This window comes from Dipodomys spectabilis, unplaced genomic scaffold (assembly GCF_019054845.1).
Source record: "Dipodomys spectabilis isolate Male_0828 unplaced genomic scaffold, ASM1905484v1 ptg000140l, whole genome shotgun sequence".
Taxonomy (NCBI): domain Eukaryota; kingdom Metazoa; phylum Chordata; class Mammalia; order Rodentia; family Heteromyidae; genus Dipodomys; species Dipodomys spectabilis.
Genome location: NW_024870817.1, coordinates 39741630 through 39885808, shown reverse-complemented (window position 1 = coordinate 39885808; position 144179 = coordinate 39741630). Strand labels below are relative to the sequence as shown.

Genomic DNA, 144179 nt, shown 5'->3' with positions numbered 1-144179 from the left:
CTGTTTCATAAGTACTGTCTCTAGCATTGACTAGATAGGGACAGAGTCTTATTGGTCAGATGAATTAGACTAAGAAGATTCTAAAACTCCATTCAATTTTAATTTTGCTATCCCTAGGACAGGGACAGTGTTTACCAAGTTTCTTAACCATAAAAGCATTCCAAGTTGTTATTCTTACTGAATTTGTACTTGGAAAATTAGAGTATCAATGTGAAAATATTTTAATACATTAGGTAGGACAAGTACAGTTTAGGAATTTTACAAATCATATAGGAATGGATTAGGCAGGACACTGTAGTCCATAATGAGCTTTTATGAACATTCCTCCATTTTCAGGCCTGATCTCTGGGACTAATTCCTAATCTCTCGTGTATCTGTTGACATTTGAGATCATCTCTAAAACCCTTCCAGCTTCAACACTGTATTTTCTTCATATGTGCTCTAGTGTAATCAACTTGGCAAGGACTGAAATATAAAGAGGTAAGAGAGAGTCTGAGTAATAGAAAGAATCTAGTAATTTAGAGCTGACATTTCATGTTGCGTGGCCAGTGGTAGGATACTTAGTGAAGTCATTATGATTATCTATGTACCAAAAGCAGTGATATCATAGTATCACCTCATCGCTTATATGGTAGGTTGACTATACATACTGAAATGCTACTATTTGACTACATATCATGCAATGAAATATTTTTGTCATCCATGTATCATTACTGAACATTCTTGGTGAATGATCCTCAGGAACACTGAGGTTTTCTACCCCTCACTTTTCCATCACTTTAGTTATGACTCAGATAATATTTCAAAGCAGAAACCTCTAAATTTGCAAGTAGTAACAGGTCATGAAGCACAATCTGTGTTGTGTACATTTTTCCACTTTCTAGAACCACAGTAAATTGGTTGGAAATAAAGAACACATGAAAAACCTCACAGAGATGTAATGGTTGGTCTAAAGTGGAAGTGTATGAAAACCTTTGACCATCTTTCCTTCACCCTGTTAGTGAGGAAGGACTGCACCCTGAGTTTAGGGGAATGGACCAACACAAAGCACCTAAACACTGCACAGATTGGACTGATAGCAAGCTTCTGTTTGGGAAGGAAGGGGACTGCACCATGTAGGCTGGGTGGGGTTGTGCTCGGGAACAGAGTGGACTAGCAGGGGCTGTGGAGAAAGATGTAATAGGCCGGCTTGAAATATTCTGTGGGCTGGGAGGGCACTGAAGTCTGCTGTTCAGGAGAAGTAGGCTTAGCGCCATGATAACAAAGGTTGTTTCACTGAGGAGGAGCCTTATTCTATGGTGCAAAAAGGGTTGAGACAATAGGCCATTAGAGACTCTCTCATTTTAGATGTCAAGGTGGCACATAATTATGCTGCGACTGAGGTTATTTAAATACATTTGCCAATTTGGGAAAGGATGTTCATCTCTTGCTACTTGCAGGGTATTTCCATAACCTATTCAACTTTAAATCAAACAAGAAAGAAAAGTCCTTCCAAAACTTGGAGATAGCTTTAGGAATATCAACAGCATTGACTATTCCCAGCCTCAATTCCTTGTTCAAAACTCATAGAAAGGTTAAGGAGCCCTCCACAGAACACTGCTGCCTGTGCTTGTCTGCCTAAAGGCCAAGATTCTTGTGGCTTTTCAGAATTATGCCTAGGACTCCCAGCTCAGCAGTCTTGTCAGTCACTGTCATTGTACCTTAGAACACTAGAGGCCCAATGATCGTACTTAATGAAAATACCAAGTTTATAATGAAGAAAAGACATCTATAGCTGCTTACAGAAAATAATTTGGGGAGAATGTTATAATAGAAATACAGAAACAGATATACAATATACTATACTACAATAACTTGGTGTTATAATTTGTAGTATAACATAATACCATATTAGATTATTTACATATTTATATATTTATATATAATAAATATAATATATAACCTATATTATATTTTATATAACATCTAAAATATTATATTATATTTTATATTATATTTATGATATTTTATATGTTATATAAATATTTTAAATAATAAATATTTTATATTTATTATATTTAAATAATAAATATTTTATACATTATATAAAATATAATGTATAAAATATAATATATAATAAACATGAAACAATATAATGACAATCTTCTTTGATGTGTTTTATGTGCAGTGAGATTTGTCTGTTTTTAAAGTTTTGAATATTTAGTGATGACATTTAAAATATACAGCCAAGTACCCAAAACATTAGCAGATACCAACAAGTCAGATGAACAGTTGTTAAAATTTTGGCTTTATGTTTTTTCCACTTTTAAAAACAGAAAACATTTGGTATCCCATTGCTTACCTCACTGCACAGACAGAGATAAACACTACCCTGAAGTTAGTATGTTTTTAATGTATTTTTAAACTTGTATTGTTGTACAGGTGTGTCTATAAATAAAACATACTTTGGGTTTATGTGCTTTAAATATTTATATAAATATCAGGAACCATATGGCACAGATTATTTTTCAACTTGTTTTTTTTGTTGTTGTTTGTTTTGGTCATGAGGCTTGAACTCTGGGCCTGGGCACTGTCCCTGAGCTCTTCAGCTCAAGGCCAGTGCTCTACCACTTGAGCCACAGCACCACTTCCGGTTTTCTAGTGGTTTATTGGAGATAAGAGTCTCATGGACTTTCTTGCCCAGCTGGCTTTTAACTATGATCCTCAGATCTCAGTCTCCTGAGTAGCTAGGATTACAGGCGTGAGCTGTAACTCGTTTGTGTTTTTTTTTTAAATACAAGACAATGTAATTATTTTTTACTTCAGGTATTTTTTGGTGCCTTTTTAGTGATACAAAATAATGGACTTTGTTAAGATATTTCCATGCACGTGTGCAATGTACTTTGATCTTATTTGTGCTCCTGTCACATACTTTTGACACCCTTCTTCCCACAGGTTCTCTCTCCAATATTGCCCCTTTTCACAATCACATCTTTTGGGTTGTTTGTATTTTAAGTTCTAGATTCCACATATGAGAGAAAACATATAAGATTTGTCTTTCTGTGTCTGGCTTATTGACTAACATAACCTCTGGTTCCACTCATTTTTGTGCAAATGACATGATTTTATTATCTGTCATGGCTGAAAAATACTCTTTGTATATATGTATACATATACCCATATGTAATTTTAGTATGTAGTAAAACTGCTTCCATAACTTGGCTATTGAGAACAGTGCTGCAATAAACCTGAGAGTTCAGGTGCCTCTAATATATGCTGACTGATTCTTTAGTTATACAGCCAAGAGTTATATAAGAAGATAAGATAATAGTTCTGTTTTTAGTTTAAGAAGACGGTCATAGTGATCTTCATACTGGTGTCACTAACTTACATTCCCATAAACAATGTATAAGAGTTCCTTTCACTTACATCCTTATCAGAATTTGTAATTATTTACTTGATAATAACCAATCTGATTGAGGTGCATGAAATCTCCATATAGTTTTCTTTGTGACTAAAGATGTTGAGCATTTTCTTCAGGTATTTGGTTTTTTTGTACTTCTTTTGAATGTTGTTCAATTTTTTTCCCATTTATTAATTAGATTATTTGTTCTTCAGGTGTTTTGAATTCTTTATATATTTTGGATTCCAATCCCCTTTCAGGTGAATATGTGGTAAAGATATTTTCCCATCTTATAGGCTATGTGCTCACTTCGATCATTTTTCATTTGGTACATGGAACTTTTTAATTTGATGAAATTCCATTTGTCAATCCTTGCTCATATTTCAGGAGCTACTACAAGGAAGTTCTATTCAAGAAAGTCAAATGTCTTACCTTTTTTTCTCTAGTAGATTCACATTTCAAGTCTTACATTAAGATGCTTGATCCATTGTGAATTAATGCTTGTACAAGGTCAGCTATAGGAATCAAGTTTCAGTCTGCTAAAGTCAATATCCAACTTCTCAAGACCAATCTTTTGTTGTTGTGGTAAAGGTGATGTACAAAGGGGTTAGAGTTACATAAGTATGGTACTGAGTACATTTCTTTTTGAACGGAGTTACTTCCACTCTCATTTTCTCCCAATCCCCCGCCCCGACACATGCTCCGGCCCACTCTTCTCCAGCTCCCTCCCACTCAACTTACAAAGTTCATTTTCAACATAGTGTCTACTGACTATCACTGTTGCATTGATTCACCCTTTGTCCTGTTATTTCTGTGATTCCCTTCCCTTCCACAAATCAGATAAACTTATATACAATACAAAGGATACAGAAATCAAAATCAGTGACAACACGGCATAAACTAGAGGAGAAAAAAAGAAAGAAGAAATAACTGCAAACAGTACATTATAAAAACCTCTTGTTTCCATTTCTTGGGCTTTATTCTGATAAGCTTCATTTTATATGGTCCTATGTACCTAGCTATTGAGCTATTGGATCCTTTGTTAAGAATATCATAGACAAAGTGTAGTTATTACAAATGAGGGAAAACATTCAGCCTATCACTGACCATTTCTTGAAAGGTCTTTTCAAACCAGGATCTTTTCCCCATGTTTTTTGTTTTCCTTTGTCAAGAATCAGATAACTATAGCCATGTGGGCTTACTACTGTGTTTTCTATTCTGTTCCATTGGTCTATATCTCTGTTTTGTGACAATACCATGCTTTTTTCCTTATCATGGCTCTGTGGTATAATTTTAGGTTAAGTACTGTGATTTCTACAGCATTGTTCCTTTTGCTCAGGATTGCTTTGGTTATTCTTTGTCCTTTGTGCTTCGTGCTTCTATGTATGTGCTTCTATGATATTCAATTTCTTTGGTGCTTTGTAGTTTTCATTGTGGAAATCTTTTTCTTTGTTGGTTAAGTTTATTCCTAGCTATATAATTTTTCTTGAGGCTATTGCAAGTGTAATTGTTTCCTTGATTTCTTTCTCAGCATTTCATTATTTGGGATATAAAAAAGCTACTGACTTTTTCAAGTTAGTAAACACTTCCAAATGTTTACCAGATATAGGATATCTTTTTTTGTATAGTCTTTGGGAGTATTTTAAAAATCAGATGATCTGCAAACAAAGATAGCTTTTTTTTTTACTTCTATTTGTGTCCCTTCTATCTCTTTCTTGCCTTGTTGCTCTGGCTAATAATTCAAGCACTATAAGGAATAAAACTAGATTCTGGAAATAATTCTGACTCTAGACACAAGTAAAAGGTACTCTCTTGTAAACAAGAAGCAAGAAAGAAGACAATTAGACAACACACACACACACACACACACACACACACACACACACACACACACAAAGAACATACAAATTTCTTTACGGAAGCCTTCTTTTCTCTTTCTGCTTACAGTTACACTTGCAGAGGCATTAAATGACATCCTCCCCCAAATAACTTAAAAGCTGATAACATATAAAAGAAGTCTGGGATGGTAGAAATTAGGATGTGGATTAGCATAACCTCAGAAGAAAGGGCAGTAAGGAATACAGGAAGAGCAGTGCCAAAAAGAGCAAAATAAGTCTTAAACGATATCACTTTTACTTGATATGAATTATATTTCAGGTGTTTTGTGTTTTTTGTAAATCAACTTCTTTCTGTTCATTTAAATTAATTTTCTACCTGTGGTGTACAACCAAATGATGTCTCTCTTAAGCATGTCAATCAGCTCACACCTTTGGCTTCCCCTTCTGTTGTTAAGTCTTCTCAGCTAACAACAGAAAGCTGCCTGGGCTCAGCTATTTGACTCCTAGATAATGGAATGTCTCAGTCACCCTTATTTGCTAGATGATGGTATAATTTGAAGCTAAGTACTAAGCACAAGGTATGACAAACTCTCTCAAATTCAGCCTTTCTGAACAATCCCAGACCTTCTCTCCATAAAAACAGATTACGACCATACTGTCATTTTTCACTGTCCTTCCCTGCCTACTTTGCTTTGCAGGCATTCCTACATACAACTTCCTCCTCAAAGCATCATTCCCACCAAACCCTCAGCAAATGCACTCTTGGGAGAGCCAGCCCCATCTAACCTGACAATTTGGCTTTTCTTCTGTCTTCCATTATTACACACTATTCTCTTGATCGGATACTCTTCACTAGGTGGAAGTAAAACTACTAATTGTCTCCTGACATATATTTCACAGTTTCCTTTAACTAATTTTTTACTTTATGTTATTTTGTTCTGCATTTGTGGATTTTGAAATAAGGATTTACAGGTATGGAAATGAGACTCACTTCTGGCCAATGAAATTAGACTCACTTCTTCAGTGATGCTCAGAGGATATTATCTTTAAGTAGTTGTACAAAGGGGTTTTAATTCAACATGACAGTTTATAAGTACAATGTATCTTGATCAATGTCACTCCTCTCAGAAGTTTTCATCTTCTCTTTTGTGATGGTTTACATACAGACACAAAAGACTTTAAGGAGCCATCTTGGGCTATGAGGTAAAGCATATGTTGAGGAAAATAAAATAGCAATGTATCTTTTTAAAAACTCCTAGTTATCTACTACTAAAGAATGAGATAGAAAACTTTTTCAGCAAAAGGCCAGAAAAGAAATATTTTCAGATTTGTGGCCTGTACACATCCTATTATAACTAGTCAATGCTACTGTTAGAGAGCAGAAAGTATATCATTAATAAATTCCAATTCCAATGTGTGTTCCATTATGACTTTATCTCCTCACATTGCAAAATATACTTCTTTTGATTTATTTTTAACCATTTAAAAGTTTAAATATAATTCTTAGCTGGAAGGTTGTACAAAAACAGGCTGCAGACTGAATTGTTATGGTATCACGTGGGGTTGCTACCTTATGCCATTCAGTCCCAGATGTTTTTCTTTAGGCTGATGTTTCTGTGTAAAGGAGAGAAGCATTCTATGTTGTTTATGCTCAACAAAGCTCATGAGGACTCAGAAGACTCTAAGTCCTGACTTCAAGTGAGTAGGTACCGCCTCAGGGATGTTCCATGCACATAGAACCAGCACCAGTTCTGCCCCTGCTCTGGATGCACCTCTGATTCTGTGTCTGCTCCCATGCTTCATACTTGGAACTGCCTTTGAGGGTCACTAGAGCTTAAGCAAGCTTAAGGTGAGCTTCAGAGTGGAAAGATGGTGTACCTGATAAATCGCTCAACCTCTGGGCTGTCTGTATGTGGAAGACCTTGTGTCCTAGCTCCCTTGCTTGGCACAGGCAGAATTGTGAAAAGTGAACACTGTATATGTAAAGCATTGCCACTCCTTGCTTACTAAGAACATATTATACACCAGGCATTGTGCTCACACTGTCCTTCATCCGAGTCCACGGAGGAGAAGAGCATCGACTCCAAACATCGGTCACCTGTACTCTGAAGATGAATGTGGGTGCAGTGCCAATTTCCAGAGGATAATCATTTTTCCTTGGCTGTTGATTTCAACTTCCTTAGATCAGTTTGGTAGATACCAAGCCCACTACAGCAAAGAAACATCCAGCCTTTTTTTTTCTGTGGTCACTGAAATTTGGGAGATCCACAACCTCTTCTATGCTTGTACAGTGCTTGACCAAACCAAATCTCCAAGCAACCAGTGTTTAGGATGCGTCTGAGAGGGTTTGTGCATTTCTCCAGAGCCCCTGATGGAGACTGTACTTGCCTTGTGCTGGCACAGAGCTGTGGCATGGGGAATGCAGATCGTTTGAACTCAAAGGGAAAACAAGCCTCTTCTGTGCTGGCCATGAAGCTCTCACTAAAGAGCTCTGTTGCTCTGCTTGGGGAGGGAAGAGAAAGAAAAAAGACAGTAAACCACACAGCCAGAGGGGTGCAATAAATACTTACAGCCTTTCTGACTCACCAGCTTGGTTTGACCCAGTAAAATCTCCCCTTATTTAACTATTTAATAAATGATCAATAGGAGGATTGTATTTCCATGAGCTAGAGAGTTCTTACTGGCAGATTTGCGTTCCCGCCCCCGCCCATCCACATTCAGCAATTGCTATCAGATGCAGAATGCCTGTGGTCCCACACTCAGCTTCCTGCTTATAAATGTGCTCTGTTTTCAGTGAGTCAGCATTTCTGGTTGAACACAGAGGTACCATGGCCCTGTCATGTCGTGTCAGGTCCAGCTGGCTTTGTGAGTGGCCGGGAGCAGGGGGGCCAGGGTGGGGGGAGATGCTGGGCCTCCTGGTTGTAATGAATGGGAGCTCACACTGACTGACCACACAGAGCTAAAACAATCCAGCCAGGGCAATTAGCAATTTCTCACCCAGTTAAACTGAACTGTTGTCAAACATGAATAAAATCCAACACTGGTTAAAGTGGCAAAGATAGATTTCATTAGTAAGTAACTACTGCAATAGGGAAAAGTGGTTTGTGCAGAGACAGAGATAACCAGGTATATTTCAGGGAGAGTGTGAAAAAAGGCAGGGGGGCAAGCAGGACCAGGGGAGTGAGACATTATGAAGGACTGGGCACTAGAAATGTGACTGGGCCAACTCTGTCTGCTAGTCAGAAATCAAGGAAGTTAGCAACCTTTCCTTCCATAGTGATAGATAGGGGCCATGTCCTTCCCTATAATACATTAAAATCAATGGCTGGTAGGTACTGAAGAGAGCAAGCCATTTCTAATCAAAACTATAAGAAACAGTGGTCAAGGCTTCTCAGGTATGGATTCAAATAAGAAGTGCATTCTCCCTGATAATTCCGTTGATCTCCAGTAGGCACTGAGGTGATGGATGGGGGAGAGGCAGGGCCATGCCAGTGGTGTACCTTGAGCTGGGAGAAACTACATTAGTGTTTCTTTTTTTCTTTTTCTTTCTTTCTTTTTTTTTTTTTTTTTGGTCCTGGGGCTTGAACTCTGGGCCTGGGCGTTGTCCCTCAGCTCTTCAGCTCAAGGAGACGGCTCTATCACTTGAGCCACAGCGCCACTTCTGGTTTTATGGTGGTTTATTGGAGATAAGAGTCCCAGGCTGGCTTTGAACCACAGTCCTTAGATCTCAGCCTCCTGAGTAGCTAGGATTACAGGCGGGAGCCACTGGCGCCCAGCATACATTAGTGTTTCTTTAAATTGTTATGAGCCAAGATGGAAACCTGGTTCAGACATCATCTCTCCCTGGTCAAAAAGAGAGTCTTGTCACCTGGAAGCTGGCCAAGTACAAGGTCCTTCTTGTGCACTTAACCTACTTGGGTGCTGCTACACTTGTCGTCCCTAGTGGCCTTTAGTGAAACTTCAATCTAGTATATGTATGAGTCAAGCGGAAAAGGTCAGATAATGTGATGTTAGGAAAATGAACCCTTAGATATGTATTTTAATGTTTTTTTTCATGCATTTGTTTTTAACGCATTTATAAGATTATCTCTTTGTTGCTTTGTATGTCCCTCCCCCACAGTATAACCCCTGCTTTCACTATATTTGATGTCAGTATAACTTGTGGAGGAGATGGGGAAAAACAAGTCGTTTAAAGATATAGGTGGACCTATTGCAACAATGAGAAGTACAAGTTGTCATGGCGAAAACAAGCTTTACAACTTTGGTTGGGGGGGAGGGGAGGAAGCGGGGAGGATTGGGTGGGGGGGTGGGGGGGGGGAGGCTGGGAAGGGATGTGAAGGGTAAACAAAGGAGGAGGCTGCAATGCTTGATAAGAAATGTACGCATTATCCTGCCCATGTAATTGTAGCCCCTCTGTACAGTGTGTTCACAAAAAAAAAATAAAATAAAATAATAAAAAAAAAGACTCCATAAAGAGCATCTCATCTGTCATTCTATCAGCCAAGACATGGCTTTTCTTCCTTTAACTTGGTAGGCTCCTGTAAGCCAATTTTGTACCTCCCTGTTTATTCTCCATTTTGTCCTGGGAAAAAGTCTTCCCTGACCTCCAAGGACTGAGTTTGCTTCCCAAACTAGACTCTTGATTCCTACACTGCTCGTCCCACTGGTTTTAGTCACTATTTACGTATCCATTTCCCCCATCGTATTATAACAGAGGATAGAGACCGAAATCACTTCATCCCTGATCTCTCCGGTGCTTAGCAGCAGTAGGAACTTAGTAAGTGCTAGGAAAAGGTCATACCTGTCCTGGGCTGCCTCCTCTCAGGTCCCTATGCTTCACTGTTGAGAACACAGATGCTGGCTTAAATTCTGGCTGTGCCATTTCTCTGGCAAGTGGCTTCCCCTCTGCTTCATCATCACGGCTGAGAGAAGGTGACTGATGTATCTCCCACAGACTGCAGTGAGAGTGGCACCCTGAGCTATGAAGAACTACATTAGTTTTCATTTAAATTGTTATGAGTCAAGATTGAAGCCAGGCTCAAAAGATAGCTCTCTCTCGTCAAGGAGAATCTTGACACCTGAAAGCTGCTGAAGGTCCTTAGAAGGTGCTTAAAATAGGTCTGGTACCAGTAAGTACTACCATCACTATCATTTACTCCAAAGATGCAATTAGGTACACTGCCACTGTGTGTTGAGTGAGTGAATAAATGTCCAGTATATAACATCTGCTTTGACTACTTTCGTTTTCTAACATGAAGGAATGCTGAAGGAATCCTCCACACACACTCACTCCCAAACCTCTGCCCAACTGGTTGATGTTCTGATTGGAAAGAGGCACCCCAGGGAGTGAGGAGACATGAAGGGCACAACTGGAATCTGGCTGCTCCCTCCCTATGCTCAGCTCCCTGTTTCTTCCAGAATTGCCTGTGTTCATGACTGGCCTTCCTCACCTACCATATTACTCAATCCTTCCAGTCTAGACTTGAATTCACAGTCACACATCCTTATAAACTCACAGTCTTTCTGCCATAACAGCAGGATACTACAGAGTGAAGGTACTCAGTGAGTGACTTTGGGAGTAGGGACAGGAGAGCTGGTGAGTAGTTCATAGAACACCGGATAAAATGATGATATAGCTTACTGTATAACATGTGTGTATACCCCATACTCTTCTTTTTCTTAATGAAGAAAAAAATAAAGACCAAGCAATATCCTTCCCTAAGATCTTCATTACTTTCCTCACAGAATTACTAAAGCTTTCATTAGTTCCCTTCCCTGTGATACCTTCTGCTGAGTTATGTCCTAGCTTGCTTCACTTAACCTTGCTTGGGCATTGTTTTCTGACAGAGGAGCCTAGATCCAAAGCAAGCTAACTGTTGGACCCTTCCAGACCCTTCATAGCATGAGAGCAGCATGCAAAAGGCAGCAGTGGAGTTGCACCAAAGTTCTTAGTGGGGACTTTGGTCCAAGACTTCAAATTAGGGCTTCCAGGCCAAGAGGTGCCTTATGGAGATGAAGATCCTACCCATTCTCTATACAATGCCAAGACAAATGGATGGTAAGTCACCTGCTCCTCTGCCATACAACTCTTCCTGTAAGATTACAGGCAGAGCCATTGTGTTTCATCAGCTCTTTAAAACTCAAAATGAGCATGGCCTTCAAGATGAAATAGTCAGTGTTGAGAGGGGAGAAGGGGATGGCAGTCCCTAGTCTTTAGGTGTCATTTTTAAATGTTTATCTAATTCATCCTAAGGAGAAGTGGGGCATGATTCTCCTCCCAGTTTCTGATTTGTTTTTCTTGGCAGCTCTGCTCTATCATCGCTGAGAGAGAACATCTGATCTACTGGGAATATTTGGTCTACTTTCTCCCTTTTTGTACAAGGGACAGGACACTTGGGAATGACCTATGTCATTTGGTTTAAGGACACTATGTCAGGGTCAAGGGTAGGACAAGAGCTATTTTGAGCACAGAGTTGTTGTCATTTAGGTTGTCCTATAAGACAACTTGGATTCATAAGCTTGTGTAAATTAGACCCAGGTTTCAAGAAGGACCCTGGGCTGTGGACTTAAGTGACACAGGAGGCTGTTTGTGTTCCCATAAGTCTTAGGTCCTCCCCATCTCATTTCACATGGGAAAGACTGAGTCTCCATTTATATTTTTTAGCCAGAGGTAGTTGTCAAATCAACAACTCAAAGGCTTCAGAATATGGGTAGGAGTAAGTTGGGTAAAGCTAGGATAGAAGCAAGACTAGCTTTGTGGTTGGGGATGGGAGGGAAAAACTGGGAGAGAATGAGTGAAAGAGTGATATTGTCCAAAAAGAAATGTACTCTTTTTCTGGCTTATGTATCTGTCATGGCTCTATGCCTCACGTTTATAATAACAACTTTAAATTTTTTTAAAGAAGGAAGAAAACTGAAGTAATAGAATGTCTAAATCATCTTAATGAGGTTTAGAGCAAGGGGTGGGTAATGAAGAGAGGTCTGACAAGGCAAGACATTCTTTCTGAAGGAGAGCAATGAGCTCCAGATGTGGGGAGTTCTGCATAAGGATGAGAGCGGGGGAGTGGAGATGAAGTCAGGTGGGTTACATAGAGAAGCCATGGTAGCCACTGTACTTGAATAGGTCCAAGTACTGGGAAATAAAGTGCAAGATGTATTGCCCATATGGGCACTGGCATCAGTGGGGATAAAGACACCGGTTGGTGCTGTAAGGACAATGAGCCCAGAGCTGCAAGTGGCATTGAATCAAGAAGCGAACCCACTGATGACGGATGACAGCAAAGGAGGAGGCAGCTCTGAGGGAGTTATTCTGGTTTGAGAATGCCAACTCCTCCCCCAGGACCTTAGACTTATGGGAGCACCAACAGCCTCCTGTGTCATTGAAGTCGCAGCATAAAACACATGGCACACTTATTTGGAGCAGTTCAAGAACAGTAATAATAAATGGAGGATTTCCCAAAGTACAGGCAGAGTGTAGGGAGTCCCTAAAGTGACTATGTAGCCTTGTGGCTCATCACAGAGGCTGCCCTCATCTGCTGTGGCTTGAATCTGTCCATCAAAGCTCAGATGTCAAAGCTTGGTCCCCACACACCGATGTTGTCAGCTGGAACTTTGAAGAAATGTTTAGGCCATGAAAGCAGAACTGACTAATGCTGTCACCACAGGAGTAGGTTCCTTATGAAAACACAAGTTCAGTCCCTTCTTTTTTTTTATTGTGAGAATACCGTACAGAGGAGTTACAATTACACGGGCAAGATAACGAGTACATTTCTTATCCCTTCTTTAGTTTACCCTCTTGCCCTTTTATCTTCTGTCATAAGATGACACTGTATTAGTATTAGTCACTGTTCTCCAAAGGAATGGAAGCCATATATGCCCCTGTGTTGTGTGTGTGTGTGTGTGTGTGTGTGAGAGAGAGAGAGAGAGAGAGAGAGAGAGAACCCTAGTCTAAGGCTGAGGGCCTTGAAGACCCCCTTCATCCCTATAAGTCTTCACCTCTGCCAAGGTAACAGATCTGGATGCTCACATTCACAGGCAAAATCAGCAGCAAAAGATGTATCAGCTCAAGAAGGGTGAAGCATGAGCTTAGCACGAGCTTCTGCTAGCATAAACTTTCTATTTTTCTTACTTTTTTGTTCCAAGTAATAATGCTGATTTGTAATCCCAGCACCTAGGAAGCGAGGCAGGAAGATCCCGGGTTTAAGATCAACCAGGATTACATGTGAAACCTTGTTGGAACAAAAGGGGAAGAAAGGCCAAAGAAAAATTAGATCCAAACATTGGGATTAAGTTAAGATATAGAAAAATCTATATAGTGAAATCTATAATGGCAGGAGTCACTTCCAAATCTAACTACTAATAAGTAGAAGCTCCTATAAAGAGATAGAACTAGTGGAATTCTTTCTCTACCAAGTGTGTGTCCCTGGGACCTGATCATGTTCCTTCATGGAATCGGGAATCACAGTAAAACACAAGTAATTGGTTCCAGGAAGCTCTCCTCCACGCTCAGTAGTCCTGCTGAGCTTTGAACCTTGTCTGCTACTTTGACTACTCTCCATCTTCTTCATTTGATCCCTAAATAACTCCACTACAAAAGCCCTTATCCCCAGACACCCAACCTGAAGCTGAGAATAATAGACAAGACCCCAGTTCACTATCCTTGGGGTGGCTCATCCTTTTAGACTGAGCCACTCCATTGGGCTTCGGTTTTCACTGAAGTGTTAGCAGGTTTTGCAAGGGATGCAGTGTGCCGGCGGGACATCTGAAACTGGGTGTAGAATTAAAGAGAGCTGTGCGCAGCTGCATCTGCTTCAAATTATGTTTTCCAGAAGACAAATACACAGCCGTAGAGTCTAAAAATATTTCCTAGTGTTAGCCAAAAAATGCATTTATTCTCGGATTCATAAAAATGCAGACCATGTGAAATATGTGGGGGCACGCACTCTTGTGAATATATGGACCAAAGTGGAGAAATAGACCTTAGAATCATTTCTTAAAAGCAGGGCTGGGGTAGCAACAACGCTTTAGAGTGTGACAGAAAACAGACCAAACAGCTCCACATCTCGCTCTTCCCTCAATCTTAGAAGGCCCTGAGCTAACTCAGGCTGGGAGCCCCCTTATGCCCACTTTGTGGAGACTGGTAAAAGCAGAGACAAAACTCCATCCCAAGTCAAGATCAGCTTCCTGTTCTGAATTTCTAAGGTAAAGGGACACCAAAGGCAATTTTTCTATCATATGGCAAGTCTCTTAAGATACAACTAGAATCAAGTACAAAGAAACTCAGACAAAAAGTGACCAAAGATGTCTGGTGTCATTATCTCTGTCCCTCTGACATCTGGTATAGTAAGTGCCCAGGAATGCCTGCTGAATACATATATGGACGTCTTCACAGTCAGAACACAATCCAATGTGGGCAATACCATTTAAAGTGAGAACTCAAAGCCTCTTCAACCTATGTTCCTTCCTTGGGGCCTTGTTCTGTTTTCTCCTTGGATTTCATATTACCCGTCTACTTTGAGGTGTGTCTTCTTGGGTTTTGTTTTCCCCCACTTCATTTGAGTACTCTGTAACACAACTAATTTCATTCATTACTGCTGCAAACTAAAGTAACTTCAACAACACTTACTCTATTTTCTTTTTATTTTATTTTTGCCAGTCATGGGGCTTGAACTCTGGGCCTAGGCACTCTCCCTGAGCTCCTTTTGCTTAAGGCTGTCATTTTACCACTTGAGCCACAGGGCCACTCCCAGCTTTTTCTGTGATTACTTAGAGATTAAAAATCTCACAGACTTTCCTGCCTAGGCTAGTTTAGAATCATGAGCCTCACATCTCAGCCCCCTGAGTAGCTAGGTTTACAGGCTCAAAGCCTGGCTAATCCTACTCTATTTTTTTTTACAAATGAGGCTTCTATTCCTGTCCATTGAAATTCTTGCTTTTACATTCTTCTATCTTTTCTCTCTTTTATTTTTGTTAGTCCTGGGGCTTGAACTCAGGGCCTGGGTACTGTCCCTGATCTTCTTTTGCTCAAGGCTAGCACTCTACCACTTGAGCCACAGTGCTACTTCTGGCTCCTCCCCTCCCTCTTACCCCTGTTGATGTGGTACTAAGGAATCATACCTAGGGCTTCATGCATGCTAGGCAAGTACTCTACAAGTAAACCATATTCCCAGCCTCTCCTATCTTTTTTAAATAACCATGTCTTTTCCTCCATACTTTAGATTTCACTTAAAAGAATTTCTTTCAGTGGTTTTAGAGCTCTTTTCATAAGAATGGTGCTGGTATTCATCCCAACTAAGGGGCAAATATGCGCAACCTAAATGAAGCTTGCTGAAAATCTTTTTTAAATCACACAAAAATGAAGGCTCTGGTAGTTCTTCCTTCGGAATTAAAGTCTTTGGCATATGTACTAGTAGAAAGTTCTATAATTATTTCAATACATGCACAAGAACCAAGGGATTTACTAGGTATTTGGGATTAAAACTAATGCTGGAGCCCTCCATCTTTCTACTCATGTCAGATTCTCAAGAGTGTAGTTTAGAAGAGCGTAGAAGACATCTTTTATCCTTTTCCTTCCTGAGTCTGCAGTGACAGGTACAGGATCCATCATTCATCCCCACCATGGACAATGGACTTTGTCTCTCCCCAAACACAACTGGAGTCTTTTGGAGATGATGCCAGTGAGGGCAATGCGCTCTCCTAAAATCTGATTCACTTTCTCCTTTACCCTTCCCTCCACAGGGTGAGCCTTTAGGATGGATTCCTGATGTTCTACATTCCAGTAAGTAAAGTCAGTAGATCTGAAGCCATACATACATACTGAGTGGCAACAGTCAAAGCCAACTTTTCAAGATTGTTCCTTAGGAAATGGGAAGAAAAGCCCTCAACTGCCAGCTCTGCTCTACCCAGAAGAGGCATGGAAACTTGAGAACACACGCTGGAGGAGTGTTTCATTTAAATTTCAGGCCTCCTTCTTCTAATTTTGTGGGACTGAAAAAGATCCAACTGGGAAATCTTTTTTTTTCCAATTTTTCCCCTGATTATGACCAATGAAGCTGTAGATTTAGATTTAGCTGTAAAGGGAGGTGGGCATGTTTCAGTTCCGTAAGAATGGTTTACACAGCTGCAAAAGGGAGTTTTGTGTGTGCTGGCTCCAATCTGAGAGGGAACAGGCAAAGGCTGATGTCAGCCACACCTCTGAGCATGGAGGCAAGTCCCACACCCTCTCCCCCGATGCACAGAGCCTCCTCCCATCCTTGGCTTCTTGCTTCCACAGCTTCTAGACATGGAGCCTTCTGGAAGGTGCCAGAGTTCTGCCTATGAAAGAGCAAGCATTGCATGTGAAAGGTAGAATATCTCATGGGGGCCAGGATGAGATACACTCCAGTAAATTTCTGACTGCCATCTTTGAGGAAGCCAAACAGACTGTAGTGGCTAGAGTTTTGGCATACAGCTTTAGTTTCCATCTTTGCTCTAAGATGATTTACGACATTTCCTTTTTAAATAGGAATGCATTTTAGATTTGGAAAGGCTGGTTACTGCATTCTTTAGGCCTAGTTAATTCCAGCCAACTTTAAAAAAAAACACAAAACTTTGTTTTAATTGTGCCAACTTGTAAGCCAACCAAAATGTCCAGCTTTCCCCAAAGTCTACATCTTCAGAAGCAAAGATGATTAAGGCCAGAAACATCTTTAATCAATGGAGATATTTTACAGTGAGTGGATCACTTGGTTCACTATAGTAATTCTAATTTTGACAGCAGTTTCACTGAAAGGAAGAATCTTTTTAGCAATATGAGCAGATATTTATGATCATGGTCCCTTAGCTCCCAATTTATCTCTTCTCTGGTAGGAGGCTGCCACTAGTATTCACTACTGCACTTAACCTATAAGGTGCTGAGTTGCACTGATGAAAAAAATAAAGGTGATCATTTCTGTTCCATCACCATGTTATTATAAATGTAAGATGATATTGTAAATATAGAAGTGCTTTGAAAAAGTTGAAGCATGCTAGGACAATATATTTAAGTGTTCAGGGATAGAGACTGTGAGGAAAACTCCAAGATGCCAAGAGTTTAAAAAGCATCTTCTGCTAAATACATGCTTAATACAGATGATTTGGTCTCTCCAGTCCTGTGGAGGAATGGAAGACGCAATCAGACACACCACGGTAGGGCAAAAGAAGGTTATTATGGACATCACTTTTTTGAAAAAATGACTTTGATTTTATGGAAGCTCTCAAGCTGAAGAATATAACACTCTGTCCTTGTCTGTGGTTCTCTCTTACTTTAACCTACTCTTCTCTCTATCAGACCAAAAATGGCCTGATTCCAAAACATCAGCAATGCTAGAAACAGAAAGGACCTGTGAAATCATCTCACAGACAATATGCGTTTTTGTGTGTGCTAGCCTGGGGCTTGAACTTGGGGCTTCAAGTTCTCACTTGGATTTTTTGCTCAAAGCTGGTACTCTTTTCACTAAGCCACAGTTAACTCCACTTGCAGCTTTTTTTTTCTGCTTAACTGGTGACAAGAGTCTCACTGATTTTTTTGCCCTGGCTGGCCTCAAACTGTGATCCTTAGATCTTAGCCTCCTGATCTTAGCAAGGATTACAGATCTGAGTCACCCACCTCAGGAGGATAATGCTGCTTTTGGAATGCATCCCTACTTTCATTCCAGACATGAGCAGCTAGCCTAGATCACTACTGCCTTTCATTACTTTTCATTACTGTTTTTCCCTTCACTAGTTTATTGCTCCAGTCAAAATGAAATATAACCTATCGCTTCAATTTTTTTTAATATCTAGGACCATGGAAAGGTCCCAAATGAATGACACAAATATATTCATGTAAAGTCAGGGGTTGGAGGAGTGGGGCTTTTCAGGTTACCATGACAAAATAGTATAAACTGGATGGCTTCAAAAATAGAAATTTATTTTTCTCCATTTGCGAGTGTGGTAATCTGAAATCCGGTTGCCTCATGCTTGGGTTCTGGAGAGGGCTTTTTTCCCTGCCTTGCAAATGTCAATCTTTGGTTAAGTCTTCATTTGGTAGTGAGAGTATGCCAGAGAACTCTCTCATGTCTCTTGCTATAAAGACACTAATCTTATCACAGGGGCCCTATGCTCTACACTTCATCTGACCTTAATTACAGCCCAAAGGCCCTATCTCAAAGTATCTTCCTATGAGGGTAGGGGATCAAGACATGACTTTAAGAGCACAGTACCAATTAATATGTGATCCATATCAAATGCCTATGATTTAGAAAGGTGGAGAGGAAGGGGGGAAAACAGTTATGGTTATATAAAGTTTGATCAGGGAGAGAGCTCAAGGCTTATCCCATCTAATGGGTTTTGATTCATCTTCTGCAACACACTGGCAATTCTAGAGGGCACACTCTCCCAACTTCAGGATCATAGTGAAAGAGACAAAGTATTAGCAGTACAGAGAGTGGAAGAGAATGTAGGCTCCATTTCTTATCTATAAAAATGACTTATCTTTTTAATCTGCTTTACTTACAAGAGTTCATATGAAATCATGGCTTTTTTGTTTTTTGTTGATTGTGGGGCTTGAACTCTGGGCCTGGGCACTGTCCCTCAGCTCTTCAGCTCAAGGCTAGAGCTCTATCACTTGAGCCACAGTGCCACTTCCGGTTTTCTGAGTGGTTTATTGGAGATAAGAGTCTCACAGAGTTTCTTGCCTGGGCTGGCTTTGATCCTCAGAACTCAGCCTCCTGAGTAGCTAGGATTACAGGCTTGAGACACCAGCTCCTGGTGAAGACCTGGTTTTAAGCCAAAGACAAACAGATACAGGTTATAGAATCAGGATTAACCTGGAAAAGTGAAAGGCTAGAGACAGGTCAGTGAAATCAGAACGTTTCACTTACATCCCAAATCTTATCCCATCACTCTTCTTTCCATTCCCCTTTCATCAATTTTCTCTATGCTTCTCTTTCTGATTAATGCTCATCCACAGTATTAAAAAGGTTGGAAAGATGGCCATGTAAATAAAGTTGGGAAAATAAAAGAAAGAGACATCAAGAACGAGAAATAAACTGATAAAGAAGATAAAATAAAACTCTAGCCATAATAGACAAGAATCAAGTTTTTCAGAATGTGGGCAAAAAGGGAAATCCAGAAAGAGTTATTAGAAATGGATAGAATAATGAAAAGCATTTGAAGAAATTGCTCTGCACTGTTAAAAATAAATTAAAATTTGTTGGCTTGGTTAAGAAAAATTAAGTCAGTTCAAGTATATAAGCCAATACAAGAACTTATATCGACAGTGTTTTTAGGTAAAAATAGATATAAGACAAACAAACAGGAAATGGGGGGAGGCACTATCTCAACCTCTGTGATTACAGAAGTTAAAACTTGGTGGGGGAGAGGAGATTGTCATTGTTGTTTTTTGTTTTGTTTCATGAGACATGGTCTTACTATGTAGCCCAGGTGGGCATCAAATTCAACTATGTAACCCAGCCTGAACCCAGACTGTGATTATCCTACCTCTACCTCCCAGGTGCTGGGATAATAGGAATAAGCCACTATGCCTAGCTCTATATTAAAGATGTGTGATGCTGTGATACTTTCAGTGGAGAGTAGAAAAGAGTTCATACAAAAAACATTTCTCCTCCCTCCCTACCTCTCCCAAAGTCAATGCTTTCTTCTTACCATCTGTGTTCTGAATGAGAATGTCCACAGGGAAATTTCTCAAAAAGTGGGCCAGCATTATACATACCTGACCTGAATTAGTACTAACCCCGGAGGAGTTCCTCGTTTGATGCTTAATTCCATACTCCCCCACTTAAAAAGAGAGGAATCAGTGGGGGAGGGAGGAATCCTCACTCATCAGAAGCAAAACCCTTTCCAAACAATATTTCCAAATTACTCCAGAACAGAAGGTGGGGGCCATTGCAGCATTTGCATTGATGAGTTCACACGCAGCACTCCATACATACCAGGTAGGAAGCTGCTTCGGGTCCCAGGGCTGCATACAGGTATTGATACACATTCAGCCCCCAGGGGCAACATTTAGGACAAAGACTAAAACTTAGCTGATACCTAAAAGTGTAGCAAGAACAGCCTCACACATAGTATTTTTCTGAGTACCAGGAGCAGTATTTCAAAGAATGGGCCAAAAATGTAGAGCAGAGAGATGGGGGTATGGCAGCTAACCTCAAGATGACGCCATCAATAATCCATTCCTGTTAATAGCCCCATCGTGGTGTGGTTGCCTCTCCCCGTGTATCAGTTTGTCTCCGTGACCCACAGAATAGTTTAGAAGTGGTATCATATGACCTCAGAGCCTAAGCCATAGGCAAGCATTGTGGTTTCTCTCTCTTGGTTCTCTTACCTGAGAGAAGCCAACTGCCATGCTCCAGGAGGGCTATGAAGAGATATCACATGGAAAGGAATGGCGGCCTTCAACTTACAACCACACAAGCGAGCTTAGAGGAGGATTGAGGCCCAATCTTCAGATGACTACATCCCAGGACAATACCTTGATAGAATCCCATCACAGATCTTGAGTCACAACAGTTAGGTAAGCATCTCCTAAATTCTTAACTCACAGAAACAGAGATGATAAATGCTGGCTGTTTTAAGCTATCAATATTTGGAATGATTTGTTATATTGCAATCCAGAAGGCCACATAGGAAGGATCTTATACGTGAGAGAGTTAATCAGGCATAATATTTCCAATAAAAAATATTTGGGAAGTTTTCTATAATCCTTATACTCAAGTTTGGCAAAAAAATCATATGAGAAAATAGGATGTAATAATGTATAAAAACCATAATCAATTAAAGTTTGCTCCAAGAATGCCATGATGTTTTAATTTGCCTATTTGTTCATCTATTACATTTTGGAAAATTAATTAATAGAATGTATTATATTATTTTTATAAAACACAAGAGACCATTGTTATGTTGGGTTTTTTGGTAAATGTAAAAGGTAGTCAGTAACATTTCCAACATTCATTTATGATAACATACACACACACAAATGTATATACATCTTTTGGTTCTGTTTCTCTTTAGAGTCTTAAGTAAAAGTAGGGATGGGATCATAGTGGGGGTGGGTAGACAAATGAAGAAAGGGAGAATCAATCAAAAAATTCAAATTATACAGAATTAACAAAAATGAAGGGGTAGGATTGGAGGGATGGGAAAAATGATGAAAGGGGTAACTTGATCAAGACTGATTATAGTCATAAACTACTTCCTTGAATGCCAACTCCTCTGTACAATTACTTAAAGATAAAAATAAAAATTATTTTTAGAGGGCTAGGAAAGTGGCTCAGTGGTAGAGTGCTTGCCTTTCATGCATGAGGTCCTGTGGGTTCGATTCCTCAGCACCATATAAGCAAAAAAGCTGGAAGTGGCACTGTGGCTCAAGTGGTAGAGTGCTAACCTTGAGCTGAAGAGCTGAGGGACAGCGCCCAGGCCCAGAGTTCAAGCCCCATGACCGACCAAAAAAAAAAATTAGAAATCCTAATAACTTTCTCTTTCCTTTTTCTCTCTTTTTTTCTCTCTCTTTTTGTCTATCCTCCCTTTCTCCATCCCTTCCTTTCTTTCATGTTACTTCTTTGCTATTCTGTTTTCTTTGGTGGAAGCAAGCTTTTCTTTGAAACAATGACCACATGCGAAGATTGATGGTAAGAAGAAAAGTGGCCTACCACATATCCAGATCTTGAAAGCTACAATGGCAAAAGAACAACCTTTAGATTTGAAATAAGTATAGAAAAAAATCCACAAAACAGAATATAAGATGTAGATTATAACACATTCGTGTAGTATGATTTGCTTTTAGTATAAAATATAGAATTTTAAGGTACTAGAATATTTCAACATATAAAAATTCAGTTACATGAATGTAGCATTGAAATAATCATTTGGGTATCTAAATGTACAGAAATAAGCTAAATATATTGAGGGGATTTATCTTTATGAAGGATGAATGACGTGGTATTCCTAGGCTCATTAAAAATACTAGAAGAAAATCCAGAAGAGTTTCATAGTTGAGGTGAAAAATGCTTTTCCAGGCGTGCCATAAACCACAGTGAAGAAAAATGTTAACTTAGTGACATTTGCACATTTCCTTTTTTTGAAGTAGATCCTTTGGCACAGAAAATACCACAACACTTCCAAGTGAAATAAAAATATTAAAGAATATATGTCAAACCATTATTTTATCTGTTAGGAAGATTTAGGGTTAAAAATGATGCAATCTATCTTATTGCTATAGTTTTCACAATTCAATAAATTAGATTTTTTAATTTTTTTATTGTGAAAATACTGTACAAAAGGGTTACAGTTACATGAGCAAGTACATTTCTTATCCAGCATTGTTGCCTCCTCCTTTGTTTTCCCTACCATCCCTCCTTCGCACCTCCTCAGCTACACCCCCCAACCCCCTACCTTCCACCCCACCCCCACCTAAAATTGTAAAGTTCATTTTTTGACATAGCGTCTTGTACATATCATTGTTGCAATGGGAAATTAGAATTTTTAAAAGAGAAATATCAAGAAAGAAAGTATTTGTCCGTAATATCGCCTTTGTTTTATTTCATAAAACAAAGTTGAACCTTTACAAAATTTCTTAATCTTATCTTGTGACATCTGTGAGAAACCAGTAAGACTTTGTTGTCATTCATGAAAATGAAAGCAGTCAGGTTCATTATGGAAACTCCTCATGGTATCTTTATCAACAGTCACAAAACCACCTTCTGCTGTCTCACACCCTGTCTTCTGAAGAATCTGCATGCAATGGAACTATTTATCATGACTTTAAACACTAAGCCTTGTCTAAAACTACATGAGATGTGGACCTGACACTGGGTGGGGGCGTGGGGGGTAATTATCAAGGCCAACTAGCCAGAATTCAACTTTGGGGCAAGTAGTCTACATATCACATTGAGGTTCCAAAGACACAAAGTGAACAGACCAGCCGAGAGGATATTTTACCTTTCTTTTCTATCTTATTTCAGGATCCTGTTTGGAGCCACAGCTGTGCCCCATAGTAGAAAGGGTGTGAGTTCTTAGTTTAGAACCAGGGCCTGACAGTCCCAGTGCAGGTGGGGACATGAAGTGGGGTCTGGAGCAGAGGTTTCATAGAGAAGTGACATGGGGTTAGTTCCTCCTATCAGTTCCTGGTGCACTTATGAAAAGGGATACAGCTGGGCTCTGGCTGAAAAAGACAACATGGCCAAAACCCATCCCTAGGTACAGAGAACTGAAATAGAACATGTGAACATAGCCTGACCCAGGCTTCTGTGCTTCCATGTTGACCTGACTATTTGAAGAGGAGTAAGAACGGACGCTCAATGGACCACCACCTTGTCTCAGCCTTAGAATGCCTGCCTTCTCTTAGCTCCTCTACCTCTGAGTTGAGCAATGAAGTGTCCAACAAATGAGTTTCATATTCCTGTTCACTTTTCCAAATGGTAGACTACCTTTGCCACACTTGCTCATTATGTCCAGAGTATCTGATATGGGAAAGTATTGTCATTTCAAAAGGAATAAAGCATTTTAGGCATTGACATGGGGTTGCCTAACCTGATGGTTACAGTTTTCATTTCCCAATTGAACAGTGACACCTCGCTGGAGAGTCTGCGGAATGCATTGCTTAAGAGCCTGGTCCAGAGTGCCAGATGGCTACACTCAACACACAGCCACAGTATTGTCAAGGCTTCAGTCCACAGAAAGCAGACTAAGTCTAGGTTGAGAGACCAGAAGATTTACAAGGAAGTGCTCCTGAGATTAGCTGCTATGGAAAGGAAAGGGAAAACAAGACTGGGCAAAAAGAAGTAGCAATGTAGGCTTAACAAAGCCTGAGAAAACCCCCTTAGGGACCCTGACAGACCTTTAAAATTACCCTGAGATTCAATCAGAGTTGGACCTTTCTATACTTGGGCAATAAGTCATTCCACTGGGGTTCCCTGGGGGGAGAGGGGGCAGGAGCCGGGGGAACTATGTTATTGGGATTAAGGCTTTCTCGTCAATGGAGGACATTCTCAAGGAAGCCTGATATGTGTGGCCTATTTGTCACCCACACTCATAATCTGAGCCCTAAGTTCTTCCTTCCAGAAAGAGACTTTGAGCTGCTCATCGTAACATCCCTGAGAGCTTACTACATATATGGCCTTGAACAAGTTACTTTCTCTCTATCACATTTTACAAAGGAGATAACTAAGATGTAAGCTATAAAACAGTATCTAGTTCATAGAATGTTGGTGATCACTGAGTTAACATTGTAAAACATTTATTGGGTGCTTAATAAATGCCTTAACTGTTCTAAGTGTTAATTATTATGTGACTCTTAAAGACTCCACAGGAACAGAAATGCTTCTGTTTGGGGATGAATTGAGACTGTGGAGATTTGTGGGAGACCAAAAAAGGAGGAGATGCCCTTCAGATACCACCCTACACCCAGCCTGATGTTAGTTTCCCAGAGATCCAGATGTCCAGCTAAAATGCCCAACCTGAAGAGCTTTGCATTGGCACACATTCATTCTTAGAGTAACAACCAAAAAGCTCTAGGAAGAACCATGTATAATTTTACTTAAAATGTCCTTTGAAATACTTCTCAATGTGATCTCATTAATACAATGGGAAAAATATTCTTCCCTATGTAAGGAAAGGCATTTATGTGCCCCCAACTTCTGAAATTAGCCCTCCAATTCTCTGTGTTCTTCCAGGCTCTGGAGAAGAACCTGCAGCCCACCTACCTACAGGGCAAGAAAGTTTATAGTTCAGAAAGGGATGTAGTCCAAGTGTGGGCCTTGTGGGCAACTGGGATGGGCTATCTGCCCAGAAACAAAACTAGGACCATGAAAAAAGTAAAAGGTATAGAATATGGAGCCTGCAGGAAACCAAAGGCAGGGTATGCTGAAATGAAGATTCTAATCTTCCTATTGAAGTCAAGACTGTGACTAGATAGCTTTCCTTCTAAATTTTTAGAGCATGCAAACAGTGTCTCGGCCTGCTCCCCCCCCCTTTTTTTTTTAAATAAAACAAGGCTAGTTAAGCCTGTCCCTGACTTGCTTTTAGAAAAGGGTTCAGTCCTGCTCTGCAGTAGACTTACTACTGTAGAGATCTTATAGTACTATATAACTCTAAAAAGTCATGCAAAGCCTTTCCAGTCCTGGTCTATTTTGCCATCAAAGCAGGTTAGATGGAAATCTATTTTACATGAAAACCTCAAATTATTTTCCTTTCTTCTAACCTAAAAACCATGTTTTTCCCCTACTCTAGTCCAACTGCTATCTTCCTCTCCCCCTGCCAAAAGCATTCTTCTCCCACCCCCTCTTAGATTAGTGACCAGTGCTGCTTCCCTACATATTTTAGTAGAAGCAGAACAGTTGTTTTCAATTACATCCCAATGCATAGGAGAGAATTGTTGAAAGCAGCTTCCTTGTTTTCAATTGACTGTGGCAACAGCAGCCTCTGAGAAGAAAACTCTTTCCAGGAAAGAATCAACTCACTCTGAAAGCAATTTCAGGCTTCTTTTTCCCATTGTGCACATATGCTCACATACAAATGTATACACACATACACACACACATACACCACACATACACACACACACACACACATACACACTACTGAAGATCTTCAGGAGGACAGTTACTCACTAAAGCTTTCTATCTAGAAGCGGAACCAACCAGGGATCAGGATTGAGGGGTTGCAAGATAGACTTTGGGCTTCCAAAACCAGGAGAACCCAAAAAAAAGAGCAGGAGAAAAAGGCTACAGAGAAGGCCTTTGCACAGACTGCAGTGTATGGGAAATGCTAGCCAGCATAGCACTGGCATAAGGGAGGACATACATGCCAACAGAATAGAATGAGGAGTACAGAAATAATCCTTCACATTTATGAATTTGTATTTTTAATTGTCTACCTAGGTAGCCCCGGCTGTCCTCAGTTTTTATCTCTTTTCTGTTGGTTATTTTGATGGTAGGGTCTTACTTATGCCTGAGTCCAGCCTGATCTATGATGCTTTTATGTATGCTTCTTTGTGTCATAGGGTATCTACCACTGTACCCAGCCATTGTGTTTTCCTCCATAACTACAATCAACAGATTATCTCTATGCAGTCCATTAGTTGGGATGGAGTCTTTCAAACTTCAATGTTTTGTCTAACCTTGAAGCATGATCATCCAATCTCTCCTTCCCAAGTAACTAGGATTATAGGCTTGAGATCATTTTGACAAGGTTATAAAGGCAATTAAGTATTAGAAAGAATAATTTGTTCAATAAATGGTGCTGGGCTAAGTAGACTCTACCTACAATAGAATGAGACTGTACCTCTAACCAACATTGCATATAAAAAGTAATTCAAAATGGGTCCAAGACCTAATTGAAAAGGCTAAAATTAGAAAACTTTTAGAAGAAAACATGGACATAAGTTCCCATTATTTTAGAAAATGGAAATGGTTTAGGAAATGATTTTTCAGATAAAATACCAGAAGTACAAATAACAAAGGACAATAATAGACAAACTAGATATAGTCAAAATGTAAAACTTCTAGGCTTCAAAGGATACTATCAAGAAAGGGAAGTCAGTACACTCAATAAAAGATTTTTGTATATTATAGATTTGATTCAGGGCTAGTATCCAGAATATATAGATAACTCCTATAATTCAAAAACAAAAGAATAAACAACTAAATTGTTTAAATGATTGAAAGATCAGAAACAGACAATTCTCCAAAAAAGAGGCCTACACAGTCAATAATTACCTAGAAGTTGATTCTGATCATTAGCTGTCAGAGAAAAATGTACCCAAATCACAGCAAGACTCCATTTTCACTCAGTAGGATGGCTAAAATTAAGATAAAGAATTCCAAGTCTGAATGAAAATGTGGAGAAATGAGCCCCTTCACATACTGCAGGTGGGAATGCAGAATGTAGCAATCACTTTGCAAAAATTTTCTTGGATAGTTAAGACACAAATTTCTTGGAGATGCGACACAAATCAGAAATTCTGCTCCTAGGCCTATACCATAGACATTCGTAAAAGCATTATTTATAACATCCAAAACAGTGAAAATAACCTCAATTTCCATTAACTGATGAGTAGATGGGTAAAATAAAGTATATGTATATAATAGCATACTATTTGGTCATAAAAAGAACATAGATGCTAAACATGAGTGAACTTAAACATGATGCTGAGCTGGGTGCCAATGGCACATGCCTATAATCCTAGCTATTCAGGAGGCTGAGATCTAAGGATTGTAGTTCAAAGCCAGCTGGGCCAGTCTGTGAGACTCTTATCTCCAAAAACATACTCAGAAATAGCTGTAAGTAGCACTGTGGATCAAGTAGTAGAATGCTAGCCTTAAGCAAAAGAGGCTAAGGGAGAGTGCCAAGGCCCAGAGTTCAAGCTGCAGGACTGGCAAAAATCAAAAACAAAACACATAATGCTGTGCCCCTGCATGGGCAGCATGTACCTCTGAGCACTTCAAGTGCAATCATAAAACCCTTTCCTAAGCCCCATTTCTCCTTGTCCTCCTTCCCTTGTATCTTCATCGGTCTGGCACATGCGTGCAATTCTTGAAGATCAGATAGAACACTCTTTTAGAGGGGAATGTCTAGCAAAACAGTGGTTCTGTATCTACTTTCAAACCCACAGCTCTTCTTATGCAGGCTGAATTTCATTACTAATTATGATTCCTCTGAAGTACTGAGATGGGTAGCTTTGTCTCATCCTTAATTTCAGGGAACATCATCTGATATACAATCATTACATATTATCATCAAATGTGTCCATTTCAGCTTCAGAGATCTGAAGAGCTGAGTCTGGGCCTGGGCACTGTTCCTCAGCTCTTCAGCTCAAGGCTAGCACTCTACCGCTTGAGCCACACTGCCACTTCCAGTTTTCTGAGTGGTTTATTGGAGATAAGAGTCTCATGGACTTTCCTGCCCAGGCTGGCTTTGAACCATCATCCTCAGATCTCAGCCTCCTGAGTAGCTAGGATTTACAGGCATGAGCCACCGGGCACCTGGCTGATCATTTTTTATAATGTGGTGAATTCATTAAGACAAAAGTTGAAACTCATGTCTGCCTATGGGAGAATTTCTAGAACCTCAGTTTCTGAAAAGACTTTTCCAAAAACTTTTTATTTGTGCTTTCTTTGAGCCAGCACCAAATGGTTGACATTGTTTCCTTTTAATGGAACCCATCTGTTAATCAGTAGTATATTCCAGGGTCTGTGGAAGAAAACTTTCCAAACTCTATTAATTACTTTTTTTGATGGATGAAGTTTGACATTTGAATCTCAGACAGTTCTTTGCACACTTGCAAACAAAAATGGAAATTCTGATCTTCAAGTGTCTTGTGTGTGTGTTCTTTTATGATGGGTATCAATTTTATTTGTTGCAAATTTAACAAACAAAAAAGGAGGACAAAAAGGCAGACTTTTTGTTTGGCCAGGCTGGTAATACCAGCTCCACAGACTTTAGAGCAGAGGCAAGGAGGAAGCCAGCATGCTCCCTGAGCCAAGGATGTCTGGCTCTCACACAAAGAGCAGGCATGGCCTAGTTAAGGGGGAGAAAATTTCTCTTGTGAGAGGGAAAGATGCTCCTCAGCCTTGCTCCGGGTGTGTGGTCCTTATATCACACTGCTCACTGCTCCCTAAGGGGTTCCTAGATTATAACAAAACTCAGAACAATTGGGAATTGCATATGGATCAAACCAACCTTGAGTTAAGACTCTCATCCATCATCTTTCCTAAAACAAAAATACTGGAAATGGGCAACTCATAAATCAGTAATTCAGAAACCCATAAACACAGGAGAGAAGCATTTTGAAGGATAGAGAAGTTTTCTTCAGCATCAGCTGTCACAGACAGAGATGCCAAGTAAGGAGCTACGGCATCTGTGGCTGTCTCTATGTATATGTTATGCTGCCATTTAATCTGTGGATGGTGATATCTGGTGTCACAAAGAACAGTTAAAGTTGGGCTGGGAGAGAATGTGGCACCTAGAGAAGCAGAAAAGAGACAGTGTGAGGAAAATAAGCATTTTCGGTAAGAAGCCTATCAGAGGCATGAAACTTCAAGGGATCTTGCCCTCACTTTCACCTCACTAAATATTCTGGCTCATTTTTTTTTCCTGATGTGTTCTCCTGTTAACATAAGATAATCTTTTCCCTAGAACCAAGAATACATAGACATAAATCTGTTGTCAAGTTGTGTTTCGTTTTTAATACATCTTCTTTAAAAGAGTATCCAGGCATATATTATTAGCCAGAGTTTCAAACATACTGTGGAATCTCCACCAGTCCATTCTATTTTTAGAAAACAATTTTTGCCTAGGGCTAGTAATGAGTTTACTAAGCCTTTATCAGTTATATAATAAAACTCTTTTTTTTAATACTTAAACCAGGGCTTCTTACTCTCCACAATCCTGATAACTGGGACTAACTAGATATTGATGGGATCTGTCCTGTGTGTTGTTGGATATTTGGCAGCCTACTTAGTCTCTGTGTACTAGATACAAGAAACACCTTCTCCCAGTATTTTTGGAAACCAAAAATAACTCCAATCACCACTAACTGCCTTGGAGTTGTGTATATTCCTCCTTCATAGTCACCCCATCTCAGCCCACCCTTCCCCATCTCCACTGCAAGAACATCCATCCGTTTGAGGCTTTAAGAAAATCATCAAAACATAAAAAGAAAACACTGAAATAGACACCAATTTGAAAACCCAAAAATCTTTGTTTGCCAAGTATCTAAATACTTGAAAAGTATTTTAATAAAATCCTATACTGCCTGATTGTTACCCCTTCATTCTCTCATTACACAGTGGTGAACCACTGATCTCAAATGTGGTAGCCTCTCTGGCCTGGAAGGGATAATCACTCAGGAGAATCCCATTTCCCTTGCTGGTGGCTGCAGAAGGATGAGAATTGTGTTGACTAGTTCAAGGAAATGCTCATAAAAGGGAAAAAAATGTTTGGAAGTAACTCCCTTTCTAAGATTAAAATAGTAGTAGTAGTTGTAGTAGTAGTAGTAGTAGTATTAATAATAATAACAATGGTGATGATGGTAGTAATAAACAAGAAACTCTATAGGAAAAAGACATTTTGCCATATTTTGTTTACCTCATTGCAATTTCTGCCTTGAATGTGGTTGTATGGCTTGGAGCTATGGAAGCTATCTTGCCATTGGACAAAAGAATTAAGGGCTAGTGGTTTAAGGAAAGTGGAAGAAAGAAAACAAGAACTTCATCCCTTCAATCTTTTATCTGTCTTGGATGTCTGCATCCAGTATGCCCATTAGCTAAGATAATTGATCATTTAATGTTTTTATTGCCTAAACTGGCAATATAGACTATGGTCTATAGGTCAAATCTAAGAATTAAGAAGTTTTACATTTTAAAGGTTTTCTTTTGTATGTTCTTCCCCGCTATGGTATATCCCCTGTTGTCACTGTACTTGATTTTGGTAATATATATATATATATATATATATATATATATATATAATATATTATACATATTATATATATATATATATATAATTTGGGGAGGGGAAGGGGAATAACAAAGCGCTGAAACAAGGACACAGGATGACCCATTGCAACAATGATACACAAGACACTATGTTGGAAATGAACTTTACAACTTTGGGGGGGGAGAGATGGGGGGAAGGGAAGGGAAGGGATAGTAGGAGAAAAACAAAGGAGTAAGAATGCACAACAAGAAAAGTACTCATTACCTTACTCATGTAACTGTAATCAGCATCTTTACAATAAAATAAAATAAAAAATAATTGCTGACAGAGTCCATATGTGACCCATTGAGCCTAAAATCTTGACTATGTTTCAGAAAAAACGTTGCCAACCCCCAATCTAAAACATTTATAGTGGATGTCTTGTGATTTTCAGCCTATAGCATTCCTAATACAAGTACTAATATCTTCATTTTATAGTTACACAAATTAATGCTTAGTCAACAAATGTCAGGCTCAATTAGGCAATCCAAATACAAACACAAACTTGTCACTTCAATTCATTGTAAAGGAAAGGCAAACTTTTCTGTCCTTTAGGGCATCAAATAATATTTCTACTAAACTCAGCTTGGTTTTAACCATCTGAATAGACAATTCTCTTGAGGAAACACGATAGATTCAGTGAAGAGCTTCGAAGAAGGTCAGACTGTCTCACTTTCTGGAGCAGCAAGTCATTTCCTGCATTAGGGAAACCAAACCCGGGGATGGGAAGGGGGGTCCAAGGAGGAAAAGACATTGCAGATAAACATTACATTGGCAAACACATTGATGTTATAAATCACATCTGCTGCTGAGACAATTCTTATACTTCCTGTTGACTAATGCAGAAAATACTCTATGGAAAATACCCAAAGCCTCACTTTTTAAACTCTGTATCCCAAGTTAATATTGCTGTTCTCAGTGGGGCCACCATGTTCAGTACCACCTTAGTAAATGGTTGAAATACTTACAAAAACTTAAGTATACAAGTCTGATATAGAGAAAAGTATGCAATGCCCACTATGCAAAGCTGACCAGAGAGTCAAATGACTACCTATCCACAAGGCTATGTCTGAGCACTGAGTGGGAATAGTAGGGCCTGGCTTTCTTTGCTTCAACCAGCATTTCTGTATTGTTCTGCCTATCCTACTGCCTGAAACACAATAGGTAGTCAATAAGAAAGAAGAGCCTCCGTCTACACCCAATACTGGTTGTGTTTCAGTGTCGGGTTGGTTTGTCGGCAGAGTTTGGCCATATCCGGATCCAGGTTCACCCATGACTCCCAAGTAGCACATTTTTCCATTGGCTCAGCTGCTGGGTAAGCCATTTGCTCACATTGTGGGACACTGAACAGACTGGCTGGGGGACTGCTGGGACTTCTTAGAAGGGGCGTCACTATGACAGTGGGAATGCTTACACTCCTTTCTGGTCTGCAGCTAGGGGTTGTGGGCTCTAGGTTGAGCTGGGGTTCAAGTAGGGGTTTTGCCGTCTCTTCTTTCCGGCCCAGCAACCAGACACACAAGGCCACTACAGTAACTATTAGCAGGAGGAATGCAGCAGTCAGGGGTATGACAACCATTGGAGGGTAACTGCTCTCCCTGGGCTGAGTGGATGCCCCAGGGTTGATTTTGGTGGCAGCTGGTAACCAAATGATCCTGGTGGGAGAGACCTTGTCATTCACACTTGGCTCTTTGCCATTGTGCTGCCCCCAGGGTTCTGCTCCCTGCCATCTGGTCTGGGTCAGATTCCCCAGAGGTTCTATCTGTGTCATGGCTTCTGAAGAAACCACAGGCTGTTTCTCAGAGAAAACTGAGGTTACAAGGTTATCTCCAGTGAGCAATAAAGGAACATCTGTCGTCATGCTTTGCAAAAGTGAGGGATCAGGTGGCACAATGGTGAAGGGGAGATAACCTATTGCTGGTTGTACAGAGTCGGCCCTGAGCACGAAAATAAAAGAGTCATTTAGCATATCAGTGCCTGTTAGATTAGCACATGATTCTAGCACCAACAGCCCCTGGTCAATGTCTTTCTGAGTGAACAGAGTGGCATCTTCTGCCATATTGCTGTGAACCACTCTTCGCATAAGTCTTCCATGCACAGGGGGTTCTGTCACTTCAAATGTAGGATCACTGTTAGTCAGATTAGCAAGCTCAGTTGCACTGAGGTCTTGTCTCCTCAGCTGATGGGCTATTCTGTTGACAATTTTCAGGTTTGATGTAACCCACAGTAGAGGCTGCACTCTAATGCCCAGTGTTTGTCCTGTCAGGTTGCTTTCTGATGTAAACAATGAGAAGTGTAGCTGGTCCTCTGAAGCTGTGAGATTTGTCATATGGTAAAAGAGTCTTCCCAAATCTAAATCCTCCTGTCCAAAATTAGTGACCACCTGGTTTTCAATCAGCAGTTGCCCATGTTGGAGTGGCCATGTCATTCTGTAGATTATATGGGAGCTGTTCCCATTGGTCACTGCTGATATGTGAGCACTGGTGATAGGGACAGTTGTCTGACCTTGTGGAAGAAGTAGATCTGTGAGGTTCACAAGGGTGATGGAGATGGGAATGACATCCAAATGGAACAGCTTGTAGAGAGGGCGGTGTTTTCCATCAGTCACACTAAAGTAGAACACTCCAGAACATGGTCTTCCATCTTGTATGAACCACACCTGAGAGTTATCAATATCAGCTTGTGTAAAATGGTGAACAGGCACATCTAGATGGTCAGCCATCGCCAAAAAGCCATTGTTGGGATTATGGATGATCATATACCTGATTTCATTTGAAGGACTGTCTAGATCTTCCACTTTTAGGATTTCAGGTCCCACAACCAACCTACTGCCCTGCAGAACTTCCAACCGAAGCCCTTTTGTCTTTAATTCTGGTGCCTGGTCATTGACAGGAAAAATGGTGATCTTAAACATCTCTTCAAGACAGTTGCCCTCTGGCTTGGTGATGGACTTGCTTTTTTGGTTTGGCCAAACGGCAAAGGTAAAGTTATCAGTCAGTGATTCAGAGTCATCATGAAGGTATAGGATCCCAAATTCATTAATTATATACTGGGAGAAATTGGGTTTTCCTTTGGTGATGTTTCTTTCTCCAACCATAATGGTCCCGTGGTAAGGAAGGGATGTAACTTGGTACCAGATTTCATAGGAAGAGCGCTGAAGTTCAGGTAATTGGAGTAAGAGGTTGGAAGCATCTAACTTAGACTGGTCAATGAGAACTTTGTCTCCCTCCTTGACAGTAGCTCCTATTAAGTAAAACAAACATAAACATAGGGACAGCACAGCATTTTATTAGAACTTTCAGATGCTATTATAAAGCTTTTTCTTTCAAACTTGCCTCTTAATGGGTTATTCTAAACACTTAGATTGTTCAGGTACCAGAATTACCAAAGGCAAAAACTAGTACAGTTTAAATACAAATACGCACGCGCGCACGTGCACACACACACACACACACAACACACACACACACACAGATACACACACAATGAAAACAATGTAAGTGAGCTTTAAGAAAAAAATCCTTAGATTCAGTTATGCTAGTTTTCTAACTTTGTCTATACACTTTCTATTGCAATGGAAACACATTGAGTTTTCAAAACCCCTTTTCCCTCTAAGAACTTACCCTATTTGTCATTTTCATTTTCTATCAACAGTTTTCAAAGGAACAGTGAAATCCCCATTTGGAGGTACAAATAGAATTCCCTAAAGTTAGGTTGGTGTTTTCTCCCAAGACAACTAATAAGCATATGAAAGAAAATAGAAGAGGCTCAGAGAAAGGGGTCAATATAACAAACATAGCAGGTTTATATCAAAAGTTGATATCATGGCATTGACAAAAAAGGTGGGTGGAAAGATTTATTGTCCCTATTTGATATAGATAAGGCACTGATCAGATCTTACTAGCATTACCTGTATTTGCAAACAGATGGCTCTGCCAACCAGGCTCATTAATTTCATATGAAATGGTAATATGGAACTCTTCAGGACCCAGAACTGCTGGTGGAGAGGACATTGTGAATGTGAATGAATCTTCCACAGTCCAACCTGTGTTCTCATGAGCCATGTGCTGATATAATATTAGCCCTTCATTGACCTGCCAGACAACAAGAAAAACTAGTCCCTGGCAACCAGAATGACACAAGATTATCATATATTCTAATTCATTTTCTAATAGGACTTATTGTTCCTGTTTGAATGATTGCACACATCCATGTAATTAAAACTGTGGTAACTTGTATTTCAGAGAATCTAGAGTTCTCCTTTTAAAATTGATTCATCTGAGAAAGAAAAAATGCATTGATTATGAGATGACTGACACATTAAAGTATTTGTGTTGAAGTGCACAATAAACCTCTGCTTACCTGTCAGACATTTCCAATAATTATCAATGACAGCCAATCTTGTTTCAGGTGTTTTCCTATCTACTTTTTACCCAATAAATTGTTTTGAATCAAATTATTTCATCTGTAAATAATTTGTAAGTACTAATAGTGTACTGCAATTTAGTAAGTACCAATAAAATATATAACTCTTAAAACATAACCACAAAACTACTATTATACCTAAATATTGTAATTCCTTAATACCATCAAATATCTAATGTGTTCAAATTTCTCAGTTGATCTAGTATGTGTCTTTTTAAATTAAAACACATTTATTGTTTCTGATTCAAGATCCTTAGACATCTATAAGTCACATTTAATACTTTACACGGCTTTCTTTTCATCTATGGGTTCCATTCTTTAATTTTTTTTCCTTGTAATCTGTTTGCTGAGACAATTGGATTGTTTGTATTATGCTGGGTACATCTCTAGGATGCTTTTAATATATTCTTTGCTCCCTTGTATCTCCTAAATACTGAAGTTAAATCTACAGGCTTAAATAATGATCATTACATTTTTAATATCAATATACTATAAATATTTCCCATTGCACTTCATTGCAAAGTACAGTAATATTTAGTTGCCTCACCACTGAATATGTTAAAATTGATTAATTCAAAGATTGGTTCAAAGATTGGTAGGCTGATCTACCTTGTCACTCTATCACCTACCAGTTTAACAGTCATTGACACCAAAGCCTCGATCCATTATTGAGACAAAACATTAGTACTCTTTTATCCCTTATGTCTTAATTTACTACTATGAAGAGCTTTCTCCCATTAGCAGTTTGTTAGAGAAGTAAGAAAAATGTTGATTCTTTTTCCTTCTGTTCCTGTTTTAGAATGAGTTCATCTTCTTACTCTGACATCCAGGTATGACCATTGGCCTTGTTTTAGAATCATGACAAATTTATTAATTCTAATGTATGATATATTTCACTCCATTGTAATTATTCTTCTTATTCTTCTCATTGACATTCAAATTTCCTCACCTTGCAATGTATTTTTTTCAAAGAAGCCTTTAATACCTGTTGCTTGTCAGTGTTCATCCTAACTCCAGTGTTTTATTGACCAACCCCACTGTGGGTAGTCTTTTCTCAAACGTTAGTGACTGAAAGTGTAAAACTGACCCTAGAAAAAGCATAGCAGACTACACATTTAACTCTTACTTCTTTCAGTCACACTTTTTCATACCTGTCAGTGATAACCATGTCCGAATTTGTGTGATTATGTCAAAATATTCAAGTGTCTAGGTCAAAAGTGCTATTATACCATAAGCTATCATACCATTCACAGAACTGTTAAATTAATATTGGAAATACTGGACTACTTAACAGATGTTTTGATCTTTGGGTATATATTGCTTTGGCTCAATACTGGCTAAGAACCAGAGTTCTATCAAGTCTTTTAACTAATATATTGCTATATAAATGAGGTTTCTGTCCCAGAAGGTCCAAAAACCATTCATGGAGAACTTTGTTCCTTAAACCACTCAAGGATAGGGCAAGGGAATTCTGTCATTTACAATTTTTATATACAGTTTATTGTAAAGATACTCTAAGAGGGATTACAGTTATATGAGTAAAGTAATGAGTACATTTTCTATCAAGCATTGTTACCCTCTCCTTTGTTTTTCCCCTACCATCCTCATTTACAATTTTTAAGTGAAAAGGAAAAAATATGTCATCTCTAAACACTGTGTCAGAAAGAAATAAGATTATGCATGAAAAATTGAATTACTTAAATTAAAAGTAATCCAATTTGTGTTGGAAATCAGAAATTGGATTGTCTTTTCCAAAAACAGTAATTTCTGATGAAAACTAGAGTCTGAATTCTCCAACAGTTCCTGGGAAATAAATTGGTTTTCTTTAGCAATCCTACCATCTCTATTCATAATATCAGATTCATGACAGATTTTATTAGTCATAAATATATTATGTATCCCTCCTCCGAGAACCAGGTGACTGTGCTCTGGAATTGGTGCCAGAGAATGATTCCTAGCGGCTTAAACTGTTCTGTTTAAGTTATAATACTATAAAGAAAAAGAAATCGAGGCTGGGAAGGTGGCTCAGTGGTAAAGTGCTTGCCTTGCATGCTTGAGGCCCTGGGTTCGATTCCTCAGCACCACATAAGCAAAAAGAAAAAAGCCGGAAGTGGTGCTGTGGCTCAAGTGGTAGAGTGCTAGCCTTGAGCTGAAGAGCTGAGGGACATCACATACAGGCCCAGAGTTCAGGCCCCATGACTGGACCCAAAAAAAAAAAAAAAAAAGAAAGAAAAAGAAACTAGAAGAAACTAGATTTCTTTTTTCCTTTTTTCTTTTTTTTGTAGGCAGGCACTGTACCATTTAAGTCACACCTCCAGCCATTTTTGCTTATTCTATTTTCCTTGTGGGTCATAGGGTCTGAACTCTGGGCTTGGGTGCTGTCCGTCTGTTCTTCAGCTTAAGGCTAGCACTCTACCACTTGAGCCACAGCGCCACTTCCAGCTTTTTCTGCTTATGTGGTGCTGAGGAATCGAACCCAGAGCCTCATGCTTAAGTTATTTTTGAGATAGGATCTCACTTTTTTACAGGCTGGACTAGACCACAGTCCTCCTATTTATGTTTCCCACTCCAGATGAAAGGCATACACACCAGGCCCATCTATTGGCTAAAATGAGAATCTCACAAACTTTTTACCAGGCTGACCTCAAACTGCAATCCTCCTGATCTCTACTTCCTGAGTAGCTAAGGTTACAGATGTGAGCCATCATGTTGACATTGTTTCTTAATACTTGACAGTTACATAGTTTATTAAGCCAATCGAATGGTTTTCTATTGGAAACTAGCCACTCTTGTCCACTGGTTCTTTGGTATAAGTGAAAATTATCACCTCTGCAAAATACATAAGAAGTTATTGGGATAATATTTTGGATTGGAATAATGTTTTGAGAGCTGTAGTAAGGAGAGTGATTGCTCCAGGAACAGAACAGTGCTCACGGGTGGGTACAGTTGAAGATCTGAAATCTTCCAGAGGAAAGACCTGGGTAAGTCTTAAATGTACCTTTGTACATCCAGAGCCTAGTAAAACACATGTCTCTTACAGGTTCTATTTTTTAAGGCATTTCAAGAGTGAGAAATGAAATGTGAATAATAACTTGACTTATTTTGCATTGGAAAGTAATGGAAATAATAGAATTAAGTGGATCTTTATTGTCTAGATTTTAAGACTGGATAGAAAGCTACTGAACTGCTGAGTTAGAAGTAGAAGAGAATAAGATGACCTAAGGGATATCACTTACCAATCCTGTCTACAAAGAGGTTGGCAAGTGAATGGGCTTCCTTGTTGACAAGAGAGTTTTAACCTCTCCAGCATTAGACCAAGTTCTAAAGAAGGATGGATAGGGAAGGCCCAGGAAAAAAAAAAAAAAAAGAATGAGACCAGGACTTCATGAGACTGTAGAGTAAACCTGAGGAGACAAGCATCTCAAGAAAGGTAGGCATTTTGTCACCCCAAAACGAAAATAGCCTTCCAATAAAATGGCATATTTCCACAGTATTAAATATGAGTAAATATGTTACTTAGCCAAAAACCTGTGCTCTAAGATTTGGGAGAGAGAGAAAATGGAGATTTTTATTTCCTATAAACTTAGATTACTTCATATATTTTCTGTCACAGAAGGAGTCTTTCTGGAGTTCCATTAGAAAACCAGTGGTATAAAACTCCAACTAAAAACTTTAGCAAGAAATACAAAATGAGAACAATTATCATTTGGCAACTAGTACAGTCATCACAGTTCAGGCAAATTCAGGCAAGAATCCTAAAACAGTGGCTACAGCCAGGTGCCAGTGGCTCACATCTGAAATCCTAGCTACTTGGAAGGCTGAAATCTGAGGAATGTGGTTCAAAGCCAGTCTGCACAAGAAAATCAAGAAACTCTTGCCTCCAATTAACTACCAAAAAGCCAGAAGTGGACTCGCAGCTCAAGGGACTCAAAATTTCAGAAAAGTGTGTGTGTGTATGTATGTGTGTGTGTGTGTGTGTGTGTGTGTGTGTGTGTGTGTGTCTGTCTGTCTGTCTGTCTGTCTGTCGAGAATGATAAAGTAAATCTGGTTATAAAGAACTAGTCATACTTCTGGCAATGTGTCATTTTTATAACACCTCAGACTACAAGGTAATTTTTTTAATTAAGATAATTCTTGTGGTATTCTTCTGTATATCAGCTTTAAAAAAGGACCAACACACCCTTTTCTCTGATAATCCAGCATATGTAGACTGAGCCTCTAATGCCCATGAATGAGTGCCTATGCATAGTCTCAATCTTAAAACTTCTCATAGTGATACTTTTTTTTGAAGGGATAATATCATAATAACTCTGGGATTTCTGAACTTGAAACTTTCTATGTCCCTATTCTGATTTCTATAGAATCTCCAGGAACATTTGTCAGATGCTAAAGATTGAGATTTGTCTTACAGAAAGCCTGGGGCCCCACTGACTTTCCTGTGATGGGTGTAATAATTTATAGACAAAATTGTGCTGAGAAGCTTAGAGAAGAACCAATCAGAGTGGCTGAGTTGGATACAGAAGCCAAGGCTCCAGCCCTGTAATGAAAACCTTTTGTCCTATAAAAATTTGTCCCATAAAACTTCACCGGGGCCTTTTTGGCACCAACCGCCAGAAATACGGCTTTTATTCCTCCAAGAAAGAAAGGAACATTTACTGACATGAAAATGGAAGTAGAAGATTAATCAGTCCCCAATTCAAAAAAAATGCTACTCGTTTTCAATTCTTTGGTCTTGGTGCAAATCATTTAACCTCTCTGTGCCTTAAGATATAGAATATTTGTGCATTTAAATACAGAATACTATCTCATTTATAGATATTCATTTTACCTGGCCTCTTTATTTCCATACCAACATTCAAAATGGCAGGCTCTGGGGGCATGTCTGGGTCTCTCAGGAAAACACTGAAGTCCTCACTAATGGACATCAGGAGATTCTAGTTAAGATGGGAGACAATACCAATCTTTTATAGTAAATCATAGCAGGAAAAAAATTAAGCAATCAGAAAGTTCTAAAGCATATGTAATGAAGTTAATGTTTTCTCATAAAAATGAGGGGATTTGTAGACTGGAATCTTGGCACATATTTTGGAAGCTGACTTCTAGTTGCTTTGTAAATAAATACTTGTTCACCATTCTCTACTAGGCAATTTAATAAATATTTGTTTCTTGAACAAACAGACTGCTTAAAAATGTTTTACAAAGTTTATCATGAAACAATATGAATAAGGCAATCCAAGATATTTCTTACATATCTATTTAACAGAAGCATAATGTAAATACCTATTAGAGCCCTGAATACAAATGGCAAGACAAACCATATGGCTTTGTATGTAATTTATTTTATTTTGATGTAATGGGGTCTTTTTATGCCTACTTAACAGACTGAGAAAAACAAGGCACAGAAAATGTAAATAGCATGAGAATTTCATTTCAAACTCCTTTGCAGTTCTTGCTTTTTCCACTATCAAGAGCTCTGTCGACAGTGTGAAAAGCGAGATTCTAGACACTGAAGGAGCCTAGTAATGGGAAAAGGCAATTGGCAAGTATAATTAGGGCAGACCAGTGCCACTTGGTAGCCTGGCTAGACCAGGACAATTGGTTGGAAAGAGCTTGTCCAGACTTGGAATAACTCAGACAGCTCATGCTACCCACTGTGCATATGTGCATGTGTGTGTTTGTGTGTATACACATATACAATATGCAGCAGTACTGGGAATTAAACTCAGGGCCTCAAGCTTTTGTTATGCAGCTTTTTCTGCTTAAAGATGGCACTCTACCACTTGAGTCATACCTCAAAATCCTCAAATCTCAACCTCCTGAGTAGCTAGAATTATATGCGTAAGTCACCTATACCCAGCTCTATAGACTTTTTTTTTTTTTACAAATGGCCAATTAAGCAAGTATTCTAGTTCTTCTACATTAGTGATATTTTTAATCAAGTAGTGACCCATAAGACCCTAGGGAAAAGAGGGTGGGATTAAAGGAAAATGAATTTTCACCTTTTGAGGGATCCAAGGTAACTAACAGATGTCTGCCTACATCTGTTTAAAAGAAAAGCTTTTAAACATAGATTTATAGAGCTGAGAATCACCATCTTGAGTGCTCTTGAATGAATCCAGAGATGAAGCAGGAACTTAAATAGATCATTCTTAATGGAATCAATGACTGCATGGAATCTGATGACTTTTTACTAAAAATGTTCCAAACATCCATAAAAATACACGTGGACAGAACTGAGGGCAATGAAAATGAAGTGGACAAACTTAGCCCATAGGCAGGGCTTGGACACTCAGAAGAACATCTTCATTCTGCAGTCTTTCCATATACAGTTCCCTATGACCAGTCTTTCACCTGCGCTTTCCCACTGTGGCTTCAATGTCAATCAGAGCATTGGAATTTCCATGGAATTCTCTTCTCATTGAAGAGAACACCAAATCTCAAGGAAAGGAGAGACCAAGACAGAGAATCTACTCACTTGTTTCTCCACAATATGAAAGCTTTGTTCAAGTACACAGGTCTGAACAAGACAGCAAAAGAAAGAGAACTAACAACACCACCAAAAAAAAAACTATCTTGGACAGATATTCATTAGTAAAGAAGAGTACAGACAGCCAAATCATTTCAGAAGACAAAGTCACTAAGGTTCCATGAGGATTAACCAAACAGCCATACACACTAATGCTCTGAAGACATCAAGATCCCCTGTTCCTTAAAGATAAGATCAGAGAAATGACTCTTCTCTGGGAGTTCTTCCTCCTTTCTACCAGGACCCACACCACCATGGCTGCAGAAAACAGTTAGGCTCAGTGGAATCAAAATTTACAAAAGAGATTCAGGGCAGACCAGGGCGCCATCAGTTAAAGAGCACCTAGGACTCAGGCAAAATAAAGCCAAGGCTAGGTTAAGTTCCTCTTGGTGGAATAAGAAGAAGCATTTCAGGAAACTTAATTTCCTCAGTGGTGATATTTGGAAATGGATAGCTATTGAATCTCTAGCAATTGAGTATCTGGTTCAAATAATTATCCACGAGTTGTAGTCAATCTCTGTACAAACCTTTGTAGGGATCCAGCAACATATCCTCGTAATCTGCTTCATGAAATAGAAGTTCAAACCTATTTGTTTGTTTGTTTTGTGCCAGTCCTGAGGCTTGAACTCAGGGTTGGGGCCCTGTTCCTGAGCTTCTTCACTCAAGGCTAGAACTCTCTACCACTTGAGCCATAACTCCACTTCCAGCCATTTTTTTTTTAATTTGGTGGTGGTGGTGGTGGTGGTGGTGAATTGAAGATAAGAGTCTCACTGACTTTCCTGCTGTGGTTTCAAACCACAATCCTCAGATCTCCACCAACTGAGTAGCTAGGATTCCAGGCCTGAACCATTGTCTCAGCTCCAACCCAAATTTATACAATGGATTCTGACAGACCTCATGCCATTATAATTGTGTAGATCTTTTAATAAAACTACCAAACAAAACTATACCAAAAGGCGATACTTAGGAAAGAGCAGCAGGGAGTATGAAACACCTTGTCTTTGTTAGTACACTTGAGTGTGATAGGCTAAAAGCAAAAAAAATGTTTCACAAAGGTATGTTCCTAATTCTTAAGACTTGTTGATGTTCTCTTATATGGCAAAGACTCTACAGATTTAATTAGATTAATGATCCTGAGATTGAAAGATTAAGTGGGTCCCACTGCAGTCACATGCCTCCATACAAGGAGAAAGGAAGAGATTTACAAAGAGAGAGGAGCAACGGCCACATGACTGTGGAGTTAAGAGTTGGAGCAGTGACACACTGAAAATGGCTGTAGTAGTCACTGAACTTCAGAAGAGGGAAGGAAGAAATCTCCTACAGAGTCTGCAGAGGGCACTTAGCCTGCTGACACTGTGGTTTAGGCCCAGGAAATGGAGTGTATAGAGTCTGGCCTCCAGGCTGTGAGAGAGCAAATTTCTGTTATTGTTAGTCATCAACTTTGTTGGTCTTTCTTATGGCAGCCATGGGAAATGAATGAAAAAAAAAAAAAAAACAGCCAACCCTTTTAATAAAAAAAAAAAAATCTGGCTCTTCAGTCATTTGATCAGGGCTCATCAGCTAAATTCCAATTTGAACAGTGAATACATGACTCAGTAATGACACAATATAATAATTGCTACACATCTACATATATTTTCCACATAATTCAATAAATTGTGATGGTCAAAACAAAATTGGTGGAAAATGTCACAATGACTACTGAGTGTAAGAACCAATGAAGCAGAGACCCCAAGAAAGCAGGGAGGGAAAGAGTAATCAGTAACAGGAAGACACTGACGCTCCATCTGCAAATTCAAGGACACGAGCTTAATGAGCCATTAAGCTGATTGTACTTTCCATTAAGTTGTAATAAATTAATTTCTATCCTATGGGAAACGTGCTCACAATTCCTTAAAACACAAATGTTATCTGGCGCAATAAACCCAGATTCTGGGAGGAGTAATTAGATAAAATGCATAACTCAGAATTGATTGTATAATTTTCTAAACATGGCCTAGGAAACTTGTATGTATGTGCGCATTGCAGCAGGCAGACACTAAAACAGATGATCGCCTATCCACAACAGCACAACAGCTAAAATGCAATTACTGGCTTTGAGGAAAAGAAAAGAGACTGAGCATCATAAAACCTCAAAACCAGAACACTTTGCTTTTTAATGAATCTAAATTATCTCAACAAGCAGTGGAATGAAAACCACACAATTAGCTTCGAGTTCTACTTGGAAGAGATCAATGTTTTATAGAATTCAGTTCTTTGGTTCATGCATTCTTTGAAAGGAACAGTCATTTCCCTAAATTTGTAAAAAAAAAAAAAAAGCTTTTGTTTAATTTTGAGGACTGGTGATTTACCTTCTCCTTATATTTACATGCTTTATTCTTCAAGTTACAAGATTTTCAGCCAACTCTTCAGCAGTCTGGCTTTGCTTGCTTACACAGATAGAGTATTGTGGTTTTAAAAATGGGGGCGGGTACTTTGCCTATCTTGCCTATCTTGGCAGGCTGATGGATGAGGTATGGTTTGAAAATACAGCAAATTTATTCTGGGATAAGAAAATCTTTTGAGCAATGGTGCTACAACCTTTTTCCTCACAATTATTCTACCAAAGTATGATATTAAGAATAATAATAGATTGTTTCTTTCCTAAGCTATTTCCATCCAGAGCCATAGATAAAAATGGTCATTTTCATTTATCCATCACAAACAAGAGGAAAGTAGGTTATATGTGCAAACGATGCCTTGGTTTTTAACAATACCCCACCTTAATCTTTAACTCTTTAACCCCATCTTTAACTCCCTCCTTTCACATCTCCATCTCCGTCTCCCCCTTCACCACCCTGCCCTCATTGAGGATGGTAAAAAGCTAGGAACTGGGAAAAGGGTGAAAGAGGACAAAACCATTTACTGCCTAAAGGCTCTCTCTGTTGGATACTTGGCAAGTTACTGGCTGGAACTAACTCGAGATTAGAAAAAGTAGTCTAGGAAGCCAAACAGTAATCAAAACCATTTGATACATTACATATGCCTGAACAATTTTGAGCTCTTTTTAAAATAAATTGTTTTCTGTTGCTGGGCAGAGTGGCTCAAGCCTCTCTAAGTCTAGCTGGCTTAAAGGCAAAGGTTGGGATATCATAGTTTGAGGCCAGCCTGAGCACTCCATTTGAACCAATGGCTGGGCATAGTCATCCATGCCTGTGATTTCAGCTAGAGGGGAAGCACAGTGGCTAAGTGCAGTGGTGAGTTCATGCTTATCACCCTAGTGACAAGAGGAAACACAAGTACAAGGATTGTAACTCCAGCTACTGTGGGCATAAACCAATGTAAAAAGGGTCTGAAAAGGTGGCTCAAAGGGTAGAGAACCTGCTTGACAAAGTTGCTTTCAGGGTAACTCCTAACACCAATGAAGGAAGGAAGGAAGGAAGGAAGGAAAGAAGGAAGGAAGGAAGGAAGGAAGGAAGGAAGGAAGGAAAGAAGGAGAGGGAGGGAAGGAAGGAGGGAGGGAGGGGAAAGGAAAGGAAAGAGGAAAGAGGAAAGGAAAGGAAAGGAAAGGAAAGGAAAGGAAAGGAAAGGAAGGAGGGAGGGAGGCAGGAAGGAAGGTAGGAAATTGTTTCCTTTAAACACAGGTACTCGGCTGGAAAGACCACTGTTCTAGGCAACCTCAGGCAAAAAACAAACAAACAAACAAACAAAAGAAAGAAAGAAAGAAAAGAAAAAGAAATAAGTTAATAAGACCTGAACTCACCAAACAAGGCTGGGGAGGATGTAGGTCTGGTTCAGCAATATAACACCTTCTTAGCAAGTTCAAATAACAACAGCAACAAAAAGTAGGCATGATGCTGTGCTAGGCAAAAACATGAGGCTCTCTGAAAAATAAACTAAGGCACAAAGGGCTAGAGGTGTGGCTCAAATAATGAAGCATCTGTCTAGTAAACTCAAGGTTATGAGGTCAAAGCCCAGATACTGCCAAAAAAATTAAAATTGTTTTGAATATTCTTTGCTTTTGTCACCAACCAGATGGAAGAGAAGTGAACAGAGCCCATGGTATGTGTTAATAAGTATCTTCATTGAGTATTTCAAAGAAAAACATTCCTTTAGGCACACTAAAGATTGAACCCAGGACCTGAAGCAAGTAGCAAAGATTGTAAGTGTAAGCCACCGCTGCCTAGCTGTTCCCCACTTCTTCTACTTTCCAAAATATTCTAAAGTGGCTGAGCAGTAAATCTGAGCCATGAAAAAATGGCTGACAGCTGACCAGGGAATTATTTAACTCAGGCTATAAAACTGCTGGTTTTAGGCAGAGATCCATATTCATCTGAAGGTTTTAAAAAAAAGGAGACAGAATCTGGGAAGGGAAAAGCCAGGAAAAGGAAGTAACAAATGTCTTCCTCTTCCCAAATCACAAATTAAAATGTGCATTTTTGCACATAAGAGCTAACTTTCTGATTAATACCCATTGTGCTGTACTTACAAGGCAAGGCTCTGCTCTTACTTGATATAAACGTAAAATCTTTATGTTTTCGGATCTTATTTTGGGGCTACAGTTTGGATGTAAAATGTTATTGATAGTGATTGAGGTGAAATGGGTCGGCAGGGAATTCCAGTGACAAGCTTATAAACGTAGCCAGACATACCCTAGGAAATGCCTCCCTTCAGCTGCAGCAGTGTCAACTGCTTTCATGATTATTAGTCTTTCCATCATGTCTGCTTTGCTCTGAGTGCTTCAGTATCTCCATCTCTAGGCTTCATTCCTTCTCCAGCCTGTACGTTGGCAAAGGATGGAGTACTTGATGCAGGCCCCCTTAACCTTCCTCAGCCCTCTCTTCTCATTACGCCCAGGGAAATGCATTTGGGAACACCAGAGAAGCTCCCGGCAGGGAGAAGGACAAGGATGGGTTATAAGGTGAAGCAGATGTCACTCCCCTCTGATGACCCCTTTACCACTCATTCAATTAGATAACACATTAGGGTAAACACACCGATGTTCCAGAAAATTGCTTTCCTTTGGGGAACTCATCCTTCACCTACCAAGAGATGAAAGGGTCTTTTGCCTTTTCAGGAACAAAAGAATAATAACATCAACATTTGCTGTCATCCAATTCATGTTTGTTATTCTTGGCATTTCCTGTTACCTCAGTATCCATGTTGAGTATCAGCTGGACTTTGTCAGACCCAAAAGCAGTGCGCACCAACACTTGACATCCATTTCCAGGTCTACCCTTCACCCTGATTCTTCAACATGCATAATCCAGATAGTCACCTTTTATTAATTATTATTATTGTTATTTTAAAGTAATTGTACCAAGGGGTGTCAATTCAGCAAGTCAAACTGTACATCCAATGCTTCTTGACCAGCATCACCCCTGATATTCACCTTAAACAACGGCTTCCTGGCAACCACTTCCTAAAGGGACAGTAAATTCAGCCTCTGTAACTGACCCCACTGACGCCCCAGAGGGGCGGTACAGATAAGCCACAGTGATCATCTCTCCATCACTCTGTGGCCCCTTTGGAACTTGTGGCTAACTGTCTAAATCCTACCAAGTCAAAGTCCCCTTGGGAAATATGTTTAGATAACACTCTGGGCCCAATAGAGGCATTGGTTCCTTGTGTTCCATTCTATATCCATGAGCATCTTGAATGTTGTACAACTGTAGCTTCTGGGTGTGCTGTGTGATATAAAATCTTTATATCATCTGGGTCTCTCCTATTCATTCAAAGTGTGGTCTCCACATTAAAGTCCCTAAGTTAATGTGTATATGATCATATAAAATAACATTTCACAAAATGAAGTCCAAGAAATGGAAACGAGGGGCTGGGACGGTGGCTCAGTGGTAGAGCGCTTGCCTTGTATGCTCAAAGCCCTGGGTTCGATTCCTCAGCACTACATAAGCAAAAAGAAAAAAGCCGGAAGTGGCGCTGTGGCTCAAGTGGTAGAGCGCTAGCCTTGAGCTGAAGAGCTGAGGGACAGCGCCCAGGCCCAGAGTTCAGGCCCCACAACTGGACCCCAAAAAAAAAAAAATGGAAACGAAAGATGTGTTGTTGCTGCGGCTGTTTTTGTTGTCTCTTCCTTTTGTCTTGTTTGGTAGTTTATTGGTCTTTGGGAGGATAAAGAGGGCACAGTAAAAGTGTGACAGAGGGTGAACAAATATACCAGAGGTGTTCACTAGCCACTGTGGAAAATGAACTATACAACCGGTGATTGGAGCTGGGAGGGAGCAACTGGGAGAGAGCAAGGGAAGGGGTGGTATGATTCACAAAGAAATGGACTCATCGCCCAACTTATGTACCCGTAACCCTCTGTACATCACCTCTACAAAAACAATAAAATATTTTCTAATTGATGGGGGGAAAAGGAGCCTTAAGTTAAGCAATGGGGGAATGCTAAGCACTTTACATCTGTTACTATTATTGTCTCATTTCACGTTTAAACACTAGAAGGAAGGCATGGCTTAGTTGAAAGGAACATGACCTACAATCATAGGTTCTGTGTTCAAGTCCTACCTCTGCCGCTTCTAAGTCATGCACCTGTGGGGAAGTTGTATGAACTCTCACATTTTAGAATCTAAGTCTATGGGGGATGAGGAATACAATACAATTCCTACAGTACACCAGGAACAGTGTTTGGTGTATGGTGAATGCTTGAAATGGTTCAATGATCATTGCTATTGTTTTTCCCATTTACAAGATGAAGAAAAGCTAAGGACTAAAGGATTTGTAATTTGCCTTAAACCACAGAATTAATCCAGATCATCTGGCTTTAGAAGTCAAGGAACTTGTGCTCAGTCACTAGTAGTTAGCAGGAGATGAAGAACAAGAAACAGGGTTCTAAATAATCAATTCTCTCCACACCACACTCAAAGTGGAGGAATCATAGGGAGCTGTGTTGAATTCAGCAGACTGCACCTATATCCAAGATCTTATTTTAAAGAGAATGGAATTGTCAAGTCAGGGCAATACCTTGTTTAAAAGGCCTGTGGATAATGAAACAATCTCTCTTTTGTCTTTTGAGTCAGAGCACTAAACAAGGCCATTGGTATGGCAGGTTTCTGCTCTGGAGAGGAAAAGCTACATGGGGAAAAGAGCCAAACACCTTGGCCTATTTGGGACAATGAAACTTCCCTCTCTCCTGTCTTGTGGAACTGCCCAGGTTCCATATGGGAGCCAACTCCTGTTCCATAGGAACCAAAGGCTCTCAGACACCATTGTGTATCCCTGAGACTCAACATGACACTTCATTTGCTGTGGTGAGTACTACCCACTGCTCATGTTTCCTGGATATGATAATGCCTGTAATTCTAGCTGCTCAGAAGGCTGAGATCTGAGAATTGAGGTTCAAAGCCAGCCTGGGCGAACAACTCAGAGAGTCTAACCTTCAATTAACCAGCCAAAAGCTGGAAGTAGAGCTATGGCTCCAGGGGTAGTGCCAGCCTTGGGCAAAATAAGCTAAGCAAAGACACTAGTACTGACAAACACACATCAAAAAAGGAGGTTGTGGATGATAGCTCTATAAGAAAGTGCCAGTTAAGTTTAAAACACTTGGCTTTGGATATGCATCACACATACATACACACACATTCATATTTAAAGAGTGTATAAAGTATCATGTATAAACACAAACAGATACATACATAATGCAGGATTCACTCCAGCAACTGTGCTATGGATTTCCTTATATGCCCAACTTTATTGATACAAAGATCCCTTTGTATTTATGAGTCACAGAGTTGAAACTAGTGTAATGTTTCTCTGGTAATTGTGTCTCATCTTGTGCTTCCTATGTGTCCTATTTTAAGCCAGCCCAGCTGAAGTGAGTAATTGACTGGGCAGTGGGGCCTATTTGTCTTAGCAGGACAAAGATAGATGAGAAGGTTGCCCTGCCCTAACATGCAGCCCTGCCCGGAGGCTACACACGTCAAGACTCACCAGATATTGGGTAAAAATGGAAACATCTTCAGTGCTATTGTCAGCGTTCATTCTCAGCAACCTCCCAAGACTAGGGGAACTTACGACTGTGAAAGTTACAGTTCTGTTTCCTGCACTTTCGTCATTGGTCACAGCTTTCAGGTCACGAGATGAAAGAGGCTTTGTAGATCCTGAGTAAAGATCAAGACATGTGTGTCAATATAATGCAAAAGAAAATGGCCAGCTAATGCAATCATCTTGATAGACCCCTGACAACTCCTGGAAACTGCATGGTTATGAATGCGGAGATTGACTGGCCAGCCCTAACTAGAAATGGAGCTATGAGAGGCTAGTAGTCCCTGAGGTGTCTCTTTGTGGGTACCATTTGTTCTTGTGACCCCAGGAAATCAATTTCCCTTTCCCTCCCTCTGCACAGGCGAGATATCTAACTGATCTCTAGGGAAGGAAGGCAAGGTCGAGGCTTGCATGGCATCTAGCTGGGCCCAGGGTTATGAGCAGAGAAACAGATCGTGTGGTACTTACAACACAAGAGACTGTGCACCCCTTTGGAGAGTGGGAATTGGCTTTTGAACAAACATGAGCTATTTTCTGGGGAGCAAAGGTCAGCATGAACACTGAGGCAGAAAGAACTAGCAACACATAAGTTTTGATGTTAATACAATCTCATTGGTATCAAGAGGCCAGAGAACTTGGGGACACTAAGGTTAGCCTCATGCTTTTTTAGATGCTCTGTGGAGAAGGATCAGTGTTTCCTTCCTCCACTGTGGACCAATAATGTGCACAATACAATAAAGATGTCATGGCAATGCCAAACTACTATAAAAATTTCTAAACACTTTCTCTTGCTTTCCATTCTTATCAGTTCCTAGAATGGAAGGTCCATGGACCACACTTGGAGGAGTACAGGGTCAGAGATCATCCCTTTATTCTGTCATGATTTAGGGGACATTCTCATAGGAAGGGAAGTCTGAAAAGACTCACTTCCTCTTTCCAGTCTTCATCACTTCAGTTCTAGCCCTTGGGAAAGGGTAGCCCTGTTGAGTAGGCACATTATGCATTATTTGTGAGGTTGAATCAACCAACCAATGATAACTAAGCACCCTGGATGACATCTGGGTTTGCTTTTTCTACTAGTGCTTTGTAGTCTTAGAGCAAAAGCCACCAGATGTAGTGTTTAAAACACATTAGGCATTTGCTAATTTGGAGGAAAAACCAGCTTCGAGTGTGGATGCTCTCCAGATTTTTAAGGATTGTTCTCAGCTTTTCTGAGATGAGCACCACATCCTTGTAGTAAGGCTGGTGAACTTGTGAATGTCAGCTTCAGGAACAAGTTTGGGTTGTTACACAATGCTCAGGTGATGTTTGTAACTGCCTTCCTCGTTCCTCTCACTTCTTGCTGCTGAATTTTTTTTTGCAGTTGTGGCTTCTTTCTGGCTTTGAAGCTGGGAACCAAGATGGAAGTCACAATAGAGAGGTGAAGAGCAACGCTAGTGTGTCCATAGTTGCTGTTACAAAGTTCTCACTGGGGCTCATTCTGTTTCCTTCAAGGCAAGCACTTCCTATAATATAAATTTCCTATGTCTCATGTGTGTTTGGTTGGTCCCTAAGCATCCCAGCATCCAACAGTTCCATCTTCATTTTTTCTCTGGAACATTTTCCCACTGTACTTTCTTAATTACTTCCTTCTTATAAAGGACCCTAATTTATAGTTATATACTTCTTCTTTCACCACCTAAATTTTACCTCTAAGGGAGGAGTTAGTCAAAGGGCTTCTTTTCCTTTTTTAAAGAAATGTTACTTCTTCCAATCCAAATTATATGAAATATATTTTGAAATATGGAGTTTTTTTTAAAAGTATCTGGACTCTCAGACATAGAATCAACCTAAGTGTCCATCACTAGGTAAGTGGGTAAATAAAACAGGGTAAGTAAACACAATGGAATATTATTTAGCTATAAAGGGATGAGATCTTGTCATTTGTGACCATGCAAATGGGACCTGGAGGTCATAATGTTAAGTGAAATAAATTAGGCACAGAAAGACAGATGTCGTATAGTTCACTTGGATGTAGAGAACCTAAGAAGCTGAGAAGTAGAGAGCAGAATAGTGCATAGCAGAGAACAAGAAGGGTAGAGGAAACAGGTGATGGAGGAGACTGGCCAATGGGCAAAAAGTCACAAGCAAATAGAAGAAATAAATTCTGCTGTACAGTTATGCAGAAGGATGACTAAAGCCCACACTATTGCATTGCATAATCTAAAATTACTCGGAGAAAAGGACTTTGAATATTTTATCATTAAGAAATAAAACATATTAGAGGTTATAGATAACCCAAGTTAATCACCATGCAATGCATGAATGCACTGAAATATCACAGTGTACCCCCACAGAGATTACTAAAAGAGCCATCTGTTAACTAGAAAATAAATTGTGAAAATATCATTTCATTTATCTCAGCCTTTGGGGCTGAGAACCCACCAGAGCTATTCCAGCACCAAATGGAAGGATCTATTCATCTCTCCTTCTTTCATCCACCACCTAAGCCAGAATGGTATCGAAGTTTCCTTTCTACTCAGCAAGCACTCTGAATTGCTCAATCAGCAAGAGCAGCTCAATCATGCTGCAAATTCCTAAAGGCACCTCTAAAGCCCAGCCCAACTCAACAAAAGCCAAATGTCCTCTTCTCCCCTCCCACCTTATGTCATCCAAGTTGTTGGCATTAGGGAGCTCCCAACACTTGTTTTGGGAATGACTTCTGTAAGGTCCCAGCTATGTCTTTATCCATAAAATGTTTGTCCTATAAAAGGCCAGGTCCTGAGTGCTGAGGACTGTAATTGTTTGGCAAGCCCTCACTCCACCGGCACTCCTGGGAGGTTTGAAAAGCCACTGCAAAGTCTCAGAACAAAGGAAAGCTGCTCATTGGTTTGATCCTCCTTCTAAACAAAGCATTTCTCAAACATCCTTAAATCCCAGTTACTCATGAAACGTACTACTACCATAATAGCAAGAGTTTCATGATCACCGGGCATTGAGGCTTTTGTACTTCTTCCACAAATATTGAGGAGTTAATGTGTGAAAATCCCTACAATAAGGAGCAGAGGAGATCCAGAGGCCAAGCACCCCAACCCAAAAAGCCAGCATATAAAATGCTCCAAAATTTGAAACCTATCAAACCCCAACGTGACCTCATCAATGGATGGGATGGATTATAGCCAAACCTCAAGTACACCAAAAATAACTTCTGCTGTACAATTACACGGAAAGGAGACTATATGATAAAGTATATGGAAAACATAAATAGTTCATACTTAATTTCCATACCCAAGATAATTCATCATGTATATGCAAACAGTCAAAACAATTTCAGATAAAGTATACTCAACTTGTACTTAGAAATATCATGAACTTGTTTGCCCTGCCTTGCCCTGCCCTGCCCCTGCCCCTCCCTTGCTACTGTCCCTTTCTTTATCTTTTTCCTTCCCCTTTCCCTTTCCTCTTCCTCTTCCTTTTTCCCATTCCCTTGTTTTCTCGTTAGGCAACAAATCACGTATTTATTGGCCATCTCTTAAAAAGTCAGGACTACTGATCTGTGAATTCAGTCCTATGAGCCAGAAGAAATGTGCCCTGTAAGTATAAAAAATATTGTTAAGTATCAAATCTATCCTGTTAACTTGATATCTGGAATTTAAACATGGTTCTTTCTCTTCTCTTTTCAGCAGTTACTTAGTGAAACAAGCCTCAGTGCAGTACACAAGAAAGTATCAATATTAACTATTCTATATGCACAAGTGTGTGCTGGTCGTTTCCTATGTTCTTGATGCACATCACCCTTTTACTACCCTGAAACTGGGGTGAGTATTATCCCAGATGACCAAACAGAGGCAATAAGACACTGAGTCACTTACCCAAAGCAACAAAGCTTTGTAATGGTGAATCAGGATTGAAACCCAGGAAAAATTATTCTAGCTCCCTGTATTTTTTATATTCTTATTAGCATATATTATTCATAGAAAGGAGTTTCACTGTGATGCTTCCATATACATATACAATGTACCTCCATTAAATCCAACTCCACTACCTTTCCCCATCACTTCTAACAATTTCAATGGGTTTCATTTTATTCCTGTGTATAAAGTAGTTGAATCATATTCACCCCCTCATACTCTCTCTCCTTTCTCCCTCCCCCTCCTGTAGTATCTCGCCAGAAACAGAAATTGTTTTACAATCCTATACTTCATTATTAACGGCTAGATTTTGTATATAAGAGATATTTGACTTCTTCAGTGATTTATTTTACTTAACATGATGATCTCCACTTCCACCCATTTTCCTGCAAATGATGTAATTTCACTCTTCCTTTTAGCCTAATAATAGTCCATGGTGTGTGTGTGTGTGTGTGTGTGTGTGTGTGTGTATATGTATGTGTATATGTATATATACATATATATGTACATATGTATATATACATATATATATTCCTTATGTGTGTGTATGTGTATATGTATATATACATATATATGTACATATGTATATATACATATATATATATATTCCTTATGTGTGTGTGTGTGTGTCTGTGCGTGTGTGTATTCCTTATTTGTCAGTCAGTAGATACCTAGACTGATTCTGTGTTTTGGTTATTATGGATAGTGCTGCTATAAACACAAGTGTGCAGGTATCTTGACTGTAAGTTGACTTGCATTCTTTCATATATATGCTTAGGAGTGGTACAATGGGTTCATATAGCAATTTACCTTTAGTTTTCAAGATCTGTCCTTTCAAGATATCACAGTAACCCTAAGAAGCGTGTAGTTGTTATCCCTTCACTAAGAAAGTATAATAATTTTTACAGGTATCAGAAGTTAAGCACCTCACCCAATGGTCAAGGCTAAGTGGACTTACATTTCACTCAGAAGTGAACAGCTTTAATCTTAATACTGTATGGCTTATGTCATTCTACACTGAGCTCAATGGGTACAATGATATCTGAGTTAGGAAATTATGTGATTAATCATTCTGAGAGATTTTCTCCCCCTCCCCCCTTCCCAAGAGACCCTCCTCTTCCTTTGTTCTCACTTCCAAGTAGTGCTACCCTCCTTGGCACGCTCACCCCTCCATTGTGCCACCTACCACAATGCTACTCATTCTGTAGGGGCAACTCAAGGCTGTCTTAGTGACCAGTGGTCCCTGGCTATTCCAGTCTATGGGAAGACCCCCCTCTGTACCCATGTAGCACTCACTCTATCACTTGCTGGTCACTTACTATTGTGTATTCTGCATGATGATTCTACTCTTGATTATGTGTTCCTTATTCCACCTAGCAATAAGCCTTTAATTGTTTCCTTGAGAACTAGCTATCTTTCCTTATAGTTCTTGGTTATCTCCTACTAAGATTTAAAATATTCAATTCAGTGTGTCAAGATTCATTGACTAAAAAGTTTTATGAATCTCTGTTCTAAACCCTTCAGCATCATGTGTTTAATCCCTTTCCCTTCTCTCCTTAAATTTCTTCCAGGAAGACAGATGGTCTCTTGAGGAGATGCCATACCATGACCAAAGAGACTAAAGTTATAGGCTAGGCAGTGGGCTACTTCATTTTGGGTCTAACTAGAGCATTATAGCAAAATTCTCAAAGTCAATTTTCTTGAAATAGATCCAAGTACTATTTGGAGAAATTGAAAATCTAGATCCTAAGGCAACATATATTCTAACCTGCCACCCTAAAGATAAACAAAACCAATTATAGCAGTCAATGTGAAAACATTGTAACAAAATGTTCCTTTTTCTGAGGAATAAGTCTTGCAGAAAGGAATAAAATATGTTTCAATTAAATATGTAAGTATATATGTACATATATATTGTATGCCTATATTTTACATATGTAAATATTATCCACATAGCTACAATATATATGAAAAATAAGATGGAAAATTAAAATATTATGTAGGCATTTCACTTAGAAGCAAACTCCTTTCCTACTTTAAGTTAAAAACCAATTTTCAAATTTGGCGAAGCACAGAAGCTATGATTAGACTAAAACATTCACCTCACTATGTATGCCAATAGTTATTTTGGCTTGTTATACAATTCTTACAAGTCTTGGGCCAGGTCCACTTTTTATGACCAAGTGTGAGTACATACAGGAGCCAGGACAGAAACAGCCAAAGTCTGGAGAGCTGGCAGAGAAAATCCAAATGGTATGGGACCAATATGAATTTTAATATTAACTAATGCCAGGTTGAAATAGATCTTTAATCAAACACAGTAAGATGCACAACATTTCTATATGACCATTGTTTGCTCACTTTAGATAGATAGGTAGATAGATAGGTAGATAGATAGATAGATAGATAGATAGATATTTTTCCCCCTCTGGTTGTTCATGTTAATATATCAATAACACTGAGAAGAATACAAGAATACTGAGAAGAACTTCTATCAGGGACTAGAGTTATGGCTCAAGCAGTAGAGCAGCTGCCTAGCAAACTTGAAGCCCTGAGTTCAATATCCAGTACTGCCCAAAACAAAACCCCATGGTCAGGAAACTGGCTTCTAAAACAGAGACAACCCTGCAACGAAAGCCTCCATAGAAAGGAAAGGGGGCCTGTGAAACCCAGTGCCTGATGTGAGCACAGGATTTGAGATAAAGGTCACCATTCCATCTGGCATCCTAAAACTACTATCAGTTACACAATCCTGACCCTTCCCTTTTACTTCCCAAAAGAGAATGATCAAAACTTCCATATACATACTTTATTTAATTTAAATCCTTATAGGATCCCATTGTGGAAGATGAAAAATAGAAAACATCATAAAAGCACAGAGTATCAGCATTTGAATATACAATATGTAATAGGAACAGATTTTCATATGTAGTCCTATAGAAAGCAACAGATTTCCATGCTATTTTAGAACATAGAGGTCATCAAGGTATATAGGTCAGCAGTAGCATATACCTGACATCTTAAGTCTCCCACCCAAGGCAGAATGCAGCCTCCCTTCTCTTATATGAAAAGGTTGGGGCTGGAAGTCTAAGGGAAAATGTAAAATGGGACATGGAACACTATCACACAGAAGCAGGAACCAACAATCCCTGCTACAGAAGCCAAGCAAAGCAAAACTCAGTTGGGTACCTGGAAAGAAGAGAGGACATGTTCACCAAAATCATGCTCATATATGAAAATTCAACTGTTGGGTCATTGCTACCTGAGAATATTTGGGCTGAAAAAAAGCACCATCATCAACTTGAATGATCTGTAAAATGTCTACCCTGACTGTACAGTCTGTAATTGCACAGTTCTCATTTTCATTCCCTCTCAAATTGAGATTTTTGTCAACTGCAAAAGCCACTCAATGGAAATGCATGTGAAAAAAATCTGTTTTCTTTCCTCCTGGCCAGGAGCTAATCCAGGAAACAAGTCACATTGTAGAGACAGACAGTGTCAGAGAAACCAGGAATACTAACAGAACTAACAAGTCAGAGGGAGCTTGGGAAAGAGAGTGGCTCTCTTTGGGATCTGAGAAAAATATGCAAGTTCCACTAGTGAGTTTTGGAACATATGGAGGCAGATGTGAGGCTTCTTGGAAAAGGAAAAAGACAGTTACTTAAGGCTGTGTCCAATGCTAGGCAGACACCTATGAAAAGTATGTTTTATATCGTTCTAGAAAGGTGACAAAGGAATTTTGGCCACTTTAATAAATTTTCCATTTCCAAACAATAGTAAGTAAAACAAGACCCAGAAATTTGAAAGTCTGTAAGGTGTAGTCATTCTGCCCCTCCTTTGATATAACTAATTGTCATCGGTTATTAAACAAGATCTCTGTAGCCAGAATAGATGAACAGTGTTTAGTTTGTTGCAATAAACCCTGATTATAGAATATTTTAATAGTGTACCCAATTGTTCATATTACCAGGGTATAATTGTTTGCTTGTTTATGTCTTTAAACACTAATTGCCTTGGGAAAAAAAACTGAGAGAAGCATTACACGATTCTCAGGAAAAGAAATTTAGAATAGAAAAAGAAGCTTTAAAAATAGAAGGATCTTGGTTAACACAGTTTATGCTGTACTTTTTTTAAAAATCTTTCTTTTCATAAACTCAAAGGCTGAGGATAACTAAAAATTTCAAAATCTCCCTTAAAAGCAGTCTTTCAAAAAATAGTAACAAGCAGAAAGTCATTTTCACTGAAGTCCACTACGTAAGTGTGAGAGCCCTCCACCCTTCACTGTTTCCTGGCCAAGTTACATTCCTTCTTGAAGCCACAAAGCCTGCCAGATTCCTGATTATATGGCCTACCTTGTGTCAACTGCAGAGACTGAAGGACTGGCAGAGGCCAGACCCATGGATTCCAATCCCTATTCCATTTTAGGACCAACTAAGATTTTTAAAAGTTATGCCCAGTCCATTTCAGAGACTCTCGCTTAACTAGTCTAAGATAACCAGACATTGTTCTCTTTTTTTGAGGTGGGGGGTGGGGTGCTGCACCTGGGGTTTGAACTCAGTGCCTGGGCACTGTCCCTAAGATTTTGTGCTCAAGACTAGTATTTAACCATTTGAGTTACAGCTCCACTTCCAGCCTTCTTTTTCTCTTCGTGATTAATTGGAGATAATAGTTTCAAGAACTTTCCTGCCTAGGCTGGCTTTGAACCATGATCCTCAGGCCTCAGTTCCTGAGTAGATAGGATTATATGCCTGATTGACATGGCTATTTTAAAGAGCTTCCCAGCAGTTGGAAACACAAGCTAGTACAACAACAATTAATTTTTTTAAATAATATCTTTCTCCATCTATTCTTTACTGGTAAAGCATATCACCTGAGCAAATCTCATGATGTGCAAAGTTGCTTTTGGCTTCCTCCTCTCCTCCACCAATATTCAGGGTATGATAAAATTTTATGATTTCCCATGTTTCCACTTCAGTGCTTTTTTTTTGAAATAACAAATTCAATTTTTTCTCTCCTTTTTAATTTGCCTCTGCCATCGGATAAATCTTTCCCCTTCTGTGCAATGTGAGTATTGGCCAGAACAGCTCATTTAGCTCCTTCTATGTCAGCCAGGCTGAGATTCTTGGCAAAGAACCATCTAGAACTTCACTCACTGAAACCATGGACACCTCCCAGTACTGCACAGGGTTTTTATATTCCAAATACAAAAATCCCAAGAAAGCGATGGGCACATACAGCCTGGTTCTCTGCTCTGCATGAATTCTGCATAGAGAGTAGAACAGTGCATGTTGGACCGTGAAGATGGTCGCTTTGGTGACTCTGCACTGGCATGTCCTCCAGCATGAGGGAAAGAGAAAGACAGAAGGGTTTCAGAGAGCCCAGTCCTGCTTCCATTAAATTCTTGCAGAGACGGAATTCTTTCTGGGGCTTTCTCAATGTGGTTGGCGCCATGCTACAATAAAACAACACTTTGTACAATGCAGCTGTCTTAACAAACAGAAAAACACTTTGGGGCTTCTTCCCATCCCCTTCCCCCAAAAACTTGTTAAAACTCTTACCTGGAAAGATGCTTAAACCTCTGTTTATTTCTAAGCTAATGATCAGAGCTCGAGCGGTGATGCTAAAGATTTGTCGAGGTGCAAGGTTCAATCCATCAGTAACCTGAAAATTAAAACCTCCTGACATTGCTCCTTCAAAAAAAAAACAAAAAAGGAAAGAAAGAAAGAAAGAAAATACACTCTTGTCAGTTTGGTAGTTCTGCCAAATCCATCCACCTTCACCTTTGCCCCCACCACCACCTTCTTTGAAAAATAGTTCTTATCAATTTAAGAATGTGTTAATACAACTTCAGAGTTCATTGAATCAAATATAGATATGTACTACACAATGATGTTTCACTCAATAACAGACCACATGTGGTCTCATGAGATCATGTCACTCAGATATCTCTCAGCCATCTCTGTTTATGTATGAAACCTCTATGATGTTCACACAATGACAGAAATCACCTGCCAACTCATTCTAGGATATATCACTAACTTTAAGTAATATGTAACTGTTCTGCCAAAGACACAAAGTTCAAACATATCAATGAAGACCTAAAAATGCAGATGCAGTCTGGGAATGGTGGCATACTTATAATCCAGCTACTCAGCTACTCAGCAGTAGAGACAAACGGATCAGGGTTTGATGCCAGCCTAGGGAAAGTTAGGGATGATACCCTATCTGAAAAACAAACAAAAAGTAGCTACAAGCTACTTCTTGTAGCTCAAGCAGTAACATACTTTCTTAGCAAGCAGAAGGTCCTGACTTCAATCCCTAGTATAGTAAAACAAAATATAAAATAAAATTTAAAATAACTAAAACAAATTCATCCAATCTGTGACATAATAAAAGAAAAAGGAGATATCATTTCTGAAAATTTTTCTAACATATTCATCACTGCATTTGTTATTCTGAAATCAAATTATAGTGTAGTAAAGTAATGCATAACTATAATATATATACACCGATATACATATTCCCTAATAATTTCTGAAATTTTGATAATGCTGAAAATCAAATAGTTACACTTTGAATTACCTAATTATCTTAAGCTGACTCTATTTTGAGGAAAGAAAGGGAAGGGAAAGAATCAGGCTTGCTTTTGTAAAATTTCTACAAGGAGAGAATTCCACCCCCACACTTCTGCCAAGGGATTATGAATAGCAGTAAAGTTAAAAATTAATATGTGCAAGACATAAATCAAGATGGACCCACATTGATCCAGTTCCTGAGAGGACTTTACCAATCTGACTCACACGGCACCATGCATGATCACTATGCAGACATCCCATCATCCTAGGAATATGTCCATCCAGCAGTCCATTTAGAGGCTTGTGCTGGGTAAGAAATGGCTGCCCTCTGGGACATGTGGCAAAAGGGGAAAGAAAGCAGGCCCAACCTGACTCTGCAGTTAGGTATGAGCATCCCTTAATATCACAGTTTAATGAAAGCTTTGTAAATCGAAGGCTTGAGAACTCTCAAGTCTCTGTCATTTACATAAACCCCGAGAATTCTGATTTCTCACACAAAAAGGTTACAGATTGTTAATTTTTTCCCAATATACTGACAATGAGAGAAAAACAAAGACAGAGAGAAAATTTAGAATCTTCCTAATTCAGAACCAAATGTTATTTTGCAATTTTGTTATCCTAGAAATAGCTCTTTAAATAAAAGAAGTAGCTCTAGAACAATTTCTTGAGAATTTTTTTCTAGAAATAGCTCTTAATGAAACACAAAATCAAGGACAGAGTATTCCCTACCATGAGCACTTTAAATATTTCATAAGCCCAGAAACAAAATGGAAAGGGAAGCAAAAGAATTCTATCCAAGCCAATACAGAGGCTGGATGTGGTAGTCCATTACTTATCATCCTAACTACAGCAGGAAGTTAAAATGGGCAGATAGCAGTTCAGGTGCATACCCGGAGTACACACCCAGGAAGGAAACAAGACTATCTCAAAAGTAACCAGTGCAAAAGTGGGCTGGAAGTATGTCAGGTGCCTAGCAAATACAAGACACACACACACACACACACACACACACACACACACACACACATGCACGCACACACAGCACGCACAAGAGAGGGGAGGGAGATGGGGGGAGAGAGAGAGAGAGAGGGAGAGAGAGAGAGGGAGAGAGAGAGAGAGGGAGAGAGAGAGAGAGTATTATATTGTGACCTAACAAACTAATCAGGACCAAAGAAAGATAAAAACGTAAACACAAAAAGAAGGTTGCTTGGGTAAACAAATGCAATCCTGCTACTCAGTATACACTATATGGAAAATGATTTATGTAACTTGTGGGCAGGGATTGGAGAAAGAAACTGGAGGAAAGTAAAGGAAGGGATCACATTGTCCAGAAAAACAGGTGTACTCCTTACCTGGCTTATAAAATGCTAACCCCTCTGTACAACACCTTAATAATAAAAATAAAATTATATTTTTTAAAAAATAGGGTTGCCTGCGGATTTCCTATTATACAGTCTCTGATTTTCCCCAACAGTACTTTGAGAAAGACAAGCTACAGGTAATCACTTAGCCTCTCATATCTTGGTTTTCTCAACCCACTTAGGTTAAACGACACAATGAATTACCTTAATGGCAGAGGACTTCACAAAGACAAAATGCTAAGAGAGACTAAACCTCAGTCTTTGTTTGGGACTGAGGACAGACATAGGCACCAATGAAGAAGCAGCTGGCTTCAGCAAGGCTCCTCTGCAGCTGGGCTTCCAACTCTGAAAGTGATTAGCTGGCCTCACCATCCATTTAGAAAATGGAATGCATCAGCCCCCCTGTGAACCTTGCCTTTAACTTGCCTTCCTGCTTTTCTAGGAGACATTATCATCTCTACTTGCCAAAAGCAAATATTGACCTGGCAATTGACAAATCAATCAACCCAGAGAGTTCATGCTTATTTAAATCCTTCATGGCAAATAGTAACTCCAGGTTTTTCAGCATGCTCTGTCCTTCCGTGAGTGAGAACTCCTGAAGAAAGCCCAGTTTTAGAATTGGGCCAATTTAATCTTTCTAAGACTCTGTTTCTTTATTTCAAAAATGGGCTCATTACAAGTGTTCAGGGGACTTCTGGAGGTGATGTGAAGTAAGTGGTGTGACACACACACACACACACACACACACACACACACACATCTCCACAGCCGCTACCCCCAGAACCATGATAAACTTTCTTTAAAGAGAAAGTCGTAGTTGTAGGCCCTTACCTACTACTACCTAGCCTTTTGGTACCTAATACTGAAAAACATACAAAATTAGAAGAAACCTCAATTCAGTGTCCCTTTAATGAATTGTATTTTATTACTGAGCACATGTGTACACACTTTAAGAATGGAAACATGCACATGTATCCATGTGTCATCTAGCCTAGAAACAATATATATGTAAGTAGATTTAAGATTGCGTTACAGGTCTGACTGTCACACATTATGATCTATTGGTTTGGAACTAGTGGAGGGGGACATTCACATAGAAAATTATTTTGGGATTCTTTGGGGATCTTGTGTGGTAAGTCCAAAAATAATCAAGACATTACCTTATTTAGATTTAGATGTAATCTTATTTTTATTTTCTTTACTATAGTTTTAAAGAAAGTAATTGGAAGGAGCAGGGGACATGCCCCAAGTACTACAGTACTTGCCTTGTAGGCCTGTGACCCTGAGTTCAACACCAGTGCCACACAAGTCATAGTGATAATCGGAAAAGCTCATGCTCTCTCCTTCCTAATCCTTCCAGCTGCTACCAAGAGCAGCTGGAAACAAAGCCAGGCCACCTTTGCAGTGTGTCTGAGTCACCCCTTCTGCTGATTCCTGGCAGCCATTTGATTGATTTATTGATGAACAAAAGAAAGCAGAAAAGGCCTTCAATATCTAAGTCTCTCAAAAATACAGTTACATTCATTTGGTCACGTAGTCATTCCTTGATCAAATACTTGCTTTGTTCACTGGTGTTATTTCCAGCACCTAGAACATTACTACCTCACACATTATTTCTTTGTTTTCTTATTTGTTTGTTTTTGTGGATTTGGGGGGGGGGTTGAGGGGGAGTTTGGGGTTTTTTTTGTTTCTGGCGCCCAATGTGAACTCAGGGCCTTGAGCTTTTTCCTCACTGCTGGTGCTCTACCAGTTGAGCCATACCTCCACTTTCAGCTTTCTGCTGGTTAGTTGGAGATAAGAATCTCATGGCTTTGTCTTCCCAGGCTAACACCAAACCGTGATTCTGAGATCTCAGCCTCCTAAGTAGCTAGGATTATAGTCATGAGTCTATGGCACCTAGCTTTTTTTAAATTTGTTTTTAATTTACTATAAAGGTGATGTACAGAGGGATTACAGTTATGTAAGTTAGATAAAGAATATATTTCTTTTTGGACAATGCCACCCCTTCTCTGGCTGTCTCTCAGTCTTTCCCGCCCATCCCCACCCACAAGTTGTATAGTTCATTTTCAACATAGTGTCTAGTGGGTACCATTGGGCATCTAGTTTTTTATGTCATTTGTTTGACAATTTTTATTTATTAAACAACTACTGTTTACTAGTCACTGTTCCAGAAGCTGAAAATACAAGAGGCTGTGTCCTTAGTGTGTTTACATTGCAATAGGGAAAACAGGCAAGAAATAAAAATGAATGTCCAAGTCAATCTCCAATGATAGGTGAGGGGAAGAAACGGAGAATGACAAGAAAACAGATGCTATGGCAAACATGGCAGGACAAGGCTCAAAGTTTATAACCAGACTTCCGTGCTAACTTGAATAATATGTGGGAGTCACAGGGACTCTCTAATGTTTGCAGTTATTGGCTTTACCAAGAAACATTACAGCCTTGGAAAGTTTCTATATGATTTTTCAGTGAGCATCTCTTATCAATACATATCACACTAACAACGGACCAAAACACATTTTAGTTCCATGCTGCTTGGCTCAGGACATACCGGCATGTACAAACACTAGTTGGCCCTCATTGATTTGAGCCTGGGTGAAGTTCTGGATGCTTTGACTGGGAAGGAACTTGAGAGCCAGATGCCCATTACTGGGTGGAGTAACCCAGTAGACCAGGTCCTGCGGGGAGGAGTCCTCATCTTCTGCACACAGGTCACCTCTGGTCATCTCTGTGACTGAATTCACCCACACCTTAAAAAGAAGAGACCCACATACCTCTTGAGAACCCATACCAATCCTAACACATTATTAAACAGATATCTAGGACATAAACCAAATCAATTCATCAGAGGTTTCAAAAGCATGAGGTTTCTTGTTCCAAAGAGACATATAAATAAAGCCAGATGAAATGCAAGGCATGTATAAGGTTTCCATAAAAATAGTATTCATTTTACTCAAAATGAACTAAAGGTAATACACATTTATACAAAGCAGAGCTAATGGATACTAAACACTTTTTGTGTGCCTGGCAATGCAATAACCCATAGGCTCTCTGATTACACTGGACCTTCCTCACTAGGGTAACCTCAGAGGTTCTATGTATTGCTCTAAGATTCACATGATTCCATCAGCTTTTAAATAGTTGAGGTAAAAACATACGTGTCCCCTTTTTTTATTCCCTAATTCTTCCTGTCTGTGAAGAAAACAGATACCTGCTTCTTTCCTCTTGACCATATTTGTCATATTGATAGCTCCCATGTATGACTGCATCTGAGTAGCATGTTGTTTTCCACTTACATTTAAAGTCTATTTACCTGGCCTGAACATCTAAATTCAACAATTCACCAGCTATTTAATTGAGTTCCTATCATGTCCCAGGAAATGTTTTGGGCACTTACAGTATAATGATAAACAAACAAAAGATTCCTGCCATGGAGCCTCTGTTCCAGGGCCAAGAGGGCGAGGACACAGAGAAGGATCCAGGAGCATAATAAGGGAGTAAATTACATAGTCTGTTGAAAGTTACAACATCATGATAAAACTGAAGCAGTATCAGCCAGGCTCAGTACTGGAATGAATATTAAGGAGGAGGCTCTGTGGAAGGCAGGCTGGGAAGAGGTAAGGGGGAGGCATGTGACTACCTAGAGGACTAATCCGACAGAAGGAATAACTTAAATGTGGGAATGGCGTCATTGACATGAAGAGCAGTAAAGAGGAAATAAGCAGGAGGAAAATAAGCAAGATGAAGAATTATTTTTAAAAAAAAGGATAAATCAGAAACATAATTGATGGTCAAATCCTACATAGTCAAGCACTGCCTTCAGAACCTCGCCTTGACCATGAGTGCAATCAGAAATCCGAGTAGGCACTCTGGTGAGAAGTGATCCAGTATACAAAACACACAGTTCTTCTGGTTTCTCTGTTGAGAAGAGCCCACTGGCTGGACCAGGGTAGAAGCAGGGAGACCAGTTAGTGGCTGACTATAGTAACCTCAGGGAAGAATGAAAGAAGACAGGGACGGGAAGTTGCAGAGGTAGTAGGCCACATCCAGCTCTGGGTGGTTTTTGAAGGTAACTCAATGTCTGATGAACTGAATGTGAGGAGGCATGGAAGAAGGAAAGGAGGAGGGAAGGACATCCTGGTTGGGAGTGGGGGAATTGGTAGAGAAAAGTACTTATCCATTGAAATGAGGTATGCTGTGGGGTAGAAGACTGAGAGGAAGATCAGTTCTGTGATGAATATGTTGAGTTTTAAATGCCTATTTGAGAGTTTAGAATCATGGAATCACATGATATTTCACGAGCGCTAAAAACAAGTGGTTTTATCACAAACTCGGTTTTCATATTTCTGTCTGTATTTATTTTCTTAACCACAAAAACACTATGTGCACATTCCTAAGCCTATGTATCATCCTTCGCTCTCTAACTAGTCTTATTCTGATTTATGCATTTTACCAACATGTTTAAAATGTCACTCCTAAACCATCTAATAGATAAGTTGCCCGGTTAAAAGGAACTCTTCACTCAGTAAAATGGGCAATTTATGAAGTAACTTAACCCATGCCTGATCATCTACTAACTGCCTAAGCAGAATTTGAGACTGAAGGTCAAAAGACATATACATTTCTGGTGTTTTCATACAAAGCATACCAGCACTAGAAGATTAAAAGTCTACTCTAATGCCTTCTAATGATCTAACCATTGATAGCATAGGAAAAACTTGTTTGTGAGTCATCATTAGCTTTTTGGAAGTTTGTGGATGAAACCACAAAGTAATTGTACTTAAATAAATACTCCCAAACCAGGTGCTGGTGGCTCAAGCCTTAATCCTACCTACTCAGAAGGCTGAGATCTGAGGATCACAGTTCAAAGCCAGCCCAGGTAGGAAAGTCTGTGAGACTCTCATCTTCAATTAACCTCCAGAAAGCTAGAAGTGGTGCGTGGCTCAAAGTAGTAGAGCATTAGCCCTAAGCAATAAAGCTCAAGGACAGCACCCAGGCCCCGTGTTCAAGCCCTACAACCAACAAATAAATAAATACTGCCATACACTCCGTGTGTACATGTGTATATGTGTGCAGGCACACACACACACACACACACATTAGATGTATACACCCAACTTCATGGTTAAGTCTTCAGGTGACTATGCTGAAGAACAATACATCCCAATAACAATAGCACTGTTCAGAATTCTTCCATAGAACTCATTTTCAGGTTGTTCACAAACATTTGATTTTGTTTTTGTCCAATGACTGCCTAGGTTCAAGTCATTGCTTTGTGAATTTGGCCATATTTCTTAGTTTCTCTGGGTCTTATGTTCCTCATCAGTAATGATGAAGGTTCTTATATATACTGAATGATTTAATCTAAAAGTACTTAGAACCGCTATCCCTCATATATAGAGTTCTCAATAAATATTAGCTCTATGTAACCCATCTGCCTCATCAGCTTCACTCTAAGCATCTCTCTCTCTCTCTCTCTCTCTCTCTCTCTCTCTCTCTCTCTCTCGTCTCTCTGTCTCTGTCTCTTTGTCTCTGCTGTGTGTATGTGGTTTTTGCTTGGGATCAGATCAAACCAAAGCCTCTCACACGCCAGACTAGTGTTCCACCCCTGAACCACAGCTCCAAGCCCAGATATGATTTTTTTCATGTTACTTAAAAGTCATTCTGGTTGTGATGACTGTCATTACAGAGACTGTTCTCTAGTACACAATGCAGATTATGTCTAACTCTTATCTCCCACAATGAGAGGCATAGTTTATCTGCTCAATGCTGATATTGTCAGCGGATGCTTCTATACCTGGCCATTTGGGTTCTACTCACTGAAGCCCCAGTACCATGCTCTAAAGACACTGACTTTATAGTAACCACTAGAAACATTATTCAACTTCAACTTAATATTCAGATTATAAGGTGTTAGCCTTCACTTAACCCAGTGAAAGATTTCCATAAAATAAACAAGTTGGTGCAGTTCTGGGCTGGCTTTGACCTGCAGTTCTCTGGAGCTCACTTCCTGAATTGCTAGCTTTGAAGGCAAGGGCCACTTGTGCCAGGCTTCTTTCTCCTTAATTTTATGCAAGAGTTTGTGAAAATTGGCATTACGTCTTTCATAGACGCTAATAGAGTTCACCAATGAATCCATTTGTACCTAGAATCTTCTTTGTCCTATGGCTTTAAGAACAGAGTTAATTTCTCCAATAAGAATAGGCTTAAACAGGTTATCTTTATTTTCTCCAGTGAGGATTAATAGTTTGTACCTTTCGAGGTGTTTTTCCATTTCATTCAAGTTGTCCAATTAATTTTTATTAAAGAAATGAAAATGTTAAAAAAAAAACAAGTCGGCTTGTCTAAAAACAAAAATGTCCAACTCATCTGTTCCAGTTTTGCCCGTATGTCTAATTCTCATTTCTTCAGAGACTCAAGCGAACTTAGACACGTGCAGTCATTTCTCTTCCTGTAACTTCTAGACACTTTTTTTTCCCCACCACAGAGCACAAAAGAGCTGGACAAAGCACATTTCCCACTGCAGCTGTACCACTGTGAGCCTCGCATTTCCCTCTCCGGCCGCTGAATACACCAGCCTCCAAAACAAATAGGAAACTTGCTGCACAAAGTAAATGCTAGTGCCCTGTGGTTCTCATTTCTACTCAAATAAAATGTAGTTTAATTTGCAACTCCCAGTGCTTCAGGGGAGGCCAGTGCGTGGCGACGGAGATTTCACATAGGTGGGGGGGGGGGGGGGGGGTACAGTGACCTTGTACTTTTCTAATCCAGGTGATTAAAAGCCCAAGAAATCTAGTTCACAGAATGAATATCCAGAGGAAAAATCAACACTAGAAGCTAAAACGATACATATGATATATTTTTTAAATTCATCTTTAGCTTTAAGAGGATGTTAGTGGAGTTTAGAAACCTAATTATTATTGAATTTAAGTCAAATTATGAACCTAGTATTAAAGACCCCGACTTTTGCTTTTGGGGGTTTTTGGTGGTGGTGGCTTTTCTTTTTTGGGGGGGTTGTTTTTATTTTTGAATTCTTTGTGTGTGTGTGTATGTGTGTGTGTGTGTGTGTGTGTGTGGAGAGAAAGAGAGAGAGAGAGAGAGGGAGGCAGGGAGAGAGAGAGAGAGAGAGTGTGTGTCCTGAGGCTTGAGCTCAGAGCCTTGGCACTATCCCTGAGCTTTGGTGCTCAAGGCAAGTAATCTACCATTTGAACCACAGTGCCACTTCCAACTTTTTAGTGGTTAATTGATGAGAGATGAGAGTTTCACAGACTTTCCTACCTGGGCTGGATTTGAACCACAGCCCTCAGATCTTAGCATCCTAAGTAGCTAGGGTTATAGGCATGAGCCACCAATACCCAGCTTTTATCTTGAATTCCATATGAGGTCTGTGAAATGCTCATGAGTTCTTTGTCCCCAAGTTTGACCCACCCAGGACCTTAGCTCTCATTTCAGTACTAATTCTTCCACTATGTTTAACTCTCAAAAGTTTTTATAGTGATGTTAAGTGCCTAAGAGAAACAAGTAGGATGTAGCTCAAGATGTATTATACTTACTTGGCTACATATAGAAGGCACTATGTTTGATCCCAGTATTGAAAAAGAAAAACAAAGAGAAAGAACCAAAATACAAGTTAATTGCTCCATTTGAGTGTTAAAAAAAAAAAAAAAAAAAAAAGACAAAACGTGCAGTGCATAAAAAGAGAAACTTGAAAAATAGGATAATGGCGCCCCCTTGTGGAAACAAATATTTTTATCAGATAAGCATAAAAATCATTGGTCATGCCTAACACAAAAGTACACACACAGTAAGAATATATTTCAGAGTAAGGTGCAAGAGACTTACCCCCAAACATTCAAACTCCAATTAATATTTGCAATTTGTCAAGACACAATTTACCCTCATTCTATTGAATGGCCTTAGAGATCTGCTGACATTCACTGGCTTAAGAAAATGCAATTTTCTAGTCACAGGTGAAAGAAGTGTACTTAAAATGCTGGAACAGAGATTCACATTTAGAATTCTGATCTAGAACTTCCATCCAGCATCCTAGAAGCTGTCAGGATCCCTTTCCCACCTCCCATTCCATCTCCTTTCCCCAAGTAGACTAGAAATGAGTCTCCTTTTACCTCCTCTATGCCCAGATGGTAGGTAAGGAGAATGAGTGCTTGTGCAAGATCATCTATTGTTACTGAGAAAATTCTGGCTGAAAGTCATACACAGCACAAAATCTGGAGGTCTATAACAGTCATATCTGCAAACCAGTCATTGTCTCAATCTTCTTATCACTGCCTGATTTTGTTAATCTTTCCTCTGTGTGTGTGTGTGTGTGTGTGTGTGTGTGTGTGTGTGTGTGTGTGTGTGTGTGTGTGTGTCAGTGCTGGGGATGGAACTGAGGGTCTGGTAAATGCTAGGCAGAGCTCTACCTCTGAGCTACATCCTCTGGCTGTCACTTATTTCTCGTTTAAGTTCCATCTTCTTAAAATGGAAATAAAAATAAACTGTCTACTTCACCAGGTCCTTGGACACTGTCATGATAACCATAGGAAGATGCAGTAGGGCACTGTGGCTATGAGTTCAAATGATCTTTCCCTCTTAACCTGCTACCTACCACGGCTCTCCCTCCTTCAACCTTGGGCAAGTACCTAACCTCCCCTGTGCTAAAGACTTCCCATCTTAAAAGTAAAAATGATACCCTTCCTATATAGTTGTTGAGGAGTCACAGAAAGAGCTTATAATGTCAGGCAGTAAACACTATGGATTAGTTACCAAAATGCTTGTGTAAATGGTTATGATTGTCACTATGAAGGCCTTTGGAATCACTGTCAGAAATAATCCTTTAACTATGAAATGTTGCCTGGAAAGAATTCATTAACATAACTTTTCATGTATTACTGGAAAATGTGCTTTCACAGGCATTGTTTTGATAAAATGCATATGTTTTATACATTTGCTTTCAGAAAAATATTGAGACTGACAATTCTTTAATAGTATTAAAGATGATCCATTCATAAAAACTACCAGCAATATGGCCAAAACCACAATCTTTCCAGGAGGCTTTTCTCTGCTCATTTGCCAAGATTGTTACATAGTCTAGTAATAAAGGATATCAATTATTTTTAATTGGGATCTCACACCCCAATTAAAATGAAACACAAAAACACAGAGAGTAAAAGGATGTCTACATGTCATTTAGAGGTCATTAACTGGTGACTCAGGTTTTCAAAATTAGCAACACCAGTTCCTGGCCTACACTCTTTTCACCAAGTTGAAATAATGTTGACATTAATAATAGATATTGTGATTATGTTTTAAAGTTTAAAGGCACAAAACTGCATTGCTTTAAAATCCTTGAAGCAATTGAATTCACCCTGTATTGTACATAATAGACAAGCAATGCTGTGATTATAGCTCATCTCTATTTCTTTTTTCTTGGAATTTTATTTATTTATTTTTTTTGGGTCCGGTCGTGGGGCCTGAACTCTGGGCCTGGGCGCTGTCCCTCAACTCTTCAGCTCAAGGCTAGCGCTCTACCACTTGAGCCACAGCGCCACTTTCGGCTTTTTTTTCTTTTTGCTTATGTGGTGCTGAGGAATCGAACCCAGGGCCTCATGCATGCAAGGCAAGCACTCTACCACTGAGCCACCTTCCCACCCCTTTCTTGGAATTTTATAATTTATTCTTTTTGCTTCCTTCATCACTATGACGTTGGACCACAATAACAGTCCATGAAGTGACTGCATCAGGTATTTATACTAGGGATATAATCCTCCTATCCCAATCTCCTTTCCCACTGAACAGAACAAAGCTGGGCAGGGTTATGAGCAGGGAGGATTAACCTGGCAGGCGGTGATGAGTGATTGAAGGGAAAGTTCAAAGTCGAGGGCAACAATCTGACTCCCCTGCCTGGAGCACAAGGACCAACCTCTTACATGTTGCAGAGTACCCTGATAAAAGAATGTGTGAAGAGCAGGCTGTACATATTGTTATCGTATGTATCAATTCTCTAATTGCCCTGGGGCCTCACTTTCTAGATGTCCTGATGCTTAGAAATTTTGACAGATGAACTCCTAGGACTTAACTTGACCCATAAAAGGTCAGGTTTTCCCAGAAACAGGAAGAAGGATGACAAACAAAAAGAAAGAAAAAATGATCCATATGTATAAAAAGCATCTAGCTTTACTAGATCCATGACTTACAACGTCTTTTTATTTATATCTAAAATAAGGAATGTGTTTTATGCAGCCACATAGCACATATATACATACAGCTGAAGTCACAGTTTCACAAAACAATACTTGGTCTCATTAAATACGGGGCATTGCGATACTACCTCTTATTCCATTCTATTTCATTTGTTTTAAAAATATTAATCCAGACTTATTTGAAAACACAGATACAGATCACGCATCCAGAGCATGGATTGTGTTCAGACTACCCAGGCTCAACTCCCACTCGCTTCTGAACTTGGTCAAGCCTTATTAGATTTCAAGAGTCATTCCATGAATTAAATGAGAAATCTTTTCACCATGTAGGTGACACTGATAGCAGGGCTCCTGACGCATGGCAGGGGCCCAGGGAGTGCTTGCTGCGTCCCCATCATTATCTCTGAAAGCTCGATGAGACCAAATTGCGTGGCGCTGGGGGTCGTTACGCCTAGAAACCAGCTCTCACCATGGAGCCTAACAATCTATCACTGTTCTCCTCCCACCATCTGCTCCAGCCACTTCATACCTTCAGACATGCCAGGCTCACCCCAAACTCACTCCCTTTGTTCTGGAGTGTTCCACCATCAGGAATGCCCTTCCCTCTAATATTCATATGAGCGAATCCTCTAATTGCTTTATCTTCTTCATCTTCATTCAGGAAAGAGTTAAGAGGAGATAACAGACTGCTTTTCCTTACACAGATCTGCTGTGACATTGGTGACATTGCCTGACATTTGGGAACTTGGCCGTTGAACAATTTTCTAAACCGTTCTTATAAGATCAGATTGGCTCACTGGATCTAAAACTGTTTGTACAATCAATATGGTTATGTGAGACACTTGCTTTCACTCTTGGAAGTCTGAGATTTTGGAACATCCTATAGAGGGTACACACCTGTCTAACCTTCCCCCTGCCCCTCACCCCTGTCACCAAAAAAAAAAACCTGGGCTCAGCATCGAATAGCTTCCTTGGTAAAAAAAAAAAAAAAAAAAAATACTTTACAGGTGTTGTCACAACTTTCTGGATATTTACACACTCCCTGTGTGACTTCACTGGTAAAGCATTCTCAGAGATTGACATACTGTCCTCAAGACTTTACTCTGAAGCCTTTTTTATTTACTGATTTTGCTTCCTACTTGATGCTGAAATACATATAAACTATGAGTATGCTGATTCTGTGCGTCCTCGCATATCTACAAGTCAGGAGAGTGGTCTTGGTATCTCTTATACGCAGCCCTCCTTTCAAATGGCCCTGAAATATCAATGACTTCCACCTTCTCAAGTGCTTTACAGAGATGTGGGGTGATAACCACTCCACTCAAAACACACCCTTATTGTCATCCTTGTGGACTGTAAGTTATATAAGGATCATCCAGTAGCTATTGAACCTCTAGACTGTGTCAAATAATATACCAGGTGCTAAGGATGCCAAAGGGAATTAGGCAAAGTCCATTCCAAATGAAGCTTGCACTTACGGGAGGAGACAGAAAATAGATTTTGTTTAATATTATGGGATGCTGAGCACTAAAAAGAAAATGAAATTAGGTTCCAGAGACAGAAAACAGCACAGTGCTATTTCCTCTGGGGTCAGGGAAGGTCTCTGAGAATGTGGCCTGGAGAGCCATAGTCCAATCAGATTTGAGAGCAGCAGTAGCACACACAGAGAAGCCCTCCAACTAAGTTTTATACCACATAACTAGAAATCAATAAACTCCAAAAGGATCTATTCATGTCAGTAATAATGTAAACAAAGAGGAAACAATTTTGTTTGTCAAATGAACCAAAACATCTCTCTGTGGACAGATTTTCATGGACAGGCGTTGATGCAACTTCTCTATCTATCCAAGGCCAATTGTGCCGACCACAGAATGTGAAGCAATAAGGCTTCAGGGCCAGACCATCACCGAGGACTCCAAGGGAGAGAAGCAAAACCAACCCTTCCTGGGGCTTTGCAACTAAAGAAAATGAAATCCAGTGAGATGTTACTCAAGTCCACAAATACGGTTTCTAGAACTCCAATCTTAATCCAATTTTAATCCAAACTCTTCAAAGACGAAAACATGTTTTCTTTTATAAGATAAATAAGAGAATAAATTCAGAAAGCACCAACATCAAGTCACACATATATCAAAACTAGGAAGTTGTATACTTACTGGCTGGATGCCCACTGCCCTGGGAACAAGGGAAGAAAAAGGACATGGTCCTTACCTATAGATACTCCTTTATTTTTTGTCTTAACACAACATACTCTTGTATTAATGTTGTAGGGAGGCAGTCTGCAAAGACCTATAGAGCAGCCTCACAGCCATATTGGAAAATACACTTCCCTAATTCTAAAGGAATGAAGAGAAAAGTCTAGTACGTGCATTTCTGCCTTACATTTGAATGTGGGCATCTTAACTGAACAGGTATATTGAACATAATAAAGCTGTGAATACATTGATAGCTCATTTTACACCCAGGGGAACCTTGGAAATGAAAGCTGAGCCCAACATAGCCTTTCTTCTTAGTTCTCTTTCCTCAGCCAACTCCAGTCTTTCATGTCTATCTTCTTAGATTTTGACCTTTTCATTCCCTAAACAATTCTTATCCTGTAGTTCTTCACCATGCAGCAAAGCATCAAACCTTCTCCTGAAATACCTGGAAAGCCCCATGTATGGGTTCAACTGCCATACACCTGATTCCTTAAAAGCCACTTGTACAGGATCAAGGGCAGCACAGAAGCTTTGGAAAGGTTTTGGCTTTTTTCTTACTAATAAAAACATCCTGTGATGATATGCACGTGCAGAAGAGCTCAGCCAGTCAGGAGTAATGGGAAAGGTGTCAGAGTACAGTGGTGAGACTTGGCTTCAAGCCTGCTTCTTCCCTTATAACCACTCTGTGCCTCAGTGTCTTTCCTTTCTGATTAATAAAGTTTTGAATCATAGCAGCTCCTTGGAAGGTCTGTGAAAATAGTATTAGTTATGGAAGAGGCCATGCTCTGTAAACACACAATAAATGTGAACTTGTATAACTGTATATAATGTAGCTGTAACAGCTAAGATTCATCATTCCAGCCAACAGCCTACTTAGATGCCTTTTCAGAGTAAGCTCAGTTGGAATGACTGCAGTAAGTGCCTGTGGTGGGGATAGGGGGAATGTGGACTGAGAAGCAGCTAAAAAGGAAGCACAAAGAACCTATCAAGTTCATTAACCAGGAATCAGGAAGGACTCTCCTGTAGTGCCTGGTCTCTGCCGTACAACTCAGCCTGAGACAGAACTGAGTCTCAGGGTTATGTGAATAATACCAGATTGCTGCATGCTGTTCTTAGAACAAACCTAGAGCAGGCAGCAGACACATGCCACCTCCATCAGCTATGCAGAAAAGTTTGCCGGGGATCAGCTCAGCCCTCATATGAGTCTCCCAGTACTCACCTTCCTGATGGCACAGGAAGATCACATTTCTACAATTATTTGTTTTCATATGTCCCTTACATAAACTTTTAGCCTAGCTCAGTTTGTGTGTATGTGTGTGTGTGTGTGTGTGTGTGAAGCTGTGGCTCAAGTGGTAGAGTGCTAACCTTGAGCAAAAAAACTCAGAGACAGCACCCAGACCCTGAGTTCAAGCCCCAAGACCAGCACTAAAAAATCATTCTGAACTGGTAGACCATATACATAAGCAGAAAGTTAGCCTGGTTAGACCCATGGATCATAATTGCATGTTCTTGACCTGGAGTGTTTCTTAACAGGATGTTATTGCCAATCTGAGTGGAGCATTTCTTATAGAACTTAACAACATAGTATAAGATATTAAAGCACTCTTGGTCCTTTGGCATTAAATCCAGTAGCATCTTCCAGTCCCAGTCAATATGACAACAAAAGAAATTCCTCTCTATATTTTCAAGTTCTTCCTACCCAAGGACAAGTGCCATCACCAGATGGAACCTCAGCCCTGCATTTTCTGCTCTGACCACCCAGCTTTGTTTCAACTTCCACAGAATCTTTTGTTTACTCTTTTCCCTTCTAAGTGGTATAAACAAGGCTAAAAACATGTAGGACTATTTCTCTTAATCAGATTGCAAGGTAAACACATTCAGATTCCCATGTCTAGATGCCGGATGGGTAAATAAATCTACTAGAGGCTCTGCATGTAGAAGGCTAGAGATTCTCCCAGAAACACAGCCACAACAAAGGAAGAAAGAATCGAGGCAAAAGCCTTGTTTAGAAAAACATGAACAGTGTTGGGGAAATTGACAGTTTATACTTTCATTTATTCATTCCTTCAACAAATATTTCCTTTACCTCTGCATAGGCACGGATAAAAGAAGCATATATAAGTAAGTCACCAGTCTGTGCTGTTCTTCTATCCTGAGCCTGGCATTTAACCGTGATGGTGACCTCATCGAATAAGCCCTTACAGCATAATAACAGTAGCTTCTGCCATGGACTGATAGCTAGTATTTTTTGGTAGACATTTACTATTATAATTGTTATCATTGTTCTCCAAGCTAGATTTGTTCATGCCCAATTTTTTAGAAAATGGGACATAAAGAAAGTATAAGTTAAAACCAAGAAAATGTATTGAATGAAAGCTTTGGCTTGCTTGAGTGTAAACTACAACACATGCGTTCACCAGAACCACTGCTGGAGGGCTGGTGGGCTCAATCGCCTCTTAGTGCTGACAGCAGAAACCACTTAGCAGATACTACCTCAAGTGAACTCTAGACCCAGAGACTTGCATCTGTAGACACCTGAAACTAACTTTGAGGGATTCCCACAGTGAAGAGGGATTGAAGCTCCCAGTCTAACAATTTACCATCATACCCTTGTGTGATAGCCTTATTTTACCCCCAAAATGGTGTGTCCTATTTTTTAAATTCATTGAGCACTACCTATATATAAGGATATGTGAGAGCCTTACATCATCTTAACATTTACTCCTCACAACTCTGCCTCCTCCTGCTTCCTTTCAACCCAAACAAAAGCAAATTTAGGAGGTAAATAACTTGGTCGAGGTTGCATGTCTGAAAGTAGGAAGCAGGGAGGGACTCTCACCCAGATCTGATTACCACAAACCTGCTCTCTTACCCATCATGCCATCTGCCTGGTGATCAATGACCCATATAGACACCTTCCTCACCCACCTTGAAAATCCCATGCTTCATTGAGGACAATGTGATTGCTTCCCACTTGACAAATACAACAAGGAGAAAACCAATGGGATTCTTCATCATCTCCCAACAGGTACCCAATAGGTACTGGTAAAAAAGTAATGTAAATTTAAGCCAGAGGGAATCTGTCAACTACATACACATGTACATTTTGTATCTAAACAATACCCCAAGGTTCTCTTGTGAAGTCTAAAACATGCATTATTTACCTGGAGGACTTTATTGGCTGTTATTACTGGAGCTTCATCATTTACAGATTCAACAGTCACAAAGATAGTTTGAGGTATACTCTGTTTCCTAAGTGCTGAGCTATTTGCAAAGATGGTGAAATTGTCCAGAAGCTCCTCACTATCATCATGAACATAATAAATCAATTCTTTTTCCACCTAAAACCAACAACAACAAAAATCATCAACTTGATAAAATGAGCGTCTACATTTTGATAAATTACTATAAAAGAAATCCTCACTTTAAGAATCTCTTGAAAATGCGAAAGCATGTCCTCATCCAGTGCAGTCTGAGTCTGATAATCAGAGAGTGAATTGTGATGGATAGTATACATTTTCTGAAATAACACTACATCTAGCAAGTGAATGTAAGGAGCTAACGAATGATTGAACTTTGTGTGTAGTGAAGAGAATGTTGAAGAGTTGGGTTCAAATGCCATTCCTAACTCCAAAGCATGATGCACTAACAGAATTAAGCCTTCTCATCAATGGAATGCCACAATGTAGATTGTGCTCTCCTTGATTATTTCACATGAATAATTTTTGAAGTTGCTGATTGCTTTGTTGGACAACCTGAATTGTCAGTGGTTAGAGCTAAGCTTTGAAACTTCTCTCCTTTAAGACATAATAACCAGGGAAACTATTAAGTTCCCTTCAGTATTTTTTCTAAGTAAGAATATATACCTGTCATATATTAGGTAATTATCTTCTGCCTCCTAATCCTGCTCCTTTTCCTTTGGCATATATGTGGTTGGGAGATTCATGCATCTCATAAGGGATGATATTCATGACTAGCTACCATGAATCTCCTATGGACAAACTGACCTTCAAATACTTTGAGATCAAATCATTCTATCAAAGCAGCTCTCCCTAACTATAACAATTCAGATGCAAATATTTTTATCCCTGTGAGATATCATCATTTTAATTTTGATTTGAAATAGTCATCCAATGACTTAGTTATTTCTCTTGCACTGTAACAATGACAATGTTGATCAGAATGCCTTTCATGACTCTAAGACCCTGGTACAAAAACAAAAGAGAACAGAACCAAAATCAGAGCAACAGAATTTTAAAGTGAGAGGGGGAACTTAGTTTGAGTGAATAGGTGATCCAAACATATAATAGCAAAGAACTCCCAAATCCCAAAAGGAGTTACTAAACTTCAGGAAAAAGCCTCTTGGACTTGAAAATGTGAGTGCACAAATAGATCAATCCTTTTACTTTTAGCTCTGCATATGGTACCCTAGTAATTTAACAATAAAAAAACCTACTGTGTTTGTGTCAAAAAAAAAAAAAAGCCTCTTGGGATTGTGTTTGTATTAATAAAATACAGCCAAAATTTTTAGCAGCTCAACTTTGATGATTCCAGTGACACATTTTCTTAGAGTAGTTTTTTGATAGCTCAGAGATGATTCTAACAAAGGTTGAAAAGTTCAGTTAGGTTCTCAAAGGAAGTTTGTGGCCATCCAAACACAGATGCTACAAGAAATTCTTTGGAATTCATGGACAGAGAAATTCCACAGTATAGGCCTGCGCACTATCTGAAGCTATTTGAAAACAAACATGGAAAGTGGCACTGATCAAAATATGAGAAAAGATTTAAATGAAAAACACTTTAAAAGCAATAGTGTTTAATTAGCAATCATCTCTAGGTTAACCTTCCTGGAGAAAAACATCATTTCAGCAATTAAAGGAAATGTTCCAAAATTACGTATCACTTAATATTAATCTGAAGGCCAATGCATTGGAGATGGGTCTGCTGACCTGAAATTAAAGAACACAACAAATTTGTAGGAAACTGTGACATGTTATAAAGTTTTGGTCTTTCTGAGCACCAGTGGCCCATGCCTGTATTCCTAACTATTCAGGAGGCTGAGACCTGAGGATCACAGTTTGAAGCTAGCCTGGACAGGAAAAATTCATGAGATTCTTGTCTCCAAGTAACCAGCAAAAAGCTGGAACTAGCAGTATGTCTCAAGTTATAGAATGCTAGCATTTAGCAAAAAAAAAGCTAAAGGACAGCTCCCAGACCCTGAGTTCAAGCCCCAGTACCAACACAGCATGTATTGCTAGAGGTTTATGGTGGAGAACTACAAACTACTTCTCAAAATTTTTAAAGGAAGTAACAGAAAAAGAAAGTAAAATCCAACAACAATACTAGTCTGTCTCACAATTAATAAGCCTGATAGCATGCTAGAATCAATCTTGGTTAATTTAAGCTGACTGGACCTCAGATCAGAAGTTGAATCCAGTTCATTGATTGCAAGAACTCAGCCACTTTCAACACTGATACTGAACACTGATATGCCAGACACAGGGCCTGACGGACTATGTACTTTATAAGCATCTGAATGAGGAAACAAATGAGTTAAAATTCCCCAAATAGCAAAATATTGGGTGTGGTAATATGGTACTTATAAAGAACTGAGTAGTCAGGGTGGTCCAGTAAACTCATGGTAAATCTGCAAAAGTTAGAAGACTAGAAGAGTGTCATCTATAGAACACAAAATTCGGGGAAATTGGATGATGTTTTCTTTCAAATATTGAAAAAGCTTTCATGAAGAGAAGTATGATTTATTCTGTGGTCTACTACAGCCAGGGTCTAGGGGAGATTTCCAATACCAAATACTATATCAGCCTAAAGAATAAGCATCACTGAAGATGTTTAAGTAATGGTTGGATACCTTCTCAATAAGGATGCTAGAGAAAGGCTTCTAGTATTTGATGGGATTGGACCAAATAACCTTCAAGATCCCATCACGTCTAAAGCCTAAATGATACTCAATGTGTTTCCTCAGTTGTAACATTGCCAAATGCATTCACTGAGATTAATTACCTGTTTCCTGGTAAATTTCATTAACTTCTCTCTTGGAAAATTAGAACTTTCGACATTTCCATGTCTTGGTGGTTCAAGTAGAACAAATTCACAGTCAACTGTCTCAAAGTATTTGCCAGGAATTTTGAGGTAGTCTTTCAGAAGTGCCCTGGATCCACCTTCTAGAACTGTAAAGTTCTGTACCTCCAGGGGAATCCACTTGGGGATGATGTCCAACAGGATTTCTACTTCACTTAACACATGGGGACCAGCAGTCACATCCAGAAAAATGTGATCCTGTTGTTGGCCAGGATCTGTCTGTACATAAAGGATAATGCCATCATCCATGTCCTGTTGGGTAAAACTCAAAAGGAATTTTGCATCTGTACCCATGTCGTTGCCTTCTTGTGTAGATTTCTGGAGATATCCAAACATAGGTGGAGTTCTGACTATGAACACTAGTTCTGAAGGAAGATTGTCTTTGTTCCCAGCCTTGAGTTCATACACACAAAGAAAAACATATTAGAAAATATAAGAGTCAACAATATGATAAACTAAATTGTTTTCTATCAATGTCCACAATGCCTTAGATTACGATTAGAAGCCTAGTTCTGATCTGGTGTCTATGTCAGTACTTTAAATATCAGCCCTGATCACAAAGAAAGAAAAACAATGGGCCACAACACTTTAGTAGCTACAAAATGCAATAACAAGCAATGACACAGAGCAGCAAAAACTCAGCTCTCAGAAAATTTTGGTGAAGGAAATAAAATGTTCTAAGAAAAACAACAGAATATAGGGGGAAATGGAAGTTGAATCACTAACATTCTAAAGACACAGAGGAAAATTTTTTCTTCTCCATTTTAGGTAGATCAGCACTTTCCATACAGTTTTAATTTACGGATTCAGCAAAATCCATCTCAAAATGTGATTACAACTGCTTTGCAGCCACTAGAATGCATATGCCCCCTAGTGGCAAAACATACACAGGAACTATCTTAAGATTCTGATTGGGATTCTTTTCTATTTGGTAATAGTTGTTGAAGTTAGTAATCTTGTTTGTAGTCCTGAAGGTAGATTGAGAATAGTTTGCTTTTTATGGCCAGCTATCATCAATCAACTTACTCACCCTTGACCCTACACAGAATTACCCAAAAAAGAACACCCTGACCCACAAGGCTGTGTCTACACCAAGTTTTCAGGTAAGTACCTGAGGAAACTAGGTAGCTCTGATCCCATCCCTGGTATACCACTGTTCTAGGCTAATTTCATCCATCAGCTTCAAGAAACTAAACAAAACCACTGTCAAAACTTAGGAAACAAACTATAATAGTATCCTCTGCTATTATAGGTATCTTTATATGTTTGTTAAATTGCTGCCTCTCACCGTGAATATAAATCAAATCAACTGAAATTAGTGAGAAATAACACGTTTGACTAGAAGTGCTGCTATTAATAATAAATCAAAATAAAAATCTCTTAATTTGCCATAATAGTATTGTTCCTTACATTAAACATACATACATGCACACACGTGCACACCAAACACCCAAATGCATATATGAACTCATTTTTAATTATAGGAAAATTGATAGCACCAAACTCATGAAGCCTTCCAACTTTTCTTCTCAATGGTGGACCTTTGCTCCTAACGCCAGAAGAGAACTTTAAAAAATAAATACTCCTACATAGACATATACAATAGACACAAAAATACATTTCAGAAGCAAATAAATGGAGTATTGGCCGCTGTGGTTCTAAGAGATAAGAATGCTCAATCTTAGCTTAACACCTACCTGAAAGCTCAATTTGATAGATTTTCCTTCTTCAACTACAAAGGTCTTGCTGTGCAGAATCTGAGCTAGCTGCTGATGATCTTCCAAAGACACGTGGATCCCCACTTCCAAGTCTATATCTTTAACTCTCACTGACAGGTTGAATATGTCAACGTTGCCACCACCATCGTGCTTATACATCACACATCTCTGCTTCAGGTCACGTTGGGAAAACAAGTAGGATACAGAATCGTTGACCAGGACTCTGCCATGCTTTGGAGGCCCCACGACATGAAACTCTACCTCCAGATCTGTTCGCACATCTTGATTTGTGGTGACACTCAGGTTTGCTGTGGTGATATAACTGACTTTTCCCCTCTGTACCAGCAGCCCTGTGTTGCTGGCTACGCGGACATAGGGCTCTGACACACTGACCTCAAGAAGGGATGGTGTGTAATGGACACCATCTGTCACAAACAGCACAAAGCGGGCAGAGTCAGCCCCTTGGTGCTTGAAGAGCACTCGCCCTTCCTGCAGGTCCTCCTGCCGGAACTGGTAGAGCTTTTGCATGGGGTGGCTGGCTCGGACCAAGTCCCCATTGGGAATGCCTCGTCGAATGTACAGCAGCTGTCCATCATCGAAATCTACGTCAGGGTCATGGTAACAGAGATCGCCCAGGGTCAGTAAGCGCTGGCTGCCCCGCACAACATGAAATACCTTATCCACTACACGCACTGGCCTCTCATCATTCTTCAACTCCACAGAAATTCTGACTTTGATTTCTGTAGACAAGGGCTCTGGGTCAAGATCCCCAGCCACGCCCTCTTGGCCTGGACGTTCGGCAGAGGCCACCAGAAAGAATTCATCACACCGTGTCTCAGAGTCATCATGAATATACATGAGTCGTCCGCCCAAGATGTCTTGATCAGTGAATGTAGTAATATTGTCCAGACTTTCCAGAGACTCAAGAAAGTTCATCAATGTCAGCCTTCCATGTTGAGGATTCTGGGTGACTTGATATTGGAAACTCTGATTGTCCCAGGTTTGAGCAAACAATTCTGATTTTGTAATTAGTTTCCTTTCTCCCTCTTTTACAAATAGTTTTTTGTTTGTTAAAGTAATGTGTGACTTATTTGCCTTGAAATTTATCTCAAAAGTATACTCTTTTGATTCTATGTGTTCGGCAAGAATCAAAAACCTGAAACTGTCCTGTGAGTCTTCTCTCGGCCTCTCCTGAGGTTCATAACTTATCTTAGAGTCTGTAATATTTTGCTGGCTGAAGATGGAGTTTCTTTTAAGAACTTCCCTGCCAAGTAGCAAGTTTCCTTTCTTAGGTGGGGTCAGCAACTTAAAATGTAATTCCCTCTCGGCTACATCCACACCTTCTGTTGCAGCCTGCAAATGATCAGCATTTAATACTTGTTTCTGTGTATTCCTGATCTCTAGAGGCACATTCTTCAGAAGTGTGAACTTCAACCATTGTATAGTCACAGGAAACATGAGCTCTTTGCTCATTTTTCCTTCTACATGAACTTTAAACTTAAAGTGATCTGTAATGTTTTCTTGCTGCAGATCTTTGAACGTACTATGATACCTGACCTGACTCTGGTCAATGGAGTGCTGAGAAAAGGTATTAACTTGTTTCCATTCTCCATTTGACCCCTGATACTCAATCTGGCCAAATTGAGGTTGATGAGTAATAATGTAACGAGTCTCCATCTCATGCTGCTCCCCATTCACCTCCACAGACAAATTACCCTGGGTAATCAGAACAGTGCCACCCTGTAGAACAGCCACACCAGTTCTGTGGGCCACTTCAAAATCCCATGGAACAGCCATGACTCGTAATACTCCGATATTGCTAACTAGCTCACCATCACTGGCTCTCAGAACAATCCGAGCGTTTTGATGACCCCTGTGCACATAGAACACACGGCCATTTTTTAAATCCAAATAGGTAAATCCATGAATGATTTCCCCAGGATCATTGGCATTTTCTAAATACCCAGCCTCTGCATTGAAGTTGCCAAGAACTGAGAAACTAAGACTCAAAGAATCAGTGTCCGGGTCTGACACCTGGATTATATTTGGCGTCAGTTGCTTTTTAGAGTTCTCAAACAGGAGAAACAAGTTACCTTCTGGGAGTTGAAGATGCGGGGGGTCATTCACTGGAATGACAATAATGTTAAACACGTGTGGAACACAGTCCTGCTGATATAATGGTATTTCCTGCTTGGTGCTGGAATAGATAAAAAATGTGAAATAATCTGTAGGACCTTCTGAACCATCATGTATGTACCACACTTTCCCTTGCCACAAATCTAACATAGTGAAAACTTTTTCCATTTCTTGCTGAGGTGAAACATCTAATTGAAGAAGCCCATGAGTAGGCATGTCCTCTATTTTAAATAGTATTTGAGAATAATTGATACTCAAATTAAGTTTCACATTCATCATCATATGCTTTTCTTCTAGTAAGGCTCGTCCACCTTCTTGGACCTCCAAGTTATTCAAAATCAAAACGTAGCTACTTTTCTGTGGAAGTAAAGGCTTGATGGCTCGGGGGACTGAAGTGGAATGGGATAATTCTGATGGAAGCAGGCTTGTTGCTGTAGTCCAAGAAAGATTTGCATTGTTGACAGCCTCCGCTTTGCATCCAGTAGAAATGTCTTTGGAAACAAGAGCATCCCTTAGTGCTCTCTTTTCTGAATTGGCTTCCAGGCTTCGTAAGCACCCTTTCAAAGAGATTATTCTTCGAGCAGACTTCACAGAGGCCAGCTCTAACCTCTTCACCTGCTCCCACATTTGGTCAAGGAGACCTCCCACAAACAGAGGGCCATCAGATACAAATGGTACGCTTTGTGAAGCCAGCAGCGCCCTCACTCTTTCTTTATCTACCATAAGGTGTAGATACCTCCCCGTGAATTTGAGTTGAATAACATGCCACTTGTTGTCACTAACTAAGCTATGAGAAGAAAGCTGAGATTTATTTTTACTCCTTCCTACATGAGCTTTCAACCGACCTTCATGTATTTCCAAGGCAACGAAACTTTCTTCTCTACCTGACTGAAATAAAAGTAAGGCTTGCTGAATTCCAGTTCGCAAAGCAAATCCTAATAGCCCTTCTCCATGTACCTTCCATTCTGGAAAGGCGACATAGGATCTAGAGCTAAAGAAATTGATGGCCTCATCCTCCCCAGCAAAAAACTCATCGCTGCATCCCAGAGAAACCTCGTGGATCTTCTTAAAACCAGGGTACGATCTAAGGGACATCAGAATCTCCCTCTGGTTCAACATCACATCCTGCATACATCCACGGAAGTTGGGGATCTTTCCATCTAGGTAAGGGACATGGAGTCCCCCATGGCGGCCTCCAACATAGACTCCATGGTGAAAGTTGAAATTATGTATCCCACCAACTATTTGGCCAGTTGTCTCATAATATTTGTCAATAACCAAGAAAATATTATCCTGAACACAGTACAATTCCACCAAATGCCAAGCCAAGTTGTCCACACGAAGTCTTTGCTCAGAAAGGAGTGCTTGTTCACCTGTGTCCCAATTCACTCTCACCTGAAAGAGAAATGAATTACAATTAATAAATCTCCTCAAGGTCTTCATTTCATAGTGTGCAGGTGAGAAAATAAAACCACTACACTTTGTAGCCACCAAAACTAATGTTCACTCTTATTCTGCATTGCAGCAGTGTTGAGAAGTGTTGAGGTCTCAAAGAAATGATTAGGTTGTTAAAGAGATTCGTGTTTTTCATTCATGAGAATGAGTTCTCTTTTTTTCTTATCTCTTTTTTTGGGGAAGAGGGAGGAGATGGGGAGTGGGGACTTGAACTCAGATCCTAGAGCTGTCCTTAAGCATTTTTGCTCACGTCTAGAGCTCTACCACTTGAGCTTCAGCTCCATTTCCAGGTTTTGGGGTAAGTAATTGAAAATAAGAGTCTCATGGACTTTCCTGCCCTGGAAGGCTCTGAACCATGATTCTCAGATCTCAGACTGCTGAATAGCTAGAATTACAGGTGTGAGTCCCCAGCACCAGCTGAGTTCTCTTGTGGGAGTCGATTAGTCATATCACGTTATAAAACAAAGTTGCTTCCTTGCCCCCCCCCTCACCAATTGCTTCCTTCTACCACAAAGCCCTCACTAAAAGCCAAGCAGATTCCAGCTTAGACCTCAGAACCATGAGTCAAAACATATGTCTTTCTTTTGTTAATTACCCGGCCTCAATTATTTTGTTACAGCAACAGAAAAATAGAGGAAATGGATCGTTGAGGTTGGACAAAAAGACTTTTTTCTACACTTATAAACTACATATGGAAGTAAGAAAACTTTAAAGTCAAAATATTTAAGACGTAGTCAGGTGCTCACCAGCTGGCTCATGGCTAGCTCTTCAGGATCTAAAGATTGCTATTCAAAGATAGCCCAGGCAGAAAATTTTATGAGACTCTTATCTCCAATAAACTATTCAGAACAAGCTGGAAGCACTAACCTTGAGCAAAATGAAACTCAAGAATAGTACCCAGGCCCTGAGTTCAAGCCCCAAGACCAACACAAAATTTATTTATTTATTTATTTAAGCCATGGTGGCAAAAATGGAGAAAGATTCCATCTGTTACAAATAGCATATCACAGTATGCCAGCGAGAAAATAGTAATAAATTTGTACAGCTGATTTTTCTATTTATCACTTATCTCTCTTAATATATGAATGCCTGTTTATCTTGAGGATTTTTGAAAAATCATACCTGTACAGTTCCTGATACAACTTCTATTATGCAATAGTCATTTTTCCCAGCTGCAAGGAAAAGTAACCCCCGTGGCTTGCTGGTTTGAAACTTTAATTGAAGAGATAGCTCAGAGGAAACTTCTACGATGTGGAGCTCCACGTAGCTCTCACCATAAAAAGATGCTATGGGGAATAAAAAGCACGAGTTAGTAAATTTACTATGCACAATTATTTCACTTTACATTAGCATCATCCCCTCTTCTACTCTGAGCTGCTGAAGAAGGCAATGTTGTCCAAGGCCGTGCTGGCTTCTGAGATGACTCACAGATCTAACATGGATGTCTAAAGGCTCAGTGCTCTCTCATTCAACTTAGGACATCTCTGAAGGGTCATTTCTTCTTCAGAACCCTCAACCACTATCCGGGTTCTCTAGTTGCAGAAAGAAGGACTCCATTTTGCAGATGAATATGTGTATTGTAGAGTTTATCAACTCCATCAGAACTGATAGCTGTCAACTTTAGTTATTAGAAAGTTTCACAGAACTGTGCACTGGTGGTCCATGCCTGTAATCCTAGCTACTCAGGAGGATGAGACCTGAGGATCACAGTTTGAAGCCAGCCAGGACAGAAAAGTCTATCAGACTCTTATCTTCAATTAACCACCAGAAAACCAGAAGTGGCACTGTGGCTCTAAGTGATAGACAGTGCTAGACTTGAGCATAGAAGCTCACCCAAGCTGAGTTCAAGTCCCATGACCGACAAAAAGAAGGAAGAGGAGAAGAAAAAAGAGCAGGAGGAAGAGGAAGGGGAAGAGGAGGAAGAGGAGGTCTCACAAAGCTTGCAGCCAAGTTAGGGGACCAACTTAGAATCTACACAGTAGCTTGGCTTTGAAAAAGGAATTGACATTGTCTCCTCACAAAATCCCAGAGCCCAGGTTGTACTGGCTGGGCACTATCTTAAGAAAGGATGAGTTGCCAGTCATCAATGGCTTATATCTATAATCCTAGCCAGTCAAGAGGCTGAGATCCAGAGGATCATGGTTCAAAGCCAGCCTGAGCAAAAAAAGTCTGCAAGACTCCATCTCTGAAATAACCAGTAAAAAGTTGAGCAGAGGCATTACTCAAGTGGTAGATTACATGTGTGAGGCCCTAGGTTCAAACTCTAGCACTTGGTCGGGGGTGAGGGGGAACTTTTGTTTGAAAGAATATTGCTCTAGTAGTAAGAAACCCTTTCATATCTTTCTCTAGGAGCCACTACACATTCTACCACATTAGGTAGGGCTCCCAGTCTCACAGACTTAATGTGACTGAGCAGAGCAGCTAGAACTCTAGCACTAAGCCTACTTGGTGACATGCATCTGAGCACATTGGAGAGGAGGGGAGTGTGTCTTCAAGACAAGCATGCTGAAAGTCCAGGACACTTGTACAAGGAACCCAAGCATAGTTACCTATGTGTAGAATCATGCCAATACCTGAACCAAAGGCAGCACTTGCTTCGTCTCTCCTGAACACAACCCTCCATGCTATATGTGTGTTGGTTCCTCTCCCATCACAGTTGGACCAATGGCCTAGGATATTTGCTGCTGTTCCAATACTACTTTATGGAGAAAGAGAACCTGAGAAGAATGTTTTGATTGTCTTTTGTCTTGTGTTGATGCATATATGACCAAAAAAAAGTGTCAATGAAATTTGGGGGAGCAGATGAATAATTTACCAACTGGATTCCCCTGGGCAGAGGCTCATGGGGTGGGGAGGGAGTGACTTATGAACTATGTTAAGAAGTTGAACATTATTCTGTAGACAACAGAGACTTTGTTTTGTTTTGGTTTGGTTTTTTGTCGGTTGTGGGGCTTGAATTCTGGGCCTGAGCACTGTCCCTCAGCTCTTCAGCTCAAGGCAAGTGCTCTACCGCTTGAGCCACAGCGCCACTTCCAGTTTTCTAGTGGTTTATTGGAGATAAGAGTTTCACGGACTTTCCTGCCCGGGCTGGCTTTGAACGCAATCCTCAGATCTCAGCCTCCTGAGTAGCTAGGATTACAGGTGTGAGCAACCGGCACCTGGCTAACAGAGAAGTATTAAATGTCCTTCAATTGGAGAGAATGATCAGTATATGTTTCAGAAAGGTGGCTGTGTAAGGAAAACGTGAGTAGGATGGAAACAAATTAGGAAAGTATGATGTCAGAAATGTTTGCTTCCACTGAAAATTTCAATTAACTTCTTATTGTTCAAAATTTCTGATAATTCTATATTGTGCCTTTTAGTGCATGGAATATATTCTACAGATGTCACAAAATAAGAAACAAACAAAACAAAGCTCTGTGCTGTGTATAAAGTCCAAAGATATAGTTCTAAGAGGAGGTCCTGATTAAAAAAATAGTCCTAACTCATTCTGTATAATTTAAGATTAATAACATCACTTATGAAAGCAAGCCACATTTTGCTTTACAAATCTATACACCCTGTAATCTCATCATATGCTTGTCAAACAGATGCTGAATATTTCTATGAGATAGTTCACTTTATAAGTAAGAAATAACAGCACAAACATCCAATAGACTCTCAGAGATCCAATCTCTTTATTTGTGGGAATTTCTTCCCATCAGGGACAATTGTAAAAGTCTCTGCCACAAAACTCAGGTCTATTAAACTGAAGTAGAATAGAAAGTCAAAGAACTAAGAAATATTTGCTTTATTGTGCAGGGCTGGTGGTTGACCAGATGCTCAGGGAACAGAAGCAAAGATAGCACTAACAGCACACCCTTATGTTGAGTTGCTACACTGTTGGAAGAGGGCAGAGAGAAGAGAGTAGTAGGCTTGAGCCTACCCTGAAGATGCAGATTGTGGACAGCCCGGTAAAGCCAGGGAATCTATACCATCTGCCTTCTTGCTCTCAACTCTCCATCCATCTCCCGATGCCCATTGCTCTGGGCTAAGATGTCAGGCTACAAAGAAAAAATTTCTGCTCCTTTCCTCACTTACCAATGGAAGATTCTTGTGTCGAGGGGGGCACCATCCTTGGGGTCTCTGAAGCAATAAACATCCTCTGGAATTGTAAGGTTTCTACCCAGCCTGCCCTGAATGGGCTGACAAGCTCCTTCAGTTGCCACCAAGCTTGTACTGCCCAGGATGCTTGTGGAGGGTGGATGTGGAACCTGTTCTCCACATGTAGCATTCTGTGTGTTTTCTTGCAATTGCTCCCCCACCAGTTAGAAAGTTTTCAGGCTCCAGTTGGAGCCAGGCTGGCCAGTTCTATAGCCAGGCTGACAGGAACAAGCCTTCCCTAAAGCTTCCTGCTCAGAGTTGTCAATGCTTCCAGCCCCTCATTCCTCTCTGATGGCACCTATGTTATCATTTATTGTATGTTTCCTCTTGCTGCTATAACAACTTACCACTCATTTAATAGGTTAAAACAACATAAATGGGCGATATTCCAAGCTCTGGAGGTCAGAAGTCTGAAGTAGGTCTCATTGAACTAAACCCAAGGTGTTACAGGCCTGCCTTCTTATAGAGGCCCTGGGGGAGATCTTTCCTTGCCTTTTTCAGATCCTGGGGACTACCTCCATTTCTTGGCTTCTCCCATAACACCTCAGCCAGCAATCACATCACTCTGACCTCTGCTTCCCTGGTCACATCTCCTTCTCTAACCCTGGTCCTCCTGTCTACCTGCTATAAAATATTTTGCAATTAAGGTTTCCTGCCACTCAGGTTGTTCAGGATAATCGGTGCACATCAAAAGTCCAAATACAGTTATATCTGTGAAATCCCTTTCCAGTGTTGGCATTTCTTTTCTAGACAAGCTTCCAGTCAATCCATTGTTAGAAGGCAAGAGCAATAAAGTACTAAAGAGATCTAATAAGACGGTAGTCAAACTTACCAATATTAAGTAGAAATATTGGAATACAGAGTTACTGGTAATGTGCCCCAGTGCTATGTGTGCTTATCTTGAGGAAGTAATAAGTGACAGTTCTACTGATTTACAAACAGAATTATACAAGACAAATATGCTAATGATATTTTAACAGAGGCGATATCTTTTGCTAGACAAAGATAGCTTTCTACCACGGTACCTACAAAGCTGATCACATATTAGCCTGTTTCTTTCAAGAACTGATAGCAGAGATCACCTAAGCTACTCAAGAAAACATTATTTTAACTGCCCCCAAGTAGATGTTTGGTAAGACTTTAGTACACAACATTGGTCATACACAACCAGAGCCAAGGAGGAAGAACAGAAAAATATCATCATGCAATCACTGCCAAGGCAAACATATATGTGGAAGTGTGTTGTGTTCTATATTCAACAAAGCTCCTTAATCCTCATTCTTTACCCTTAAAGGGATGTCTAACCCATTGCCAGGGAGGGGAGAAATGGTGGATCATGAGCAGAGAAGGATGGAAAACAAGCGCTTACTGAATGTTCGCGGCTACTAAGACAGTCATACATTGGATTTTTGCCAAGTCTTTCTGAAGAAGTTATTACATGTCGATTTTACAGGAGCAAAGTCAAGACCCAGCAAAGTCATTTACGCAAAGACCCTCTGACAATGTGACAGAGCACAGAGCCCTGAGCACGAGTCCATCTGTCTCCCGGCCCTAGGCTTCCTTCACCCTTCTCTAACCATTACTGTCTTCCCACCCATCATCATCCCATCAGCCCACCCGCTGTCCTCCTGGATCTCCCCGGCCTGCAGCTCACACCTTCCTCAGAAGGCCCCAGTCACAGCAGCCCCAGTCTGCAGTCCTTTGTCCAATCCACCCTGGGAACCGACAGGAAGAGGAAGGTGAGGGGAAGGAGGAAGACTCAAGAAGTAAGGAAGACAATAAGGAAGGTACAGGACACAAGTCCAACCAATCTCATCTACCTCGGGGAGGGAGGGGACCTCTGCTGGTCCATGATGTCTGATTTAGACTGCATTGTCTAACAGTCTAAAAGGGAGTCTGTGTTGAACTGAATTCAATTTCAAAGATGCACGGCTCCTCAACGCCTATAATCCTAACTATTTAGGAGGCTGAGATCTGAGGATAGGAGTTCGAATCCAGCCTGGGGAAGAAAAGTCCCTAAGACTCTTATCTCCAATTAAGTACCAAAAAGTTGGAAGCGGCATAGTTAAAAGGCAGTTACCCTGGCTTTGAGTTCAAGCCCCAGTATCAACATACATGCATGCATGCACACATGCACGCATATAACATGCAGTCATGAAAACACATGAACTTTCCAAGTAAGTTCTTAGTAATCTTTAAAAAAAAAAAAAAAAAACACCATAGAAATGGAAAGCTTGTACCTAACTGGACCCAGAAATGTTACACTCCTATATGGAGGGACTTAAGTTGGACAAGGCCAATCACCCAAGAACGTGGGCCCCCAAAAGCCTCGGGACCACGTGCACCGAGGAAGCCCGGCCAGCGCTGAGCTGGGGGCACAACTAACCGAGGACGGCAAGGAAGGGTGGACAGAGCGGGTCAGGCGGTCATCCTGGGACTCTAGGCCAACTTTACACCGCGAGTCCCGGGGCAGATGGCGCCCCGGAGAGGAACAGGCCCGGGGAGGAACGGGCCGGGGCGGAGGGGCGGCGCGGGGCGGGGCGTCCAGCCCGGGTGGCAGGGCCGAGCTCCGGGCCCCAGGCCGCCCGGCTTCGCAGTGCCCGGGTCGGGGTCCGGGGCGGCGGGGCGAGCCCAGCGCAGCGCCTCCCCGGGTCCCAACTCCGCGCCCTCCTCCTGCCCTCCGCCCACCCCTCCAAGGGAACGCCCTCGCGCCTGGCCAGCCGGGCAGGGCGCGGGGAGGAGAAGTTGGGGCGCGTACCTTCGGGCGCCCCGCGCGCCCCGCAGAGCCCCAGGCAGGCGACGAGCAGGACCAGGCCGCGGGCCCGGAGCCGCCCCATCCCGCCGCGGCGGCCCCGCGCCCCGCACTCACTCCCGGGCCGCGGCCGAGCTGCCTGCGCCGCCCTCCCCCGCCGGCGGGGGACCCGGAGCGGGTAGACGGGGCGGGGAGAGCCCTGGGCAACCTGCAGCTGTCGATCTCCATCAGCGCCCGGCCCCTCTCGGGGATCCGCGGGGCGGGACGGGCCTTTCCCTCCGCCCACCGGGACGTCGCTGGGCACTGGTGTAAGGGGTTGGGGAAAGCAGGAGGGAGGATGGGGGGGGGGGGGGGAAGGTGGGGGCAGAAGGTACCTGGCCCTTGGTTTGCAGATCCGTAAGGCCTAATCATTCCCTCTCAAAAGTGCGCCTTATTTTTGTTCTGTTCTGTTTGAATCTCTGCCCCTCAGTTGGATCATTCCATTTTTTTCTTTTTTGGAGCCACTACTTGTCAGAACAATTCAAGTCCAGGAGTGAATGGGGGTTGGGGGGGTTGTCATTGCTGCCTGGCGACACGTGATCGTGTGTCCTGGAGAGCAAAAACCACTCAGGTCTGAAGTTGCTTCTGGTTTAAAAAAAAAAAAAATGACTTAAGCAGGGCCTGAAGAGATGGTTTAGCAGAGCAGAGCCCAGCACCTTCTAGAACCAGCTTCCCTGGGCTTCATTTCTTCTGCTGGGTTTCTCTGCAACATTCCTTTGGCACAAGGCCAATTCATGCACTACCAGGACAATCGAGGCTAGTGCTACTGTGTTCCTAATAAAAATTAATGATGACTTCATCTCCCCTTGGCTTCCTATTTAGTTTTATAATAAAGTGTCTTTGTCAAGCGTGAAGTCCCATTTTGACCTTTTCTTCAGCTGATACTCTGTAAGGCTACTGTTTTACTTCTGAGAAGGCTTTTTTTGTCTATCCAGCAGCCCTCCATTCTCCTACAAACCACCCCCCCTCCTTCCTTAGAGGATCTCTCTCTACTCCCTGTCCCTACCATGTCTGGGAAATGGGAGTGGCCCATCTACTTTCACGACCATTCTGGTCTTTCAGGAAGCATGGGTGGAGGGAATACTTTGCTGAATCCCCAGTGTGTGCTTCTTGCATAAACGTTTATAAATATGTGTTGGATGAGTGTGATAGGGAAGAGAGAAGGGATCCTACACCTGATCCAAGTAGAGCCAGTCAGTTCCAATGTGAAGAATTCCAGAGAAAGCTTCCAAAGGAAGAGGATCTTCTCTGTGGAAGGGAAGTAGGGGAGATTTTGGAAGCCGTGCTCTTTACTTTTTCGAAGAAGCAAAGGCACAAGAAGATATAAGGAAGGCTTGTAGCACCATCCTGGGATCTGTCATCTTCACTCATCCCTGAGACCTCCTCTACCTTAATTTCCTCTGAAATTTCTTCACATGACTTATTAGAGTCTTCTTTTAACCTAAGATAGCTCAAGTTGAATTTCATCCTTATAATAAGCAAAAGAACTCTCTAAACTTCTTGTCTAAGTATGATGTAACAGACTTTGGTTTGCATTCTGCAGGTATGTTCATCAGATTGCTATCACCATCATAAAATACCTAAGAAATACAACTTAAAGGAAGAAAGGTTTATTTGGCTGATGGCAAAAGATTTAAGTCCATGGTTCTTCATTTCATGACAAAAAAAAAATTATAGCTGATTGAAGAACAAGATAGAAGAAAGCTGATCTCCTCATGGCAGCCAGGAAACAGCATCTGAGAAGAAGGGTCCCAGAACAGATTTGCCTTTGAGAGGTACACCTCCCAATGAAGTACTTCTTCCAACTAGATCCCACCCCCTAAGATTCCATTCAGAATGGATTCATGAACAAATTGATTCATAAAGCCTGAACCCTCATGATCCAATCTTCTCTCAGTAGCACCACCAGCATAGGATGGCAGCAATGGAAGTCTTTACCATATGAGTCTAAGCAGGGACATATGCAAACCATAACAGCAGGCTATACATTTGCAAGCCTTAAGACCAGCAGCAGATATCCAGCTAGCTGACAAGGAACTCTAGCAGAAGTGTCAAGCACATTCTTGTCCTCAGTTGGGATTCCTGTAGCATTTACACATGGTTGACTTTTTCCTACCAGTACCTGTAGCTCTTTGCACGAGTGCAGAACATGCTTGGCCCCATATGCCCAAGACAGACTAGAGTAGATGCTCAGCATAGATGCATCAGCAGTCCTCAACTGCTGATGGAAGGAGCTGATGGATTAATGTCCATCCTCACATGGAATGGAACAACTCTAAAATGGGATCTAATAGGTCTTCCAGATGCTTAAGTGCCAGCTGCTCACAGCAATAACCTGTTTGTGTGAGCCATGAGGAGAAACTCTTCATCACACTTGGTGACAAAACCCAAAAGATGTGGAGTTTAGAAAAAGCTTCTGAAATGAATTCTAGGAAATGGAAACATGAGTTTTGTTGTGGTTATTGTTGTTGTTGTTATTGTTAGTGGTGGTACTGGTGTTTGTTTTTGCTTTAGAGATCTTTAATGGGGGAGGGGCAAAGGAAGCACAGAAAGGGAGGAAGGTGAACAGAGGAATCACACTATTTAGTATATACTTTGTGGGAAATGAGCTAGTAACTTGTGGGCAGGAATGGGAGGGGAAGCTGGGGGAAAGCAAAAAAAGAAATAGACTCGTTTCCTGACTTATGAAATGGTAACACCTCTGTTTAACACCTTCAAAATAACAATAAAAGCCAGGTGTTGGTGCCTCATGCCTGTAATCCTAGCTACCAAGGAGCGTGAGATCTGAGGATCTGATGATGTTTCAAAGCCAGCCTAGGCAGGAAAGTCCATGAGTCTCTTCACCAATTAACCACCAGAAAACCAGAAGTAGCACTGTGGCTCAGAGTAGTAGAGTGGTAGAATTGAGAAAAAGAGCTCAGGGACAGTGCTCAGGACTCAAGTTCAAGCTTTACAACTGACAAAATAGAATAAAATAAAATAATTTTTTTTAAAACTGATCAAAGAAGCAGTGTTGTATCTCAGTCTTACCTCAGTGCCTAAATGTATGTCCTCAGTCTCTTGAATAACATGCCTATCCCATGGCTTCTTTCTTGTAAAATGGACATAGTGATAGTTCAGAGTTCGTAAAGTAGGTGTTAAGGTCAGTTAAGATTGTTTGAAGTCCTAAAACTAGATCCAGGAGACAGATCTTGGTTTTGTGCCTAATATAAATGGGTTCAACTTCCTCATGTTATGCAATTCCTTCTTCCTCTTTGGGTCACAGGATAGTCATAGAGGTAAGGGTAGAGGACTAGCCAAAAAGAACTAGGTTTTATTTCAGGCATCATGCAAAACTTTTACTCTCAGCTTTTACTCTTAACAGCCTGGCAGAAACCAAACACAAACTGGACCTCTGTTTCTTTCTTCTTAATATGTGGAGAGCACCCTGAATCTTTTTTTCTTTTTTAATACATATAATATACAATATAGATACATTAAATATATTATGCAATATATACAATTATATATTATACTATATATATTGTTTTTGTAAAGGTGATATACAGAGGAGTTACAGTTACATGTCAGGTAATGGATACTTTTCTTTTTTGAATAGTATCACCCCTTTCTATGCTCTCTCCCAATTTCTCCCTCCTGTCCCCACTCACAAGTTGTCCAGTTCATTTTCAACATAATATCTAGTGAGTATCGCTGCTGGATCACCCTTTGTCCCACCCTTTCTGTGCCAACAGACAATAAAGGCCAAAGAGGCTTTTATTCAAATATCATCTCTGACTAAGAACACAGGTGTGTGGTGTTTTGAAAGACCTAATGCAAATCCTTACTCAGGTACTAGTATCAACCTTAGTATATTATCATTTTAACTTGTTTTTGGTCTTGATCTTTGCTAAAATCACTTGATGGTACCGATTTTCTCATCAGTAAGATGAAAAGAATAACACTGATCCCATAAAGCCTGCTGTAGGGCTTAACAAATTCATGATGGTTAAGTATCGAGCATGACACCTGGTTCATGATAACGATTTGCCACATGCAGTTGTTCCTGGGAACCAAACCATGCCATGATGCTCCCCTACCAGCCTCCAAGTACTGCTGGCTGGGCACACTCTCCTAAGAATAAGCCATCTCTTATTTTTCCTGGAGGATAGAGGATGGTCCCACTTTCCTATGTGTTATCCATATTAACAATCTCTAGCATCCTCCAACTCCCCACAGTAGTGCTGACTTTCTTAGGGTTGAAGAACCCTGGAGCAGGTAAGTATGAATCATAACTCTGGACCTAGATATGTGACAAGTTTCATTTGCTTCACCAGTCCATTTCTTCCCCTACAAAATGAAAACGATTGATTAAATGATCTATAAAATCCCTTCTGGCTCAACATTTCAAGATTCTAATTAGTTACCATTGGTATTGGGACAGCTCCTCCATTTAAAATGAGCCCTTTTAATTAGCACACAAAGAAGCTTGACATGTTTAGATTTCTTTCCACAAGCCAAGGCAATGACTGCTAATAAATTTGGAGCTTTTAATTTAGAAAAATCATTCAAAGTGTCCAAAAATAAAACAACTAGGAATTTATATCCCCTGTAGAGTGCTACTTGCTCCTTTTCTAAAAATTACTCCTAATTTATCACTAAAATGCTCAAAGATTGAATGTGGTCTCCAGCCAATTGCCATGGAAGTTAAGATGACTGTAAAATAATGAGACACTAACATGCTCCATTTTTAGGGGAAATCCATTGGCTATGGTGGCAGATTTAAGACTGTTCTTTCTAGTGTTAAGTCAGGAAATCTACCCCCATCAGAGTCACATTCTAATGGGATTCTTGTGAGTAGCACCAACTACAGGAATTACTCTACTCAGGTATTGTCCTGATTATTGTTCAATGAAGATAGAGAGATCAGAGAATAATATAGGGATGTGTATTTATTCAGCAAAGAATCAGCAAACTCTTCTACATGCAAAAGGTATGCAAAACATGCCATGGTACATGCAAAGATCAATTAGATCCTCTGCCTTCAAGAAAGCTGCAATATTGAGAGGGGTATAAGAAATGTAATGGAATCATTTCAATAAAGGTGAATTCGAAATCAGACCAAGCCTCCACATCCCAAGATTTCTTTAGAACTGTCCAAGCCAATGTAAGAGGAGGCACAGTAATGGAGGTACAAAGGGTAAAAAAACTACAGCAATGTCAGTCACTGGACACTGTGTTGAAAATGATCTATACAACTTGTGGGTGGAGCCTGGGAGGAAAAAAACAGGAGCGAGCAAGGGAAGTGGTGACATTGTCCAAAAAGAAATGTACTCTTTACCTTTATAATAACGGTTTAAAAAGAACTGTCCAAGCCACAGATCAATGATGATGTGATTGCCTTGCTCAGTCATGTCAGATTTGCATGACTCAATATGACTGGACCAAGGTGGATTCCTAGAGTAACCCACCCACCATGATCATGGAGAATGTGTCAAAGCTGATTCTTTTCAAAACTTTTGACCTAGAAACAAAAACAATGCAAGGACTTGGTGGCAATCCAAGGACTAGTAAGTTATGTGGAGAAGATGTGTTCGTTATCAGCACCTGAGACCCACATCCACCCAGCTTGTGCAGGAACATCAACCAGCAACCAGCAGAGAATGCCTTGAGCTTCCTGTTTCAGTCGGACATTTCATCACTGTGACACATACAAGAAAACAACTTTAAAAAGGAGAATTAAGTTTTGCTCAGTGGTTTCATTCCAGGGTTGGATGGATCTACTGCTGTGGGCCTGAGACATGGCAGAATATCATAGTGGCAGAAGAATATACCAAAGGCTCCTTTCCTCCAGGCAGCTGGGAAACAGAGAAGCCTAATATGCCTAAACTAAGATTTTCTCATTCTCCTTTTATTCCATATGGGCCCTCACCTATTGGATGGTGCTGCCCAGATTTACAGACCTTCTTTCCTTAGTTAATCATATCTGGAAATTCCACACAGACACACCAAGGGGTGTACTTATCTAAATCTCCTAGACTTATCTCAAACCAATCAAAATGGTAATCAAGATGGCAATCAAAGACCTTCTCTTTGCTAAGAGAAGATGCATACCCAACACCAGAGAAACAGTGATTATAAGGCACAGAGTATAGACAATAGTTACCTCTGGCTTTGTCATCCCAAAGAAACTCAGTGTACTTTCCTGAATTTTGTTTCCATGAGATTTTTCCTGAGGGCTTTCAAATACATGCTTTACTAGAGCTGATATATGACTCTAGTTCCATAGGTTCAAATGTGTATGCATTATGACTTTATTTCTCTAATTATTGATCTCCCAATGGGCTATGTATACAAAATTACATCTCAGGAGTTTCTTGCTTGCCTGAGAGTTTCTCTTTTGCATGCTCCACCACAACCAAGTGATGTTAAAGTTCCCATTGTTCTAGGCAGTGTTAGAATAGAGGAATTGGAAAAGAGAGGTGTCAGTTCCCAGCTTCCAGACACTCTTTACTTTTCTGCAAGTGTATACAGAGACCACACTGTAAGGTCTTGGGTATTAGTCTGGGCAGAGTCCACACAAACAGCCTCATTCCAAGGTATTACTAACCTTTTCCATTTTCCCCAAGCCATTTTGAATACTGCCCTTAACTCTTTAAATGTCACCCTGTGTGGGAGCTCTCTATAAGCCTCACATGATAGTAGCTGCCAAAACTTCCCACACAGGCATTTTCTTTCCTGGCATCTTATTGTTTTCCTAATGCCCAAAAGTCTAGATGTGGGGATTGGGTAGCTTTTATGCTCTTCTTTAGAACCCACTGATGTCCTCACTCTAGTTGCTTTCTCTGACTATCCTGTCCCCCAACCCAGGAAATGTTTTTTTCGTTATACCTGCTAAATAGTGACATAACACTGAATAGGCCTTCAGCAAAACAAAGTATGAAGATGGGAGTTTGATTATTGAAAATCAACATGGTCTTGCATGCAGTTCTGAGTTGTAGATTGGGAGTTGTATTTGCCACATGAAGAGGCCTGTCCAGGAATGCTTGGCATTCTTATGGAGCCAACCCTACTCCCAGACTGACTAACAAATATTTGAGTTGGAGCCAACATCTCTGAGGCAATGGCTGTGACCCCAGTGAGAGCCAATGTGTAGAAATCAAGTGGCTTCTCAGAAGTCACTGCTGGTTCAGAAATACCAAGTGCAGAGAATTTCTGTGTTTTCAGTCTCCTGCAAACTCCATAGAAGGAAGGATGAAAGGGCTGTGGAAGCCTTCTTAGAGTTTTCTGCTAAAGCTAAATTCTTGGTGTTCTAGAAAGCTGCTCAAAGGAAAGGCAAGGATTTCATGAGAATCTATCTCAAGGATCTGAGAACTCTGCTCTCCTCAGGAAAAGGCACAATGCCTGCTCTGCCAACTACCTCCAGCAACCAGAAAGCTCTGTGGTGCACTGTAAAACACACCTTTTGCCTCCTTTAAAAAAAACATTCACTTAACTTAATATAAATGAGGTAACCTAGAGACCATGAAGGAAGGGGCTAGAAGGAAAGCTTTGCCCAGCCCCAGAAGAAGTATTTTGAGACAGCTCCTCTGTTTGAAACAGAGAAACAGTCTCCAAATACGAAAGTATAAATATTTCCTGATCTTCCTTGACACGTGGAAAGATCCACACTTTTGAGGAATTTCAATCCCAAAAGAGAACACTAAGGGACTAAGATAAACACTTTTGGAGATATTGGATCCCCCAAAAGAGCGGAGGACTAACAATGTGGAAGCTGAGGCACTCTGGAGGGGAAGGGAGCTTGGAAAACCACAGGACAGTCAAAGGAGTCCTTCTTACTTCAGGAACCCAAGGCCAACTCTGGGATACCCAAGGCCAACTACAAAGAGGTGTGGGATGGGGGGGGGGACTGTGTGGTGGAGCAGATAATGGAACTGAAGAGCAGCTTGGGGAATAGCCTCATTAGTTCAATGGGGGCAGCTTTTCACATCGGCTCTGTTAGCTCTGATTGTATGAGTCTTATCAGGCTCAAATCTCAACTTCACCACTCATATTTGTGAAGCAATTTCACCAACTCCAAAATGGGCGCAATGTAGTACCACCCTGCATTGGGATGTTGTATGGTTGAACAAGATCATCCACATTATCTTGACCCATGACATCAACCAACATTTAGATGGTCAGCTATTCCCAGTGCCTTCCTTGAAGAATAATGCTCAAAGACATGCAAAAACAACTGGAAGCCAAAAGGGAACCCTACTGCATTGTTGGTGGGAGTGTAAACTTGTTCAACCACTTTGGAAAGCAGTATGGAGGTTCCTCAAAAGACTACACATAGAGCTCCCCTATGACCCAGAAATCTCACTTTTAGGCAAACAGTCACAAACAAGGCCATACTAAGGCTACCAGCACAACTATGTTTATTGCAGCATTATTCACCATAGCTAAGACATGGAACTAACCCAGATGCCCCTCGGTAGATGAATGGATCAAGAAAATGTGGCATATATATTCAATGCAATTCTATGCCTCCGTCAGAAAGAATGACATTGCCTCATTTGTTAGGAAATGGAAAGACTTGGAAATATATATATATATATTTATTTATTTATACATGTATATATAAAGTGAAGCAAGCCAGACTCAAAGAAACATAGGTCCCATGGTTTCTCTTATCTGCAATAACTAGTATATGTCTGGGACAAGCAGAAGAGGTCAAAAACTATGTACATATGATCATATAACCTGATGCAAAATGAAATGAACCCCAAGATAGGGGCACAGAGGTTTTACATTTGTTGCTGTTCTTTTTAGTGTACTGATAATGTACTATGTATTTTTTTTGTTTCTTTTGTATGTTCCTCCTCCATGGTACAACCCCTGATGTCACTGTAATTCTGGTGTTCTGCATCTTGTATATGCATTTTTCTAATTTGGGGAGGGGAAGTGAAATAACAAAATGCTGAAATAAGGATACAGGATGACCCATTGTATTAATGAGATGTACAAGACAGTATATTGAAACAGTATGTTGAACTCTACAATTTTGTGGCGGGGTGGGTAGGGGAGGGAGGAGTTGGGGAGGTGGAGAAGGAAGGGATAGTAGGGAAAAACAAAGGTGGGTGGAACAATGCTCTATAGGAAATAGACTCATTACCTTGCTCCTGTGATTATAACCCCTCTGTATAGTATCTTTACAATAAAAAATATATATTCAAAAAAGAACAACTGGAAAAAGAAATAGCTGGGTGTGAGGAAATGTACAGATTTATTTCATCTAAAAATATTCTTCCACTTTGCTTGACAAGAACAGAATCTCACTCAAAGGGCTTCACCTAGAGCTAAAGGCATAAATGACAAACAGGAAAGTAACAAGCACATTGTCTGTATTTAGTGTATTTAGCTAGACTGTAAAGAGTGTACCAGGGCAGGTGTAAGAGGTCCAGAGTCAAGAGGACTGGAAGGTCTGGTGCTGCTAGCTGTCCTTCTGGGAACAACAAGAACAGTGAGTTCTGAGAAGAAGGGTAGCATCTCAGGACATCAGAAACATGTGTCACTTCTCAAGTTTATTGAGTTCACCCCCATCTACACCACACGGGGGTTCTCTTACATTAGCACCACTTCATTATGTGTCCAGCTATCTGCCTATTCTTGAGCTTCTGAGTCCACTAAGCACTGTAAGAGACCATTTATACAAACATAAAATGCTCTGAGGATCAGCCTAGGATCTTCTTCCATCGCCTCACTGGTGAGTGCTCAGTAAGAGCCAAGTCCTCACTGGCAACCCAGAAGGAATCATGAGTTTTGTCCCAGATCACAAGCAGGGGAAGGTTCGCTCTGATGTGGGGTCCATAGACTATGGGTTAGCCCCAAAGATTACCCTAACACCTTTGGCCAGGTCTACTCACCTGGCAGTAAGGTGTTTATCAACCTCCTAAGGGACAGCTCTTAAAGACTTTCAAAACCTCCTTCCTTTCACCCTGTAACCCAAACACACACACACACACACACACACACACACACACACACACACACACACTCCTAATCTCTTTTGATCTGGAGCAGAATCTACTCTTTCCCCTCTGCTTTCTACCTGCCTTGTCTAAGAAAGGGATGCAGTGGGAAGAAATACACTGTGTTATCAGCGTATTGTAGCTTTTGGGTTCCAAAAGGTGGAGACCTTTGTGGAAATGAGATTCCCAAGCATAACTATAACAACTAGTGTGAATGGTAAGTGAAGGAGTATCACAAAGAGAAAGACCACAAACTATTATTCAGCCCTTTCTGCTTACTGAGCAATGTTGTGGGGACAGCTAACAGATTTTCCCTTCAGCCACTTCCAGAATCCAGAGTTCAGAATAACAATTTATTATTTAGAAGCAAGCTGAACTTGGATTTCAGAACACCCAGGAACTAGATCAGGGAATTCCTCTCACCAGAAGGCTGGAATATAGTCAGAGACATGAGAAGAACCGGGGGCTTTTAAGGAGATGGGAGATCTCTGGTCACTCTCATGCCTTGAGAAGTGTTTCTTGAGAGGAGAAGGACAGAAGTCAATTGACAAAGGATGAATAAGGGAGTGCAAGATTGCTGACAGTTGATGGTATGTTACACATGTAAGGAATTCAACTTCAAAAACCTTCATGTCTTACCTGGTTATGGCTTCTTGCTTTACTGTCAGTGATGAATCGCCTGCCACTGATGGAATGTGAACAATTTTGATATCATATGACTTGATGAGATTCAGAGGGCCATGCCACCATCAGAATTTCAAAAACTTGATTCAACAAAAGACAATGGTGTTAGTTGCTCTCTGATATTTCACGATCCCTTGCGCATTTTGGTTATCACAACTGAACTGTTACAGAACCCTCTCCATAACACAGAACACACAAGGATAGCTTGTAAGTCTTAGCCACCATAGGAATTCTTAGAATGGCAATTGGCGAATCCTCAGCTTCTTACTAACCCATACCCCACTTAGCTTCATTCAGAACTGAACCTCCACCAGGCTGTGGTGTGAAGCCACCCACCAAGCAATGAGGGAGACTCACATAGGCAGCTCTGAGTGGGAAACTGCTCCCCACAAATTCACCCACACTAGGCCCCACATGGAAGCCCTGTGCCCAGCCCCAGTGCACCAAGGGAGTTTAGAACCATTTAATATATGAACTTCTCAGGAAGGGCACCTCCTCCACCATTTTCCCCACTGAGCCCGGGGCTCAGACAGAATAGCAGCAGGCACCAGGCTTCATTAGGGGAAGAAACAGTTCTGCTGAACTTGCAAGTCTAACACAAAGCCGCCTTCTAGTTAAAGAAATGCAAGAACCCACAGGAAACTATTTGAGACTCTCTTGGAACTACAAAATTATTGAACTCTGCTTTCCCAAGAACCATTTACCACTGCTCTGCTTTCCTCCTGTGCAATTTACACAGTCCTACCCTCACCCCACAAATGAGTGAGATTTCAGCAGAAATGTACACTACCAGACCCCTGAGACAGGTGGCCACTCAAGATAGATAGATATATAAATATATATATATGCTTATATATATATAAAATGTATATATATATATATAATATATAATATTGTACAGAGAGGTTATAGTTACATGAGTAGGGTAATGAGTACATTTCATAGTGTGCATTGTTACCTCCTCCTTTGTTTTCCCCCTACCATTACTTCCCTCCCCACCTCCCCAACTTCTCCCACCCACCCCCACCGACATTGTAAAGTTCATGTTAAACATAGTGTCCTGTACATCTCGTCATCACAATGGGTCAGCCTGCATCCCCATTTAAGCATTCCCCAATATCCTTTCTCCTCCCTAAATTTCAAAAATGTATATACAAAGTGCAGAACACCAGCATCAAATCCAGTGAGAACAGGAGTTATACTGTGGGGGAAGAACATACAAAAGAAACAAAAGAATCACATAGTGCATTGTAAGAATATTAAAAACACTAGCAAGAAAGAAAAAAACACTTACATCCCTGTCTTGGGGTACATTTTTCTTAACATTATCTCATGTGGTCATATGTACATATTCTTGGACCTTCTCTGCTTGTCCTAGACATGTACTAGTCATTGCAAACAAAGGAAACCATGGGATCTATGTTGCTTTGGGCCTGGCTTACTTCATTTAGTATATAATTTTTTAAGTCTTTCCATTTCCTAACAAATGAGGCAATGTCATTCTTTCTAATGAGGCATAGAATTCCAGTGCATGCGCACGCACGCATGCGCACACACACACACACACACACACACACACACACACACACACACACACACACACACACACACATATATATGTATCACATTTTCTTGATCCATTCATCTACTGAGGGGCATCTGGGTTGGTTCCATATCTTATCTATGGTGAATAATGCTGTGATAAACATGGTTGTGCTGGTAGCTTTGGTATGACCTTGTTTGTGATCGTTCGGGTAAATGCCCAAAGTGGGATTGCTGGGTCATAGGGGAGCTCTATGTGTAGTCTTTTGAGGAACCTCCATACTGCTTTCCAGAGTGGTTGAACAAGTGTACACTCCCACCAACAGTGCAGTAGGGTTCCCTTCAGAAATAGGAAGGGTCCTTTGGCTTAGCTCCCTCCATAGCCCACCTGTTTATCATCACTTGTCTCTCTGGTGCCATCTTCAGGAGGCAGAACCAGTCTCACATGATATATATTTGTGGGGGAGTTGTTCACATAAATTCTGGTGGTTACTGACCAACAGAGGTAGAAGAGACCACAGATGAGCAGCCTAAGCAACAGGAGAGCAGGGCTGTCCAGATACAAGGAGGATGATAAAGACAAGAGTGTCCATTAAGATTGCTCAACAGAGCCGGGCACCTGTGTATCATGCCTATATCCTAGCTACTCAGGAAGCCAAGATCTGAGAATCAAGGTTCAAAGCCAGCTCAGGCAGATGCATATGAAATACTATCTCCAACTAACTGGCAAAAAGCTGGAAATGGAGGTCTGGCTCAATAATAGAGTAACAGCCATAAGCTATTTTTTTTAAAGCGAAGCACAAGCACACAAGCTCCTGAATTGAAAAAAAAATCAGATTGTTCAACAGTGTTGAAGGCCTTAAGACTCAAGAGAAATGAAGCAAGATACAGTTGAGAACTACAAATGACAGCAGCTAGTTTCCTGGAAGACAGGATTGTACTACCCAGAAGAGATAAGATGCAAAGGGAAGGACGAAACAGGTGCTTTGGGTTTGGGGCTAGGAAGTTGGCTCAGTGGTAGAGTGCTTGCCTCACATGCATGAGGCCCTGGGTTCGATTCCTCATCACCATATAAGCAGAAAAAAAAAGCTGAAAGTTGGGGGCAGGGCAGGGAAGGGGGCGCGGGGATTAAAAAGAAAAGCTGGAAGTGGCACTGTGGCTCAAGTGGTAGGGCTCAAGCTTTGAGCAGAAGAGCTGAGGGACAGTGACCAGGCCCAGAGTTCAGGCCCCACAACTGACAAAAACAAAGAACAAAAAAACCTTGAGGTTTGATAAGTAAAGTTAGATCGTCAAGTGAGAGGAACATACGATCAGGAAAAGTATATTTAGGATTAGAGCATCTTTGAGTGCTGAGAAAAAATAAAGAGAGAAAGGTAAAAGAGATAGGGAGAGGAAAAGAGAGAGGTGCTTTTATAAGCACCTGAAGTAGATAGCTAGAAAGTCAAGATTTTTTTTGGCGGGGGGGGGGGGGGGGGGGAGGGGGACAGGGTCTTGCTTTGTAGACCAAGGTGACCCAGAGCTTGCGATCTTCCCACTGATCTTCCCACCGCAGCTTCCTTAGTGCTGGGATTAAAAGCATGTACCATCACAACTGTTGAAATTTGTATTTTTAAAGTAGTGGTAACTAAATAACATAATAAAATGGTATCTCTTCATGCTGCTTTTTGTTCACACAAGTAAGAAAACCAGACGAGCTTGTGATTTTAGGCATTTCCCCGAGGAAAAGCCAAAGACCTCACAGTGGCCTTGGTGGCCTTGTGTGACCTGCAGCTCCCTGTGACCTTCTATCACTTCCTTCTCATTCATTCCTCCACAGCAAAGAAAAACATGGCTGAGAACCTACACTAAAGACTACACATGGGAAGGGGTGGATGAAAAACGCCTCCAATGTCAATGAACACCCTGGATTCGTTCTGGTTGGTTGTTATTTGGTGCCAGTTCTAGGCCTGGACACTGTCCTTGAGGGGAAAAAAAAAAACACAGTGATCTATTATTTGAGCCACACCTCCACTTGCAGCTTTTTGGTATTAACTGGAGTTAAGTGTCTCACAAACTTCCCTGCTGGGGCTGGCTTTAAGCCACAGTTCTCATAGCTCACCTCCTGAGTAGCTAGGATTATAGACAGGAGCCACCAATATCTAGCAACATCCTAGAATCTTAACACATGAGAGTTACAGACTTTCATGTACTAATTCAACCCAAGACACCACCTCTTACAATCACCTAAGAATTGCTTCTCACATAAAGAGGAGTGCAGGGGTCTTGTAGAAGGACATTGCTATATGAATATGTGAATGCTAAGAATATCAATCCAGTGTCTGTTTTTGAATTTTGACCAGTCTTCATACCCATGGGGAAGATATTCTAAGAAAATAACTATCTCATCTCTTACTTTATAAATAGGTGAATTACCTCTTTTCCCCTCAAGACAATCTGTTGGGAAGACAAACTACACTCGGTTCTCTGAGATAAATAACAGAAAAGAAACACAAATATACGAAGACCAAAATAAGAACAAAGAATTTGGTGGAGTAGACTGTCCATCAACCCCCTTTTGCAACTGAAGAAAATAAAAATGAGATCGAGAACTGTAGTTGTTCAATCATTGCAACTGACACTAATCCTAGAACCCAAGTCTTTGCTCCAAATCCCATCTTTCCCCAACAAACCACCTTTTCTACCAGAACATGTTTGCAAGGAGCCATCTCCTGTATCTTCTCCCACACTCCAATCCACCAACCTTCTTGTGTCTCCTTACCCCTGTTTCTCTGCACCTGTTTTTATTAAGGTCACCAGATTCCATGGCATGTCTATTCCTCTTTTACTCTACCTTCAGTAGTATTCAAGCTTCTTCCTTGAAATCCTTTTCTGTCTTGGCTTCCACAAAGTGCAAGTTTCTAGTGAGCCAAGCACTCCCAGAACTGCGCTGGTCTGTTCTGCTTTGCTGGTTCCAGTCCTCTAAATGACTTCCACATGTTTCTGTGTCCTAGAGCTCAGATCTGCCAGCTCTTTTCTCTTCTTTTCTTTGCACCTCATAGTATGAAGTACACCTAAATTCATACCTCTAGTTCTGACATTCTCCCTGTTTTAAGCCTTACTTGTTACAAATTAAATTTTGTTCCCCTTTTCCTAATTCATAAGTGTGAGAACCTTTGGAGGTTAATTAAGTAAGGTCGATGGCCTTTTGAGAAGATCAGAAAGAACCAGGTGCTGGTGGCTCATGCCTGTAATCCTAACTATTCACAAGGCTGAAATCTGAGGATTGTGGTTTGAAGCCGGCCAAGGCAGGAAAAGCTGTGAGACTTTTATCTCCAATTAGCTACAAAAACCGGAAGTGGTGCTTTGGCTCAAAGTGGTAGAGCTCTAGCTTTAAACAGAAAAAGTGTTCAGGTACACAGCCCCAGCCCCGAGTTCAAGAGTCATGACAGACAGAAGGGAAGGAAAAAAAGATAAAAAGACCAGGAAGCTTGTTTTGCCAGGGGACCAGTAGTTTATCAGGAAGCAAGTCCCCACCTGACATTGGATGTGCAGATATCGAGATATTAGATTCCCAGTTTTCAGATATATAAGAAATGAATGTTTGTTATTTAAGTCACCCAATCTATGCCATCATTTTATGGCAGGCCAGACTAAGATAAGCTATCTTCTCTTGGATGTCAAAATTAACACAACAAAAATTGAAGCCTGGTATTTCTCTCATTTCCCTCATCTTTGTAATAGTACTTCATCTCTATGTGGTGGTTCAGGTCCAAAGGTTGAGAATTGACACTCAATCCTATTTCCCTTATGCCCAGAATTCTGTCAGCTCTACACCTAAATAAACCCAAATCAATCTGCTTCTCTTCAACGCTTCTAAACCATCATAGCTATCACTGGCTTGTGTACGCAGGGTACAATAGCTAACACATAACAAGTATGCAATAAATATTTGATGAAGAAATGGATCTGAGCTAACCACTGTAATCAGGAGGCTGAGATCTAAGGATCTGAGTATCATGGTTCAAAGCCAACCCAGGCAGGAAAGTCCATGAGAGTCTTATCTCCAATTAACCACCAGAAAACCAGAAGCAGTACTGTGACTCATGTGGTAGAGTGCTCACCTTGAGCTGAAGAGCGGAGGGACAGCACCCAGGCCCAGAGTTCAAGCTCCATGACCAACAAACAAACAAAAAAAAAAAACAAGAAGAAAGAAAAGAAAGAAAGAACGAAAAGAAAGAAATGGATCTGACCCTTTTTTGTGTTTGAAGTTATTAGGTTATTGGTTTCACTCAACAGTTGTTGAATATTAAGAGCTCTTCTTACAGAATGCAGAGACCTCAGGGGAAAGAAGTCACTAAAATGTCCATCCTAGTGCCCCAAAATGCCTGTCCTACCATTGCTTCTGGGACCATCTTATCTCTTGTTTTTTATATAATTTCTCTTAAAAAACTCCTCTAACAAAAAGACCTGAAATTCCACGCACAGAAATATAAATCCATGATAGCATCTTCAATGGTCATTCCCCTGAGCATTTCCCAGCAAGACCTTAAGATAAAGGAAGACAGTTAAGACAGATCAGTGGACTTTCAGGAGCCAGAGGGAATTCTTCTGTTTCTTCTAAAGGTCATCTCAGCCAAGATTAGAGTCAAGATTCACCAATCAGCACAGTCCACACAGAAGTCTATAGGTCACAGTTACAGAAACAGTTACCTAAACTATAGAATGTGGTATTTTGGGTGACACCATTAAAGGGCCCATTGTCTACTCTGTTATATCATTATCATTACCCCCTCTCTCTCATCATCTCTCTCTCTCTCTCGGTTCAGAATTGGGTGGTAGTTTTACAAAATAGAAAGGATAGGTTCTGACTCAAGAACCTGTGAGTGAATTTCCTTTCCAAGTCAGGATCAAGGCCAGGTCTGTCTGACACTTCAGCCCTTGGCCATCCTGTCCCACTCCACACAAGGCATCTGCCATATCAGATGCTTGGAAAATGTCCTTAGGTGAAGCGGTAGCCAAGGTACAGCTGTGGCATATCTACAGCGTCTAGGAAAACCAATGTTTGGGCTTCCTCATCCAACCTTTCTTTCTTAGGATTCAAGAGATCCTCCCTAAACATAGGTTACTCTATCACCTAGATGTCTCCCAGAATGTGGGGAATCCCCTCCCCCTTCAGGAAGCCTGAATTCTCCAATGAGATTCTTGAACAAACTCTCTTCATTATCACATCTCTAGTGCTACCACCAAAGGGTTTCTTACACTGTTTCAGCAAAGGGCTTTGCTTCCATTTGACAATTCAGTGACTTTCAGACTCAAGGTAGCTATCAGGGTCTGATTCTCTAGCAGTCCTAAGGGGCCGAGGCTAGACATTTCTTTCACTGCAATCTCACTGCCAAATGCAAAGCATTATCAGTTCTACCAGAGTCACAATTCAGCCTCACGGTCTTGGCTAACAGAAGAGGTCCCCCTCTCCTTGGCCACACAACTACCAAAACACCCATTCCAGGGTAAGTGAGTTCCCATCATGGTAGACAAGTTAGGGGACAAAAACTTCCATGGAGCCAGTGACAGCAGCCCCGGGGGATTTCAAGCTGCTATACTCTTGGGCTTTCTGGAATACGTATGCCTTGTTCACAATTCATATGCATTAAAGAACAGTACTGAACTCTGAAGCCCTCCCTCATTCCATGAATTTCACCACTTAAAATAATACCAGCCATCTCTTGCATTTGTCAAAATCTATCTTAGATCTTATTTCAATTAGTGCCTAGAAATTGACAAGTAGCAAAACATTTTGAGGTTTAAGTCATGGTTTAAGATTCTGCATAGCTGGTTAATAGCACCATGAATTTCCAAGATTGTTCAGCACCCCCTAGGATGAAAATTAGAGCTGATTTGCCCAACAAAATCACACCGTTTACACAAATTATGGGCAGAGGTGTTAATGTATGTATTTAAGGCATTCGAAACGAAGCTTTGATTATACTTATTTTGATAATCATACTCGCAGGCAAAGGATGACTACAGTCAAACAAGATAACATACCCATTATCCTGTATGCTCACTTTCCTTTTGTTTTCACCACCGGAATAGCTAACATTTATGCTCGTGTGCAAATCATACTTTAAGTAAGTTAACGCATAGATAATATACCACTAAATCTCTGCAGTTCAAATGGGGGTTCTCATCTTCTTCCCTTTTCTCTATTTCTGTTTCTGTCTGTTTCTCTGTCTCTGTCACTATCTCTGTCTCTGTCTGTCTTTCTCTCTTTCATGCACACACCCACAGACACTATTGGGAGAGATTAAGAAAACTAGGCAACATCTGTGTACTTCCTGGAGCCCCTCCCTCCATCTCTGTGGCTTATTAATGAATGAACCATAACTTGGTTCATTTGCACTCCACAAAGCAGTTCTCAGAAACCACCAAGAATGTGAAGGCAAGCAGTGTGACCAGAAGCTGAAATGTGGTTTCAGGGCAAGCTGGAGGTTTTGCATGCTTCAGAGAGACATGAAAGTCTGGCTCACAGTCTCGGCTCTGTAGCCGAGCCACAGCAGCTTCCTGGTAAGGACCCAGGAGAAAAGCTGGCCAGGAATGCCCCTCCTCTCCTTAGTTCCCCGGTGACTGTCCTCCAACTGTGTTGTGGAGGTCATCTCTCCCCCGCCCCCACTCCCTCCCATCCACCTGCGCTCCCTTCAGCTCTCCTCATATCCTGCTGGACAGTTGTTTTGTTACTTGTAAAATTATGTCTAATAATCTAGACAACCTCATGGTACCTTGCAAAGTGTACGCTTCACAAATATTCATTTCTGTTTTGCCTATACACATCCATGCAATTGTTTATTCAAAGACTTTTGGACTCACGGTAGACTATTTAAGGGTGAATTTGAAGAAGGCAGATTGTAAGATGTATTTGCTTTTTAGCATGAGCTCAGGCTTTGTTGCAGGGATCTATCTGAACAAAGGTGTGAAGGTTAGAGGCTAATGTCAAGGATAGTGTGATAAGAAGTTTTCTCTCAGTTTCCTCAGTCAATAAATGCTATTACACCCCTGTTAATTAACACCCCTATTAACAGACTCCATAATGCCTATTATTCTGCCCTTAGAGGCTCAGTTGCTAAATATAAAGCACTGTCTCTTATTGCATGTTCCTTCATTTAAATATGCATGGACTTCAGCATGGTGATGTATTCAGTCACCCAGATAATTAAAACTTCTGTATAAATAAGATTACAAAAATGTCCTGCCTCCTATGGTCTGCACACTTGCAGAATGCTCTGAAGAGGGCCTGATAGCGCCCTGATAGTCTCGGGTTGGGGAGAACCCTGCATCTGAGACTTAACTGAGAAATGACTGGGGAATGTTGTCTTTTAATGCTTTGGTCCATTGATCTTACACAAGAATCTTTTGGGAAAAGGCCTTTGAGCCTTTTAACACTAGAATGACTGAGGCTAAAGCCTACATACTACATACCAGCAGTTGTCAATCAAGGGCAACTTTGCCTCCATAGAGGTCACTAAGCAACGTCAAGATATTTGTCATCACAGTCACAGAGTTACCAAGTACTAGAATCCAATGACCTGTTGCCAGATATACTGTAACTCTCTGCAATACTGAAGACAGCAGCTTTGCCACAAAGATTATCTAGCCCAAAGTACCAACCTTGTAGTGGTTGAGAACCCTTGCCATACTATACATACAAAGCTGCCCTCGATCTACAAGGTTAGAATTTGCTCTGGGCTTTTGGGCAGTGATAACTGTAGAGGGGCGCCCTCAAGTGGCCAGCATGAGTCATGAGCCTCAATCTCAATAAATCCTGTCCCCAGGTGTCTTCACACAGTCTGGAAAGACAGCAGGCATGTCCTGCCTTTCCTGAGAGTTGTCCCTTCACCCCCTACTCAGCACGTATTCATAGCAGCCCCAAGGAAGACTTTGTCCTTCATGATAGGATTCCTCCAATCTTCTAGCCCGTGTTTATCTTTACAGAATCAATTTATGTGGCAAGAGAAAAATAAAAAGGAGAAGGCACATTGCTCCCATACTCTTCCTTTCATGCCATCTAAACACACTTGAGTTTGAACTCTTTCTTGGCTCTGCTTCTTTCCACCAACCTAGTTATAGTGGCCATTCCAGGAAAGTGGTACCTTCCTTGTTCTCTTGGGAATACCAATGGATTTAGCAATGACAAAATCCTTCTGGTAGTCACCAAATCAGTACCTATGCCATTCTGTTGAAACTGGTCTTTCATTTTTGATGCAGTGAAAGGATATTTTATTTAAACTTTTCCTCCTAATTCCTCCTTTAGCCCTTTCATAATGGCCTTTGCCTATCTGTATAAAAAAATGCCAAAAAGTTGATGCAAATGCCTAAGCATGAGATTCATTCCAGGTGATTCTCCTGATTGACACTGTGTGAAACAATTTATCTCCCAGACCCCAAAATGTCTGTGCATGGGCCTGGTGATTCTCCTGATTGACACTGTGTGAAACAACTTATCTCCCAGACCCCAAAATGTCTGTGCATGGGCCTAGTTGGTTCTATGAACACTTCCTGGTCTCCAAGGGATCTGATTCTTTGTGTCAATGATTAATAAAACAACCATGCAAAAGATATTGGTCTATCCTGCTAGGTGCCAGTGGTTCATGCCTAGAATCCTAACTACTCAGGAGGTTGAGATCTGAGGATCCTAGTTCAAAGCCAATCCTGGCAGGAAGTCTATGAGACTGTTATCTCCAGTTAACCACCAAAAATCCAGAGGTACAGCTATGCCTCAAGTGGTAGAATGCTATCCTTGAGCAAAAAAAAACTCAGGGACAGACCTTGAGTTCAGGCCCCAGGACCAATACGTGCACATGAGAGCACATTACCCCCCCCCCCCCCACACACACACACACAGATATTGGACTATCCAGCCACAGCCCTTGGCTACCCTGTTTCTGCCATCAGCTGCCTTTCTCCTACTGTGTAAGGGAATGTGAAGTCTGCTGAATGGTTTGCCAGCCTGTGGGAAGCTATGAGTCCATCTACCTGCGATGTTTGAAAGATTTAATATTCAATGTCAATCCTGAGAAATAATATCCAAAGTGGTCCATTTATCCCACCAGTAATTCAACCACTGACACTTTACAGCAAACTTTAAAAATCCAGCACCATTTATTATCTTGTAAAATATGAATCACTGTGCCTTCTTAAAAATGCACGTGTAAGAGAGAAAAGGCCAGGACACACGGTTTCAAAGCATCTACTTGTTACAAGTCCCTTCCTTTGTTCGAACATCAACTCAGCTGAAATCATTGATTCTAAGTGGCCTCCCTGTCTCATGAGGGCTCTGAGAAATCATCCATTCAGCTCATAACATTCATTCATGAATGTTATGACATTATAACATCAGTGTAACATCTTAGTCTCATATGGCAGCATACAGCTAGAACCATCTTCTGTGATCCAGGAATTGCAAGTCAACTGAAAGCTTAAAAGAATAATAAACTTTAAAGGGCTAGAGGTGTTGCTCAGTGTTAGAGCACATATTCACCATGCTCAAGGTCACGGGTTCAATCCCCAACCACAATAATAACAATAAAAGAAACAATGATAACAATAAACTTTCTAATCACCATATCTTTGCAAAATATCTCCAGCATCTGAGAAACCAGGGTAGAGAAAGTTACCATTAGATTTTGGAGATTGAAGTGGGGTGACCACTTGAGGGCACCATTAGGTTTTATGAAAATAGCTTTCTGCTACTGAGAAGCGTCTTTGGGCCTAATCCTATGAAAAGCAAGCTCTACTGACCAAAACTGAATTTTGATCTCACTTCTAGGGAAAGAAAGGGAAATAATAATCTAGTCTCCTTAAACTCAAGTGGGATTAACCAAGATTTAATTGATAAACTCTCAGTTCTCTTGTACAAAGCTCCCTTTACCCAGCCAAATGAAATAAAAAGAGATATTATGTTCAAAATGCCTTGTATATTTTTGCAGAAGAGAGGATTGCTTAAGATGAACATTCCAATGGGAGATGAGAAAAATAGTGGGAATGAATTGCATAATCGGAATCTCCTGGCTTGAAAGTGGAAACCTGAGCTGTTAGGTTTACTTGGGAGAAATTTTAGCTTTAGTCAGTCATTTGAAACTGCCAGAGGGGAAAGAAGAACTGATAGATGACCTTCACTTATTGATTAGATTTTGATAGTGCACACAGATCCTACTTTTGACAAAGGGTAGTAGAAAATGAGAGGGAGACTCCTAAGTACTGCAGAGGGCTTCTGTAGAGGGATTAAGGCGGTTCTAAAATGAAGTGTGTGTGTATGTGTGTGTGTGTGAGTGTGTGTGTGTGCGCGCGCGTGCATGCACACGCACGCGCATGCGCACACACTCCTAAGCCCAGGGCCTAGGTGCTGTCCCTAAATTTTTCCCCTGAAGGCTGGCATGCTCTACCACTTGAGCCACTCCTCCACTTCCAGATTTTGCTGGTTCATTAGAGAACTGAGTCTCAGACCTTCCTGCCCTACCTGACTTAAAAGCTCAGTCTTCAGATCTCAGCTTCCAAAGAAGATTAGAGATATGTTCAATCCATTATTTGATGACACTAAACCTTCACAAATAGTACAGCACTTGGCAAATGAGATGCTCAGTGAGAAACAAGACTGTAACAGAGAAAGGAAAGAGACGAGCTTTCTGTCCCGCTTCCCACCCATGCCTCACTGTTCAGTCTTTGGAGTTCAGCACAAGTTCTGTGATCGTATTGTTATTCCCAATGATCATTTGGAAACTGAGTGTTTCTTAGGTTCTCTCTTGTAGTAATATCTCTCTAATTGTTTCACATACAAATTGTCTCTCTCTAAGGCCCTTAACACAGAGATCAACGCTATACCTTAGTTGTATCTCCAACTTTCCAGCCCAGAGATATGTTGTATATATAATAAGTACTTTGAAATTTACTGGTCTCTTTTAAAGGAATAAGAAAAGCAAAAAAAAAAAATCCTATTTGATTGTCTTTAAAGGAGGGGGTAGATGATTTTTCTCTTTTTACTTTTTCTTTTCTTTTTTTTGAGATAAGATCTCATTATGTAGCTCAGGCTGACCTTGAATGCAAAATCATCCTGTCTCAGCCTTCCAAGTGTTAGGACTACAAGCATGCATCACAATGCTCAGAAAAAAAATTAATTGTATTTTTGAAAAGGCTTAACATTTATCAAGGATTTGAAAAGGTGTGGGTTAATATTTACTAACACATTCATGTCCCACTTTGCTATACCAAGGCTTTTCAGTGGTAACTTACCAAGCAGACAAGATAATAGTTGAAGACTTGAATCTAGTGTTGAATGAAGATAGAACAGAGTGGAGAAAAACAGCAGCTTCCTGGCTGGGCCAACATGCTGCGGGGCTCACCCCAACGCAGAGCTTTGCCCTCACTGTATTCTCTGCCTGGAACATTCCTGCCTTCAATTAAGACTCAAGACTTCCTTCCTTTCTTAGGGACTTTGCTCAACCTCCTTTTCCCTAAAGACCGTCTCTAACCCTTCTCTTTAAGATGATAGTAGTCTATCTCTACTTCTCCCTCCTTAGCTTTTCTTTTTAGCCCTCAACATTTGGTTCAGTTGTGAATAGCCTACACCAGCCATATCAACTCAGTGAAGACAGGTGTGGTGTGTGTGTGTGTGTGTGCGTGTGTGTGTGTGTGTGTGTGTGTGTGTGTGTGTGTGTGTGTGTGTGTGTAGGGATCAACTAGTAAATATTTGCTGAATGAATTTTGAATTACTAACCCTATTCAGGATAGTAACTGTGTGATTGCCCAGGTTAAGAACACAGAGAAGAGAAAGGGCCATGATTCCATCTTGAGCACACAGAGGTTTGGCAGCACACAGCTGAGCTGGAGAATAAACTTATCTTCTGACTTGTCAACCCATCTTTGAGTCAGACACCAAGCAGCCTTGTAACCCAGTGATAGGAAGCCTCATCCATGGTGATGGAGCTGAAGGACAGTTGATTAACTATTATGGAGAGAGAGTAACTCCTAGATACCCTGGAAAAACTAGGCATTTAGTTTTCAATCTTGTGGCAATGGGTATTGCTGAGGATCTGGTAGTTTTGCTTGTGAAAGCAAAATCTGAGATTACTGTTTTACAATCATAGCCGATTGCACCACCTGGTGAAACAGACTTCAATAAAATAAAGCAGTCATCAGATTGCTCTCCAGATATGAACTGTAACCAGAACACGAGTTAATTCATTGGACCATGTTAAGAGATTATTAAACCGTACCTTGGTGCCATCAAAAGCTCAGTGTTCTTTCTCCGGGAGTGCCAGCTGCCCCAGAGCTGAGCAGCAGACTGTGTGTTCATGTTACTTGATGGAGCAGGGACTCTCTTGTTTCACCTGGCTTTCCCCTAAGACCGTTCTAGTTATTTGCCTGGAAATTTGACCACAGAGTCAAGGTGACCATGTGTCTTGAATCATAAAATGTGGTTCATTGCCCTCTATCCAAACCCACAAGATTATTTCGGCTAGCCCACCATTGAGTCCCTGGAAAACTTATTCATCGAAAGAGAGCTGTGTGGTGAACTGCCCAGGGCACTCCAAATCCAGCTGTCAGACTCAGTGTCTAAGTAGCCAGCCAGGTTTCATTGCTAATGCCTACGCATTGGCTTTGCAAATTGGAATGCCAGTAGTGGTGGAGTCAAATGGATGGGATATAATTGCCCCCTCACCGGTGTATCTACCTATAAGATGACCTCCCAAGACTTCATTAGAGAAAAAGGCTTAACCCTAGCCATCTACAACAGCACTGCCATGCAACGACTCTCATATGTAAAAAAGTAAAGGAAACGCAGTAAACTCAAGTAAACAGATGCTAGATTTGGGAAGAAAAAAGAACTGCGCTAGAAAGAAAGGAAACACCCTCACAACGATTGAATAGGCCTTGGTTCTGGAAGGAGAGTGAAAACAAGGAGTATGTGGCACTATGAAAGATTGTGTGACAACGGATGACCCAGATCTGCACAGCTGGGCTCACTCTCTTAGACATACAATCTCTGCCTGGCTGTCTCCACCCTCCTTTATCCTGGCTGAGTTCTATTCCTCATCCAGTCTCAACCTAAAGTTTGCTTCTTCAGAGATATTTTCCCAGTATTTGCTCCCTGAACGTCCTCATTTACAACACTCCCATGCCCAGGGCTGAGACTGCTTTGGAGATCCTGGTACAAAGAAAGGACTTTTTTTGCCAGTCGTGGACCTTGAACTCAGGGCCTGGGTACTATCCCTGAGCTTCTTTTGCTCAAGGCTAGCCACTCTACCACTTGAGCCACAGTGCCACTTCTGGCTTTTTCTGCTTATATGGTACTGAAAACTCGAACCCAGGGCTTCATGCATGTTAGGCAAGCACTTTACCACTAAGCCATATTCCCAGCCCCAGAAAGGATTTTTTCCAATTGAATTCACTCGAATGCACTCAGCAAATGGTGTCATCAAAGGCTTCTAGTTGAAAAGAGTAAAATGGAATAGGTCTATAGTGCCAAGGGTTCCATTTTGAAAACTACTTCCTTGCAGCTTTGCTTGGCTTTGGTAAACTTTGTCCTCATTACGGTGTGGAGGGGAAAGAGGTGGGAGTTAATATCAAGAATATAAGTCAGGCTGGCTTTTCTTCAGAGGCTACTGAGGGAAAACCTATTTTGCAGGAAACTTCCTTACTCAGTAGGAAACCACTTCCAAATGAGAGGCTAAAATAAACAATATTATATACTTTCTCCTCATTCAGTGGAGGCAATTATTGACTTAGGACTTGAGCAATTCTCTTCCACAAGGCATTGGCTGGGTTATTGATTCAGTTGTCAGCAATCTGTTGAAGCTCCAAGGTCTGCACTGTTCACGTGTCTGGCACCTCAGCATCCTTTTATGTGTCCTCCTTCTTTCCACTCCTCTGATTACTCCAGCCATGGTCCAGCCTTGGCTTCTTCACAGCATGGAGTCTGGCTGTAAAGGGCAGTAGGGAAAGTCAAAGCTGCCCAAGCTCCTTAAGGCCAGACCTTCAACTGGTAAATTCCTACTATTCAAAGTAAGTTACAAGGGAATCCCAAGTTCAAGGGGATCAAGCTTTCCTGATGGATGAAACATCATGGAGAATTCAGGAAAGAAGGGAGCGACGGTTGCTGTAGATGGACACTACAGCATAGCCCACCACACTATACACTGTCATGCGGCAATAAGAAAATCTCTACAACTAAGTATTCTCTACTTCTCCTTAAACGTAAGATTAAATCTAAGTGTTTTGTTGCATTTGCCTTTGTATAGCCTTGCTATCATTTGGACTAGAATACCTACTGAAAACCATGTTTTAAAGACTCCCTCTCCACCCAATTATTACTGGGAGGTTGCTTTAAGAGGTGAGGCCTAGAGACAGTACATTCAGTCACTGTGTGCCCTCTCAGGAGACTGTGGGACCTTGTTCTCTCTCTCTTTTTTTCTCTACCATGAACAGCTTCAGATATGATATACTGTCTTACTACAGGTCCAAATCAATAAGTCTGACCAGCCCTGGACTGAAACCACTAAAATTATGAGCCAAAATAAACTTTTATTTTATTTTTTCTGGGTCCGGTGGTAGGGCCTAAACTCTGGGCCTGGGCGCTGTCCCTCAGCTCTTCAGCTCAAGGCTAGCACTCTACCACTTGAGCCACAGCGCCACTTCCGGCTTTTTTCTTTTTGCTTATGTGGTGCTGAAGAGTCGAACTCAGAGCCTCAGGAATGCAAGGCAAGCGCTCTACCACTGAGCCAACTTCCCAGCCTGCCAAAATAAACTTTTTTTCTTTATAAGTTTATTGTCTCAGGCATTCTATGATAGTCATAAGCTACTCAGAAAACCGGAAGTGCTGCTCAAGTGGTAGAGCGCTAACCTTGAGCTGAAGAGCTGAGGGACAGGGCCCAGGCCCAGAGTTCAAACCCCATGACCAACCAAAAAAAAAAAAAAAAGAAACCGACTTTTGATTCTTTTTGTGAAGCTTAAATTATATTTAAAGCAGGATGGATTCCATTTCAAGAGAGAGATACATAGATAGATACATAGATACATGGATACATACATACATACATACAAACAAACAAACATCTATAGATCTGACTGACGACAGTAGGACTGGTCTTGCTTGCTGGTCCTGACACAGCGTTGGCTGACCTTGTCAGGGTGCCTACAGCCACAGAATGCCAAAGGACACACAATAATCATCTGACCTTACACTTGCAATCCCCAGGGAAGTCCTAGTTTACCTCTGTTTTAGCTCAATCAGTGCCTGTTACCTATTTGCGATGTTTTATGCTTTCTTTCACTCTCAAAAGTGTCTCAAGATGATAATTAGCCATGCTATCTGTCGCCCAACAGAAATTCTTCATGATGCCAGTTCACAACGTATGAGGCTAACGGAATGAAGGAAGGAAAGGGATGAAGCCCGAGCTCTGAGTGGACAGAGTGAGTCACATTTTCATAGGAGTCAAAAGTTTTATTGATAGAGCCAACATTTCAAAGTTGAGCCCTTGAAACAAGCCATGTAGGAGGTAACTGTGCCATTCTCCATTGAGTCAGTCACCTGGTAGGGAAAATCTAGACTTCAGGAAGTCAGAGGAGAAGGTAGATAAGCTGCAGCCAAAGAGAATAACAAGGAATAAATAGCATGAATTGCTAAGAAATGAGTCAGCACTGAATATTGGCAAAAAATTCAATCTTGGTCCATTTCATGTGAAAATAAAGGAGAAAAATATTAATTGTTTGGTATTTGGAAAAGTCAATGAGCGTTGACCTTGCCTCATATTTTTCCTCAGGAAATACTTTGATGATAATGATGTGTCAGAGACAGAATTAGATCGCCTTTTTGATTATTATTACCTGAGCTAAGCTCTTGTGCTTGAGCACAAAGGAAGCAGAGCCTTGGCTTTCTTATTCACGCATCTCTTCCCATATCCACGGGTGTGGAATGGTCCTTAGTCGTGTGGAAAGGTGGGCCCCACATACACAGATGGCCCAAAATAGGAAAAAATCAAGCACACTAATGATGAGAGATGAGTGAGTCAGGTCTAACCAAGAGCAACCAAGGAAGAGGTAAGAATGAGGAGGGATCTCCATAAAAGCCTGAGTTGTCTTCAGTCCCCCGTCCCATCATTGTCTTGATGAAATCTCTGGATTTCAGAAAGACCAAAAAAGTCAAGGCAGGGTCCCAGCCCAGCTAAGAGGCATGTTCTCTGCAGGAGCCTTCTATCATCCAGGGTCATCAGATCCAACCCTGGAAGCTTTCCTTCAACTACGTTGCAGGAATATCATCCCAACTTATGTTTCTTTTCTCCTTCATCCAGTCTTCTCTCTAAATCAACTTGTACCCAAACTCTACCCTGTTCTTTTCATACTTTGGCTCAAAAATCACAGAGTGATCAGACACAGACACTGGTCATTCTCCAACCTGTATTCGCTCAACCCACCTCAAGCTTACCAGAGCTGCAGTGGCTAGTCCTATACCATGAACACATCAAATACTCCATCCTTCTCTCTTCTGCCTGAGAACTTTCTCTGTACCATAGGAAGTTGCGCAGCCCAGATGTATGTCATTCTGTGCATGGTATAGGGTTTGCAACCTGCTCCTCCTGGAGAAACATCAAACAATAAGGGAATGGATGCAAAGGATAAATAAAAAGTTTTCAAAGGAATTGTCTTGATGTGTGCATTTTCTTTCATTTCTTTGGAGGGTCTTCAGCAGGAGGAAGGCCCCGTTGCCAACAGCAATGATTCTAGGGTGGGGGGATTGTTGTTGTTGTTGGATTTTTTTTCCTTTACTGTTTTCCTCCTCTCCCTCTTCCCACCTTCCTAAATCATTTCTCCCCCCCCCCCAAAAAAAAAAAACACCATCAAAGCACTTGTCGAAGGGTTGGACTTGAGTGTTCACAGATACCCTTGCAGGGCTGGAGAGGGAGGTGCCTTTTAGTGTTAAGTAGAGATGATTTGGGACATAATTATAGACCAATAAAGGAAATATTTTCAGACATATAACCTCCATAAATAACCTTTATGCAAAGCCTACAATGAGTGTTTGAAAATGTCTGAAAATGACAATATGTTCTGACATACTTACACTGATAACCACAATGGAACAAACGTAAACTAAGATTCCATGCCTGGAAATGCAATTTATTCATTAGGGAAAAATATAAACTACTTTTTCTCCATAGGGATCAATTGGAACTGCCAGTGCTGAATGTGATGAAGGCCACAGAAAGCCAAAATTGATCCCATTAGGTACAACCATTGATTGATGACTAGCTATGTTTTTTCTTTTTGGGGGTCCGGTCGTGGGGCCTGAACTCTGGGCCTGGGCACCCGGGGCCTCAAGCATGCAAGGCAAGCACTCTATCACTGAGCCACCTTCCCAGCCCTGATGACTAGCTATGAACCAAAATAGTTACATCATTTAGGTCTAGGAGCCTTGTGATTGAATGTAAATGGACAAACCTGCTCTTCCTTGTTCTTAAAGAAAGATATGAAATTTATTGTTCAGACAACCCCCATTTATCCTTAACAAACATCAGACCCAGACTAAAAAGAGTGGTAGTACAGAAATGGCCAAAGTATTGACAAGTGCATCATTTACATATATGTCATTATTAAAATGTTCATTAGCATAAAATAGGTATATACAGGGGTTTCACTGTGATATTTACTTACATGTATACAAGGTACTTCAAGATACTTTGCCTCTTCTATGTTACTCTTTTTGTTGTTATTGTTGTTGTTGGTCCTGGGGCTTGAACTCTGAGCCTGGGTGTTGTCCCTCAGCTCTTCAGCTCAAGATGAGTGCTCTATCACTTGAGCCACAGTGCTATTTCTTGTTTTCTAGTGGTTTATTGGAGATAAGAGTCTCACAGACTTTCTTGCTCGGGCTGGCTTTGAACCGAGATCCTCAGATCTCAGCCTCCTGAGTAGCTAGGATTACAGGCATGAGCCACCAGCACCAGGCCTATGTTACTATATATATATATATATATATATGTATATACCTATACTCTTTATATATATATATATATACATATATATATATATATGTGTGTGTGTTTTTTATTGTAGAAATACTGGCCGATGTTACTCTTAATGCTTTAATAATACATTTCTATAATATTCCAATGTCCCTTGTCTCATGGATCTTCTTGCCTGGGCTGGCTTTGAACCGCGATCCTCAGATCTCAGGCTCCTGATAGCTGGGATTATAGGCGTGAGCCACTGGTGCCTGGCTAAGAAATCACTTTTAAAGCAAATAGTATTGAAAAGAATTTTATGAACCAAAATCCACCATTCATAAATTGAGATGGTCACTTACCTACGGTAATATACTTTGGACCAAAATAATGTCTGTATACAAATCTTAGTATTATCAGTGACTATATAATTACTTCATTCAACTTATTAACTTTGCTATTGTTTTCCTTACTGGTTACATGTAAATGATGGCACTGAGAGATAGTGATGAGGGAAAAATGATGTGTTTGCAAAGTTCATGACCCATAGGAAATAAGAGGGAAAAAAGTGAATTCTATCCTCCCACTCCTAGTTCTTAGAAATCTAGTAGACAAATAATCATATTTTAACATAAAGTGATTTCTAAAAATAGAGATGATGAAAAGCCTGAATTGTTTTAACGGGAGAGGGCAGTGAGCCATGAAATTGTGAACAATGTTCTCAGGAAGTGAATATTAAAACAACCAGAGTCTCAATTTGTCCGCTAAACTCAACCCAGGTCCTATTTAGCAGGAAGGATCAAATGTTACACAAAGAAAAGGCATTGGTTACTCTGCTTGGTTGACCTGTCTGAGTCTCCATGATTCCATGGATTATACTAGACATGTAACAAGTGATTAGGTGATTCATGTTCATGCTTTGCTCTGTACATCTCTTAGCCTTCCAGAGAGAAATCCTTGGTAAATTGGATTCAGATTTCTCACTTTCTTTAATTCAGTCTGTCAAATCTAATCATACCCTACTTAAAGAGTTATTTATATTATAGGGGATGATGGGGGAGGGGACAGACAAACAGAGAGAAGAAGAGTGGGCAGGTGCAGTTATAGTATTCCATGTACATATGTGAAAATAGAACCAGGTAATTTGAAGGGATGGGTGATGAGGGGAAATGATGCATTATACTCTTAAACTGACACGTTGAATCGAAATCCCTTTGTACAATGACTTAAAGATAATTCAAAAATAAGTTTAAAAAAATTTAAAGGAGTTTCTGACAATGGGCCCAAGAGACTCTTATTGCCTTGCCCAGAAGTTTTCTGGGTTGTTAATGATCAACAACTTACTGCCTGCTCTGGGGAAGCTGCTATAGTTTACACTGGGTAGTTTGCACTTAGGTTGTGTGTACTCTAAGGGATTAGGGGAGGGCTCCATTAGGATGTTAAGGTTGCTGTAACAAGGAACCACAAGTGAAATGGCTTAAACCACAAAAATGTCGTGGATGTCCACGACCAAGGTATAGGCAAGTCTGATTTCTTCTTAACTTGTGGATGGGCACCTGCTCTTTGTGTCCTCACAGGTCTTTCTTCAATGTGCACATCCCTGGTATCTGTGTGTGCTCCCAAGTTTCCCCTTTTAATGAGTAAACTGGTCGGACTGAGTTAGACCCACTATCAGGCTTTACTTTAAGTACCTCTCTAAATACCCTATCTCCAAATATGGCCAATTTCTGAGTTACCAGGTGTTAGGGCTTTTATTTGAATGTTGAGAAAACACAATTTAGGCCATAACAACTACTTACAGAGTTAGGAAATAAGATCCCATCCAGATCCTTCAGACAGTGGGTGGCTGAAGGGCAGAGGGAGAAGAGGAATGCACCAGAAGTATGCAGGAAGTCCCAGAAGTAGATGTTCCTGTGAAAACAAGATGGGCCTTATCCAGCCCCTTCATTTCCTCCTGAGCTCATGGTCATATGCTTTCAGGACATGATTCATTCAAGAACTACTCTTCTACAGGTTGAGGCCCATCTCCTTATCCCCGGTCCTCTTACCTAGCCTAGGAGATACTGACAACAGCCATTAGCCAGAGGAACCTAAGAATTCTGCTGATCGTCAGTCGCAGCCATCACTGTCTGTGCTTACAGTAGAATATTCAGCTCTTTCTAAAATATGCTGCATCTTTGGACTTATCTTTCAGTTGCCAGATGGGAAGCTGAAGAAAAGTACAAGCCAGAGCTAGCAAGATCAAGCCTGGAGTCTAAAAAACCATAACTTAAGCACAGGAAAACTAAGAAAATGGTCATTGTGTCAGACCATCACACATTCCTTTTCCTGAAGAGTTTTCTGCTGTGACCTTCTCTGTCCTGGGAACTGGTACTGTCACTGACCATAGTCTGAAAGCTTTTAGGTCACCTCAATAGTGCTGTCTTTTCGGTATCTAGCCAGACATAGAGATCAACCAGGCTACACTCTGATGGGGGCTATTTAATTATACATACCTCTCTCTCCCCCAGGCTCCAATTCTCCCTCCATTTAAACCTGAAGATCATGACTGTACTGCAAAGATGGGCTGAAATTCTTGCTTTTCCTCTTCCCATGGCCTGGCTTGTACTCTTTACAACTCCTTCTATCCTTATCTTGGTGTATTAGGGCAAGTGGCCTAATATATGCCTCTCTGGAGTCAGGCCTAAAAATACCACAGAGGGCAAAAAAAGATGAGCCCCTGTAGTCTCTGCCACAGGGCCTACCCAGAAATACCAACTGTGCCCCAGTTATCTCTTGAGGAAAACTTGGCATTTTAGTTACATTAAACAAACATCACAAAACATCACTAAAACGTATCAAAAAATATTTTTTTGCTTTTAAATGATCAGCTTTATTCTTGGAGTCAACCTAAATGGATATCAAACCCATCACTGCAAGGTATCATAGGAATTATACTATTTCTTCCTACATGTTTCAAGCCTCATACTGAACAATGAATTCTGGATTTCAAAAGAGGACTTGCTTATTTTTGATATGTCTGTAAAATCTTTGTTACAAATTAAAAAAGACCGACACACAAGAGAATCTTCCATTCTTGATGTACTTGCTAAGAGTGGCCAGATATTACCTCACAAAAAGACCTTTAAATGTTAACATTCTGTCGTGGGATTGGAGCTTCCCAAAAGATTTGAGCTATTCCTTTGTCATTATGGTTCTTAAATTATTACCGCTACTACTTTTTCTTTTTCTGTTACCTTTAAGTAGTTGTACAAATGAGGTACCATTTGCCAAAGTGGTTTATGAATGCAATGAGATCAGCGTCTCCCTCTTCAACATCTTTAGCCCCCTTCAATCCACCTCTTACCTTACTTTTCTTAATTTTGTGGTATATACAATGGATTCTTTTTTTAATAAGTTTTTTATTGTGAAAATACTGTACAGAGGGGTTACAGTTACATGAGCAAGGTAATGAGTACATTTCTTATCCAGCATTGTTGCCTCCTCCTTTGTTTTTCCCCTACCATCCCTTCCCTCCCACCCCCTCAACTTATACAATGGATTCTTGATTGCATTCTTCCCCCCTCCTTCATTTTTTGACCCCTCTTTCCTTGGTCCCATTCCCCTTGCAAGTACCCATTTCCTGGTGCTTATTTTGTTGGGTTTTTAACTGTCTTTCTAAAAAAAAAAATTACACTATTTGAACTCTCCATAGAGTCTGCTATATTTCAGTTAGTTCATTTGTGACCACTTGCATACTACCATGTGTTTACTTATAGATTTATGGACACATTCTATACCTAAAGGAATCATTTTTATTGTTGGTGAAGTGCAAATGGAGATTTTACCAAAAATGCAAATTAAATCCAAATGCAAAAAACAAACCCACCCCCACTTTATTGTACGTTGTTCCACTTGCTACTTTGGGGGTTGGAGGTAGGAATCTAATGTCCTTCCCCTGTGCTTGTGAGCAGCATCCTCACATTCACAGCTCAGTGTCATGTGATTACAATGTGCATAAACACCATGTTTGCCTCTGGCTCTGGCTTTGTCTGTCTGAGTAACCTGTCCTGTAGTTAACGCCCCAGCTTTGTTGACACAGCATGTAGTTGAGTTATAAGTCCCCTAAGTCAGCCTTCCTGAGGGCTTGTACCCAAAAGACTTTCCTTCAGGACTGCACAGGACTGCACACTCACACAGAGAAACCATGACGTTTACCTTACCATGCATGGCAGGACCCTGAGATTCTGCCCCTAGAAGGGTTTCCCTCTCCATCCTGAGGAGGAAGGGAAAGTGCCTGCATAGCTAGGTCTGACCATGAGGATTTCTGGAATGTCCAAGCTAGAGAGATTAGGATAACATACTGTGTATTTTACAAGCTTCTAGAGTTACCTAGGTGGGAAATGGGGTTCCAAAGGGGAAAGTAGATTGTCCAGAATTGCACCAGCATAGCACTCCACCACCCACTCCCATTTTCTGAGAGGACAGCCATGAGATTACAGAGACCTAACTTCACAGGACCACTTTCTATTTGTGTGTCTCTAACTTAATTTTCCTAACTTCTCTAAGCCTAAAATGCATCTATGTAAGGCGTTTTGACTCATGAAAAATCATCACTATGTGACATTGCCTCCAACCGTGCCTAGAACAGTGAGAGGACTATTACTGAAATGAATGGCAGAACACACCTGCCAAGTCCCATTTGTCATGAAAGGTAAAAGGTTGAAAGGTTCTGGGGATTAGGATCTGGACATTTGGAGGATCTATTATTCTTCCTACCACAGGATCTTTTAAGAACAATAGAAGTGATAGTACTGATAATCAAAATTAAATCTCTTTGAGCTGCATATATGGGGAAATTTTACAAAACTGCTTAGACCCTAAGAAGGAAGCCTTGAAAGTTTTAACCTATTACCCCGGTGGAGGGTGGGGGGGATAGAGGGACTTCAAGTAAGAAATCTATGTTGATCTCCTCTGATACATCCTGTGGAACTTTTCCAAGCTTCCCATCCCAATGAAAATAGGGTGTTTCTTTGCAGGCTACTTGACAAAGGCCTTAATGCTTCTTATGGTAAGTTCATTTGAAGGGAAATAGGAAATATGGTTTTATCAAGTAGAACATCAATTATGAGAGACAGACATTGTGGGGGGGGCTTACTATGTTGAACCCAGCTACTCATTTGTGTTCTTAGCAAGAAGACTATATACCCCTAGGCATGCATTTCTAAGGATGACATGGCCTTCCCATTAAATCCTTTAAAAATAGGAAGGAAAAGCTCATTTTCTCTCTTATCCACAGGAATAAAACCTTGTGGGCTGACAGGTGTTGTGATGCAGGAAGCTCTATAAGATGAAGATTTCATTTTCTCCCCCACTTCTCATCTCCCTGGGGATAAGGGATTCTCTTTCTCCCGGAAACCCACCTCATACCATTTGCAATGGCAAAGGAGATACTTTGATAGATTACAAATTGTTTTCGGTAGCTGACCTAGACATAACATCACTACTTCCTGATTATATTGATATGTGTTTCTATTATTTGCTTATTTGTGCCTCTAGAAACAATTCTTTTTTGTTGTTTCACTGTAAACAACATTGCAAGGTCTCCGTATTAAATCATAATTATTTACCCATGCAGTTCATGCACCTTTGTCCCTGGGGAATCCAGTGACGTGAATTTACAGGAACATCAGGGTATTTCTCACCAACCGTTTCCTGTTATTGATATGCTTTTGTTTAGTGGTGATCTTTTTTTTTTTTAACTCATCGGTTTCTCAAGAGGAAAATAAACAGGCACGTGACAATTATCACAGTCATGGGATCTCTTCAGGGGACCTCACAAATATGTTTTCATCAGAGACTGTGGAATTGTGTATACAGACAATTGGTTATCATTCATTTGTTCTCCCAGTTTTCCCACACACTTCAGATAACTATCTCAGCAAACATGCATTACGTTATGTAGGAGAAATTTCGCCTCCTGAAACAGCCTGCCTTAAAACAAAAAAAATTGTTATTATACAAATGATGTACAGAGCTAAGACAAGAATGTTAATAAGTATAACAGACTTACTGATAAGCTATATATGATTTATATGAACAGAACTACAGAAATCTAAGGGGTGAGTATTCATCTGCTAAGTAACTATATTGATTGGAACTCACATGAGCCTAAAGTTTCTTGCCAGCTACATCAGTGAGCTCTAGTACTTAATTTCTAAATTAAATCTTTTAAGACCTTGGAAAAATAGGAAAAGATTTCAAGCTTTTTTAGTCTTTCTGTTTAGTCTGTCTAAATAGACATGCATTGTGATTTTCAATGTCCACTTCTAATTGAGAAATTTGATTTTTAAATTGTACTTGGTTTTTGTTTTTGGCAGTACTGAAGTTTGAAGTTTAGGTCTGATGTTTGCTAAACAAGTTTTCTACCACTAAGCCATACCTCTAGTGAGAAATGAGATTTTTCTTGATGCATTATTTATTTGGTGGTACGGGAATCAAACCCCAGGCTTAACATGCTAGGCAAGAACTCTACCACTGAGTTATACTTCTCACCTGAGGAACAAGATACTTTATTCTCAAACATATTCGGGAAATAACGGCTGTTTTATAAGCCCTCTCTTCTCCATCAATATTATATAAAACATAAGCTGAAATTGGACATTAATCAATAAGTTTCTAGAACTGTCTTATCCAAGTTAGTAGTCACTAACAACCTGTCTAATATTTACATGTAGGCTGCCATAAGAATACCTAGTCCACCACTTCCAGCGAAAGCCTAACAGGAAGATAGAGGTTGTCAGCACTACGTGAGTTATAGGACATAACACAAAGGCGGGTAATTTATATTCTTGGCCATATGTGAGGCTTTGAAGCCCACAGGACTTGAGAGTCCCAGGGAGGAGAAACTGACTCGCTGTTTCTTCCCAGTGTGTGGAAATCGAACATGTCATCTCATTGTCAAGGATGCTCTGTCCATCTTCTTTTTTTTCCTACGTTTTTTCAATTTTATTTTATTGTAAGGATGCTGTACAGAGGGGTTACAGTTATATGAGTAAGGTAATGAGTACATTTCTTGTGGAGTGAGTGGGGGATGTGGAGGAGGAAAGGGATAGTAGGAGAAAAACAAAGGAGGGGGTAACAATGCTCTATCCATCTTCTTCACCTTGTTTTAGAGATAAAGGGGAAATCAACATCAAAATGCTTGTCCAAAGCAGCACAATTTTTGGTCAGTCAGAGCAACTGAGCACTGCACACTGAACAATGGAAGTTTGAGTTCGGGTTTTTTTTTTTAAAGAAACTAATGTAAATGTCATCTAATTATTGAAATTATGAGTATTGTTTTCTAAAGTGTATTCAATAGGAAGTAATGTAAAATATAAACATAACAAAATAAATCATTCTATTAAAAAAAGATGTTTGCAGGGGTAACGTTAAGTGAATATATAGTCATTTAGTTCTGGTTTTCCATTCAAGCTTTACTAGAAAAAATTTTCCCAAAGAGAAAAGTAGCTTTGTTCAACCTCTTCTGTACCTAAACACCTTGATCTGGTTCTAGAGAGAAGGAGTTCCCTGTTGAGGAATGAATGGTAAATTTTCAAGTATGTGATTGGCATTCTTGCCAAGATTATACTGAGGAAGGATAGATAGGTAATACAACAAGAAATCAAAATTAATATATATAAATGTTAATAAATAGTAAAAGGGCCAGGCTAGGTGTGGTGACCCGTGCCTGTAATGCTAGCTACTTAGGAGTCAGAGGTTATGCAGATCATGGTAAGAGGACAGCCTAAGTTAAAAAAAAAAAAAAGAAAGGTTACAATATCCCATTTCAACCAATAATACACTGGGTATAGTGGTACATACCCATCACCCCAGCTACACAGGAAACATAACTAGAATTGTGGTCCAGGCTGATGTAGGCATAATGTGAGAGTGAGACTCTACTCAAAAAAATAATACAAGCAAAAAGGGTTAGAGGCATTGCTCAAGTGGTAGTGAGCCTACCTAGCAAATGCAAGGCTCTGAGTTCAAACCTCAAAACCAAAAGGAAAGCCAAACTCTGAAATAAACCAGAACCAGGAAGTAAAAACTGAGAAACAACAAAACAGTTGTCAGACTCCAGTAATTCATACCTGCCATCCTAGCTACTCAGGAGGTAGATATTGGAAGGATTATGATTTAAGGCCGGCCTAGGCATAAACATGAGGCCTCATCCCAGTCAGTATGGAGGAGGTGGTGTGGGCTATTTTCTAGCTATGTGGAAAATATAGAGAGGAGGTGTTCAGTACAGGCTGGCCTAAGCATACATGATACCATCTCACTCACATTGTGAATATTACATGCATTATACCATTCAAAGAGCCGCACAATGCTTTGCACATGGTAGATGTGCAATGAACATGTCAATCTTCTCCCTCTTGTATTTGCAGATTCAATCAAGTTAATAAGCATTGACTGAATGTTCAGTTCCCCTAGCTCTGGGGTAGAAACAGATGTGAAAAAGAAATGGTCTCTGTTCGAGAGCCATTTTCAGTCTACAAGTGAAGACAGAAAAAAACAAGTTCTATGGAAGTTGAGCTGTGGCTCAAAAGAGTGCCAGCCTTAAGCAGAAGGAAAAAAAAACTACAAGTAACTATTACCCAAGGCAGAATGTCACCCTTAGAGGTAACAAGCAAACTTCTAATGAAACACAGGAAAGAGAGAGTGCTCCAGGCTGGGAAATCTCTGATGGCTTTGTGGAGGAGGTGGCATAAGCTTTGGGTTTTTTTTGTTGTTTAAAAATCATAAGATCTGTAGTACAAATAGGGAAAAGGCCTACTTGGTAGATGAAACAGGAAGAGGAAAAACATGGGGGACAAAGGGAAGAGTACCAGGAGATGAGAGGGGGCGTCTAGGAATTTAAAAAGAACTATGTATGAGAGAAGCCATCAGAGGTCACTCTAGGAGGGAAGGACATGGACGAGGTTGTAAAGGCAACAATTGCATGTAGAGCTTAGACCTTGGGGCCTTATCAGAAGGCCTCTCCTTTCCCACTACAGCATTTTGTCCATGCAGATGCCTTTGACTGGAGACCACAGGCTGGAGGAACCTTATGTGAGCATGTCTAGACACGTGGAGAAGAAACAGAATCTCTCCTCTGAGCAATGGGGACAAGGGACGCTTTTGGAACAAGGATGTCTCAGCACCAGAACTTCTGGGTGGGTTACCTGTCAACATTCCACAAAGCAGTAGATGTCTACAGGGAAAAGATGTCATCATGCACTGGACTTTTGTTTAATCTCCTATTTACAAAACTAATTGTTTATAGGGTGTCTAGCTTAATAATATATTTGAATTCATAAAAGTATCGTTTATTTATATCCAGTTTCCTGATGGTATTTGCAAGGCTTAGGAAATCAAAACAGGTTCATTTCTTAACAGCCTAAATGAAGTCGCCATTCATCCAGAATAAGAAATAGAAAAAGTAAACCTGGTAATTGCAGACCTTTGCTTTCAGTTTGATTCATGGATTATAACATATATGCTCAATTTTTTCACACTTCTTTTAAAGGAAACTTCAAATATGTACACAAAATTGAAAAGCACACTAGAAACAGCCAACCTTAGTTTTTGCAACCATTTAGGTGTGAACAACATTTAGGTGTTGGTTAGGCTATGGAAAGGTCTTTATACACATAGCTGATTATTAGATATTTATTTGAGCACACTGATTGTGTGTGTGTGTGTGTGTGTATATATATATATATATATTGAGGTATATACATGGGTCTATATATGTATCTATGCATATACCTATGTATCTGTATATTTCAATGTTTTTTAAGGTTTAGTTGGGTAAGAATAGACGAAGTTCATTAGAAAAGAAAACAACATGAGCAATGACAGGAAAGCAGTAAAGCAAAATGCCCTCCAGGAACACAGAAGTGAGCACTGTGGCAAGGGGGGGGGGGGGGGGGAATGAAAGGAGTAAGAGTAGATCTGGAAAGGAAACTAATGGTAAAAATCATTTTTAAGTTTTGCTAAGAAGTCTGTGGATGCTGGCAACTCACTGGGGACTTTGGTTGCTGGTGAAAAAATATCATCTGGTAGGTGTTTTGTACAAATGAAGAATGAGTGGAAAGCCTCCAGGTGAGAGCAATCAAACCAGCGAGTGGCTGCTTCCACAGTCCATATCAGACATGGAAGAAACTGAACCAGAGCAGTAGCAGTGAAGAAAAGCACAGAGTTGAGTGATTTTAGACATAAGAACAAAATTTGGTAACTAATTTTACATGAAGATATGGGAGAGAAAGTAGTAAAAATAAATTCATGGAGAATATGAGAAATGAGTGTGTAGGAAGAGGTAGGCTCGGGTGTATTTGAGGGCTAAGGTAGATTGGGAATAGACATCTATAGATCATACAATTATGTGAGTCTATTCTCAATACTCTAGCAGTTAAAGCTGACACTACACGGGTCTATGAATGTGAAGAGCTCAGATAGGAGCTGATTTCTCATGAGTAGTGAGGAAGGCATTCAATAGGATGCTTGTATATCAAGGTTTCATCAGATGAATGAAGAAGAAAAAAGGACATAAATTTGAGGATTGGCAATAATTGTTTTGTTTTCAATTGATGAACTATGAAATCCCAGATGAACAAGGAAGGAAGTGGACACATGGATTTGGGACTGACGATTCCAATAGGGTTTTTCATAGGTAGTAATGGTGTGAGTCATTAGGTACATTGAAAATGGAGCAGGCTGCGGTCAGAAAGCTAATTATCTGTTTGTTGGAGATCAAAAAGAAAGTTATTAGTGGTTATCTTCCAAGGAAGATTAGGAATTTACTGGTCAAGAGGAAGAAAGAAGCGGTTGTAGAACTGAGAAGCCTTAGCATTGGATGTTTGTTTCTGTGGTTCTAACGCATCATAGGATGACAATAAAACAGGTAACCTGAGAGCCAGGAATCTAAGTCATCAACAAATGAGATTGAGATGGTGACCATAAAATAAGGAGAACGATTGGCATAGTTAAGTGACAGGGTGTTTTGCTTCCTTCTTGTAACCTAAAGGATCCAAAAGTATCAGCTTTCCAAGAGTGGGAAGATACTAGAACCCCTAAACTTCCCAACCTGCACAAGTCTAGAACCATCCCCAAGGTGTCTGTGATTGTACACAACCATGTTCATTGTTGCCTTGTTTACCATAGCTAAGATATGGAATCAACCCAGATGCCCCTCAGTGGATGAATGTATCAAAAAAATGTGGTATAGATAACACAATGGCATTCTATGCCTCCATCAGAAAGAATAATATTGCACCATTTGTAAGGAAATGGAAAGACTTGGGGGGAAAAAAACCGTTATAAAGCAAAGTAAGCCAGACTCAAAGAAATGTAGGTTGCATGGTTTCCTTCATTTGTGGTAACTAGAATATGCCTGTAAATCTACAAGTAAACACACTAGATGGTAAAAGAAAGAAGTTAAATGTGATCATGAAAATACCTCTACAATCCCTTCTCCTTAGATCATCAATGATGGTCTTATATATAGAATAACATGTTCTTTGGTTCATTTACATATAAAGAATGAAAATGTCTTTCCTATTGCTCCTGAAATAGCTTTTAAGCCATTCAGTCTTAGGTTGCTAACAGGACTACATTGGCAGCAGGAACACTTTCATTATCACATTTAACTTTTAAAATAATACAAAATACATAAAATACACCATTAGATGATAGGAATGTTTTAATCTTCTACAGTTCAATAGGGCTACCATAGTTTACAACTTGTATGTTCTATAAAAATATAAAAAAGAATTTATGGGCCCTAAACCCAAATAAATAATTTTTCGGTCAGTTGTGCGTCTTGAACTGTCCCTGAGCTTTTTCACTCAAGGCTAGCACTCTACCACTTTGAGCCACAGTGCAACTTCCAGTTTTCTGGTGGTTAATTAGAGATAAGAGTCTCACAGACTTTCCTGTCTGAGCTAGCTTTGAACCCTAATCCTCAGACCTCAGCCTCCAGAGTAGCTGGGATTACAGGCATGAACCACTCGCGCCCAGCTCAAACAAATTTTAAAGAGATAGAAATTATATAATCATTACATGTTATATACACAAATTAAATGGTCACACTATACTCCAAAATGTGTACAATTGCTACATCAATTAGAAATGCAATTTTAAAATGGGCGCACGTAAGTATTATTTTCCAAAAATCCCTAATGTGTCTTTTTTCCATTCCTTTAGGATGATTGGGGTTCTAGACCAGCACAGGCAGAAAAATTCGTGAGACTCTGTCTTTACAGAGGGCCACGCAACACAGCCATGTGCACCTATGATTCCAGAAACATCAGGAAGCCTAAGTAGGTGGATTGAGGTTTTGGCATGATCTCGGGCAGGAAGTAAAGCCCTATTCTAAAAATAACTAGTAAAAAGAACTGGAGGTATGGCTCTGTGGCAGAACACTGGCCTAGCAAACACAAAGTCCTGGGTTCAAACCCTAGTACCACCAAATTAAAAAAACAAATGATATTCAACAGATTTAATAGTCCTATTTTCACACGCTTAGAAAAGAGCATGAACTATGTTTACCTTCCCTTTCTCCCTCACACAAGATCTGTTTGACCTTTCTGTCAATGTTAATTATTATATTAATTAATTATATTAATAATTATATGTTAATTATTCAAAAAGGCATTCTTATAGTATTACACATATTCATCTATTACTTTAAATCAGATTAACTCTTTTCTCTTCCTCATACTTACTATATTATTCACATTTTCAGTGAGTTGCCTTATCCCATCTTGATACGTAGATATATTTCAATATTGTTCATTCCCTTACAGTCTTTTTTCTTCTCTCTTTGCCCCTATTACAAAACAGTTCCACCATTACAAGCACGTTTTCACTCTATATGTTTATATGGCTTTGTATGTATCTAATTATAGGCTACATTTTCTGTCTACCATCTACATTGGAAAGAAATCAGGTGTTCTTTTTCCTTCTGAACCTCGTTTATTTCCCTGACCATCACAAGCTCCAGATTTATTTATTTATTTATTTATCCTTCAAACAGCATTCTTCTTTAAGGTGGAATAATACAACATTGTATATATAAGCTACATTTTAAAAGATTAATTAGCCAGTTTTAGGGTATTTGAGCTACTTCCACAGCTTAATTATTTTGAATAGTGCTACAATTTAAATGGGTGCATAAGTGCCCAAGAGTGGTATCACTGGATCATAGGAAGCTCTATTTTTAGTCCTTTTAGGAACCTCCATACTGATTTGTATATATAGTAGTTGCATTCCCTTACATTCCCGCATCAGTGTGTTGAGTTCTTTTATTTCTGCATCCTTACCAGCACTTGTTGTTTGTGTTTTGATGATGTCCACTAACTAAGAGAACAGGTACATACCACCCCTCCACCTCGTTCTTAAGAAGGGACCTTACAAACTTTTATGCCCAAGTTGATCTTGAACTGGGATCCTCTTAATCTCAGGCCAAGTAGCTATAATTATAGATATGAGCTATCAGCACCCAGCACTTTCATAATTTCTACTCTTAACACATTTCTTTCAGATTGTATGTATGTATGTATGTATAATTCTGAGAGAAATTTGAGTCTCTTCAGGATCCTTAATTTTATTTTAGCAAGCTTTTATTCCAATCATTGATTTTATTGGATATCTTCTTCAGCATGTATTTGGGAGTTCTGGTATGAAATGTATATGTATATGTGTGTGTATATGTATATGCATATATATATATATATATATATATATATATATATATATGGGGTTTGAGGGTATTGGGATTTTTGTCTCTCTCTGTCTCCTCTGAGTAACATTCCCTATTAGTAGTTTTGTAGTTGACTCCATCAACTGCCACCATCCTTGCACAGAATCTGGTAAATCAGTGATCACAGGCAAGCATGGTTTTTGCAAGGTCTTCAGCTTCCTCCAACTGACAAAAGGATAGCTTAGTTCATAGGCTTACACTGGCAAATTTTTCCCTAGTTCCAAAGCTTTGTTTAAACATAGCATCTGGCGGCAGCTTCAATCTCCTTTCACTCATGCAAAAACCTACTCCTCCTTTTTATTTTAAGAAACTCTCCCATAACTTCTTTTTGTCCTCATTATCCTTATAGACGCCAAACTTCTAACTATAGTCCAGAGCTTGGTATGCTCATGGTGTTCGCTTTGTTCACCACATTCAGGTGATATCCGTTTCATGAGATTGTTCCTGGAGATATTTACCTTGGTTTTTTTTTAAATCAGATGATGTTTGATTTATTTTCTCATGACATGTGTAGGCAGCATATAGAGAGAAGCATGAATATACTCAGTTATTTTGAGAGGAATCTTTTACTACTTTTATATTCAATGACAAGAAATTATATATTTACAAATTTTCCCAAAAGCTATATGTTTTAAACTTTAGCTTTACTGAAAAATATGAAATGGGAATTCATTTTAATTTTTATGTTTTTTTCTTCTGTTAAAGTTTATGTGATCTCTGGGACATTTTTTAACTGTTGGTGGCAATGTGGTTAGAGCAATTTTGGTTCTTGACTATTAAGTTATAAATCTATTCTATTTTCACCAAAAAGAAAACAAACACAGAAGAAAAACTGTTCTTGATTTCCACTGTTTATGGAATAAATACCATGCTGAACATTGAAAATACAAAGTTAATGACTGGCTTATAGACCCACAAGCCAAGATTCTCCATTTAATTGTAGGATTCAAAACTTTAGAAGACGCAAAATATATCTATGAATCATTTGGCCAAAGATTTTTCTAATATTATCCATTCCTTTGACAAAATTTTATTGTTGAAAAGATGTGACATACTCAAAACCAATGCAAAAAGTAATTACCTTAGTAATTGATGCTAAGCATATTTTAAAATTGTACTTTTTCTATTTTATTTCACATTTCAGCATTTAAAAATCAAATAGAATTTGAAGCCAGTGGCAAATACTTCTTTTTTTATGAAGAATTTTCATTCTTCCTGGGATTGCTGCTTTCTTTGCTATGATAGGCTATATACTCTCCTTTCTTCTTAATCCAGAATCTTCTTGGTCTAGATTAAGTAAAAGTTAATATGCCCCACAGATCAGCAAGAAAATACAAAGGTCGTGAAGCATTTCATTTTGAAAGTGAAGCTACCTTAGCCATCTACCTCCTGATTGAGTTTCTTCCTTAATGTGTCTGTTAGTGCAGGGACTCATTCCTAGACATATTGTTTATAGTGTAGAAAGGCTATCTACAGAACTCAGCCTCCCAGAGAGAAAGTATCGGCCATAAATCACCATTCCATTTTTTTCTTTTTATAAATTTAATGTTATTGTCAAGGTGTTGTACAGAGGGGTTACAGTTACACAGGTAAGGTAATAAGTACATTTCTTGTCTATCATTGTTACCCCCTCCATCAGTTTTTTCTCTTACCCTCCCCCCAACTCCCTCTCCCCATCTTACACAGTTCATTTCCAACAAATTGGCTTGTGAATATAGCTGTTACATTGGTTCAGCCTTTGTCCTTTGTCTCACCATTTTGTTGTTTCCCTTTCCTTCCCCAATCAGATAAATGTATATACAAGACATGGGGTACCAAAATCAAATACAGTGACAACAGGGGATAAACCAAAGGAAAAAATGAAAGAAAAAAGAAATAACTTCACACCGTACATTAAAAACAACAACAACAAAGAAAACTTGGAGTTCATTTCAATAAGCATCATCTTATATGGTCATACGTACATAGCTATTGAGCTTTTGTGAGCCTCTCCTAGAAATATTCTAGACATATACTAATTATTACAAATGAGTGAAACCATGGAGCCTATGTTTCTTTGGATCTGGTTTACTTCACTTAATATGATTTTTTTCCCAAGTCTTTCCATTTCCTTGTGAATGGAGTGATGTCATTCTTTCTAATGGAAGCATAGAATTCTATTGTGTATATATACTATATTTTCTTGTTCCATCCATCTACTGAGAGGCATCTGTGTTGGCTCTATATCTTACCTATCACCATTCCATTTTTAAAGCCCTTTAAACTCTGGGTGTTATCTCTTGAGTGTTTTTTACTCAAGGCTAGCACTCTATCATTTGAGCCACAGCACCACTTCCAGCATTTTTGGTGTTTAAGGAGATAAGAGTCATCACAGACTTTCCTGCCTGGGCTGGCTTAGAACCTCAATTTTCAGATTTCAGCATCTTAAGTAACTAGGATTATAGTGTGAGCCACTGACACCTGGCCCTTTCAAATAATTTTAAAACACCAAAGTCACAACAGTTGCCTTCAAAATTGGTCACCTTGTTTCCTTTCCTTTTTTAAATTTTATTTTATTGTAAAGATGCTGTACAAAGGAGTTACAGTTACATAAGTAAGGTAATGAATACATTTCTTATCGAATATATTGTTACCTCTCCTTTGTTTTTTTTCCTACTATTCCTTTCCTCCTCCACTCCTCCTCCCACCCTAAGTTGTAAAGTTTATTTCCAACATAGTGTCTTGTGAGTATCATTGTTGCAATGGTTCATCCTGTTTCCTTGTTTCAGCATTTTGTTATTCCCCTTCCCCTCCCCAAGTTAGGTATTCTTCTTCTTGTGCATTCTCATGATCACCACTATTTCACTCTATTCACTATTGGCTACAGAAGACAATATCATCCTCCATATAGACCAAAGATTTTCCACAGCCGATCTTGAAACTCCCTCTACAGGTTCCTCTTAAATTCCTCCATCTATTGGACCTCTTATCACTAGTGATATAGAATAACTTAGAATTCTTCATGTGTCCTGATCTTACAAAATATCCATTCCTTTGCCTTGCTGATCCCTCTACTTCTCACCTCCTTGGCCTACATTGTTCCTTATCAAAACTCCTACATATCTCAGTTCTTTTGGGGGATTCTTTCTTGGAAGTCCTGGACCCAAATACCCCCTCTCTGAGCTTATTCCCATTCTCTTTTCCTCTCTGTATAATTTTTCTGCTTTCTTCTGAATTATGATCTTCCTTTCTGTCATTTCTATAGGTCTAATATCTGCTCTCTAGCTGGCAGCTAGTAAATTTATTACATGAATAAATTTGTTGTAAAAAAAAATACAATGGATTAGTTAGGAGTAGAATTCATTAATTTACTCATAACTCTACTAATTCCTCTCTTAAAGCACTAGATTTTCAACACTTGATCAGATCAAGAATACAAAATGATCTCCTCTATCTTTAAGGAGCTTATTTTCTGTTTTGGAATTGTAAAGCCTAATAACAATTCAAATTAAACTTTCAAATCTATCTCACAATCTTAAAAGTCTTCTTTCCAAAGAAACTTCTATTTTTGTATACTTTGGATATTCCATCTAGAGTTTCTTTTACTTAGCCTAAAATTAAATTTTAAAAAGTAGTCTTGATGGAACTGTGGTGCCTTTTCTCTGGTCCCTGTCTATTGTTTGCCCAGAGCCCATGGGTACGGTGGTGAGCTATTGCAATACCCAGGAGATGCACAACCCTGAAAAAAATATTTTTTGATTGTGACTCAATAGCAAACAGCAATGGATTCCTCAGCCATCTTCCTGCCATCTCAGAAGTTGCCTTTAACTATGACAAGCTATTTCCGTTTTGCCTTTTTTTCTCCTCCAGATTAATAGAATCCCAAGGACCTGAGCCCTGATGAACTACCTGTGGAATTTCCTTTAGCTTATTTTTTTCCTTAAATTCAAGACATTTTATTTCACTTCCGTCTTTTTTCCCAGAAATATTTTTGTCATTTTTATAGTTTATCTAAACTTGAGTAAGCGTGCTGCTCCCTGGAGATATGGAGCTTGGCTTGGCAAAAGACACTCTCTGGAGGAGCAATGTAAATTGCAAAAGTACAACCTCTAGATAAATAAATGACAGAGGTAGTTCCTCTCAGCTCTTGAATTACACAAAGGTGCCCCCTCCAGGAAGAAGTGCAGAAAAGACACCCTCTCTACACCCAAGGACAGATCACCAAAAAGCAGCTGTTGTAGTTCCATTGAGGAGTGTGTGATCTGGATTGAAAATGCCATCAGCCCTTCAGGTTGTGTTCCTGCAACACAAGAAAGTTCCCTGGAAAGTTAACTGCCAGGTATTAAATATCCAGAAATTCCATTCCTGGGCATTACCCAAAAGATTACAAACTAGACTACATAAAGCCACCAGCACAACCATATTTATTGCAGCACTATTTATCATAGCCAAGGTATGGAATCAGCCCAGATGCCCCTTAATGGATGAATGGATCAAGAATATGTATATACACATATGTATGCATATATTCCACTATGTGGATAGATAGACAGACAGACAGACAGACAGACAGATTGTTGAATTTTACTCATGCATTAGAAAGAATGACATTGTACCATTTGAAAGATTTGGAAAAAATTATGTGAAGTGAAGTAAGTCTGGCCCAGAGAGACAAAGGATCCTTGTTTTCCCTCATATGTAGAAACTTGATTTAGCTTACAATTAAAAAGTAAGTATGTTGGGTGGTATGCTGAAATACAGTAGATTTAAGGAAGAGCTCAAAATAGTATAATTCCTTAGAAAACCAGGATCAAAGTTCAGCAAAATAAGCAGCAGAAAGGGGTGAGATGAGGTCAAGGGGAAAGAAGTAGATACAGGAGAAAGAGGAGAAGCAGGAGAAAATGCAGACAAGAACCAATGTATTTCCCACAAAGTTAAGAAGCATGAGGGAAGAATGAATAAGGGAGAGATGGGTGAAAATGTTGAAAGGGGTGATATTGATCAAGATATATTGTATTCATAAACTGCATTGGTAACTGGCAACTCCTTTGTACAACTATTTAAAATAATGTTTTTAAATCAAGTGTTAGATCACTGGAGTTGGGCTTTTGAGCTGTCCTCCTCTTCCTCTTCTTCCTCCTCTTCCTTTGCCTCCTCATTCCTCTTTCTCTGTCTCTGTGTCTCTGTCTCTGTCTATCTCTGTCTCTCTCTGTCTCTGTTTCTGTCTTTCTTTGTCTCTGTCTCTCCCTGTCTCTCTCTCTCTGTCTCTCTGTCTCTCTCTCTCTTTCTCTCTGTCTCTCTCTGTATCTCTCTCTCTCTCTTCTCTCAAGAAAGGACATTTCTAGCTTCCTGAATCTGCATTCTCATGAGAAAGCCTGGTGTGTGAACAAGTGACTAATACTTGCAGCTCCACTAGAGACAGCAGAGAGGTCAGAGAGTCAGTGACCCAAGCCAAGGAGGACAGTAAATGTTTCCTTAAAAGATGAACTGTCCCTTACCTTGTGCCAGGTAAAGCTGAGGAGGGTAGGACTTTGGAATGGACAGGCACTGTCTCCGATGCTCTGCATTTCATTACCTTTCCCACTGTTTTTTGCTATTCAACTTTTTCTTCCCATGGGAAGTTCTGTTTACCCCACTGCCATCCTTGACGTGGTACTTGAACAAGAAAATAAGAAAATGTTCTTATTTTAAACTTAACAATGGCTCCAAAGTCCGAAAGAGTTTGATGTTATGGTACTTTGTTACACTATATTGTTATAATAATTCTATTTTTATTTTTAGTTATTATTAGTCTTTACTCCCTCTAAGTTATAAATTAAACCTTATCATAGGTGTGTATTGTGGGACAAAGCATACAATATATAGGGGTCAGTACTTCCCAGGAGTTCAGACATCCTCAGAAGATGATGGAACCTAGATCCTGCAGAGATGTTCTCTCTTCCTTTGAGGAAATATATCTTCTATGAAAACAAACATAAAGCCTCCATATTAACAGGCACCAATACTGTCCATATTTATGGATACTGTATTGTGCTAACCAGGAATTCTGGTCCAGTGGTGTGTAAGAGAAGAGGGAATCTTCTCCATTTCCACCTTTGAAGAGCAGGCAGATAATTTCCTTTGCTGCAGTCAGGAATCCAGGATTGATTTGCAAGTCCAAAGTGTCTAACCGCCTTTGCTTTTCTAACAGCCTTTCTATTCATAGAAAACCTTGGCCTGGCTCCAGGTCTAGGTCACATTGTTTATGTGGAATGAGGATGTATTCCACTTTTTCAGAATAACAAGCCCATGTTTTCAAGTCATTAAGTGGGGTGGGGAGGGGACCTTTTCCCATAGCATAATGAACAGTCCCCTTCATGACACATAAGGCATAAGGCATGTCACTCCAAATGCACAAATAAAATGTCTCCCAAGAAGAACTCTTACACACGCATAGTGAACGTGCCTGAGATTTGCCCAATGCCCCAGAGCACCCTCATCATCAGGAAATTAGCCCTCTCCCGGACAGTTTCCCCTTACTTCAACACAGAGAGAGAAAGAGAGAGAGAGAATTACTGGTGGCACAAGAGTCTGCACCCAAAGAAATGAAAACAAACACTGAGAGAAAAGAAAACTCCTGGCTTAGTATTTTCCACCTCCACATTCACTATCAGTCAGTCAGTCCTCATGAAAGGGGTTCTAGAACCAAAGGGGACCCCATGCCCACACGTACAGAGGAGGAGTCCAAAGCCCAGAAATAGTGTTCGTTACCCAGTGTCATACTTTTACAAAGTCTCGTTTGTCCTTAATTTCAGAATTATACCCTTGATACAACAAGCAGTCTCTGGGATTGACCTCCTCCTCTTAAGTATGGAAATAGACTCGCAACTGTCACCTCAGCCACCAGAGCATTCTTCTGAAATGTTGTCTTAAGTAGAAACAAAACCGACATCCAGAGTTAATTTCTTTTTACTGTCTGGAAAATCATCACACACAAATAGAGGACAAATGTTAACTAAATGTGGTCCTTTCCAGTGTCCACACTCATAGGATTGGGAGAAGCCTGGCATCCTCTCCGAGTCCCCTCATAGAGCTCACAGGAACAGAACATCTCCCTCTAATCACTGACTTGACTTGCCACAGGAACCTCAGCTGGGCCACCTGGCCTTGGTCTGCCCTGATGTGTGTCCATCTGCAGTAGCAAGTGTTCTGGAACCTTTGTGAGGAAGACCCCACACCCTCCATACGCTGATGCTAGGTGTCATTACCCCTTACAAACTCATTACCCCTTACAGATAAGAACCGTTTGGGTAGGGCCTCTCTCACAGTGGCCCATATGCAGTTGCCACAGTGAACCAACACCACACCACCACCACCACCACCTCCTCCCACACACACACAGGACCACAGAGCCAGAGGACAGCAGCAGGCTGAACCCAGTTGCAAAGAGGGCATTTATAGACAGGCTGTTGATAGGAGTCGTGGAGATGTACTTGTTGTAAATGCAATGAGGGAGAAAAGGAAGGAATCACATGTTGTAAAAAGTTGTCTTTATGTGAGGGAAATTTGTCTGTACCATAAATCTCTATTTGTATCTGTAAGGTAAATCTCTGTACCAAGAATAAAAGGATAGCTAGCAGTACTAAGGACTAAACCCAGGAACTAGCACACACTAGGCAAGTACTCTACCACTGAGCTATACCCACACCTTCCTAGAAGTTCTTGATCAATAGAAAAGGCATTCACTGTGCTCTGTATGGGTGTTTTTCCTGCTCACCTCATCCTTAGCCTGTTTCATCCAACCATGGTATTTAAGCCTGAAATTCAGGAAAACCAGAGTTCTGTTCTAGAAATGTATTTGTTCTTCTGCGTTTTTTCCTATGGACACATAGAGCATTGGTGTTCTTTTTTTTTTTTTTTTTTTTTTTTTTAGCATTGGTGTTCTTAAACCTCAATTTGGTTTCTCCTGTCTTTTGTAACAAGGAGACCCAGCTAAGCACTAAAAAGGAGGAAAAAAGATATTTTTCCTTCTCTCCCTACATCTTGATTTTCATCCAAACAGAAC

The 144179-nt window shown here is 40.2% G+C and overlaps 1 protein-coding gene and 1 non-coding gene across 2 annotated transcripts; both read right to left on the bottom strand.

The window, feature by feature from the left end:
• Window positions 1–30962: 30962 nt before the first annotated feature.
• On the bottom strand, window positions 30963–92253 carry LOC122117364 (chondroitin sulfate proteoglycan 4-like). The gene is made up of 10 exons (XM_042691110.1): window positions 92175–92253; window positions 86396–86559; window positions 81662–85213; window positions 79887–80357; window positions 77030–77206; window positions 64017–64215; window positions 59088–59219; window positions 49586–49755; window positions 34622–34805; window positions 30963–33954 (listed from the first exon to the last, which is right to left on the bottom strand). Exons 1-10 carry the CDS (start codon window positions 92251–92253, stop codon window positions 31907–31909), a joined length of 7176 nt encoding a protein of 2391 aa, XP_042547044.1. The 3' UTR covers window positions 30963–31906.
• Window positions 92254–125323: 33070 nt separating this feature from the next.
• Window positions 125324–125449, bottom strand: LOC122117411. The gene has a single exon (XR_006149155.1). It is a non-coding gene; the product is annotated as a small nucleolar RNA SNORA40 (small nucleolar RNA).
• Window positions 125450–144179: the final 18730 nt, after the last annotated feature.

What these genes read in the sequence shown, in the direction of transcription:
- LOC122117364 (XM_042691110.1), bottom strand. Translation starts at nt 92,253, where the DNA reads ATGGGGCGGCTCCGGGCCCGCGGCCTGGTCCTGCTCGTCGCCTGCCTG. An exon ending in TTGTATCAGGAACTGTACAG is followed by an intron (nt 85,214 to 86,395) that starts GTATGATTTTTC and finishes TTTCTCTTTCAG; the next exon opens with GTGAGAGTGAATTGGGACAC. An exon ending in CCATCTGTTTGCAAATACAG is followed by an intron (nt 33,955 to 34,621) that starts GTAATGCTAGTA and finishes TTTACTTAATAG; the next exon opens with GAGCTACTGTCAAGGAGGGA.